General features: G+C 32.4%; 4 protein-coding genes across 15 annotated transcripts in view; 3 read left to right on the forward strand and 1 right to left on the reverse strand.

Moving 5' to 3' along the window:
* The first annotated feature begins 5,037 nt into the window (after positions 1-5,037).
* On the forward strand, positions 5,038-39,282 carry LOC143223771 (ADP-ribosylhydrolase ARH3-like). 2 transcript variants are annotated; one of them, XM_076452178.1, is made up of 7 exons: positions 5,038-5,424; positions 7,271-7,370; positions 12,081-12,294; positions 18,077-18,261; positions 22,557-22,654; positions 34,273-34,355; positions 38,944-39,282. In XM_076452178.1, exons 1-7 carry the CDS (start codon positions 5,262-5,264, stop codon positions 39,151-39,153), a joined length of 1,053 nt encoding a protein of 350 aa, XP_076308293.1. In that variant the 5' UTR covers positions 5,038-5,261; the 3' UTR covers positions 39,154-39,282. The 2 variants fall into 2 exon arrangements, with proteins under 2 accessions (XP_076308293.1, XP_076308294.1); XM_076452179.1 differs by having other exon boundaries at positions 5,046-5,424; positions 18,080-18,261.
* A 715-nt stretch (positions 39,283-39,997) lies between these two features.
* On the reverse strand, positions 39,998-91,313 carry LOC143223769 (uncharacterized). 6 transcript variants are annotated; one of them, XR_013013071.1, is made up of 14 exons: positions 91,127-91,313; positions 86,445-86,650; positions 85,235-85,304; positions 78,627-78,679; positions 75,925-76,037; positions 65,095-65,314; positions 64,384-64,514; positions 59,657-59,770; positions 57,322-57,441; positions 54,918-55,056; positions 49,696-49,846; positions 47,779-47,907; positions 44,774-44,822; positions 39,998-42,762 (listed from the first exon to the last, which is right to left on the reverse strand). XR_013013071.1 is itself a non-coding variant. In XM_076452177.1 (13 exons), the coding sequence occupies exons 1-12, from the start codon at positions 91,195-91,197 to the stop codon at positions 47,817-47,819; spliced, it is 1,479 nt and encodes a 492-aa protein (XP_076308292.1). In that variant the 5' UTR covers positions 91,198-91,313; the 3' UTR covers positions 39,998-42,399; positions 47,779-47,816. The 6 variants fall into 6 exon arrangements, 4 of the variants coding, with proteins under 4 accessions (XP_076308292.1, XP_076308291.1, XP_076308290.1 ...); XR_013013070.1 differs by having other exon boundaries at positions 44,774-44,888; XM_076452177.1 differs by lacking the exon at positions 44,774-44,822 and having other exon boundaries at positions 39,998-42,399.
* Positions 91,314-98,080: 6,767 nt separating this feature from the next.
* On the forward strand, positions 98,081-105,110 carry LOC143223772 (transcription factor IIIB 50 kDa subunit-like). The gene is made up of 2 exons (XM_076452180.1): positions 98,081-98,478; positions 101,831-105,110. Exons 1-2 carry the CDS (start codon positions 98,416-98,418, stop codon positions 102,962-102,964), a joined length of 1,197 nt encoding a protein of 398 aa, XP_076308295.1. The 5' UTR covers positions 98,081-98,415; the 3' UTR covers positions 102,965-105,110.
* Positions 105,111-118,258: 13,148 nt separating this feature from the next.
* The window catches only part of LOC143223773 (uncharacterized), a 100,544-nt gene continuing 74,623 nt past the window's right edge, over positions 118,259-144,179 (forward strand). The window contains exons 1-4 of one of the 6 annotated variants that reach the window (XM_076452181.1): positions 118,259-118,532; positions 126,096-126,230; positions 129,143-129,398; positions 141,584-141,781. In XM_076452181.1, the coding sequence (XP_076308296.1) occupies positions 129,157-129,398; positions 141,584-141,781 (440 nt within the window). In that variant the 5' untranslated portion in view covers positions 118,259-118,532; positions 126,096-126,230; positions 129,143-129,156. The other 5 variants (XM_076452187.1, XM_076452185.1, XM_076452186.1 and 2 more) reach the window with 5 other exon arrangements.

Raw genomic sequence — 144,179 nt, forward strand, 5'->3', positions numbered from 1 at the left:
GTGACCAAGAAAGGAATGTCATACCTACTTATTAATATTAATACTATAACAGCATTAACAACATTATAATTTATATTATACTGTCAGGACTGGGACTAGAATGCTAAGTAAAATAAAATTAAATACATGTTGAGTTTTTCTACAAATTTCCCTTTTCCCACGTGCCCAAGGTCACTGTTTCACTTATAAATTAATATTAAACTTTTTCTTTTTTTTAAATCGTGATTTCTGGCAAAAAACTTACAATTTACTCTTATACATACATATCGACTACAGAATGAAAATGTGCGATTTGCCCTTTCATAATGCCAACCAATAATGTGTGAAACGAAATGATATTGTCGTTTTTGACAAACTTATTAAAGTTGCAGGGTACTGTCTGGTGTAAAACTGCACAACTTGACAGTCGAATACTAAAAATGAATTTTTAAACAAATTAACGTTACTACTGAGCTCTTTCAGACAATAAAGATCAAGATAAACACGTTACAAGACCGTCAAATCGATATTTTGTAAAACCACGTTAAGAATTGCAAGACATGTTATGTTGTAGTCTTCTAGTCGGACAGAGGTAACTGTATATTCTTACGTAACTAATAGGCCCGGAATGGCCAGTGGGTTAGGGCATTCGACTAGTAATCTGAGGGTCACAGGTTCGAATCCCCGTCACACCAAACATGCTCGAACTTTCAGCCGTGGGAGCGTTATAATGTTATAGTCAATCCCACTATTCGTTGGTAAAAGAGTAGCCCAATAGTTGACGGTGGGTGGTGATGACTAGTTTCTTTCCCTCTGGTCTTACACTGCTAAATTAGATACGGCTAGCGCAGATAGCCCTCGAGTAGCTTTGCGCGAAATTAAAAAAAAATGAAATTATAAAATTAATAAAATAATATTGCATGTTTGTGATATTTATTCACGAAAATACTTCAAGCCATTGCATTATGGTATTCTTAAGTAGGCCGATAACCTTAGAAGTGAAAATAATAACTACATTAACAAGATGTTCGACACAAAATATTATGCTAAGTTGAAAACTAAGTTCGCTCTGGACAGGACAGAATGTAGATAGCCTACTGTATGACTTTGTGGTAAAACAAACAGAAACTGTATTTTGTAAATGAATTATTTGAAGGAAAAATACGAGTACTGGGTACAGTTTGACAAAAACAATTACCTATTGAAAGCAAAAAGACACAACACACAATTCGACTGGGTGGATAAAAAGAGCAAGAAACAGCGTTCATATTGAAAGTCTCTAAGCTTTCAAAGACATCTCCAAAGCTTTTACTTAAAAATTTGAAAATTTCTAACTTAATTTGTTAACTTGTCTTATTTGTAAATATTCTCTTGATTTATTCCAGGATAAGGCATTATATACAAGATTATATAATGCCATATATTTCAAAGTGTGCAGACATCACCCATGTAATTGTCAATCACCAAAAGGGGCGATTGTCCTTAAAACCAATACTTGATTGTTTAATAGCTATTCTGCAAATCAGAGAAACGTGTTTGGTACGTTGATTCCCAAACAAAACTGTTTAGTATTCTCTTTTTTTAATTTCGAATAGATATTTGAATTCCTTTTGGTATCTAGAATCTGAGCTGCCAAGTAGTGTGCCAGAATTTATTCTATTTTTCAAATTGTAAGGAAGTAAAACCTAAATGCTCGTCCAAAATGCGGTAGTAGGCATACATGTTGTAAGATAAAACTACTGTTTTTTCAGCTTCATAAAGTCATTTTATTTCTGAAGTTATCACTAGTTCTATCGACATAGATGGCCTAGAAAGAGTCAATGAAACTTAATTGTTGCTGTAGTTTGGCAAAGTGCAATAACTTTCTGAATACGAACACTTCCATTATCTTCTGCTGGAGGGTTGCCGACCCTTAAACTCTGAATATTTATAGTCAAACACTGTTTAAAGATGAGTTATTTTGGCAGTAGAGTGTGTTCTTTCTAGGTTAACAGATTGAGTCATTTATTGCAGTACATTTTTTTGGCTCTACCTTGAATACTATAAACCGTGACGCCTCTCTTTAGCTTACCTAATATCGTCTATCTAAATATGGTCTCATCGACTCATAAACTGAGTTATTACACAATATGCATAAAAAATATTTGTGAAAAATCTTGGGCGAGGTGAAAATGTTGACTCATATATACTAGAAAGTAAAATAAACACTGTTCTTGAATAATATATTTCTCTTTGCCTGCTTATTTTTATCTTCACTAACTTGACAGGCCCTTTAAAACTTTTTGAAAGCTTATTTGTTTATTAACCGACGGTAAGTCTTTCTTACACATCACAACTCTGACTTTCTACAATAAGTAATCACATTGTTTCCCTGTTTTATATTTGTGATGACAATACTGTTAGTGCTAAATCACTGGCATCTATTCTAAAATGAATGAATATTCAAGAATTGAGTATACTAATACAGAAGTAGGAAGTAATTGATTCTTTATTCAATTTATTGATTGTTGCTTATTCACAGTCGTTAGCCCATCTAAACTTATTTGGCTTTTTGAGTAATTTTGTAGAGGATGTGTTATGTTAAAGAACGATCTTACCAAATCATGATAGTAAGAGCACAATCTAAGTATTTTGGTGTTGGCTAATTCAAAATAGTAAATTGTACCATGATATACAGATACTCCCTTTCTTCTGACTTTGTTTTCAATGAAACCAGTATGATGATAAAACAATTCACACTTTCCTGTACTCAGTTTAAGGTTTTCTTTCTTAAGCTGATCCAAACTTTCTTTAGACCATTATAAGCATTATCAAGAGTCCTCCCATGGATAGTAGTGTCACACAAGAAGATGTAAACGACGTTTCAGGGTAGTAGGACGACAGGACACTAAATATTTCAATGAAATATAGCAGGCGTATTATGTAGCCCAAATAACAACAGTTTGTCACATTCCATTCTCTTCAGTACCTCGCTGGTAGAGCAGTAAGTCTTAGGATTTACAATGCTAAAACCAGGGCTCGATTTCCCTCGATGGGCAGAGCAAGTAGCCCTATGTGGCTTTGCTATAAGAAAATTACACAAAATACATATTCTCTGCAGTAAAGACCATTTTTCTCTGCTGCTTCACCGACATTCTTTTGTTAATATACACTTTTCAGATCCATTGTTTAAACACATTTTGATTTAGACATAGCATTGAAAGTAGAATCGATCTTCGGTAGTGGATAGGCATCCCTCTTTATGACTTCATTCACCTTCTCATAGCACATGATGAAGTTCTTTTTTGATGTCCGAGGACCAGTTCTACTCTTTGTTCCTTCATGGCTTTTATCTCTGTAAGAGTCTCTCCTTGTTTTGCAAATTAGAGTTATCTGACTAACTGATGTATTGGTGCTGCATCTCCAGTATCAATCTTGTGAGATATTTTACTTTAATAACCTTAACCATGAGCTCAGCTGGAGATTTACCAGGTATGAATCTATGAGGGCACACTGGAGTATTTGTTGTGTGACAGCACAGTCAATAGACGTAATTTTATTTTTAACAAATCCTGATATGAACTGTGAAGTTATTTGAATGTAGTTTCATCTCGAATCCATAACTCCACATGAAGTCAGTACCGAACATACCCTCTTCCTTGAAGTCAGTTACCCACTCGACTCGTAATCCGAGGGTCGTGGGTTCGAATATCGGTCACACCAAACATGCTCGCCCTTTCAGCCTTTTGGAGTTGGTGGTGGATGGTGATGACTAGCTACCTTTCCTCTAGTCGTACACTACTAGATTATGGACGGCTAGCTTAGATATCCCTCGTGTAGCTATGCGCGAAATTTAAAAATAAAGCAAACCAGTTACCCATATATCATGAGGTGAAGAGATATGTCTTTCAATAAAAGTAGTTATAATATTGTTGTTTATTATTCCAACCTTTCACTATGGAAATGATTTTATAAACTAAGTTTTCATTGTACCTTCCCACCGTAGTTCACTGGTTTGTTGGTTGGCAAATGTCGACTTGCTCAACTAAGCGCTGGGACTGAATTTGTTACTGTCATGAGTGGATTAGTCCAAGAGGGTCATCCAATAGGAGTTAGCACAGCAGTAGTGGTAGTAGATGTAGATCAAATTAGTTCTTTTATTACATATCTGGTAGTAAATGGTGTTTTTTTGTGGAACGTTTACGCCAATGCAGAAAGAGGTGTAACTGATTCAATCCTTGTATTTAATAATTTATTTTATAAATGCTTTATTCTGTCTCTTATATGAATAGTGCTCCAATCATACTGTGTTTGTTGTATTCCAGCTGGCTTGAAGAACTCTAGATTGAGCGAAACCCGTCGTCAGCAATGGACATGAAAAATACGATGTGATTACAATACTATTTTTATATTTTATTTTAATTATTGAAAATCCCTAAGAGTCCAGATAAAGAGTGTAGTGTTTAAAATGTAATAGGCCTGATACTAATGTCACATCACAAGCGTGATAACTGTCTGCTGTTAAGCACAAAACGACAAAAGGAACTATTTGTGCTGTGCTCACCACGAGCATTGAAACCAGATTTTTAGAGATTAGATCTCTAAGCTGTACTGCTAAGCATCTTTGGAGCGGTAAAAAATATATGATACAGGTCAACAACACTATATTTCCTACATACACTACTGATGAAGCCTTTCGCTCAATACCAAGGGTCAAAATTTTGACAGGAATAAATCAGTTATAGTAGTTGTTGAGATTATTTATATCACCAACTACTTAAATAACAACTCTCTGAGGTTCTTGAAGTGTAATTACTCATTATTATAAATTATATTTCACTTATAATTGATTAATGAATAAAAGTCCAGGCTTTTTGACAGCTGATTTCATGTAGGTATGATATTATATTTAGGAGGGTCGGGTAGGCGATGCATTTTACTTTTTAGTTTAGAATTCGTCCTCTCAAGCAGAGAGTTTGTTAATGTACAGTTACTTGTTAGTTATTTCTTTGAACTTTTTAACAAGTTATTTGGTAATATCCCCTTTCTTTTGGTAACTTATCAAAAGATATACGTGGTTTTAAAAAAGTGAAGTGACACTGTGCGATGTTCGCTAAGTTCAATATAAGATAAAACAGATGACATTGTTAGTTATATGAATGGCTTGTGTATGTAAGTGAAGAGCTGAAAATAGTTGCAGAAGAATTTTATTCCCATTTAATATCACTATTATTTTAGTGAAATTTATAATTTTCTCTCCCAACCATCAGATAAGTCATATAAAAACTGAAACGAAAGTCAAGATGTCTGCTGTTTCAACACTTATAACTGGAAAATTTCGAGGTTGTTTGGTGGGCTCACTTTTGGGAGATTGTCTTGGAGCACCCTTTGAGGGAGATTTTCCTGTGTCCAAAACTGTTCTCACAAAATATTTCACAAATGTACTGACAAACGAAAGTGATAAGGGTATGTTTTGATGTTCATATTACTATTAGTTATTACATGGGGTAACGATGTAACGTAGTTATATAAATACGTAAATGTGCTTTAGGGACATTATTGGTCAGTCTAGGCTGTTCCATTTGCTTAACTAACTAAATTAAAACAACAACAACACTCAAAACCAACCCTTGTAATTTAAGTACTTTTAAATTTTCAAACCTTTTCTCTAATTAACAGCATTTACCACATTTAAAGATAAGCTATTCCAAGGTAAAGGTCAACCACCCTGTTAGTGTTAATGTTAAAAGGATATTGCTGAATGAGCTGAAGATGATTCCTGCCCTTCCAGAATTTGTACTTGTGTCCATAATCGTTCCATTTTCACTAGTTAATAGTAATTTATCATGAAAAAAAGATACATCAACATTATCAATTCTCTTTACAGTATTAAACACTTCAATCAGATACTCTTTTTTTTTCCATTACAGGTATCATTCTAGCAACCATTTACAATAATTCAATGTCCTTCCTAAGGTAAGAAGTCCAAGAGTGAACACAGTATGCTTAATCAGTAAATATGCCCTAATCATTGACTTATATGATGGAAATTATAACCTCTTTAGTCCTCTGCTGGTACAGCTGTAAGTTTACTGGATTTACAACGCTAAAATAAGGGTTCGATTCCCCTCGGTGGGCTCAGCAGATAGCTCGATGTGGCCTTGCTGTAAGAAAACACATGCATAACCTCTTTAGAATTGCACTCGGTATCTCTTTAGATACAACATAAAAATTTCAAATAACTTAGTAGTTCAAATTCAAACCAAAACCAGTCAAATAGAGGCAGTAACAACACTTGTTTTAGTAGTAGCAGCACTAACCGAAGATCAGTAGATATTAACCTTTATTATAATCCTAATAATACAGTTAAGTTGTAGTAATATAATGTACTGATATAGTGAATTATTTTATTTACATTTTTTATATTATTACCGTTCCTACTGTTACTCACAAACTTTAGGTCCTAAGGAACCTCTGCTGTTTTGTAGTTATCCAATATGGGCAGTGTGTGATATATACAATTGTTTGATGAAATAGTAAATAACCTTGGCTACATTCTGCAACAGAAAGAAATAAGATGCTGGTTAGATTTACCATGTTCTGAATTAGAAGTGTAGAAAAATGTACAGATATTAGATGTGTACTATATAATAAATAATAACATCTGGTCAAAGTTATGTACTTAGAATTTGGCCATGAGTGTAGATAATTAAATATAGTTTTTTATGTTTCTACTTATAAAAATTAAAATACATTTTTTTTTCAGTTTGGTATCTTTGCTGTTAATGTTACTTCCAACCACAAACACAATAAAATATGAAATTTGCTAAGCTTAAGAAATTTAGATTAGTTCAAAATAGAAGTTATAAGTTAACAATGCAGTTAAATCTTTATAATACTGGCACATGTAAATGAAATAAGTGTAGTTATAACTTGTATAGTAAGGAACAACATGTAAAAGTAGCATATATTAAGGAGCACTAAAAACTAGTTCCTGTCTTAAATAACCTAGTAATACTTTAATAATATTAATAGTAATACATTTTGTTGGGTTGTTCATGTTTGGACTTGTCTTCTTACCTTTCAAAATTTGTATTAAATGGCAGAATGTAACAAAAAGTACTGTTTGTTGTAGGTTGTACACTTTTTTGTCTCAAGAAACATATAATTTCATTCAGATGTAGGATTTCACCACTTTGTGCATATTTTTTTTTATACAGAAATAAGCATTTATAGTTTTAAGTTTCATATTTATGATGTAATTTAACAAAAAAGTGTTTACACAAGCATATGTGGTTTTCCCACCCTCTAGGACCTCTAAAGCCATATACAGATGACACAGCAATGACCAGATCAGTTGCTCAATCTTTGATTGAAAGAAGAATGTTGGATTGTCAGGATATGGCTAAAAGGTATGTAGTTGATTTCTGAAAGAACGTTTCCTTGGTGAAAGACCAGTTCTTTGCATTTATATACAAGACAACATTGTAAATTTGTAATGTATGAATGCTAGGGCATGTTTTATTCTTGTGGTAGTTCATGGTTGTTTGAATGGACTATTGTTTGATTGTGTATTATGAATTTTTGTTCATTATACTATTAAAAAATTTGATAATAGGTTAAACATTGTTATTGTACTAGTTTTGTTTCTAAACTTTTGTATATTTGAGTAAATGTAAAACCTTCTAATAATGTATTCATTATACACCTCTATATAAAGCTGTGATTAATTCTTTGACTAAACAGTGAAGTGACTTATTAAGATACATTATTTTAGAACATTTTGTCAGTTTATTATTATCTAGATATGACTGTATTTTTAAAATTTACCTTACATGTGTATATAAACTTCTGTAACAACTGTAACAACCAGTTGTATATTCTCTCACAGAAATAAATATGGCTACATGTACAGCTATGTCATAGCATTAGTACGTAATATTAATAATCACGACAAGTTCGAGCTATGAAAGGCATTACGTTCACAAACACAAGGTTGATGTTTATCAGCCAGTTGTAGAAAGATGTTATGTTAATTAATGACAAATGTGTAGAAATCTTAAAACTTGTAATCGTAAATGATGTTAAATGAATATTCAGTAATTTGATAATGAGCTACCACTAATATAAGTAAGGCTGGTATACCAATTACCATTGTATCATAGCATTAAGTAAGGCTGGTATACCAATTACCATTGTATCATAGCATTAAGTAAGGCTGGTATACCAATTACCATTGTATCATAGCATTAAGTAAGGCTGGTATACCAATTACCATTGTATCATAGCATTAAGTAAGGCTGGTATACCAATTACCATTGTATCATAGCATTAAGTAAGGCTGGTATACCAATTACCATTGCATCATAGCATTAAGTAAGGCTGGTATACCAATTACCATTGTATCATAGCATTAAGTAAGGCTGGTATACCAATTACCATTGTATCATAGCATTAAGTTGTTTACAGTAATGAGAGATATGGCATCAGATTTTCATGTCATTATATTTATTACAGTTTAACATGTTCTATCACATAAAGTATAAATCTATGTGGTATAATTTTTATAGCAATATTTTAATAGTATGCAATTCCACACTAAAGTTATTCATTATGAACTGAACAAATGAGTTGAATCATGCTATTCAGTTTATAACAGATAATAAATAATTTATGAGAAAATTATTTTAAACAACTGAAAGAAAATTTACTATTTATCCTATTTTAAGTGTTTTTTTTACATTTAACTTAATAAAAACACTTAAAGCTGAATGTTTGGAAATTACCCTCATCTGTTTGACTTATTTATAAACAGCTGGTAGACAACTTTTAGAGAGGGTGATGAGAAATGTGAACTACTTTTGATCAGTTGTTTAGTTCTCATAATACCTGTTTTATTGTAATTCTAAGCCTAATCTCATACTTTCTCAAGCCATGCCAGTGTTAAATATGTGAAATTGAGGTATCCAGAAAAGTTTGAGTATTGAAGCCAACCATTATTGTTTTTAACAAATTTATATGGTTTTAATAGTAATTGTAAATTCAGGATGAATTTAGATGTTTTTTTTAGAATTTACATTACAAGTAATTTTCATGTAATTTAAAGGACAAATGATAATGAAAACTGGTTAAATTATCTGCATTACATACAATAGGTTTTTAAAGATGTATTATTTTTTCAGAAATGAAATGTATGTATTAAAGATACATTACACACTTAATCCTTTCATAATGGGTCACAGTTCAAAGGCTGTTTTCTTGTTTGTTGACCTGCTTTCAAAAATTTATTAAACTGCTATTTTTCTGAATTTATGTTTATGTTTGGAATCAAATTGTAGATTATAATTCAAACTTTAATATTATGTATGAGTTAAATATAAAAAACCACTCAAATGTAGATTTTAATGAGTGGTGGTATGTTAAATGTAGTGCTGTTTGAAATGTCAGAATACTAAGTCTTTAGTTTTGTACAAATCAGGAACTCAAATTACTGATATTATTATGCTAGAATGTGAAAGAAGAACATTGTATCTTTTTATTTTGCTGACTGGCCCTGTTCAATTCTTTCCATTTTTGGAAATGGTCCCTTATATACACTTATTTCAATATATGACATGTGAGTAACCAATCAACAGCTTAGAATGTCCACAGAATGGTTTTCCCCACCATTTTAATCTTTCAAAAAGGTATGCATTCTTTTGATCCAAGATTTCAGTGAGGTAGATTGTCTTTGGTCTGCTTGAATTTTCATATTCTTTAAAATCTAATATATCTTAGTTACTAAGCTTAATAAATTGTAGTGTAATTCTGTGATACGAGTGTACTTATTTATAATTTTTTATTATTCATCTGTGTGTGTTTCTATTGTTTGGTATCCTCCATGTGTGAAATTTCAAAAGGTGTAGCGACCTATGTTTAGTGGTAGCTGAGTGTACTTATTTATAATTTTTTATTATTCATCTGTGTGTGTTTCTATTGTTTGATATCCTCCATGTGTGAAATTTCAAAAGGCGTAGCGACCTATGTTTAGTGGTAGCTGAGTACAAAGGTCATAACAAGAAGAGATAATTGTTTGTTTTACTTCTTGACTTATTGTTCTGTATTTAAAAAAATATAAGTTTAATAATTTGTTACTAAACAATAATAACCTATACACATATATATGTGTGTAATAATTGAAATATCGCTCATTAATCATCTATTCTACTTTCATCTTAAGAATAAGAAAGGGGAGATGTTAGCCTCATGAATTATTCTAAAATGGTGCCTGTCTTCCTATTTTAAACCTTTGTCAATGCAACTTATATAATGTTAGCTAGGCATGACTGGAAAGTCAGTATAATAAAAAAAGTAATAAATATATGTGTAAATATGTAGTGTTATGAGACTTAAGATACTTAATCTAAATATTTGTATTTTTCTGTTATAATATGTAGTCATTCTAGCATGAGAAAAGCATAATTTATATTTCTAATTTTTTATGATGGTTATGAGTTTGGTCAAGTGACAGATCCCACGTAGCTAGAGTATAGAAAATTACAAAATATAAAGTCTTACTGAAAACATTTTAAATGTATTTAAGAGGTTTTATAGATTACACAAATAATATTTAAGATTTTTGAGATGAATAACAGTTTTTTTTAATCATAACATGAAATTGCTTTGCACTCAGTCTTGTAATGAAACAGACTTTATTTTAATGAACAAATCTTTAGTAGAAATATTTCAGTAAGAAATCTGATTCTTACATACAAAATACTTGAAGATGCACACGCTGTATCAAAAGTTGTTGTTCAAATACCTAACCTGTGGAAGTGTGTAGACAAACTTGTTTGTATTATACCAAGCCCATTCCCAAAGGGTTAAGAAGGTAATGTATCCTTGTTTTTAACAATTAAAGTCCATGCTAATTCTACTCTTCCATCACCACCAAGTATAAAAATAGCCACATAACTAAATTAGAAATAGAATGGCCCCTCTAAAAACCTGTTTGAAGACTTCAGTTTTCATGATTCTCAGTTTCAATTCTCATAAAATAATGTAATTTTATAGGAGTTATCATCATTAGTGCATCCAGTGCCTTGTAGTTTTAAGAATTATAGTGTTGCAGTTATGACAGTGCCTGAGAAGTCACTTAGCTTGGTCAGTAAACTTCTCACAAATTTGTATCTGTCTACTTACTGGTATAATGTAATGAATAATACTTTTTGTTCTTTAGTTTAAGAAAAGTTCGGATATCATATGCCAAGGTATAGCTAAACTAAATAAATATGGTAACAAGAGAAATGTAAAGGGACAGCTTTTAATGAATAATTATTAGATATATTTAGGTAGTGTATGATTAATGAATAATTATTAGATATATTTAGGTAGTGTATGACCTGACAATTGAAATTTTAGGTAGTGTATGATTAATGAATAATTAAAATACCATTTATTCTTATTTTATATTAGATATTTTTATAATAATGAAACTGATTCACTAGGGGGCTTAATTCAAACGGTCCTGTTGCAACTGCATGCCTTATGCTACTGTTCCATTTTCATTTTTCATTATGATTTTTCAACACATTATTTTAATTGAAATGTCAGGAATTGGGATTAATTTTATTTTTGGTAGAAGATCTTTATCAATATTGATTCTTCAAAAAATTGAAAGTATTGATGATTCTACAGGGTGTTCGGAAAGTCACTGTGCAGTTTTGTAATCATATTTTATTCAGTCTATTTCAAGCCAGCAACTGATAGCGGTGTTTAGAGACAAAATAAGAAGGATCCAAGCCTGTATTGATGCCAACGAGGGGTCACTTTCAACATTGTTTATAATTGTCATTCATATTTACCTCCTGTATTCTATATTGAAATTCTTTAATAAATATATAAGTGACTTTCCGAACACCCTGAAGTATTAGAATAATCTCATCTTCAGATCAAACTAATTCAAAACTCTGATTGATTTATTAACCTTTCCTTTACATTTTGAATATGTTATTGTTCAAGTTTTATTTCTAGTGTATTGTATGTTTAATAATTTAATGTGTAAGTGGGTTTAAAAGTAAAGGAGTCAGAGATTTATTTTTTGTTGTTATTGTATTTATTATTATTTCATTGGAATTTTATAGGTTTACAGAGGAATATTTCAAGCAGCCTAAACGAGGGTATGGATTTAATGTTGTTGATGTGTTTAAAGCATTAAAAGCAAGAAATTACGATAATGTATTTCAACCAGCAAAGGAGTTGTTTTCTGGGTGCGGTTCATATGGCAATGGAGCAGCCATGCGGGTGGCACCTGTAGCATTGTTTTGTTATAAGCAGGATAAAGAAACCCTTATAAAGGTAAGACTTGTTCATACATTGATGACTAGTCATGTAGTCACTTTATGATAACAACAACTGAATAATTGTAAGTATGTGCCAAGTTTCAAAAAGCTAGTTGTTTATTATAAAATTTACTTCTTTCAGATGTGTACATAAAATACAAGAAATTTTTATTCACATACTTTAGTTCTTAATATTAGCTAAAAGTATGTAATAGAAATTTTTATTCATCTTGGTTCTTTGAACTGAAAGAAAGGATATGAAGTTCATGCAGAGAAGTTTAAGTTAAACAACCATCTCATGAGAAAAGTATATTGTTTTACTTTGTAAGTCAGTAGCTTTCTGTGTAGAACAGTGGTGCCCATCCTTATTTTATAGAACACACCCTATCAATTATGTCTTGTTACCTCCTTCATCGTATATTAGAATGAAATAAGTCTTAAGATAGTACACAGTAGAAGCCAAACAGTTGCAGTTTACTCACTAGTTTAGTGTAAAACATGGACTTGAACGTGGGATAAGGTGAAGTCCATTTTTGGCTGAATTGTTAATGCAGCAACATAGAAATTACACTGTATTTAAAAGTGAGATTGCAGAAAATACAGACTCTCCACACCTGTCTCCATTCCTGATGTCACACATTTTTATGTCAACAAGGTTCTAAAATATTAAGGGATGTGGCCTTCTATATGAAATCACTTTTCCCTTTAGGTTTGGTTAAGATATCCCCTATATTGTTGGGTTTATCACTTCCTCCACTTCATCCAGATTTGTTTCTCTTCCCTGATGCTTTCCTTCAGTGTTGAGGTGTGTGGGTCATTCAGCAGGAGGCTTTAGGACAAACGTCTATGGACTAAGGGCTTAACCATCTTAATGTCTTGGTTTTTCTGGCAGTACAACATATTGGTTCACTTTCTTCCTCTAGTCTGGATTTGATTAAGCATGTTTCATTTCAAATATTTGATGATGGCGGCTTATTTCACTTGCCAAGGGGACATTCATTCTTGTTCCCTTTGTGGTAGACAGTGAATCTCTTTTTGTCCTTTTGCCATATATTTTTTAACCAGTGTTGAACCAGTCAACACAAATCTCCCACCTGTTTGATTAAGGTGTACCTGTTCCCTCACTCATTTCATTTTGGTTGCACTACGTCAGTGTTGTGGCTAAAAATGTGTGCCCTTGTTGGTTGTTCTGCTTCTTACTATTGCACTATCTCTCAATGTCTTTATGCCGAGGATATTATTGTGTTAAGGTTGTTCTGGTCTGTTTGATTTTAGTGGGACATATGTGTATTTCATTCTTCTCACATATGCTATGTTTACAGATTGGTGGTAGGATTTCTCTCTTCAATTGGCTGAACTTGTGGTAAAGACAGTATGATCCTCTTTCCTACCTCTGCATGGGTGTTGGTTTCTGGCAGTTGATTTACTAACAGTATGATCCACATTCTATCTCCATATGGATGTCAGTTCCCAATGGTCAACCTTTAGATGCAAATGACCAGATGTGTTGGGTCTGTTTTGCCTTAGCCACTTTACACCCTATTGCACATTGAAATTGTAGTATATCATGGTTAAGATTGTCTTTCATTTCAATGTGCTCCTCAGAATGTTTTGTCCCGATCTGTCACACATTTTCTACATCTGGGTGAAGAGTACTTGTTTCATCTCCTGTGTGTAATCTTCTTGTTTGACAATGTCCTTCAGATGCTTCTACTTTGTCCCTTACACAGGTTACACCACTATCTAATGTGGGATTGTCAACTAGTGCTTACATGTCTGCCTATGCTCAAAATAGTAGTTGGATATAATAGCATAAATGGAGTAATGTGAGTCACGTGTTTATGTGGGACTTCTATTGGTAGAGGTTTGTTACATGGTAATTTGCATGTGAGAATCAGTTAAACCATGTGAATTGAGGGTTGTGTGGCTTGCTGCATGCAAACAATTTTGCAAATAGAAGGCAGTACTGAACAAAAATAGTTATTTATGTGAGCAGAAGTAAATAGTTGTCAAAAATACATTTTCAGTGTAGGAAAATTATAACTATGGAATCTGTGCATGAGAATGATCATAGACTATATTGATAGAATGTTTTATTGATTGTAAGGGTTTTGAAGAATACAGTGATATTTATTATTTAAGAATTGTTGTATAAATAGTTGAACTTGTACCAATGAATAATTGAATATATTATGTCCACCTACAAGATAAATAAAAAAATTGGTAATTTAAAAACCTGCAAATAGGGATTGTAAAATAAGTAAGGAACAAATGCTGAAGGTACTGTAGACATTTTGGCTTCATGTTACCTGGAATTGTATTTAATGTAGTCAAGATAGGAGTTTGATTAACCTGAAGATGACCTAAGAAGGTAGAAACATTGTTTTGTATTTTATTCTAACTAATTTTAATATCCATACCAGCCATCTTGAGAATACAGGATAGAAGTTTGTAATTTGAGTAAATAAGGTTTACAGTATCTTGGGCTTTGTTTTCGAATTTTTCTTTATGACCACTAGTTGAAGGTTTTTAAATTACCAGTTTTATATGTCTTGTTTGCTGTGTTTTCTATGCTCAACAATGGGTAAAGGATTACTTGATATAGTACCTGACTTAATACATTGTAATGAATCAACATTACTAGGTTTCAAAGTGTTGTTTGAACGTTTACTGTTTAAGGTTGTTTTTGCTCAAACATACCACTAGGGTTTTGTGCAATTTCTTGTGATTTCTATTATGAACCAGTGTCGTGGTTCATAATATTATCAGTATTGAATGTCTGAGTAATATATTATAAAAAATTTACTGGGTGTTAGGCCCAAGAAATAAAAATTAAAGATACACATGACCATGCTGACAGAATTAGAATAATAGTTTTGATTTTAAACTATGGGCTTTCAGACCAAAATATGCTCTTGATTGAAATATTACTTATTATACAAGTTGTAGTGCTAGTATAGGCAGTATGTTTGTTGTCATGAAAAGATTATAATTCAACACTAAAGGCTATTCGTGTTTTATTTGAAGGCCTGATTCCACATATGTATGATTGGAGTTTACAAGTTATTTATTTGCAAATATAATCTGGTGATCCTGTGAATGAACAAAACTTGCATAGACCTGCATATATTTTTGTTAACGTGATGGATCAGTAAACATGTCGGGTTAATTCGAATATTTCAATGTTTCTCATGTAGATTAATTGTATATGGACAGTTTCAAAGCACATGTGAAAATAATACAATGTGCTCTGGATCGGTGGATAATTTCATTAATATGATCAGTCAGTTTATAGATAATAAGAAATGTGCAGTATATGGTTAGTTTTGTACATTTTTGTTATGACTGATATACTATTATATATTTGTTTTAATATTGATGGCTGTGTAAGTTAAGTTTATATTTAGAATGTCTTATTCTTTAACATTTCATATCTAGTAGAGATAAGTGATAACTTACCTTTTATCGTTCTTCACATTTTTTTGGTTTTTACCCAAAGCTGGTCCATTATTTTTGTGAGTGGGATGTTTTTACCTGTGACTTTAGTATCATTTGGGGTATCTCTGTTATTACATTCAGTTTGTTCCTTTTTGGTTGATCTTTAGTCCCTGTAGCTATTGTATTCTTTATTCAAATTTCTCACCTTTCCACCCCAGTGAGAACCAGTACTGCCAAAACTGGAATTGATCGTGTGATGGAATTGAATAGAGGGTGTCACGTGCGTCAGTGTTGTTTCTTGATGATTTTCATGCAAGATGCAAGTTGACTCGTGTTAATCATGAGGCACTTGGGAGCTCAAGGGTAGTGGCATGTGAAAAACTTTTACACATAGAGGGCAGCATCAGACAAGAGTAGATTTTTATGTGAGAGAAGGTAACTATCAGAAATATATTTTCAGTGTAGGAAAATTAAACCTTTTGCTGTATAAATTAAAACTGAAAAGTGATCAGTTTTGACTGTCATAAACAAATGTATAAACTACACTTGATTTGTATTTTCTGATAAAGTGCCAATAATTCTATCTTGGAACTTTATGCACATTTCAGACACAGTCAGTATATAACATGTTATCTATTTTTTACATTTCAAACTATGAGTGAAAATTAGACATAAAGCTTTCTTCAGTTCATTTGAAGTTACCTGGAAGTTGCAATACAGGTAAAAATGAGAATGAAGCCTGGGGAATTAAGAATGATATTTTTGCATACAAGATATCATAATTATGCATACAAGATGTCATAATTATGCTATTTTTTCTCATTTCACTGATGGACTGAACCTTCACAATTTTTTTTACTTACTGTTGTTATTTTCTAAAACCAATATTGAATGATCCTTTTCTTGATAGCCATAACCACATAAATTCTGATTACATTCGGAAACAAACAATTTAGACATTGTTGATGTCCTAAAGTCTTCTGCCTTTCGAAATCATCCTCTACACTTGTGTCTCCACAACAGGCAGTTGCCGTTCATTCTACATAGTTTCAACATTGTTGATGTCTTTCTCAGATTCCTTCAATAAAGTATTCCTTTTTTTATTTGTTTTTCAGTTAAATGGCTGAATACAGCCTGCTAGGATGACTAAATGATTATTAAAACATTTTGATTAGGAACTCTCTTTGGGGCCTTTAGAGATACTCTTACATTGAAGTACAGAACCTTAAAAAAAAACAGAAAAAAAAAGTCTTGTTCATTGCGTGTGTGTAGTTTTGATGTCTCTTGTTTAATATTTTCACATTCTCGAGTAAACTCAATAACACTATTTCATTTCATTGGTCCTTCCTTTGCTACTGATGGATGCAAGTTTACCGTCTGAATGCACTAGGGTTCTGTTATTACCATTAATGTGATCTGTCATGTTTCATAATACTACATCATTACATATGATTTATTTCACAAGTAAAGTAGAACTTAAGTATTTGTTAACTTCCAGAAACGCTGTTTCTGTGTGTGTATTTATTCCAAGTAAGGTTGTTAGGTATGTTGTTTGATGATTAAATACCTTGCTGTTAAATGTTTTCTGAGATGTCGCAAAAGAAGGTTTAATGAGATGAACAGTGATTTTAGTATAACTGTAGTTTAGTTGTGTTGAAGAGCTGGAAATAATATTTTGTGTCTAGTTAGGGAATTGGAAGTGGGTATTTAGTAGTTTGTGTATTTATAGTAAAGTATTTAAAATATAAATGATAATAACTTTTAATCAATTAATCCAAGACACTGTTAGATTGTCTGAAAAAATCAGGTTAATGTGTTTTGATTGGCATCACTGAAGAATTTTTGGTCTTGTCAGCACAACATTTATATTTAATATAAATTATTACACTTCTGGTTTGTCTCATGTAAAGGTTAGAATATTTTGATTTGTAATTAGTTAAGATGATATCAGTAAAAATTTCTGTCATAGAAGAAGTGAAATAGATTTGTAATTGTAAAAATATTGTGTTCTTAATTCTTTTGTTTTACTGAGAAATAACTATTGTTAAAGAACATGAAAATATTGTTTAATACTGAGATCTTTGTATAACTCAAAATAATTGTTCATTGTCTGTGTTAAAATTACTTTTGTATTTTTATAGAAAAGTATTACTTGAAAGATGTCCTCATGAATATAACTGTAAGATTAACAAAACAAAAACTTTAGAATGAGTCGCATCACAGAGGGCATATGTTTTTAGGCCTTGACAAAAGTGTTATCTTACAACTTACTATTTCAATACATAGTCTGACGGGCTATAAAATTTAAAAGTTAAGTTAACCTGCATCATTTTGTTCATTAATGAGCCTTCCTTGTTTAGCAGATGGCTCGCCAAAGTGCCCAGATTACACATGCACATCCGAATGGCTACAATGGGGCTATCCTTCAGGCTCTTGCAGTACATGAAGCTCTTAAAGCTGATCCTGGTAGTAATTTAGATCCTTTCAGTTTCATTGATAGCCTGTTGACTAATATGGAATCTGTAGAGGGAGCCACTGAAGGAGAGTGAGTATCTGTAAGTTTTGAACATGTGGGTGCACACCTGAACTTCTGAACTTCTCTATCATACATGAATACAGTGTAATATAATTGTAAAATATAGTTTATTATTAGTATAGGTAATGAAACCGTTCATATTAAAGTTATTTCTTGACCTTGCCTCTTTTAGTGATTAAAAGTTGGAAAGTTAATACTGTTTATAAAATGCTGTTTAATATTGTAAGGCCTGGTTAACTCTTTTGTGTGGTTCGATAACATTGCATAAAATACACGTCTGACATAGAACAGGAAACCATCTACAGAAAGGCCTGCTACTCATAGTGTGAAGAAGTTCCATGTGTCTTAAAGATATTGAAGGTTTTTATTTAAAATGAGAAATCAAACATTCCTTTGAAATAATCACATAGCTTTTAACACCAAGTTCGTGTTTCTAATTTGCATCCAAATTCTGTTTCAGTTAAAGTGGTAAGTTTCAGTTTTAAGTGATCAGAAATGAAGTTGGTGCTTATTTATTTTAAGTAATTATAAATAAAAAGTTTGATTATAATTCATGATGATTGATGCATTTTCAAATGGAAGTCAGCTAATTTTAGTAGACAGTATCAAACTTATAATTAACAAGTTTCTTCTGATCAGAAGTTAAGACAGTGAGAATGACATCCTAATATTGGATTATTAGCTGTTTGAAGGTTTTCTGATGTTGAGGTTACTTTAATGATAAATCATTGTTCTTTTCAGGATTTAAGCAAGTTTTACACAATTATTTTGTTGTTATTGTGAACTTCATGTAACTGGTCTCTGGTACCAGTAGACAAAACATTTACATAGCAAGTTTTATAACAGATGGAATTGTCAGGTTTGAGCTAGTTTTAATAGCCATATAATTAAAATAGGTTCAGTTGTTTAGTATTTTCAAAGTCCATATTTCAACTTTGGCAAGTGTTCAAGTTGGCTTTTCCAACATTTAAATAATATTTTGTATGTTGTGATATTGCAAAGATTAGATTAGGCTAGGACTTAAACCCTGTTAATTTCTGTAACATTATTATATGTGCAGGGCTATAAGGTAGAATAGGGATGTAAAATATTGTACTCTGACACATTCTTATAGGGTTGTCACAAAGTTCTTTCATCTGTTCTGGTGTTCTTACAATCAAAACTAAGACTAAACACCAGAAAGTTAAAATATTTGATAGATAAGTTGAAATTAGAAAGGTGATTATAATTCTCAAAATAAACATTGCTTCAAGATGCTGGTTATGAAACTTGCATAGTTAGGTTGTTATCATTGTATGATGTGACTACCATTCATGTCTTCCATAGCTCATATTGTGATAAAATATGATACATAGTTGAACTGTCTGGCTTTGGACAAATACACTTATATGCTAGCTTTAAGTTCTTTCAAGGAAGCAGGGACATAATAATACCCCAGTTTGAGTGGTCTATTTTTAAAGATCAGTAGAAGTGAGATTGGAATGCTTTGTGTGGTAGGTATTTGCTGATAGCTTAGTCCTTGTAAGTATATCCCAGCAGTGTGTTGGCAGCTCATGCAGTGGGAAGCAGAGCATTATTTCGCATGAAGACCTACACACTTCTCTTCCCTGAAGTATTGGAATAGCAGTTTGTTCCATTTGGGTTGGCAGCTTTCACCATTCAGTGAGTTATTTATGAGTTCTTAAAATAAGAGTTCCCATGAAATGTTAGGAATTAGAATGCATAATCTGTTTATGCATATTTCCTGGTAGCAGTTCGTAACTTCCCATGTTGCTAGAGGTGGTGGTGGTAGTTTAACATGAGTGATAATGAAGGTTTACATCTGAAGTAAAATTCATTGTTTACTTGACTTGTCTTATCTTAACTTCAGTGGATGTTGTGAAGCAACCATTGTTAGCTGCATGAATTAAAGATTTTGTTTGTTAAATATTTTTGTCAGTTTCTGATAAACCTCAGTGCTATATATGCTACTCTTTGCTGTTTTCATGTCAGAAGGATAGTAATCTACACCAGTGTTATTACTGTAGGGTTTATACTGATGAATGAGAGCAGTTGTAACATTTAGAGACAACCTGTTTATGAAAGCAATTCTTACATTAACTTTTAGACAGCAGGAATGTTGTAGGTAACAGTTAACAACAGATGTAAACACAGTCTTTAGCATTTTTATTTTGAAGTTTGAACAAAATATGAAAGAAACTGAAGAGAAAAGCATGATAAAGACTTATTTATTACAAGTTCACATGTTTTTTAGGGTATGAAAATCATGAAAATATTTTCCAATGCACACTGCTATCTTTCCAATAATTGGTAAATTACATTGTAACTAAACTGCCTTAACAATGGCTTCTTGCCAGTTTTTACTAGATACGTGTTATAAGAATTCAAAAATGAAGTATCAGTTAGGTGAAGAAAGAAAACTTCTTGTACCACTTCATACATTTATGAAGGTAATCAATTTCTCCAATCTACATGTGACTTTTCTCAACTAGCCTTATGTTGATAGTATAATATAAAACCATGTCAGGTTTGGTTATTGGTTGTTTAGTTTTGTAATCATCCTTCAAACTGTATTTCACCTTTATGTACTGTACTAAGTATCAGGATGTTTGTCTTTCCAGTGAAATGATAAAACATTCCCTTGTTTCTTGGTCTCAACATCTCTCGTCTTCAGAGGTATAAATGTAAGCACATTCTTCCAATTAGTTCTAACTGTTCAACAAAAACCAGTCTTACTTTCAAAGAGAAAGTTGAATAATTCTAGACTTGTATAATAATTATTAGTATAGAATATTTGACCTTTTCCAAGATAGTCTTTCATCAGTTGCTTGACAGCTAATCCTGAAAAGCCTAACTCAGGATCTTTGAGGACATCTACATCACTTGCAGAATAGATAATCATATCCATTACAATTTCTGTCTAACAGTCACATAATACAAAGATCTTTATTCCAAATCTCTGGTGCTTGCTTGGAATGTATTGCTTGAAAACAATGCAATCTTTGAAAAGAATCAAAGATTCATCAAGAACTACTTTTTGAAATGGAGGAAAAGGTTCCTTAGTTTTATTCTTCACCATTGCAATCATTTCTCGAACTTTCCATAATCAATTGTTTGCATTTAGTTCTTAATTATTTGCAAAGTGCAAATATGTAAGAACCTCACTGAATCAATCTAGGGTAACGTATGTTGGAAAACTTTAAGTTCCTGTAAGGGGATCATTTTTCCAATAATCAGCCAACACATGGTTTTTTTACATGTGGCATAAGCATCACCAGAGAAATAAAAAAAACCTGCACTTCAACAGCTGCATCTTCCCATTTCTTACTTCATGAAGTAGAGGGAGTGTTACTTTCTTTGGAATTCAAGGATTTACAAAACACAACATTTGTTTGTTTCTCACACAGTATGACTTATTGTACTTTGATCAAATATAGCAGTAAAAAGTTCATATTCTTTAGATACATCCATGAGATCAAATTTATCTGTGAGTCCAACATTTCTACTATTAAAAGAATGAATAAATAGATCAAAATGGTTACACCTTACCCATTGAGAACCAATGTATTCTAATTCACTATCTAAATCACATTCAGAGCTTGAAACAATTGAATTTGATGATGAAAAATCTGAAAAGTTTTCTTTTTCACTGGAGTAATTATTATGTGCTAATACTTCAGTTTTGTCTTTTGATGAAAAATGTTTTCACTTTGTTCCTTCAGCTGTTGTACCCTTCCTTTTCTGCTCCATGACTTAGTCTTACACTAAGAAAATGACTTGGGCGCAACAATTTGAGTGGATATGGTCATGACGGTGTGAGGGGTTTACCAACTAATGATTTCAGCCTGTATCATCACTTGATGTTATCTGTACTGAGTGCAAAGCACGAAATCATCAACTAATGATGGCTGCTGTTTAAAGGTTAAGAAACAACTTTTTAGGAGCCATTTCTAAATTTTGAAATGAATATTAACAAATTCCATGTCCAGTTTATACCGTATGAAAGTTTTCTTATCTGCATCTGATTTCTTTTGGACTTGCCTATACCAGTACCTCATCCATCAAACAACTCTCCTGTGAAAGGTTTATGAGTAATGACTAGTAGAATAGATGAGCTAAATTCATGATGACTTTGTAAATATATAGTTGAATTATTAAACAACAGATTTAGTATGAAAGCTGTTAATCCTTTATCATCTGTTTACAAAAAGTATGTTGTTGTTTTTTATATCTGAAAAGAATTTTTTAAATTAAAAGTTGATTTTCTGTGATTCAGTGTAAAATATAACTCATGTTTTTGACAGAGATGAAAAGCCATACTGCAAAAGTTTGAACGTCATTAAACACATCCTTCGTCCAGAAGACAAAGACATGACGCCAGAGGAGGTTGCGGTACTCCTAGGTAACATGTTCACAAATATGATTTCATTTAAAGTTTCACCATATTAAAGAAAAAGGTTGTACTTTAGATTTTTTCTTCATGTTTCTGATTTATTCCTAGCTTTTGTAATAAATGTTTTATAACAGAGGCCAATATTCAGAATTTATTTAAAAAGCTAAATTTTGATACAATATCTTACTTCCTCACACAGAATAGCTTTTTCTGACTTGTAATGCCCTCTGTATGTACATGTTTTTGCTCACCACTAGCTTTGATTTTCCAATTTACCCTCACATATTTTAATGTAAAGCAGCTGCATGGTAGCATGTAAATAAGCATATGGCAATCCTCCACCAATAGGAGTGAAACACAACTTCAAACATAGCTGACTCCTTCTTTGCATCTATCCCAATTTCACTTCTTGATTGGCACTTGTGGTATTAAAATGTATTTTTTTCGCACTTTATGTAAAGGAATTTGTAATTAGTTTCTTGTTTTTTAATGAAAATTTAGTTTTTCTTTATGTTTGCTACTCTTGTGTTCTTGACTTCAGTTAGTGCATTTTAGCATTCATGTCTTTTATTCTAGTACATGATTTGTTGGATCTTTCTGTTTGGACTTTTCTACTTTTATGTGAAACTTAGAATTCATTGCCACTATAACTATCACTGCTCCTGTTCTCACTACAGTCTATTACTTTGACTACAATGACTTTGGGTCCACAGTTGTTAGTGGATAATGTTATGGCCTTTGTACACTGGGAGCTAACTACCTTAATGTGGGCCAGTGAGTTATCTATCATTCCTTATTTGGGGGTTCTTGAACAAAAGGACAAATATTTCAACAGCCTAATTCCATTTCATACACAGTCATGTGAGCTTCAGTGAAGCTTTTCTGGAGTTGATAAACCAAGTCTGTTAGTCTTTATCTCCCACTTCCTTTGGCTCCCCTTTCTCTTTTAAGTGAGACATCTTCAGGCTAATATATTATTCCATCTCCTCTGTTAGATATTGAAGTTTATGCCACTAAGTTTGCAGATCAGATACTTTCAGGGGTAAGTATGGTTTGAACCCCTCTCAATGTGGAAGGCCATACTATGGCTTACTATGGGTCTGCATTTCCTTTTATGGACTTCCAGCAGTTTGATGCTGTTTTGCCTCTTTAGATCCCAATCCTTCTGTAATTTTTTCCAGTCTCAATTTTCCCATATCTACCTGCTGTTATCCTCCCACCTCATTTCACTTCCTGCCTGAGACTCTTCATTGTTCTACTTAAGGGTTTTCAGTGGAAAATTGTGCCCTGCTTTTTTCATGTTTGTATGTTTAATCTCTTTTACCATTTCTTTACAAATGTGGCTCCTCTGTTGTTGAAATCACTTGTGTTGTGATGATTATTTGTCCCACGTGCGTTTACTCCCATCTGTTTATGCATCTTGTACATTGCTTCATGACCCATTGAAGACTAGAGTACAGTCTGCACATTTGCATACCTTCCTTTCTCATTGGCTTCATATTTGTCTCAGTGCTCTCCTGAACCTGTTCCTGTGTTTTGTCCTATTTCTTCTTATACTTAACCAGTACCTGCTATGTGCATTTCCTGTGTAAACCATCATTTCTTTAATTGACAGCTTTGCATGCTACCTTTTTCCTTCATTCTCAATTTCTTTTCAAGAGGTTTTATGGATATGTTGGCTGGTCAAAGTGGTTAAGTCTTTTCTCTTCCCCACTTAATATGTTGTTTCAGCCAGGCCCACCCTTCACCTGAGATCTATGGAACTTCTGGTTTGGAGTGTTTCTTCCTCTCCTTTTCCAACTGTACAAGAAGTTCTATCTCTCTTGGGGACATGAGCTTCTTTGAAGGTCCTTGTTCCCCCTTGGTTAAGCCTACAATTGACATCTTCAGTGGGCTTTACAAGATCAGTGAGACATCATTAGTGATCCCTATCCATCTTCCTCCTTCTATTTATGCAGACTCTGTCTGGTGGTTGAGCAGAGACAAAAATCACAGTAGATATTCCTGTTTTTCCTCTTCATATCAGAGGTGCACTTCTTTATGATTACCTCTGTTTTGGGTTCGGATGCAAGAGACTTTGAGCCATTAGTCTATTAACAAATCATTTCTGTATATCAGTCTCTTGGAGCTGCTCATTATTGGTTCACTTTTTTCCTTTTGGAACAGGTAGGTTGTGATCCATTCTGACAGCAGTTCTCATACATCATTTGGTAAGAAGACAATTAGTCTATGTTTCTTTGTTTCCACATTTTGGACCTCCTATTATGGGCCAGTAGCCATTACACTTGTTTGTTGGTGTGTCATATACTGGATTTTCTGAATCTGGTTGTAGATTATTGATTTACCCCTTAAAAGATTTTCCCCACAGAGTGGTCCTTAAACCCATAGGTGTTTGTCTAGCTGTGTTCCCAAACTGGATACTATTTCCACACGCTTGAATTCCAAGCTTTGTGGGTTTTGATCTCCAATTACACAAGTTGATTTGTAGCTATTGATGCCTTTGGTCAGAATTGAAGATACTTATCTCTCGCATCTGTCTTCTTCCTTGTGTCCTCTTGATGACACCACTGTGTCCATTGCAGCCATAGTTTTAACTTTTCCACTTGCTTCTATTGACATCTTCTCTTCCCCTCTCACCCATCCTCATCAGACAACCTTAACCAAGTATGATACATCCTTTAATTCCAACACTCCATCTTCACACATGGCTTTTGTCTGGTTCCTTGCCAGATTGGCTGGACATTCCTTGCATGTTTCTTCAATTATTTCCTATTCTATTCACCCTTTCTCTATGTCAGTTTAGCAGTGCAAGTCTTTTCATCATGGTTTTTCTCCATCCTGTTCTTCTCTTTTGCACATGACATTCTTCCTTACTAGGCTTTTCGACAAGGGGCTTTTGGTAGCCACTTTGCTTGTTTTTTGCATGGCCTTATCAACCACTATCCATTTCACAAGATTTCACCATGTCTTCCTTTCTCCAGTTCTCATCCTGCTGTTACCATCCCCCACATCCTACTGTTTTCCCTGATGGTAACCTCAGTATTGTTCTCAATGCCCTAATTCTTCCTTCCTTTGAGCACATCATCCTGTTTCTTATAACATCTCTTTCTGGAGACCTTTTTCCTCCTCCTTTTGACAAATGAATGATGACGTTCAGATTTGTTTTCTCTTGGTACCTCTTGCACATTATATTATAGGACCTATATCATCATCAATCTGGGTATATCGTTTCTACCCCAAACATCAGCTGTACATAAGGACAATTTTGTTGTCACTCCCTTTGATTTTTCACCTTTGTCATCATTCTGGTGGATCATCTGTTATCTTCTGTTTGGGCTGTGTGATGTTATGTGGCTTGCACTTCTCCCTTTCATTTTTCTCATTTGTTTATTTATTTTAAACCATTCCTTTTCCATAATATTCCTCCTGTTTCCATTAAGGTTTGGATTCATCAGCTTATTTGTTTGGCTTACTCTTCCTTTTCTCCCAATAATTTTCATATATTTCAAGTCTATAACTTCACCATGTTCCTTGCTGCCTGATTCTATCATCTATTAGAGGATACAGTTCAAGTTGGCATGTGGATTACTCTCCATACACGTATTTCACATTATTTTCATCATCTGGCCATTTACTCTTTACCTTCTGTCACCAGGTTGAGTTCCACAGTTTCTCTGTGAGTGGATAGGAATTTTTTTCTACTTTTCTTCTTGACAGGGGCCTTACATATGTGGATATGCTTGGTGGCAAGCTTTTCCTGATTAGGCATACACCCACACTTAGACCCACACTGAGTACAACAAGTCAATAACACCCACCATTGAGATGGGGTGTTCCATAAGATCACTTGTAGGTTTCTCGTCATAGTGTTTTGCATCATAATTATGTTTGCCTAGGACCATACACTCATGGTCTTGCATGAGTAGAGCAGAAGGTGATTGCTGGCAATCTCTGCCACTCCTTTGACTGAATCAGAAATGGTCTGCTTTTCAAAATAGGGTTTTGCAATTTCCTGTTGCACTGTCTCTGGTGTTGCATTCCTCTGGACTCTCCAACTTACTGCTCTTCCCTTTCTTCTAGTGAATAGGAGTCCTTACCCCCTACCAGGTTCTAGTCACTGGGGTTGTGAGGCTTCCTCTTAAGTGTGCTCAATTTCACACAGTTTAGAGTAGGACAGTGCTGTTTTACCAGTGCAGATGGTGTATAGACACTCCTCCTATGATGGACCTGATGTATTGTTTTGGATGCCACCTGATTGTGCACTGGATGATTTCTACCAAAATGCAGTTCACCTGTCCTGCTATATACTCTCCTTTTTACTATTGCATGATTTTGGTACCCAGAGGAGCTACTCCTGTTGGTTGAAGCTGGATCAGCCACATAAGTCTTTGTATGAGAGTGGTCTAAGTGTACCCTCCTTCTATTGAGGTCTGGTTGATTCATTCTCATTGCCACTTTGTTCTGGACGAGAGTTGAACACCCACATTGCTGTTCACCTTGCTACTGTCATGTGGATGTTTGTTCCTACACAGAGACAATACTATTTTGTTAGAATTCATTACTGCTTAAAATATTTACACTTAGTGGATAAGGTTTCATCTTCATTCATTGATCCTTAACGTACCTCTATTGTCTATGGTGATTAGCTCTGGTTAATAACTACTTCATGTACATTTAGCAGATAGGGTTTAGACATATTGCTTTGCTTCATATAACTCAACCCTAATCAATGTTTACATGAGACTACTTAATCTTTAACAGATACTCTTTTGTAGCTAATGTTTAGTTTTCTTTTCTTACTTTATTTATGTCTTGATGATAATGTTCAACTTTGGTTCTGAGTCTATGCCCTTTCAAACGTGTTCATAACATGTTGTGTTATGAGCTGTCTTCTCTACAGGACTGTGTCCTGCCCATGGATTTGTTCCTCACTTACTCACCTTCCTTTATTCTGCTTACTTATAGTTCCTTGTTTTGTTGTCTTGCTACCCCTTCTTTACTAACTTCCAATTTTTTTCTATTTTGTTTCCAGTACTTCATCTACACTAATGACTGTCTTTGCCCCTAATGTGATCTGTCCTATTGTATTTACTGTTCATATCCTTCCTTTCATCTCCTCCTTCAGGTCACCCCTTAAGAGGTCCATTGGTAGCACCACAGTCTTCCCAAACGTTTTTTAATTACTTCAAATCCTCAAGTCTCAGCTCTGTCTTTCCTTTTTTGTATCTGATCCACCCTCACACACTGTTCTTTCCTTGACTATGACATTTTTTTATCATTGTGTGTGAGGTTGTCCAGCCCACCTCCATGATCATGTAGTTATTCCTTTGTACCACTCCTGTCATCCATTTTCTTCTTTGTATTATTGTGTTGGATGTACTTATCACCTTTGTCACCATTTCCCTCTAATTTCATTATATTGTCATTTATCCTTTCTATTTCACAGTATAATTCTGTGATTTTTTTGTCCTTTTTATCTTGAATTTTTGGCTAACATTTTTTTCCAACTTTCTTGCTGTAACAGTTTTTTTTCCTGTCCTCATTCCTTCCTTCCTTATCCTCTGCCCCTCCCTACTTCTTCCTGTTTGGATTATTATTGTGGTTCTCATTGTTCTTACCTGGATCCTTGTTGAATTACTAGCTAATGTTTCTACTCTACCTGGAAACATCAGCTCTATTCTTCTTTTCCATTGACAGCTGTTGTACATGTTTATGCTCCTGTTACTTCTTGTTCTCTGATCACTACTCTTACCTTCTCCTTTGTCCCTTCTGGGCCACTCAGTGTATTGTCAAACAATTCCTCCTTATGGTTCTTTTCATTATCCTTTCATAATTGAGACACCTCCTCTACCTGGGACCTCTTTCCTTACCCTATCTGCCAACTCATACATCTTGTATATGCCCTCTGATGGTGGATGTTTGTATGCTTTCTTGAATCTACATTCCACCTTTTCCCCTTTTCTCCAGGCTGGTATGTCTGACTACCACACTGTTATTTGTCTCACATTAAAATACCTCAACCATCTGGTTGTTTGTTTTCCAGTAATTTAAAGGTTTTCACCAATGGCCATTCTTCAATTCACACTGCACCTGTTATGGGCATGTGTTTTCATTTACTTCACCATCCTTCTATTTTTGGTTCCCACTGGATTGCAAGTGGTGCCTCACAGGGTATACTTACCATAAATTCTTCATATGGCTAGGATAATGGAAAATGCTCAGATCACGTGCCCTGGTGCAATCAGTGGCTAATGTAAGAGGGGATGTTCCCACAAACCACTGGAGTTCTGCTGGTGGTAATACTGTAATACCTTCACTTGTTCAGTATAGACCATATCTGTTACATGGACCATCCTGGAAAAAGCCAGAACTGGAGTTTTACATCTGCCCACTACTTGCTGGCTTTTAAAAATGGGGTTTTACAGTTGCCCATTGTACCCAGCAGGTACCTGATAATTATCTGGACACATTCTTTAGGTTTCCCCCATGCGAGTTCCCCCTCCCTCTTTGAGCGGAACACAGGAGACCCTTGTTACTTGGCTGCTTTCAATCACTGTAATGGTGGACTGTGGAAAATCCTCACCGATTGGGACGTAAATACTGGGGATGGAACAAGGGTCCCTCTGCAGTGAGTGGTGGGGCAGGGTTGTTTTCTGAATGTGGTGTGGGTTGCCTGATTTCATATAGGTACATCAGAATAGGGTTGTTTTCTGAGTGTGGTGTGGGTTGCCTGATTTCATATAGGTACATCAGAATAGGGTTGTTTTCTGAGTGTGGTGTGGGTTGCCTGATTTCATATAGGTACATCAGAATAGGGTTGTTTTCTGAGTGTAGTGTGGGTTGCCTGATTTCATGTAGGTACATCAGAATGTCTAAGTGTAATGTGGAGAGATCACTATATCACACTTACAAATCTCTCAGACTTCCTACTCCCATAGTGGCCTGAATCTACTGTATCTGATGGCAAAGTAGATGATGATATTTCATATTCAAGTGCAATGTATCACTTGCATCCCTACTCTTACAGCAGGCAAGGGGCCCATAGTATCTGATGGTTGAGTTGTGGTTATATAAGTATCCACAATAATTACATTAATAAAATAGTATGTCTACATGTGTTATTCCACAGCTTACAAAGAACCACAAGTTTCCAACAATAGAGGAGCTGTGCATGCATATGTATCACAAGTGCCATTCTCCCACAGCTAGTGTTGGTCTGTCGAGATTGATGGTTGAGGAGTTAAACATCCACAGTACAATCTGAATGACCCCAACTCTGCTACTCATATTGGCCTTCTGACACTTTATATGTGAGTATTTGGACAGTCACATACCTCTTCCACCCATCCTTGTTTACAACATGGAGGTGTTACACCTCTTTTAATCCTACTCATAGGCAGAGATTATGAGATGAGATTTTCCATTGGTTTCTTGATGACAAGAAACCCACTTGAAATAAAAATGTATCTCAGAACAGCTGGTATGGGTATTAACTTTTATTGATTAGCAGAGAACAACATTTTGACCTGCCAAGGTCATCTTCAGGTTAAAAAGGAGAGTATGCAATTTACCATTGCTGGACACGTCTTAGAGACGAGAGTATAAACAGGTACAGGATTGTAGAGGGTGTTGCAGTTGGATGTTAGGTTATTAATTAATATAGGTATAACGGTGTTCTTTTATATTGGTTTAATTTTGGCTTTAGTTGCTGTATAAGTAGGACTTCTTTGATTTTGCATTTGTTTATATTTGTTTCCTCACTTAGTATCTAGGTGTTTTCTATGATTATGTTGCGTATACTTGAGTTGCTGTGTTAAAAAGGTGTGAAGGTGTTTTTTGTGTTCTTTGAATCTGATTTCCATTTCTCTACTTGTTTCTCCAATATAGAAATTGTAGCAGTTGTTGCATTGTAATTTATGAATTATATTAGTGTTGAGTTTGTCAGTGTAGATTTTACATTGCATGGATTTTAGTTTTGTACCTTGTTTATGAATAAATTTGATGTTTATTGGAATGTTGTGTTTTGTTAAGTTTTTTTCCAAATGTTAGTTATTTTTCACTGATGTCGGGAATGTAAGGTATGCAGCGGTATAAGGTTTCACAGTTTGTTGTATCTTTGGATTTATTGTTCTTCGTTTGTTGTTGGTCTAGGTGTATGTGCATATAATTTTTTTCCAAGGCTTTTTAGAAAATTTGTTGATGAAGTATTGTTTTACCAGTCCTAGCCAACATTTTTATGACACAGATTGAATCTTAAGCGATTAATTCAGCCTTACACCCACCACTATACTGATACAGGTATGTTGACGATACAATTGCTGGATTCATATCTACAGAACACACACTTAGTTTTTTTTCAATTCCGTTAACTCGATACACCCCAACATTAAGTTCATCTGTGAACAGGTAAAAACTAACCAAATAGCATTTCTTAACCTCAAGATCACTAGAACTGATACACAATTCAAAACAGAAATCCACAGAAAAATCACCCATACTGAATTAAAAATTCCCTGGGATTTGGCATATAATTCAAAACAAAAACTAAACATATTAAGAAATCAAATAAACACACCCACAAAACTATGCTCATCCGATAAAATTAACAATGAATCAAACACTTCATCAACACCAACAGATTTCCTCAAAAAACCGTGGAAAAAATTATATGCACACAACTAGACCAACAACAATAAATACCAAGATACAACAATCTACAAAACCTTACACTGCTGCATACCATATGTTCTCACCATCAGCGAAAATATAACCAATATTTGGAAAAAACTTAAAACACAACCTTCCAGTAAACACCAAATTTATTCAAAAACCAGGTACAAAATTGAAGTCCATACTATGTAAAAACTACACTGACAAACACCAACATAATTCATAAAATACAATGTAACAACTGCTATGATTTCTATTTTGGAGAAACAAGTAGAAAAAAGGAAATGAGATTTAAAGAACACCTTCAGAACTTTTTAACACAGCAACTGAAATAAATGCAACATAACCATAGAAAATGCCTAGATACTAAGTGAGGAAACAAATATAAATAAATGCAAAATCAAAGAAGTCCTACTTATACAACAACTAAAAGCAAAATTAAACAAATATAAAGTAACAACTTTATACTTATATCAATTAATAACCTAACTTCTAACTGCAGTGCTCCCTACATTCCTGTACCCATTTATACTCTCTTCCCTAAGACGTGTCTGGCAGTGGTCAGTTGGAAACTCTCTTTGTTAACCTGAAGATGATCTAGGAAGGTTGAAATGTTGTTCTTTGCTTATCAATAAAAGTGTTAATACCAATACCAGCTATTCTGAGATACATTTCCCATTTGTTTGCTGCTATGGAGCATCTGCCATAAGATATCACACACCATGGGTTTCCTCTCTGAATGAGCTCATCTAGGTAGCATCTGCACCAGTCCCTCCATATTGAAATCATGGGGGTTAATGACTTTCTGCATATGGAGGTGAGTGATCTTATTGGAAGTTAATATTTTTTTTAATTCTAGTTGTATTTCCAACAGATAACACTGTGAAACAAAATTTTTTACTTTTTCTTGTTCCTGGACAGAAAGTGTTATTTTCCAATTGCTTATGCCTAAAGTAAATGGAAAAGACCTATTTTTCTCTTCAAACTTTGCTTTTGTGACCTGGGCAATGAAACTTACAAATTTACCCATTTTCTATAACATTCCAGGTAAATTCAGTGCTGAGTAGCTGATAGAGAAATTTCTCAAACTTGCAAGAATTTTCAAGAACTTTCTAGAATATTGTAGAAGCCTCAAAGCTGTGCTGCTCCATAACGGAAATAAGTATCCGTCTCTTCCCCTGGCTTATTCGGTGCACCTTAAAGAGGAATACAACAGCATCAAGACCTTGCTAGAAGCATTGAAGTATGATGAGTATGGTTGGGAGGTTATCAGACACTTCAAAATGGTGACATTCCTGATGGGTCTCCAAGGAGGCTTTACCAAGTTTTCTTGTTATCTTTGCCTTTGGGACAGCAGGGGCACTGCAGCACACTACAACAGGAAGCACTGGCCACAACGGACAGGGTTCTCTGTGGGGAGGCACAATGTCAAGTGTGAGCCACTAGTGGACCTCCAGAAGGTGTTGTTCCCACCATTGCACATAAAATTGGGTCTTATGAAACAATTTGTCACAGCTCTTGATAAGGAGTCTGCAGCCTTCAAATACATTCAAGACTTCTTCTCTAAGCTGTGTGAGGTAAAGGACAAAGCTGGTGTCTTTGTTGGACCACAAATAAAGAAGATCCTGGAGTGCACAGAATTCCCCAAGAAGTTCAGTAGGAAGGAAAAAAAGCTTGGAGCAGCTTTGTTACAGTGATTTGGGGTTTCTTGGGCAATCACAAGGCTGAAAATTATGTGGAACTGGTTAAGGCTCTGGTGAGGAACTACAGGAAAATGGGCTGCAGGATGTACTGAAAGTCCATATCCTTGACGATCATCTTTATCAATTCAAGGAGAACATGGGAGCATACACAGAGGAGCAAGGCGTACGCTTCGACCAAGATATACTGGACTTTGAATGCTGCTACCAAAGAGCGTATAATGAAAACATGATGGGAGACTATATTTGGGGGCTGTTACGTGAAAGTGATTTAAATTAGTTGCAAATCTCGAAAAACTACTCACTTCTTAACATTTTTGTTTATTTTAGTGAAACTTTAATATAAATACATGTAAATCTTGATTCATATGTTGTTTTATTCAGACCTTATGTAAATGAAAATGTGCAAATTTGCCTGTTTTTACAAAGAAAATAGGTTAATTTCTAAATTTCATTATCCAGGTCACAAAAACAAAGTTTGAAGGGAATAATGGCCATTTTCTGTATTTTTACAACATAACCAATTAAGAAATAACATACTGTCCAGAAACACAACTTTTGTTACATAGTGTTATCACTCTGTACATGTTAGCATGCATCCTTCCCATACTCTCATTGTATTTTGTCTTGTGACCTCATGAGTATTTTGTGTGAGAATACAGAGGGTGCACTTTCACAAGGAAGTGTGTTGCACTCTTATTGCTGGAGAATTTTGCTGCATAATGCATCATCATGCAACAAAGCAATTTTACATGACTTGCTTGATGTTAGGTGTGAGGTTTCATAAGGCTGGTAACATGCCAGTGTCTCAGGTTGGTTAGTGTGACTTCAAGTAGCTTTATGTGAATGGAGGTGAGTATCTTCTAATTAATGAAAACTTCTATCAAACATACTGTATACAAAGAGTAAATACATGGTTAATCTTGACAGATACTTGAGAATTATTTTGTAAATACTGTCAGAATTATCATACTTAAGTAGTTAATAGATGGTCAGTTTTAGTAGCTTCAGTGGAGTACTTGTTGGAGGTTATGTGCTTGTAGTACATTTGGAAATCATGGTCAACTGTTGTGAAAACTTTTTATATACTCCACCTACTTAAAAAATATATATGTTTATTTACTGATGATTTAACTGTACTGAAGAATAACCTAAAAAACTACCAGAAGTATACTAAATAACCTAGAATGCTTATCATACATTATAATTTCAACCTGAGTACTGTTGCAGATTAGTAATATATTATATTTTATATAGGAAATAACATATCAGCTTTAAAGTCTGTGCCAACAGCTGTGTATGTATTTCTAAAGAACTTAGAAACCTCAGAATCAAGTGAGGTAAGAGGCTTAGCTTTAAAATAGTTAGTGATCTGTGTCATTACTGTGTTAAAATTAATATACATTACAGTCATTCTAAGTATCCAGAAAAAAAATTGAGATCAAAATGAAGTTTCAAAGATGAATGGTTCTATAATTGGTTACTAAACTGTATATTATCCAAAATGTTCTATAATTGATTACTGGACTGTATATTATCCAAAATGTTCTATAATTGATTACTGGACTGTATATTATCCAAAATGTTCTATAATTGATTACTGGACTGTTTATTATCCAAAATGTTCCATAATTGATTACTGGACTGTATATTATCCAAAATGTTCCATAATTGATTACTGGACTGTATATTATCCAAAATGTTTCATAATTGATTACTGGACTGTATATTATCCAAAATGTTCCATAATTGATTACTGGACTGTATATTATCCAAAATGTTCCATAATTGATTACTGGACTGTATATTATCCAAAATGTTCCATAATTGATTACTGGACTGTATATTATCCAAAATGTTTCATAATTGATTACTGGACTGTATATTATCCAAAATGTTCCATAATTGATTACTGGACTGTATATTATCCAAAATGTTCCATAATTGATTACTGGACTGTATATTATCCAAAATGTTCCATAATTGATTACTGGACTGTATATTATCCAAAATGTTCCATAATTGATTACTGGACTGTATGTTATCCAAAATGTTCCATAATTGATTACCGGACTGTATATTATCCAAAATGTTCCATAATTGATTACTGGACTGTATATTATCCAAAATGTTCTATAATTGATTACTGGACTGTATGTTATCCAAAATGTTCTACTTCATTTTTCATTATGTTAAAAATAGTAACTGTGTATTAATCCATAATACACTTTGAACTTCAAAGTAGGATCATACATACTAATTACTGAACTGTTTTACTTGGTTACAAATAGTATATCAGGTGTAAACACAGTAGTACCTTGAATGAAATAAGAATGTTCTTCATCTCATTTTACTCTTGTGAATACAAAAAGTGGTACTAAAACCAAGAGAGGACCTTTCACATAAAGCCAAAACTGGACAATATTTTTGTTAATGTTATATATCTATTTAACTGTAACAAAACATGAAAAATGGTAATATTTGTTTGGTAGTCTTTATTAAGGTTTCAGAAGATTGATTGATATCATTCAACTGTTATTTTTTGTGCTTGTATCTAGATTATTTCAACATTTTTGTATCACAGAGGTGCAGAGATGTATTATTTTAGAACCTGGGTAACCATCTACAGTTGTGTCAATTAATCAAGTACTCCTGTCAGTGTAATACATAGGTTATTACAACTTCAATATCTGCCAGTTTTCTGTTACATGAAAGATTACAAGTTATACATACATTGTATTGTGATTATTGTCAGATACATTTGAAGGAAATATGAAATATTTTTTTACAATTTTATATAATATAAGCATTAAGAACTTTTTAACACAATCCATTGTTAATTCCAGTTGTCATCTTAAAGTAGTGTTTCTCAACCAGGGGTGTGAGATAGCGTTCCAGGAGGTGCAAGATAACGTTTGTTTTCGCCACCTTCATCTTTATTCTCAATTAAATGATTACTGCAAGGGGTGCAAGAACATATTAAAATTTTTTGGGGGTGCAGGGCATAAAAAAGGTTGGGAACCACTGCCTTGAAGTCATAATGAATAATGCATGTGGTAATAGCTCCCTAAAGAGTTGGAGATATTCTATCTGCCAGACACTGATGTTAAACTTGCTAGTAATTGTGAAATATTAATTAAAGATATGGAGTTGAGTTCTTATGCTCACGTCTCAACTCCCACTGCTTTCCATTGTCTGCAGCCAGTCATGAGGAGGTGGTTACCTTAAAAGAACTTGTAGCTTCTCAAGTAAAAAACTATGCTGACATGTCTTCTATATATAACTCCCAGCTTCCATGCTTTCAAAAGAAATAAAACAGTAAAATATCTTAAATAGAAGTACAAGCCCTACCTTAATATTTCTTACTCTCAATATGCCATTTCTTTTTAAACTTTATTCAAGTGCAACAAGGGAAAGCTGAGACATGTCCAGTTTCTTGAAGATAGTCCATCTGTTTTAGTATACTGAATAAAATTATAAATTTTAATTTTGGATATTTAAAAGTGACTAACAACTTCTAGTGATTAAAAAAAAAAAGTCATTTCTGTATCAAAAGTTTGTTTTTTAAGATATTGTCATATATGTCAGTGTAAAAGTTTTTCTTAATTACCAGTATTTATTTTATGTATGATTAATGTAACATTATCCATAAAAGCATTATAAAAAATTATTACAAGCCAGTAAAAATCTTTAGTTGAGACATATTGATGTATTTTAACACTATTAGGGTGGATAGACCAAGAATGGGAAAATTAAATTATCTTCTGTTATCAAAATAGTAAACTTTGGTTTTAACAGACTTAATCCAAGTACAAATAGTTCACATGAACACCAATGTTATTGTTTTCTGTTGCAAGTTCTTTTGGTTGTATTAAGTTTGGTGTAAAGTTATTTATGGCAATTGAACAATTAGTTTAACACAAATTACATACAAGTTAGTGTTTCAAACTTGTTTCAGAAATGACTTTTCATAAAAGGAATATAAATTGGCCATATTTGAGTTGAAGTTTACTCCCTTTGGAATACCCACTGTTTATTTATATATACGCTCATTGAAAGTAATATACCTGTTTTAAACACAGAAATGAAATATATTTTTACACTAACCTTTAGTAAATTTGAGGCTTGGAATGTTTATTTGTGTACTTACAAAATTATCAAAGAGGTCATTGAAGACTGATTAAATCTTTCAGATCTATTTTAGTACATAGTGCAGAAACAAGAGGTGGCTATACCTGAAGCACTTAAGTCATTTAAACATTCCAAAACTGGAATAATGTTTTCAATAATTCAAAAATAACTATCTGGCTTATTTAAAATAATATTTTAATTTTTTCAAAAACAACATCCAGAATATTGTTTTAGTTGTAAATATAAACTTAATGGAATTTATGCAATATTAGAAGAAAGTCTGTGTATTGTATTTTTTAATGGCTTTCTTCATATTATTAATTGTTAAAGTACTTTTGCTAAATTCACTTGTAATATTAATTTCTCTAATTAAAGTTTTTCATATAAACCCAATATTTTTTTTTTGAGATTTAAATTTTACCTGATTTTTATGCAATTGATGAAATGTAATTTTTGTTAAAAACACATGAAAATAGTAAAATGTTTTGCATATTTAGATAATATAGTTATTAATATTTTTGGATTTCATATTTAGTCTTTTTTTAATTCTGAATTTGGTGCCATACTCTAATATTAATTGTAATTCCTTGTCAACCTCAAAATTATCTGTAATTATGTGACTGTGAAAATCCCTCAAATTCATTATTTTTACAGTTACAAGGCAATTTATCAACTTCTGTTTGATTAAATTATTCAGTTTTCTTTAAAGTAAAAGTCATATAGGTTTATTATACTTACAATTAACTATAGGCTGAACTGATTTAATGGTAGGTTTATTATACTTACAATTAACTATAGGCTGAACTGATTTAATGGAGAAAATGTTTCCTTGAACACTTTTATGGATTAGGAAAAGTAGAACTAAATCATATATTATTTATGTCTAAGATTTTTCTTTATTAAAGACTATTTTTCACTACTACGGGCCCGGCCTGGCCAAGTATGTTAAGGCGTTCGACTCGTAATCCGAGGGTCACGGGTTTAAATCCCGGTCACACCAAACATGTTTGCCCTTTCAGCCGTGGGGGCGTTATGATGTGTCAATCCCACTATTTGTTGGTAAAAGAGTAGCCCAAGAGTTGTCAGTGGGTGGTGATGACTAGCTGCCTTCCATCTAGTCTTACACTGCTAAATTAGGGACGGCTAGCACAGATAGCCCTCGAGTAACTTTGTGCAAAAAAAAAAAAATCACTACTTGATTCTTACTTTAATTATCTGTTAATTCAAATAATTATTTCAAGTTTTTCTACTTTTACCTTTATCCTCAAATATTTATCTGAAACTGGTGTCTAATACAAGTATTTTTACTCAAACCTTTAGCATTTTAATTTTGAAAATGATTTAGTCTGTAAGAATAGAGATTTATCTGTCAAGTTAAAATATTATTCTTTTCTGTTAATAAATTGTATAATCTTACATTATCATATCAATGTTAAAATGGCTTATTTCAATTGAAAGAGAACACCCTTCTTAATATGTTGATGTACAGGATTAGTAGCTTGTCCTACATATTTGAGATCACATTTACCACAAGTCAATAAAGACATTGCATTACTCATTTTACATAGTGGTACATTGTGTCATCCATGTTGAAAGTCCATAGATGACAGACAAGCTAAACATCTAGAACTACTGCAGATAATCTTTTCCTGAACTAGCTTAGCTGTTAGTCAGTGTGTGTGGTAGAAAATTCACAAAATGAAAGTATTCTGTAGAATAACATATAAATGATTGTACATTCAGAAGACAAATACAATTTACGATGCCTTTTATTAATAAAATAATTTCCTCTTGCAGTATGAAAACCCATTTGTTAGAACTATGCATTTTTCCATCTCCTTGGGAGGTGATACAGATACAATAGCTTCAATGGCAGGCAGCATAGCTGGAGCCTTCTATGGAACAAATGGTATTCCAGAGTTAATGCAGAACAAATGTGAGGACCTACATGTTTCACTTCACTTGGCAGATCAACTTGTAGAAACTGTTTTTCCAGTGGCTTCATAGAAATGTACACTTAAGTGGATTTAAAAGTTTATTATAATAATGTGTATGTAAAAGTTGTATAACATGGATGTTGTAGCTTTGTTAGTAAAGTTTTCTGCATATTTTTAGTTCTGGCTAAATTCCTGAAAATGGAGTGGTTTCAATTTTTATTATAAATGATTTAAGGTTTATTGTAACCAAGTATAAATCAAACACCCTTATTGAAATCTGACATATTGTCAAAACATTGAACAACTGGGCTAGGGCATTGTGTCAGTGATACACTACTTACATGGACTTCTTTAAAAACAAAGGGGGGTATACTTACTCAACGTGCTAACAGTTTGAAATAAAGTTGATGGTACAAACAATTTGCCAACAGTAGCCTGACTCAGTTTCACTTCTAGACTTAATATATTAACCACTTTAATAGTGAAATGAAAATCTGACTATAATTCTGATTAATGCTTTATATATAATAGTTATGATTTCATTATTTACTGCAAGTACAAACTTTTAGCTTAGAGTTGTCATCTCTTGACTGATTTAATATATAATTACAAAGGTCACAACCTGTCAACTGAGGTATTTAAACATGCTTAAGGTTTTACAAATTAATTTATTCTAGTACTGTGTAAAATAATTTCAATATAAAGGTAGGGTTCTAGAAATCCTAAAGAGTAATAAAATAGAACTGGGTCTTGCCCCAAATTTGATGTTGTTGGTGCACAGAAATATAGCTGATAAAAAGGGAAACAAATTCTTTTAGGTGGGATTCTTTAAGTGTCATAGAATACCCACTTGTTTTTTATATATATCTGTGTGTCTGTGAGTGTAAACTCATACAATTCATAGACAACTAATCTACACATGATGGTATTTATATTTATTTCTTCCATTTGGGAAGTTTTACTGTGTACTATAATATAAACAGACAATATAACATTATATGCATTAAACAATAATGCTATTCTTTTTAGGGCATGTTTGCTACCAACTTAATTCCTGGTTGTTCTCTTTGAAAAAGACAGCAGGTTGTACTGGATCTACCAATGTAAAGTATTGCTGTCTGCTTCCAGAAAATATGTACAATTTCCAGAAATACGCGGACTGTTTGAATTGCGCGGCTCCAGTTGGTTCCAGGGGAATCCGCTTGGTGTCGCTAGGTTCGCACAGATCAGCTGATTATGACGCCATTTCCTGATTGCAGATATCTTCATTTGTGTATTAGCTACGCGGTTTTAAGTGAAGTGCGATTTTCTCGTTTGGCGGATTTCAGAATGAATGACCTGAAGGAGCAACGACTTGCTGTGACATTTTGTATTAAACTTGGAAAAGCTGCAACTGAAACTTTTGCTATGCTTAACATGGCTTATGGTGATGTTGCTATGATTCGTACGGCATGTTTCAAGTGGCATGAACGTTTTTAGGATGGTCGACAGTCCATTGAGGATGATGAGCGTCCTGGACGTCCTTCCACGTCAACTGACGATCCACACGTCGACAAAATCAACACCCTGGTGCGGGCAAATCGACGTCTGACTGTCAGGGAGCTTGCTGAAGAGTGTGGGATATCAGTTGGATCTTGTTACGATATTTTGACCGAAAAATTGAGGATGCACCGTGTTGCTGCGAAATTCAGCTCTCAGAACTCATGAGTTTTTGGCCAAACACTCAATCACTGTTCTTCCCCATCCCCCCTACTCACCTGACCTTGCTCCTTGCGATTTTTTCTTGTTTCCCAAACTCAAAAGACCCTTGAAAGGAAGAAGATTTGAGATGATTCCCAAGATTAAGGCAAATGCGACGAAGGAGCTGGAGGACATTACAAAAGAACCGTACCAGGACTGTTTCAACAAGTGAAAACACCATTGGGATAAGTGTGTGCGTCGGGGAGGAGAGTACTTTGAAGGGGTCCCAGACCTGTAACTTCTAAATAAAGTACATTTTGTTTTATGACGTCAGTCCACGTATTTTTTGAACAGCCCTCGTATCTACCATGTGAAAGATTAAGTGAATGACCCATAACAACAGATAACTAGGATAGAAGAAACTTGGGTAATAAGTAAATGATATAAACATGTAGAAATGAACATTTTGAAAACTTCTACATTTTAACGAGTAATAAGTATATGGTGTGCTTGTATACCACAGAATATATTATATTCCAGCAGTGTACCAAAGGTACAATTAATGTCAATCTGAAGTTTATAAATTTGGCAAGATTGGAAGTTAAAGAGGTAAGCCTCTATGGCTTGCTCATCTCTAGGTTTTGAGAATTTAGAATCTAAAATTGCTTTATGGAATTAAGTGTAGGTTATTAAATAATGAAATTTAAACCTAACAAGGAACAATCAATTTAGGACATGTATAAAGATGTTAGTCCTAACAATGGGACAAAACTAAGTCACATCTGGAGCAGCTTACCCCTAATCAAACCTGTCACCTTGTTTACTCACAGAAGTATTTTAAAGCTGCATGTAATTATATGTTTAGTCACACTGTGACTTATTAAATTCCAAATATCAAACAGTGCAATGTGTCCATTTCTGGCAAGGAAAATTTGTTTCAGATAAAGCTACACAGTACCAGCTGTGTTAACCATTGCAAACTTTGAAGTGACAAACTGAAGATAAGGCAGTTAGTCATTAACACCAATCACCATCTGTTGAGATATTTTAATCAAATAGAAATTTCGCCCTCACTTTTATAATGCAGACCACAATTGACTCAGGAACAACCTGACCAAAATATGATTTGAGTTTAAACAGTTCTGCCTTGAACATCATATACCATCTGAACAAGAAGCAGAAAGAGAACTGGTATACGTGTCCATCAAGTGCTCTGGCCAGTGAATACCAACTTCATTCTGGCAAATATCAACAGATAAGATGCAAATCTCCAATTCTGTCTGGGATTTACCAGTCATAAAACAGAGTCATTTCCAATCACAGATCTGGTATTGGCAACCTTCAGGTGAATGCACTGTGGAAGTTATCTATTGGTCACAAACATTCATTATTCCATGTATTATAGATCTAGTTGTAGGAAGTTTATAAATCTAATGCCATCATCATGTCAGCAGCTCCTCCTAGTGAAAAACTAAATTAAAATTTTGAACATATGATTACAAAATTAATGGTGGTGATAATAGTTCTTTTTCGACCATGCAATACTTGGTTTCAAAAGCCATGAGCATGTGACTAGTGGATCTGATTACATGTTGTTCTCCATCCTGATGATGTGGTGTTTTCAAATAAAACAAGCCTGCAAGTAACAACAGATTTGATCAAGAAAATAAGAAGTTTCCTATCCTAAATCACTCAACCAAGTTTCTTTAAATGTAAAATACTGAGCCTGGACAAAAATAAATTAATAGAAAACAATGTGCATACACATGTTAATGAAATAACAGCTTTCTCTCTCACAGTTTGTCTTTATGGAACTAAAGCATGATATTGTTGAAAAAGTTTTTACATCACAATTTTATTGAAAAAACTGCTTTAAGGAAGTGTTCCTGAATTTAAAAAGTGAACATGTTTTTCTTGTGCAATTTAGACAATGTCATAATGAATCAGCAAAGGACACTTGATGTATATTTCTGCAATATCCTATTGGCAGAAAAAATATCTGTTAAAGAAAAAAAAACAACACAATTAGAACAGGGTTGTCTGTTGCTGCCATTACAACATGGAAAGTACATAACCAAAACTATCAATATCACTAAAGCATGCCAAAAACCAAAACTATCAATATCCCTAAAGCATGCCAAAAACCAAAACTATCAATATCACTAAAGCATACCAAAAACATCAATATCACTAAAGCATGCCAAAAACCAAAACTATCAATATCACTAAAGCATACCAAAAACCAAAACTATCAATATCACTAAAGCATGCCAAAAACCACAACTATCAATATCACTAAAGCATGCCAAAAATCAAAACTATCAATATCACTAAAGCATGCTAAAAACCAAAACTATCAATATCACTAAAGCATGCTAAAAACCAAAACTATCAATATCACTAAAGCATACTAAAAACCACAACTATCAATATCACTAAAGCATACCAAAAACCACAACTATCAATATCACTAAAGCATATCAAAAAGTGTGTTATGTTTGCTATTTATCCTCTTTTTACCCAGCATTTAATTTTACCTTTAAAATTAAGCTGATATTCCAATTGTCTTTTAATTTGTGACTGAGGATGCTTTAAGGATTTCTCCAACCCTCACCAGGTTCCATTTGATGTCCCCTAGCTTGTTCTAAATACACTGAATCTCTTCCTTGTATTTTAATGGATTATCTTACTGCCACAGCCAATCTTACCAGTTTTAGAAATCCACAACCTCTATCTTCTTGGGAGCCATCTCTTGGTAATGGTGTTTGAACACTGGAATGTAATCTAACACAGGCCAATTTATAATCATCTCAAGTGATTTAATGGGTAATTTTATACTTTCTCATCTTGGAATGTGTTTTGTGGTCTCTTTGCCTATTGTGTTTTTGAAATTATGTTGGTGTATGTTCTTTGGTATCTTAACATGACTCCAGCCTTCAAAACAAAAGTTTTCTGTATTGAAGGCAAGAACTGCTGGTTGAGCAACTGATTTGTCTGTACTGTTGTTGCTCTAGTCTTTTTCATCGACAACACAGCCTTGCTGAAGCCCATGCCACTTCTAACTTTTGGGGACTTGGATGTTCCTTGAAATGCAGCTTGTGCCAGAAAGCTTTTGTTATACTTGGATCTACAGTGATCCTGAATTGAAGTATCAGCTATGAAACAAACTAGCCAGATGACAGTTATTACTAGGCTTCAGGGATTTACCGCAGCAATGCTCAGTTGCTGCAATAAAACATCTATTTTTTCATCAACCAGTCAAAACACCTGTTTGGTTGTTATACTTTCCCACATTGTTTTGGGCTGCATTGTAGGTCTTAACCAATACACTGAAGAACTTCTCTTGGTGGTGTATGATCATACATTCAGACCAACTTTGACAAACAGCCAATTGTTCTCTATTCCATTTCAGATGTTCATTTTAAGCCAGATTAACAAACTCTACAAGCACCTGCTTGGTAATCTGTATTATAACAATATTATATAATCAAACAATACCAATAACAATATTATGTTTTCTGTTTCTTCTAGTGAAGCATCACAGGGGGGTTTATCAAACATTACCAATAACAATATTATGTTGTTGTTTTATTAGTTAAATATATTTTTTTACCTTTATTCATCCATTTTAGTGGAAGGAAATGTTTGGAAAGTATTTTTCTACCTTTATGACTTCTTACTACTTTAATCTGCTAGTTTGTTTGCTCTAGAGCAAAGCCACATTGGGCTATCTACTGGGTTCTTTGCAGGGAATCAAACCCTGGATATTAGCATTTTTAGTCCATAAATTTACTGCTATTGCACTCATGCAACTTAACCTGCTGCAACTGTAATGTTGATTACTAAGTAGTTTTTCAAAGGTACAAATATTTTTACATCTAATGATGTTTTGAACTGAAGATAAATCACCAATTGTTTATGAGATTTTGTGCCATGTTAACAAGAGAAAAACAGATGTTATGTTTACATTTCTCTTATGATATAGAATTCAATGCAACAAATGCACTTACTTTAACTTTCTTCTGTCCACATCTACTTAAACATGCGACATTTGGAATTCTTGGGAAAGTAAGAAATAAACCAAAGTATCATTTAGCTTTCTTCTGTAACTGGTTTTGATTCTTACTGTAGAAGTAGCCAGAAAACAATTATATGTTGTCTTTTAAAAAACTGATTTCACTTTTAAACAATTTTATGTCATCTGTCACAGCAAACCATAATGAGAAATAATGTTAAACTCTTCAATATTTTGAAATGAGATCCAGGTCATTGAGTAAGAATAATCTAAATAACAGTTAATGAAGATAGTTAATCACCCTAAAAAAATAAACATTACTTCTCTGTAATGATTTACAGAAAAAAAGGAATACAGAAAAAGGAAAAGTGATTTGAAAATATTAGTTAACAAAGAAAATACTTAGAATTTAACTAGATCTCAATTTTTAATAATAACATTTGTAGATGAATTTGGTTTTAGTGTTACATATAACACTCATTTCTCAGTGTCTACTTATTTCATAAATAAGCATACTTCTAATATTTTAGGGAAACATTTGTCAAACACAACTTGAAGATTTAGTTAGAAGAAAGAAAGATAAATTTTAGACTTGTGTTCCTGCTACCATTGAAACATTTTTAAGGATTATGTACAAGTTAAATTGTTGTCCTTTAAAAGCAGTAGCATTCAACCTCACACAGAAGACTCATGTTTTAGGTGTCATATATTGACTGTTACGAAAATGTGTTTAGCAAAAAATATACATATAAATCTGTTGTCATTTTATAAGGGTCAGTTAAGAAAGAAAATAAGTTTTGATTATTCCAGGTATGTTATTCGTAACGATGTCAGTTCTTTCTTTCAATTTTATTGTGAACTTGTTCGTCCTTGTTAACAACGTTACATTATTGTATGTCCTTTGATATGAGCAACTACAGATAGTATTAGGTGCATTCAATTGTATGTAACTGTTTGATCTTTGTACTTTTTTGTATGTAATATATATGTTTATGAGGCCTCTTCAAGAGGTTTGTAAATAAATTAAAAAAAAAAAGTTTTAGGTGCCAACTGTTATGATAGAATTGCTTTGTCTAACACAAACCCCATGAGTCATATACATAGAACCAAAAATTTTGTTTTTAAAGATTACAATTAGATCATAGGTAGAACCTAGATCTAGTGAATTTACGTAGTCCACATTTTTTTATCTACCTAATATAGCCAAAGGCTGGTTGCATGGCATGTGTGCAGAAGCAATCATAAACTTGTATGTGATATGAGACCTGGGTGTTACTTAGTAAACTCACAGTGTGTGCTCATAATTATAGAATATGACTACTGGTGTATCTTTAGCTCATTAATGTTGAAAAATGGTTGTTATTTCTTGTTGTTACCAAGGTTATAAGTAAAACTAAGAAAAATACTTTTAACAAGGTAGGGTATTTTCAATCGTGTTCATTTAGATTTACATAAGATGAAGGTAAAAGAGAGCTATACCTTTCCACTAGCATTAGACAGATTGACAAATTTGTGATTTTTATATTTGTTTTTAGCCTGCCAACTTTCTCAAGTGCTTTGGTTGCTTGTTACTCTGCAGTTTGTTTATTCACACTCACCAGTGTACGTAAAATGCTTATAAAGTTTTGTTTACATGCTGTTTACAGTGTGTTAGATTTTAATTTGTATTACACATCTGGCCCACTTCTACCACACGTATTACCAAAACTTATGATATTGTTGCTGTGGTAACTTGTACTACAAGTAAAATTACCATACTAATATTATTATTTATTTATTTATTTATTTTCATAAAACCCTAAGAAAAAAATTTATAATTATTCCTTTATATTTTTGATATTTTAAACAATTTCATCTTCAATTATTATAACTTGTCTTTCCACCTTTTCTCAAAACCTGTATTCTAATATTTGTTGTATATGATCAAACTTCTAATTGATTATGGTTTTAAGGTCCTAATACTATTAAGAAAGGGCATTCTGCTAAATGTGCAATTAGTATATGAATGTGATTGTATTTCATTTAAACAAGTAATACAGTACTAATAGTATTATAACATCACTACACTGATGTCTACACTTTTGGAACTGAATGTGAAATTCATGTAAGAAAATTGGTTCTATTTTGTATTGGGTTAATATTAACTTCTGATTTATGAAGGTAGCCTTTTTTTAAACACAAGTTAATGATAATTAAGTTTTAAGAAATAACTTCCAGTATAACTCTATTGCTGTATCTGTTTCCTGATTGTTATAAAGCTGTATCTGTTTCCTGACTGTTATAAAGCTGTATCTGTTTCCTGACTGTTATAAAGCTGTATCTGTTTCCTGACTGTTATAAAGCTGTATCTGTTTCCTGATTGTTATAAAGCTGTATCTGTTTCTTGATTGTTATAAAGCTGTATCTGTTTCCTGATTGTTATAAAGCTGTATCTGTTTCCTGATTGTTATAAAGCTGTATCTGTTTCCTGATTGTCACAATCTTTTCATTAATAAGCAGATGTACTTAAAACTTAAGAAGCTAATATTTAGTCTATAATATTATATATATATATATATTTCTCAGCTAGTTATATTCCTGTTATTTACAAGCTACAATCCATGCTTATGTTACTGATGAAGATTGCAAAATAAGTAACCTATACAGAGAACTAGGAAGTTACAGAAATACCAGTTAAAAACATACCTGGAGTTAAAGGACTATAGCTAATGTTTCCTGAATCTTTTAATACAGTATTAATTTGTTTTTATTGCATTCCATTAAATATAACAGTATAATGGATATGCTGTCTTATCTTTAACAGATAAGCTGTCTTAAAGTTAAGATATATTTTCAATAGATAAGTTTTCTTAACATTAAAATGACATATCTTTTGTGCCAGCAGCAGGAGAGAGTACTCTAATTATTAGATTCAAGTTAATAAAATACAAGCTCTTAGTATCTGTCACTGCATTTGAACAAAAGAATGGTTTTTACTGAAATTATCAGGTTGGGACACACCTTTTTTTAGGCCAAAATGTAATAATTATAAAATAATGTCAGACTTCTCCCAGTTCTTGTATAGTCTGAATTTTCAGTGAACTCTCTCGTGTCACTAAACTGCTAAGCTGTGAGATAAGGTTGTTGTTCCTATAAAGACAAAAAATGTACATTTACCATAAAACAGGGTTATTAGTAGTGAGAACTGTCATATATAATCAACAACACACATTTCTGTTATCACAACAAGACTGGTTCTAGTAGAAGCCATAAACATTTACTGATTATACTTCAAATTATTTATGGTAGGAATGGCTTACTTATGACTACATAATTGAAACTTTGAATTTAAAATAAAGAGTTCAAAATGTTCAAGCATCAATTATAAAATGTTGCACAACTTTCAGAAGTTCCTAAGATGAGTAATATAGCCTGCTTTTTTATTATACAATTATAACTAACATAAGTATCTCACAAGTATAGATTTACATTAGATTTAAAGTTATATTGCATGACATGAAAAACAAAATAAAGTATTCTCTGTTTATATTTTCTTTAGTTACACAACTAACAGATGTGTAGAATTCACCTCCTTGTTTTTAGAATTTAAGTTTACACAAACATTGTATAATTTCTCCCAGTACTTATTACTTGTATATTTATTAAAATGTACTGAGCATTTTTGTAAGGAAACATTTAAAAGTAATTTCTCTATACTAATTTAATAAACACAATAAAAATGTATTCAAATGTTTTATTGAGCAATTCCTTTATAGATTTATAAGTATATATTTCCTCATCTCAAAACCAAAAATGTACACATCAAACAGCTTTCTAAACCTAAATGTTTAATAAATACTTCAAAACAATATTCCAAACAACTTTAGTTGGTTCTTGTATGTATTTAGATATCTTTTTAAGTAGTTATAGTATAGTATATAGTTGGCTCTTACATGTGTTCAGATAACTTTTTAAGTAGTTATAGTATAGTATATAGCTGGCTCTTACATGCGTTCAGATAACTTTTTAAGTAGTTATAGTATAGTATATAGTTGGCTCTTACATGTGTTCAGATAACTTTTTAAGTAGTTATAGTATAGTATATAGTTGGCTCTTACATGTGTTCAGATAACTTTTTAAATAGTTATAGTATAGTATGTAGTTGGCTCTTACATGTGTTCAGATTACTTTTTAAATAGTTATAGTATAGCAAAAAGTTGGCTCTTACATGTGTTCAGATAACTTTTTAAGTAGTTATAGTATAGTATATAGTTGGCTTTTACATGTGTTCAGATAACTTTTTAAGTAGTTATAGTATAGTATATAGTTGGCTTTTACATGTGTTCAGATAACTTTTTAAGTAGTTATAGTATAGTATATAGTTGGCTCTTACATGTGTTCAGATAACTTTTTAAATAGTTATAGCATAGTATATAGTTGGCTCTTATATGTGTTCAGATAACTTTTTAAATAGTTACTTGTATGGCTGATGTTCATAATTTTTAATCACAAAATTATAGATTCATCTGTTTTATGTAAACTGTTTTATATGATTAATAAATGTACATTAAGAACAAGGGAGAATGAGTTGCGGTGAAACAAAGGTTCATAACATCGTCTTTCACTTTAATACCATTTCTTTAGTCAAACTAATTCATCAACTAGTCATGTCCTCCACATAACTTCATTACAAAAGAATGATTTAAGTAAACCAATTCAACTATTAATGAGTCATACCTAAACAAGAATTAGTTAAAGTATGGTTTCTCTTCATAACCTTATTAAATTAAACATATTTTTAAATGAAACAATACAAATCTTACACAGCTTCTTTTAACTAAATGCTTCTGACAGTCTAGAAATTGGTACAGCTGAAAAAACAAAGAAACATTTCTGTGATTTGATTTAACAAAGAGAAATAACTATTTTAATGCTCACTTTTGTAAGTCATTAGTTTCTCCTTCCAAAATACTGTAAATATTTCTCAGTCCAGATGTTGTGGCATACAAGTCACCTCTGCTGGTCTCTAATTGGGCATTTATGGCTGCCAAGAGAGAACCTGTTTCTTCTAAGGCTTCCAAGACTCTTTCTGAAATATTTTATGTACATTTTCTACAATATATTCACAATATTTCTCATTCTGTAATTTCATAAAAATTACCAATTTTTACACACAATGCAGTATGAATTATTTACAATAATGATTGATGGGAAAACATCACTTAAGACTTCATTAACAAAATGATTAACTGAAAAGTTTATTTTGTACATAATTTTTGTTTATAATGAAGTAACAGATGGTGTGTGATTTGTTATGGCAAAGAAGCATTAGGCAGTCTGCTGTGTTCACAGAGTGGAATCAAATCCCTGATTTTAGCATTGTAAATCCAGACTTACTGCTGTCTTTCTGTGAAACATTCAAAATGGTACCGATTTCTAAGACTTAGCGTCACCTTATAGCTAAAAAAAAAGTATGTATTTTTACCGAGTACTGTAAAGTTCAAAACGCTGTTCAGTTTGTCTTGTATTACATGGTTAGTAATATATTCAAAATTAGACAATTTCTAGGATTTAATGATTAAATTTATCATGATGTGGCCTGCTACACTAATTTACTCAAATATTTCTGAATTATTGACTTAATGATAATGTCATCATTATCTTATATTAACTGAAGAAAGAATAATTCTGTTCACATGTTAAATGTCATCCCCTTATTATATTAACTAACAAAAGAATAACTTCACATATTTTAAATGTCATCCTATATTAACTGAAGAAAGAATAATTCTGTTTGCACATTTTAGATGTCATCATCCAAAATTAACTAACAAAAGAATAATACTGTTCACATTTTAAATGTCATAACATTATATTAACTAAAAAAGAATACTGTTCAGACATTTTAAATGTCATCCTATATTAACTGAAGAAAGAATAATTCTGTTCACATGTTAAATGTCATCCCCTTATTATATTAACTAACAAAAGAATAACTCACATATTTTAAATGTCATCCTATATTAACTGAAGAAAGAATAATTCTGTTCACATGTTAAATGTCATCCCCTTATTATATAAACTAACAAAAGAATAACTTCACATATTTTAAATGTCATCCTATATTAACTGAAGAAAGAATTCTGTTTGCACATTTTAGATGTCATCACCTTATATTAACTGACAAAAGAATAATACTGTTCACATTTTAAATGTCATCACCTTATATTAACTAACAAAAGAATAACTGTTTACATTTTAAATGTCATTACCTTATATTAACTGACAAAAGAATAATACTGTTCACATTTTAAATGTCATCACCTTATATTAACTGACAAAAGAATAATACTGTTCACATTTTAAATGTCATCCCCTTATTATATTAACTAACAAAAGAATAACTTCACATATTTTAAATGTCATCCTATATTAATTAACTACAGAAAATAATACTGTTCACACATTTTAAATGTCATAACCTTATATTAACTAAAAAAGAATACTGTTCAGACATTTTAAATGTCATCCTATATTAACTGAAGAAAGAATAATTCTGTTCACATGTTAAATGTCATCCCCTTATTATATTAACTAACAAAAGAATAACTTCACATATTTTAAATGTCATCCTATATTAACTGAAGAAAGAATAATTCTGTTCACATGTTAAATGTCATCCTATATTAACTGAAGAAAGAATTCTGTTTGCACATTTTAGATGTCATCACCTTATATTAACTGACAAAAGAATAATACTGTTCACATTTTAAATGTCATCATCCAAAATTAACTAACAAAAGAATAATATTGTTTACATTTTAAATGTCATCACCTTATATTAACTGACAAAAGAATAATACTGTTCACATTTTAAATGTCATTACCTTATATTAACTGACAAAAGAATAATACTGTTCACATTTTAAATGTCATCACCTTATATTAACTGACAAAAGAATAATACTGTTCACATTTTAAATGTCATTACCTTATATTAACTGACAAAAGAATAATACTGTTCACATTTTAAATGTCATTACCTTATATTAACTGACAAAAGAATAATACTGTTCACATTTTAAATGTCATCAACTTATATTAACTAACAAAAGAATAATACTATTCACATTTTAAATGTCGTCACCTTATATTAACTGACAAAAGAATAATACTGTTCACATTTTAAATGCCATCACCTTATATTAACTGACAAAAGAATAATTCTGTTCACACATTTTAAATGTTGTCACCTAATATTAACTAACAACAAAATACTGTTTACACATTTTAAATGTCATCATGCTATATTAACTAACAAAAGAATAATACTGTTCACATTTTAAATGCCATCATCTTATATTAGCTGATGAAAGAATAATTCTGTTCACATGTTAAATGTCTTCCCCTTATTACATTAACTAACAAAAGAATAACTTCACATATTTTAAATGTCATCCTATATTAATTAACTACAGAAAATAATACTGTTCACACATTTTAAATGTCATAACCTTATATTAACTAAAAAAGAATACTGTTCAGACATTTTAAATGGCATCACCTTATATTAACTGAAGAAAGAATAATTCTGTCACACATTTCAAATGTCATCACCTTATATTAACTGATGAAAGAATAGTTCTGTTCAGACATTTTAAATGTCGTCACCTTGTATTAACTAACAAAAGAATAATTCTGTTTACACATTTTAAATGTCATCATGTTATATTAACTAACAAAAGAATAATATTGTTCACAGATTTTAAATGTGATAACCTTATTTATATTAGCTGATGAAAGAATAATTCTGTTCACATGTTAAATGTCGTCACCTTATATTAACTAACAAAAGAATAACTTCACATATTTTAAATGTCATCCTATATTAACTAAAGAATAATTCTGTTCACAAATTTTAAATGTTATCATCCTATATTAACTGACATAAAAATAATAATGTTCAGACATTTTAAATGGCATCACCTTATATTAACTAACAAAAGAATAATACTTTTATACATTTTAAATGTCATCACCTGATATTAACTGACGAAAGAATAGTTCTGTTCAAACATTTTATATGTCGTCACCTTATATTAACTAACAAAAGAATAATACTGTTCAGACATTTTAAAAGTAAAATGATTCAAAGCTTGCTTTTTAATTGAAAAACACAATGACGTGCATGAGAAACAAACATTTTGCCCAACTAACTGAAGCCTTTGATAGACCTCCCACAATTTTTATTGGTAGAGGAGAAAAAGGCTCACAAGGATATAAAATGATACCATTCAAAAGTGCATGGAACACTTTAGAAAATATCTAAACATGTCATTCGTTAAAAGTGGAGTTTCAGAAACTTTTAAAAACTGTATTACTGTACTTCATAATGTAACATTATATGTAGCATGAACTAAAGAAAGTGTTTAAGATGTCATACCTTAAACCCTCAGTTGCAGAAATGTTACTAAAAGTTAACATTTGCTCAACTGAAAATATATTTCCAATAACACTTAACTCTGCAGGCAATGTTAAGCCATTACTGGACAGTCAAGGTTTCTTCTTTGCCCATGTAAGCATTAGTTTGATTTTTTTCTTGTTTGTTCTAGTATTTTATATTCCACTCAATTGCCCTTGGGGCTAGTGAGAAAAAAAATGAAGCTAATACTTTGATAGGCAAAGAAATCCTGGCATTTGTGTAATAGTTACAATTGGGAACAGAGGTATGTATTATGGGATCTTGTGTTATTGGGAACAGAGGTAAGTATTATGGGATCTTGTGTTATTGGGATCAGAGGTAAGTATTATGGGATCTTGTGTTATTGGGAACAGAGGTAAGTATTATGGGATCTTGTGTTATTGGGAACAGAGGTAAGTATTATGGGATCTTGTGTTATTGGGAACAGAGGTAAGTATTATGGGATCTTGTGTTATTGGGAACAGAGGTAAGTATTATGGGATCTTGTGTTGTTGGGAACAGAGGTAAGTATTATGGGATCTTGTGTTATTGGGAACAGAGGTAAGTATTATGGGATCTTGTGTTATTGGGATCAGAGGTAAGTATTATGGGATCTTGTGTTATTGGGATCAGAGGTAAGTATTATCAGGGATCTTGTGTTATTGGGAAGAGGTAAGTATATGGGATCAGAGGTAAGTATTATGGGATCTTGTGTTATTGGGATCAGAGGTAAGTATTATGGGATCTTGTGTTATTGGGAACAGAGGTAAGTATTATGGGATCTTGTGTTATTGGGATCAGAGGTAAGTATTATGGGATCTTGTGTTGTCAGAGGTAAGGGAACAGAGGTAAGTATTATGGGATCTTGTGTTATTGGGAACAGAGGTAAGTATTATGGGATCTTGTGTTATTGGGAACAGAGGTAAGTATTATGGGATCTTGTGTTATTGGGAACAGAGGTAAGTATTATGGGATCTTGTGTTATTGGGAACAGAGGTAAGTATTATGGGATCTTGTGTTATTGTATTTCATGATGTACACATATTATATTGAATTAGTAGTAACTTTGGTTTTTCATTTAGCAGCAAAAGTACCCATCCCCAGTGATAGATAAAAATGTTTAAGTTAATCTATAAACTTAAATTATTTCATGGGTTTTAAAAAAAGTTACGTATTGCACTCTTGGTTAGATTCACACCCAAAGCTCTGAACTACTTACAACACCTACCATAAAAAGCAATTGTTGAACATTTCAGTCATGCTAAGGGCCATTCAACAGTAACATATGGTGAATCTATATTTTTATTATTTAAGTTACATCAAATTTTGTAATATAAATGATATTGTGATAAATTCTTAACAATTTAATGTAGAATATCTTGCTTGCAAAATAAAATTTGGCATCAACATTCTTGAAGTTTGATGTCACATTATTTCAAACACGAATATTGAGATTTTTATATGTGCACAGCTTTTCAAATGGGACACAGACAAATGTACAGACAGACACCATGGTTTGAAAAAAAGATTATAATGTTTTTAAACATTAAAGTATTTTAGAATCTTTCACAGTTAACTGTATTAGTATTGTCAAGCTTTTTGTCGTCTTTATTTCTAAGTAATTTCGTCTTTGTATTATTTTTTATATTATCAACTCTTCATCATTTTTAATACTGTTTATGAACCACGAGTTCCTCACCTTCTTCTTCACCATTCTTTGGAAAAATTACATTTGATGTTGGAAGACCATGTCTAGTTGTGTCTACAGTATCAGCAATACGACAATACTGTGTATCTAAAGTTGGCAAAGCATACACTACTGGAGACAGGGATTCTTCCTGTAAAGATATCAAACTTTATACATAAAATATTAAATATGAAGTTAATTTATTATCTTGTCAAGATTACTATTCATTGACAACTTTATCGATTCTAGTACTATGTAAACAATTCAAGTGTTTCTGGACGAAAGAATGGAATGACGACCATAGTTGTGCTTCCAATGCTGAGATAAGAATTGTACACTGTAATTATATCTTAATATTACAACACTGGCATGAGTACAACCAGAATTAGGAAAAGACTTGTATAACTCGAATAGTTGAAATAATAAATTTTAACACTTTCCTAAACTGAAAATGTATTTCCAAAAATACTTACATCCACTGACACTATAGCTATTCAATGACCTCCTGGGTTTAAATCTGTCCATCTAAGCATTGACTCTTTCTTGTTTGTTCCAGTTTTTATATCCCATTCAAATGCCATTGACAATATCTTATTCAGCTACATCAATGCACTATCTATCCTTGGTGCTATGTATAAGCATTTCATTCAGATATAGTTATCACTTTTTCGAGACTAACACCAGCTTTTAGTGGAAAGGAAGGGTGAGTGAGAGTCAGTGGAGGTATTATTGAAAATACATTTTCAGTTTAGAAAAGTGTTAACTTCCAAAATATATTTACCATCCACTGACACCCAAGTGAAAAACTACAATGAGATGTGGAGGAGTCAGTGAGGGAATTATCCAAACAGAAAGCATCTGCATAGAACAGGATTGTACTAAGATATGAGTGGGGGAAACCACACAACATCCAGAACAGATTTATTTTTTACCTTTAACCTAGTTTCTGTATCACGGGTGGAAATATATACAAGTGGTCATTACTGTAGGTCAGCCCCAACCAGACAGCTGAGGTTCATCTAACTGGAGTTCAAATTAATGAATCTTGGTCCCAATATCCCATGTTGGTGGCTAGAGCAGTTAGACCACAGTGTTAGGTATAAATATCTGTGTGATTGGATCCCAACCTGTAACCACAGGCTTGTGTGTTCTGAACCACTAGAATCATGATGAGAAGGTACGCAAAACCCGAGTGGTTAAACCTTGTCTTTCACCTAAAGAAGTCTGAAAGGCAACATCCCAGGCATGGAATGTCAGGATTATATACTAAACTAAACAAACAGAACTCATTTGGTCTGCAATTATGAACATTTATCTTCCTAGTTAATTTGGCTACTAGTAAAAAACTATGTTGATAAAAGCACAAAGGGAAAAGAAAGACACAAGAAAAGAAGATGTGCTCACGCTTCTTATGGTCATATATAATCAAAAGAGCTTCAATGAGTAGTTGAAAATTATCAGAATAAGAAAGTGCTAGAAATGTATTGAATTTGATGAGATGTGATCCGATGAAGTTTCCTCACCAGTCAAGAAAACCTGGAATAGGCAATATAGATAAATTTGTGAATGCCATTGGACAGCAAGAAATTATAAAATATTGATGTGGAAAGAAGATCTTTCTTCTGTTCATAGATGCTGTGATTCCTGACTGTCAATGCATGCACCCTATAACTGAAGTGAAGCACTTGTGAAGAGATGAATCTTGGGTGCAGGGGTGGTTTTGGCACACCAATGGCAGCATTGTTCTCATCCAATCATCACTCAAGATCTAAGATGCTGTTTCTGATTAGGAAGATTGGACGATCCAATGGATCACAGTTCATAATTTATCAGTTGCACAGTGACTTGAGATAGATCAATGACTGGTCACTAGTTTCCAATCTGTTTATAAATTAGCATTTCATCACACTGACAATATTCCTGCTTTATATTCAACACACACAAGCATACTTAACTGCTGTTAAGATAGCTCTATGTTTTTAGACACAGTACTGCATAATGTGCTGTGTAATACTGTTATTTTTCCCTTTTGAACAGAAGGATCAAATTAAAGCATAAACTATATGACTGGTGTGCAACATCAAGAAACACAAATGATGTAGTTATGAAGTATATGACTGGTGTGCAACATCAAGAAACACAAATGATGTAGTTATATCACCTCTGAAACATCAGAAATTAGTGTACATTTGAAAAAGCCTCTGTTAATAAAGCTATACGTAGAACAAAACACAATATTTTAGGATTTGTTATTCCATTATGTGTGACTGCAGTAATGATTTTGGATTAACTTCTTCAAAATCTAAAGACCATGAACAAATCTTATTTCAAATATTAATTTTTTATGCTGAATAATTTTGTTGAAGAATGTAAATTACCCACAGAATAAGAAATGCTTCCTAGGCTCCAGTCTTACCTGAACGTCCAAACAGTGTTTCAAGGACTTGAGATACTTGAATGTTTCCAGTTGAGTCTCCAACTGAACTGCTCGTTCAGCAAGTTCTCTGTTCATTTGAGACAACATGCAAATCTGTCTCTAGATTGAAGATAAAAACACCATTCATAGAACTATATAAGTGTCAACAAATGACATTAGTCAATTTATGTACTTTGTAAACATTTACCAGTAACAGTAGTGTATTTACATACCTTTTAAGTACTTACTGATATCAGTAATAGGTTTATATACTTTGTAAACATTCACAAATAGCAGAAGTGTATTTACATACCTTTTAAATACTTACTAATATCAGTAATGGGTTTATATACTTTGTAAACATTCACCAATAGCAGAAGTGTATTTACATACCATTTAAATACGTACTAATAGTAGTAGTAGGTTTATATACTTTGTAAACATTCACCAATAGCAGAAGTGTATTTACATACCTTTTAAATACTCACTAATAGTAGTAGTAGGTTTATATACTTTGTAAACATTCACCAATAGCAGAAGTGTATTTACATACCATTTAAATACTTACTTATAGTAGTAGTAGGTTTATATACTTTGTAAACATTTACCAGTAGCAGCAGTGTATTTAAATACCTTTTTAGTACTTAGTAATATCAGTAGTAGGTTTATATACTTTGTAAACATTCACCAATAGCAGAAGTGTATTTCCATACCTTTTAAATACTTAATTATAGTAGTAGTAGGTTTATATACTTTGTAGACATTGACCAGTAGCAGCAGTGTATTTACATACCTTTTAAATACTTACTAATAGTAGTGGGTTAATATACTTTGTGAACATTCACCAGTAGCAGAAGTGTATTTGTATACCATTTAAGTACTTACTAATATCAGTAGTAGGTTTATATACTTTGCAAACTTTCACCAAGAGCAGAAGTGTATTTATATACCTTTTAAATACTTACTAATATCAGTAGTAGGTTTATATACTTTGTAAACATTCACCAATAGCAGAAGTGTATTTGTATACCATTTAAGTACTTAGTAATATCAGTAGTAGGTTTATATACTTTGTGAACATTCACCAGTAGCAGAAGTGTATTTATATACCTTTTAAATACTCACTAATAGTAGTAGTGGGTTTATATACTTTGTGAACATTCACCAGTAGCAGAAGTGTATTTAAATACCTTTTAAGTACTTAGTAATATCAGTAGTAGGTTTATATACTTTGTGAACATTCACCAGTAGCAGAAGTGTATTTAAATACCTTTTAAGTACTTAGTAATATCAGTAGTAGGTTTATATACTTTGTAAACATTCACCAGTAGCAGAAGTGTATTTATATACCTTTTAAGTACTTACTAATTACAGTAGTGGGTTTATATTCTTTGTAAACCACAACTGCTACTTGTACTTAGTAGGAAAAGAGGTTTATGTACATTGTAAGGACTGATAAGTGGTACTGGTGGGTTTGTGTACCCTGTACCCTGCACAGACTGACAAGTAGTAATGGTGGGTTTGTGTACCCTGTACAGACTGAGTAGCAGTACTGGTGGGTTTGTGTACTATGTACACACTGACAAGTAGTACTGGTGGGTTTGTGTACCCTGTACAGACCGGCAAGTAGTGCTGGTGGGTTTGTGTACCCTGTACAGACTGACAAGTAGTACTGGTTGGTTTGTGTACCCTGTACAAACTGTCAAGTAGTACTGGTTGGCTTATATACCCTGTCAGTACAGACTAGAAGTAATAGTGGTTGTGCATCCTGTAGTGTTTACATAACCGTTATGAGTGATGATTTGTAGAACTATCTGTAACCTGTACAATTAAAGATCTACTTAATTATGTTTCTGATTCAGATGCTTTCATCATAGCCTAAATACGAAAATGGAAAACTTTGTGCTAATTTTAAGATTTCTGAAATTATATAAACCATAAACCACTTAAAGTCAACTTTTTACCAATTTCAAACTTTTAAATATATGCATATTGTTTTTGAATTTCGTATAGAAAAGAAATCTATTCTGCAAAATAACTATTTTAACTAGAAGCACACAGACTGTTAGTTATAAAAATTTTTATTTCATTTTATAAAAATTACTCAGCACTGTTTTAAAAAAATTAAAATCTTGTAGTTCTACCCAAAGTTTCTGTTTAGCTTAGTTTCATAACCTGGTTTCAATTTGACACCTATTATTTTCATGTTTTTCCAGTCACTTTATTTTACATTATTAAAACTAAATAAAGATATCACTTTCTAATTGTATTTGGAAATATAAAATGTTAATGTCATTCTTTCTGTATTGTAGTTTGTTTTTCTGACTTCACTTACCATAGCTTTTTCTGAACGCTCATTAAAGGCCTTTTCTGCCATCATTTCCAAGTGCTTAGCTTGTAAATAGCGACAATAAACAATTTTCAAGTCTTTTCTTGTTATGTTGTCATCCTACATGAGCAAATAAAATAAAACATGTCCAGATTTTAGGTGAATCATAAAACTTGTTTCAAAGTAAAGAACCATCTTAAGGACTATAAAATCACAAAATATATATATTAACCACATAAGTATGTACATATCAAGTTGATAACAAAGCTTTGGAAATAAAGGAAGAAATCAAAGTTATTAGTAAAGTTATAATTTTCCTATATTGATAATGTATTTCCTTCAGGTATTTACTTCACCAACTCTCACACGATTAGCTATCCTTTTTCTTTATGTATGGCACAAGCCTTCTGTTCTCCCCTACTGTAATTACAAGATTTCAGAATCATGAGTTAAATCCTCACCAACAGGAACATGACATGATACATGTGATTCTCTTAATACTCCTCTACTGAATTATTACTTCAAAGTTTGGCAGAAGATGTCAGCATTAGAAAAGGAAAGTACCTATCAGAAATAATTTCTCAGTGTAGGAAAATTATAACTTTCAATACAGTACTTAACTCCTACTCCCACAAAAATAGCTAGAAACCCATGCTGAGTACGAGGAAAGACTATTGCAAGGGAACAATAGAAGTACCTCCCGAAAACATCCAAGAGATACCCCTGGAAATGAGAGATTCAGATCCGAAGATGAGAAGACGGAACCACACCACTTCTGACCAGGTAAACCTGTCCATTTATGTAATGTGTACAATTATTATAAGGGCAGAAAATGAAAGGAGCACATCCGAATAAAAAAAAATGGAGCAGAAAAATGATCCTAACCAGAGAATAACATTGTAACTGAATCCCGTAATGAGAAAGTTGGGTAGATTATGATGAAATTCTAAGTTAAGAGTAGCTATAGAGCAGCAAACCATACTGATTAAGTCAACTACATCCAAAATCTCCTTGCAGGGTATTCACATCTGCATAAAAGCAGGATAATCACACTGTCTTCATCTCAAACCCACGAAATATGGATTAATAACCACTATGATGCCTGCAAGAGAAGTTTCAATTTTATCTTTATTCAGGTACATTTATATATTTCTGCTTTTATAGGGAAAAATTACAGTAACTTAGGAATTTTTAAGACAAATTACATGACTGAAATTCAAAATACATTATTATGAACAACATTCCAAATAACATATAAAGTATAATGTTATTACACAAGTCTGTAAGATGATTATATACAAAATGAGCAACAATATCTCAAAAAGTAAACACCAAATTTTAATAAGAATGATTTGTTAACCTTTGTTAATGTGAATAACACTATTCAACAAAATGCATATCTTATGCTTCCAATTATATTACAGTAGATTCTATCTATTAAAATCACCTTTAGGTCTGAATAAGTGGTCTTACTAGGGACTGACCAGTTCATCAACTAAGTGTAACAAATTTCAATACTGAATTGTAATATTATATGTGATATTTTACTTTGAATATTGTACATCCAAACTGATAATAATTATTCACTTCTTGAAAATAAAGACAATAAAACAGAAAATATGTATACACACGTTTTGTGACAAATTTAATTAGACAAGAAAGTTGGTGATTTTGGATTGTTGTTTTTTGACATAGTATTAATGACTTCAGTTTAAACAATATTTTTTACATTATTTAAACTGTCCATTGTTTTCATGAGTGCTGGCTTTCAGTTCCAACTTCTTCAAGTCAACAATGCACTTTGTCATATGCAGCACTGATTGGAATGTGGACTCTTCTGCACCTGCAGATTGGTAGCTGTTGTCATCGATGTCGCTGTTTTCGGTTGGGACGGTCACCATTCAGGTTGTAGACAAGTTCTTTTCAGTTGTCACAGAACTCTTCAGTAGTGAGAAAGGTGTTGTTCTGGTTGACATGTTTGTTTGGTTTAGTGTTGACAGTGGGAAGATGGTCTTTAGTGAGCTCTAGTGGTTGAGGGAAACTGATGAATAATCTTGAGAAACACTTTGAAACTGTGCTTGTCTTGATTTCACGCATGGTGGAACTGATCCAAACAAACACCTTGCATACTGACAGACACCAAGTTTGTATATGATATGCTTTTATCCATCTTGATAACAAAGATAGAACTAGAAATTTTTGTAGTAGGATTTAAATGCACAAATGATACCCTGGTTGAGAGGTTGTAGCACTGAATTTGTACTGGGTGGTAAGAACACATTGCTAAGATTCACTTGATTCTGTGATGTGGTACTGTCAAACAGCAAGATAATGTTACAATATGTGCTTTTTGAAACCTGTAACCCAGTCTGAAAGATGGTGTTTATCATGTGTCTTCTTATTAGCTGTGGTAAGTCATTCTTTATGTTCAAGTTTTTGAAGCACCCAAGTTTTGTGTTCTCCCACTGATCCCAAGTGTGTTCAAATTCACCAACACTACTGCAACATAACATTTAGTCTATCTTTTGACTACTTCTTCTCAGCTTGCTATTTTAAGTATAATTCATAATTGCTTTCATTATGTAACAAGTTTGTTGAAGATAATTATAGTATAGTTTCTATACCATAATTTATAACATGTTTTGTGTATCTACAAAGTTCCACATGCTTTCAGTATTCATCAACAGTCATTGATAGATAAAAAATGGAATTTTTAATGAATTATTTTAACAAAAAAATTTTGTCCAGAAGTATATGCAGTCAAAATGTTGACTACTCCAAATGGAAAATGAAATTTGAAGGTAAGATTACAAAATCTTTTCTTTATCTGAAAAATAGCAAATTTCATTTGCATAATTCCAAACACCTTCTAAATAAATTTGAATCATTTTTTTTCAATAAAACTTCATACACTATCCACCCTAACTTTATCTCAAGTCAGTTAAATTGACCAACCTCACAATCACCAAAACAAAATACAAATATTTATGAGCCTTCATCTTTCTACAACAACTTCAAATTGTAACATCTAACTGCATTTGTTTATCCTACATAGTTTTAAATGTGTACCAGTATACATTAGCATACATAAATTATTTTGATTTATTACCCTTTGAGTCATGTCTAACCAATATTCCCACCATAAAATATGTAAACCGCTTGGTAAAAATGTAGCTCAGTCATGTCTAACCAATATTCCCACCATAAAACATGTAAACCATTTGGTAAAAATGTAGCTCAAAGTCATGTCTAACCAACATTCCCACCATAAAATATGTAACTCACTTGGTAAAATTGTAGCTCACATTATCCTATCATACTATATTGGATGGGTTACTTGCAAACATACCTTGTGGAGAACTAATTTTATTGTTATTCTTTATTGTATATACTGTAACTTAAAAAGTTTATTTTAAATTTATTTTTATGACAATAAATAAATAATATATATGAAAAATAAAGTACTTATCTCAGTGTTTTCTTTTTTTGCTGTCAACTGTCGATTACACTGAACCCAACTTTTTAATACTAATGTTACAACTGCATTAAATATTTTTTTATTTAATTAAATAATGCACGAAAGAACACAGAATAACAACATACAAAATGGAGACAATGTCTCAAAACTATCACAATCAATTCTTCTGTCTTTCTAACAATGTGACAAGAAGAATTAAAAACACAGCTAAGCTTGCTGATGTGTTTCCTGTGGGAGTAAAGACTGAACTGAAAGTGAAATAGACAATTTTCTGTATGGAAAATAACAATGTAATATGTCATTTGATATTCTATATCCTCAGCTTTCTATTGGTTATAAGTAATATGGTATTAAACATCAGAGAAAACTAACTGATAAAACTATTTGTGAAAGAGGGTTGCGATAGGTGGGTGTGGTGAGAGGGGTCTGATTTTCTGGTTTGTGGCTTTGTAACCAAGTGAGATTGAGGGCTGTAAAAATTATGTGGTATTAAACATCAGAGAAAACTAACTGATAAAACTATTTGTGAAAGAGGGTTGCGATAGGTGGGTGTGGTGAGAGGGGTCTGATTTTCTGTTTGTGAAAGAGGGTTGCGATAGGTGGGTGTGGTGAGAGGGGTCTGATTTTCTGGTTTGTGGCTTTGTAACCAAGTGAGATTGAGGGCTGTAAAAATTATGCTTTGCCTGAGTGATACCAATATTATAATGAGTAATTTACATTAAATTTTATATTTCTTGGAATGTGGTAAATAAATTAGAGAAGAGGGGATACCTAGAGAGGAAATGTTACATTTCACATCCTAGGGTAGATCAAGGATTTGAAAACATATTTCCTTATATAATTAAAATTTGGATTATTAGCTTCACTGTTATGACAGTTTTATTCATACACCTTGGTAAGAAAGTAGTTTAATCAAATTTTGAAAGTAACTCATTAAAATATTGTGGCATGCACTAAGAAAGATTGTTATAGTGAAAGTATGGAAGGTTCTTGATCACATTGTTTTGTTATCAAACTCATCTCAGACTTTAAAGATTACAATATAAACAGATTTACATCTTAAATAAAAACTGAAGTACTGATCTTTGATACTCAAAAATTACATTTTCACATAACTAGTAAATAACATAAATATTAATAATAAATAAAATTATCAACAACTTATTTTAATAAATATAAACACCTGGAGTTCAACTTTCTAAGCATGTCATCAGGATGTTCCAGTCTCAGATGTAGTAATAACAAAACAACTTACATTTGTTCCCGATGCTCTACTTCCACCAGGTGAATCCAATAAAACAGCAACAGGACCTTGGGTTGATTGCATACTATTTACACTTTTTGCATGCCCCTTGAGTTTGGGTCGTACACTAGGTGGTGGTGGAGCTAACAAGAATCAGTAATTACTTGGTTTTCATGTCTGATTTTATACCAAAAACAATTAAGTAAAACATATATACTGTTCATACTGAAGTTATACTCAAGTTCTAAAGCTGAAATATGTCAAGTCTTGAATAAAAATACCCTCTACATTTTAGAAACAAAGACAGTTAAATGTGCCATTTAACATTAGCAAATTTTATGCACACAAGACACCACATGAACACAAAATAACATTAGCAACTCTTATTTACATGTGAATATACCATGTGAACACATGGACTTCTTGGGAGTAGAAAAAAAAAGCACAAGTTTATTTCTATTTTCACAGATTTATATCTAACTTAACTTCATTTTGCTTAAGTCAGTTTCTTTATATTTTTAATGACTCTTTTCATAATAAATTATAATATTTCTATTCATTGTTTGCTTCTTTTATTCCCATCAAACAATGCAAGTAAACACTAAGTCTTATACCTGTGGTACCACAGGCAATGAAATTCAATATTAAAAAAAACACTACAAGTTACATAAACTTAAGTTTGAGTTTTGTCAATCATTAACAGCTGAAGTGTGATGAACAAACCTAATGAGCTTTTCAAAAGAGGGGGATTGTGGGATTGTTCTGCTACAATAGATGATTCATCATGCACAAAACCAGGAGCAGTAACAAGATTAATAGCTGGAGTTGAGGTAGCAGTCCCGGTGCTCACAGAATCTGTCCATGGGAAGGGTGTTGTATTCAAAGCAGTATCTGAACCACTGACAGGTGTGGAAGGTCTCTTGATCGTGTCTGACAAAGAGGCCTAGTTGAATAAATAAAAAAACTGCCTGTTAACTCGACGTGCACAGGCAGGGAAAAAGAGTCATAATTTTTACCATTACATTCAAACTTTAATTTATAATCTTTATTATTAATGTATGTTAATAAACTTTGTATCACGATGTGATTTATAACACATTTTTATATCACAAGGTTTGATTTCATAACTTTCAAAGGAAACAAACTCAGTTTTCACTTTCCTGTGTCAGGTGTTGCCCGTCTCCACTGAATTCCTCATTTCAAATTTTTTTCCCTTTATATAATAGGTTTCAAAATGTCCACCAACTATAGATACAAGCAGAATTTAAAGTAATAAACTCCCACCTTTTCTATTTTGTGAATAAATTTCTTACACCCAACACTGAGGTTTCTTGCAACCTTTCATGCTTTTGAAATCACTTATTTTTCTAGAATTTTACCAATGTTTTGTTTGGCAATTGAAATCAGGCCAATTAGTGCATAACTGGGTGTCAATGAATCTGTAAACTTTGTTGAATTTCCCAATAATGGAAAACCAACTGCCAAGAATTAAAAAAAACAGAAAAAACTCCACCAAGACCACTTTATCCACAACAACAATCACCTGGTTTGGCTTGTAAGTATAGTTACAATCACAACTCTCTACTTTCAACATGAAACATTACTTATTGTAAAATAAAACAATCTTCTGTCTTTTTCTAATTTATTTACCTTGGTCAATACATTGAATGCAACAAAAACAATGCTCCTCACATTGCAAAGCACACCCATTTCTTTACGTACCATGCATTAGAAAAAGGTTCATAACATCACCATATGCACTGAGCTACTACACACTGTGTGCTTGGCAAAGTTCTGGAGGGTATATTTCATGTGGCTCCTTGTTAGTCCATCTCATGGTTTCTGTGTGATTGGCAGAGATCTGGAGGGTATATTTCATGCGGCTCCTTGTTAGTCCATCTCATGGTTTCCGTGTGATTGGCAGAGATCTGGAGGGTATATTTCATGCGGCTCCTTGTTAGTCCATCTCATGGTTTCCGTGTGATTGATAGTAAAGGTATTCAAAATTAAGACTTAAGTGAATGATGAGTTTAGGTTATGAACCTCAACAGTTTGTTTGTCTCTCAAACAATCATGTACTAACCACAAGGCCAGTCCATGTTTTAATTTTTTACTCACTCAAACAAAAACTAGAAAATAAATCAATTCTTAAATCAATAACTACAACTGCTTTAAGTTTAATGGAGCTTCAAAATACATTCTCTGTGGCTGTTACAATTTTGAAGATTAAACTGACAACAATACTACACATCACCATTATCAGAATCAGGCAGATTGTGAGCTACAATAATCAATGATCAGGGATTTCTGATTGTCACATGACTGATAAAAGGGTAATTTCTCATGCTTAATAGTCAGTGATACATATTTATAACCAACATAAAAGCCATTTTATGGACTGCATGATTACATTGATTTATTCAAATAAAAAGTGCTACTTCCCAAGCAGATTTTACTAAGCACAGATTGAAGTCATTGCTCCAATAAGTAACAAATATTTTTAAACCTTTTTTTTTGGTCAGCAAGAAAGCCAAACAGATTATGGTAATTTGGAAGCATTCTCTTTCATCATTTGAACAACCATCTTAATAAGAAAATTTAGGGTTAATGAAGCCCAGCTTTCAAGAATAGGAGCTCAATCATGGAGTAAATTTCTTAATTTTTAAGTGTATCTTTTATCTATTGATATATCTTACTTAACATAAACAACTAAGACATAAATGTTAAAAAATTATGTTAGTTAAGAAAGTGAATAAAAAATAGCTTCAGTCCAACAAATACATATATAGTTAGACATTGCATGATATAACTTGAATTGTTTTCTCTAAAGTCTCCAAATTCCTACTATTCAAAGTAGTTAGACATTGTTCAAAGATCATATGACATTAAAATCATATAAATACAGATGTAAATTTTTTGTCTGAGATTGTACAAGATATATAATTGTAAATTTCTCTTTTACAATCTGCAGCTATTCTAGAAAAAACAAGGATAATTTATATTGGTGGTTACAAAATCAGTCAAATAGACCTAGACCATATAGTGTATTAGGGAAGAGATACAAAAACTGTGAAAACTTTTGATATTTATTTTAGAGGTTATAGACGTTACATAAAAGAAAAATGAAAACTGTAACATGATCAAGTAATGTTGTTTTTAACATAAAAATCACCTTGCACTTAAGACTAGTTTAGAGTCTGAGAAAAACTGATTAAAATAAATTCAGAAGTGAATCCTGAAAAAGAAATATTTTTATTAAACATTCTGTTTCTTGTATATTACATACTTGTAATGTACACTAAAAACTTGTGAAATTTTGTTTATTATTAAACATTCTATTTCTTGTATATTACATACTTGTAATGTATACTAAAAACTTGTGAAGTTTTGTTTATTATTAAACACTCTGTTTCTTGTATATTACATACTTGTAATGTATACTAAAAACTTGTGAAGTTTTGTTTATTATTAAACATTCTGTTTCTTGTATATTACATACTTGTAATGTACACTAAAAACTTGTGAAGTTTTGTTTATTATTAAACATTCTATTTCTCGTATATTACATACTTGTAATGTACACTAAAAACTTGTGAAGTTTTGTTTATTATTAAACATTCTGTTTCTTGTATATTACATACTTGTAATGTACACTAAAAACTTGTGAAGTTTTGTTTATTATTAAACATTCTATTTCTTGTATATTACATACTTGTAATGTACACTAAAAACTTGTGAAGTTTTGTTTATTATTAAACATTCTGTTTCTTGTATATTACATACTTGTAATGTACACTAAAAAACTTGTGAAGTTTTGTTTATTATTAAACATTCTGTTTCTTGTATATTACATACTTGTAATGTATATGAAAAACTTGTGAAGTTTTGTTTATTATTAAACATTCTGTTTCTTGTATATTACATACTTGTAATGGACACTAAAAACTTGTGAAGTTTTGTTTATTATTAAACATTCTATTTCTTGTATATTACATACTTGTAATGTATACTAAAACTTGTGAAGTTTTGTTTATTATTAAACATTCTATTTCTCGTATATTACATACTTGTAATGTACACTAAAACTTGTGAAGTTTTGTTTATTATTAAACATTCTGTTTCTTGTATATTACATACTTGTAATGTACACTAAAACTTGTGAAGTTTTGTTTATTATTAAACATTCTGTTTCTTGTATATTACATACTTGTAATGTATACTAAAAACTTGTGAAGTTTTGTTTATTATTAAACATTCTGTTTCTTGTATATTACATACTTGTAATGTACACTAAAAACTTGTGAAGTTTTGTTTATTATTAAACATTCTGTTTCTTGTATATTACATACTTGTAATGTATACTAAAAACTTGTGAAGTTTTGTTTATTATTAAACATTCTGTTTCTTGTATATTACATACTTGTAATGTACACTAAAAAACTTGTGAAGTTTTGTTTATTATTAAACATTCTGTTTCTTGTATATTACATACTTGTAATGTACACTAAAACTTGTGAAGTTTTGTTTATTATTAAACATTCTGTTTCTTCTATATTACATACTTGTAATGTACACTAAAAACTTGTGAAGTTTTGTTTATTATTAAACATTCTGTTTCTTGTATATTACATACTTGTAATGTACACTAAAAACTTGTGAAGTTTTGTTTATTATTAAACATTCTGTTTCTTGTATATTACATACTTGTAATGTATATGAAAAACTTGTGAAGTTTTGTTTATTATTAAACATTCTGTTTCTTGTATATTACATACTTGTAATGTACACTAAAAACTTGTGAAGTTTTGTTTATTATTAAACATTCTATTTCTTGTATATTACATACTTGTAATGTATACTAAAAACTTGTGAAGTTTTGTTTATTATTAAACATTCTATTTCTTGTATATTACATACTTGTAATGTACACTAAAAACTTGTGAAGTTTTGTTTATTATTAAACATTCTGTTTCTTGTATATTACATACTTGTAATGTACACTAAAAACTTGTGAAGTTTTGTTTATTATTAAACATTCTGTTTCTTGTATATTACATACTTGTAATGTATATGAAAAACTTGTGAAGTTTTGTTTATTATTAAACATTCTGTTTCTTGTATATTACATACTTGTAATGTACACTAAAAACTTGTGAAGTTTTGTTTATTATTAAACATTCTGTTTCTTGTATATTACATACTTGTAATGTACACTAAAAACTTGTGAAGTTTTGTTTATTATTAAACATTCTATTTCTTGTATATTACATACTTGCAATGTACACTAAAAACTTCTGAAGGTTTGTTTATTATTAAACATTCTGTTTCTTGTATATTACATACTTGTAATGTATACTAAAACTTGTGAAGGTGTGTTTATTATTAAACATTCTGTTTCTTGTATATTACATACTTGTAATGTATACTAAAACTTGTGAAGTTTTGTTTATTATTAAACATTCTGTTTCTTGTATATTACATACTTGTAATGTATACTAAAAACTTCTGAAGGTTTGTTTATTATTAAACATTCTGTTTCTTGTATATTACATACTTGTAATGTATACTAAAAACTTCTGAAGTTTTGTTTATTATTAAACATTCTGTTTCTTGTATATTACATACTTGTAATGTATACTAAAAACTTCTGAAGGTTTGTTTATTATTAAACATTCTGTTTCTTGTATATTACATACTTGTAATGTATACTAAAACTTGTGAAGGTGTGTTTATTATTAAACATTCTGTTTCTTGTATATTACATACTTGTAATGTATACTAAAAACTTGTGAAGGTGTGTTTATTATTAAACATTCTGTTTCTTGTATATTACATACTTGTAATGTATACTAAAAACTTCTGAAGGTTTGTTTATTATTAAACATTCTGTTTCTTGTATATTACATACTTGTAATGTATACTAAAACGTCTGAAGTTTTGTTTATTATTAAACATTCTGTTTCTTGTATATTACATACTTGTAATGTATACTAAAAACTTGTGAAGTTTTGTTTATTATTAAACATTCTGTTTCTTGTATATTACACACTTGTAATGTATACTAAAAACTTCTGAAGGTTTGTTTATTATTAAACATTCTCTTTCTTGTATATTACATGCTTGTAATGTATACTAAAAACGTCTGAAGGTGTGTTTATTATTAAACATTCTGTTTCTTGTATATTACATGCTTGTAATGTATACTAAAAACTTCTGAAGGTTTGTTTATTATTAAACATTCTGTTTCTTGTATATTACATACTTGTAATGTATACTAAAAACTTGTGAAGTTTTGTTTATTATTAAACATTCTGTTTCTTGTATATTACATACTTGTAATGTATACTAAAAAGTTGTGAAGTTTTGTTTATTATTAAACATTCTGTTTCTTGTATATTACATACTTGTAATGTATACTAAAAACTTGTGAAGGTTTGTTTATTATTAAACATTCTGTTTCTTGTATATTACATACTTGTAATGTATACTAAAAACGTCTGAAAGTTTGTTTATTATTAAACATTCTGTTTCTTGTATATTACATACTTGTAATGTATACTAAAAACTTCTGAAGGTTTGTTTATTATTAAACATTCTGTTTCTTGTATATTACATACTTGTAATGTATACTAAAAACTTGTGAAGGTGTGTTTATTATTAAACATTCTGTTTCTTGTATATTACATACTTGTAATGTATACTAAAAACTTCTGAAGGTGTGTTTATTATTAAACATTCTGTTTCTTGTATATTACATACTTGTAATGTATACTAAAAACTTCTGAAGGTTTGTTTATTATTAAACATTCTGTTTCTTGTATATTACATACTTGTAATGTATACTAAAAACGTCTGAAAGTTTGTTTATTATTAAACATTCTGTTTCTTGTATATTACATACTTGTAATGTATACTAAAAACTTGTGAAGTTTTGTTTATTATTAAACATTCTGTTTCTTGTATATTACACACTTGTAATGTACACTAAAAACTTGTGAAGTTTTGTTTATTATTAAACATTCTATTTCTTGTATATTACATACTTGTAATGTATACTAAAAACTTCTGAAGGTGTGTTTATTATTAAACATTCTGTTTCTTGTATATTACATACTTGTAATGTATACTAAAAACTTCTGAAGGTTTGTTTATTATTAAACATTCTCTTTCTTGTATATTACATGCTTGTAATGTATACTAAAAACGTCTGAAGGTGTGTTTATTATTAAACATTCTGTTTCTTGTATATTACATGCTTGTAATGTATACTAAAACGTCTGATACTAAAAACTTGTAATGTGAAGGTTTGTTTATTATTAAACATTCTGTTTCTTGTATATTACATACTTGTAATGTATACTAAAATTATTAAACTTGTGAAGTTTTGTTTATTATTAAACATTCTGTTTCTTGTATATTACATACTTGTAATGTATACTAAAACTTGTGAAGGTTTGTTTATTATTAAACATTCTGTTTCTTGTATATTACATACTTGTAATGTATACTAAAACTTGTGAAGGTTTGTTTATTATTAAACATTCTGTTTCTTGTATATTACATACTTGTAATGTATACTAAAAAACTTGTGAAGTTTTGTTTATTATTAAACATTCTGTTTCTTGTATATTACATACTTGTAATGTATACTAAAAACTTGTGAAGTTTTGTTTATTATTAAACATTCTGTTTCTTGTATATTACATACTTGTAATGTATACTAAAAACTTGTGAAGGTTTGTTTATTATTAAACATTCTGTTTCTTGTATATTACATACTTGTAATGTATACTAAAACTTGTGAAGGTTTGTTTATTATTAAACATTCTGTTTCTTGTATATTACATACTTGTAATGTATACTAAAAACTTGTGAAGGTTTGTTTATTATTAAACATTCTGTTTCTTGTATATTACATACTTGTAATGTATACTAAAAACTTGTGAAGTTTTGTTTATTATTAAACATTCTGTTTCTTGTATATTACATACTTGTAATGTATACTAAAAACTTGTGAAGGTTTGTTTATTATTAAACATTCTGTTTCTTGTATATTACATACTTGTAATGTATACTAAAAACTTGTGAAGTTTTGTTTATTATTAAACATTCTGTTTCTTGTATATTACATACTTGTAATGTATACTAAAAACTTGTGAAGGTTTGTTTATTATTAAACATTCTGTTTCTTGTATATTACATACTTGTAATGTATACTAAAAACTTGTGAAGTTTTGTTTATTATTAAACATTCTGTTTCTTGTATATTACATACTTGTAATGTATACTAAAAAAGTTGTGAAGTTTTGTTTATTATTAAACATTCTGTTTCTTGTATATTACATACTTGTAATGTATACTAAAAACTTGTGAAGGTTTGTTTATTATTAAACATTCTGTTTCTTGTATATTACATACTTGTAATGTATACTAAAAACTTCTGAAGGTTTGTTTATTATTAAACATTGTTTCTTATATATTACATACTTGTAATGTATACTAAAAACTTGTGAAGTTTTGTTTATTATTAAACATTCTGTTTCTTGTATATTACATACTTGTAATGTATACTAAAAACTTGTGAAGGTTTGTTTATTATTAAACATTCTGTTTCTTGTATATTACATACTTGTATACTAAAAACTTGTGAAGTTTTGTTTATTATTAAACATTCTGTTTCTTGTATATTACATACTTGTAATGTATACTAAAAACTTGTGAAGGTTTGTTTATTATTAAACATTCTGTTTCTTGTATATTACATACTTGTAATGTATACTAAAAACTTGTGAAGGTTTGTTTATTATTAAACATTCTGTTTCTTGTATATTACATACTTGTAATGTATACTAAAAACTTGTGAAGGTTTGTTTATTATTAAACATTCTGTTTCTTGTATATTACATACTTGTAATGTATACTAAAAACTTGTGAAGGTTTGTTTATTATTAAACATTCTGTTTCTTGTATATTACATACTTGTAATGTATACTAAAAACTTGTGAAGTTTTGTTTATTATTAAACATTCTGTTTCTTGTATATTACATACTTGTAATGTATACTAAAAACTTGTGAAGGTTTGTTTATTATTAAACATTCTGTTTCTTGTATATTACATACTTGTATACTAAAAACTTGTGAAGTTTTGTTTATTATTAAACATTCTGTTTCTTGTATATTACATACTTGTAATGTATACTAAAAACTTGTGAAGTTTTGTTTATTATTAAACATTCTGTTTCTTGTATATTACATACTTGTAATGTATACTAAAAACTTGTGAAGTTTTGTTTATTATTAAACATTCTGTTTCTTGTATATTACATACTTGTAATGTATACTAAAAACTTCTGAAGGTTTGTTTATTATTAAACATTCTGTTTCTTGTATATTACATACTTGTAATTTATACTATAAACTTGTGAAGTTTAGTGAAATAAATTCAGAATTAAATAATTTATTGTAAACATTCATTCTTCCATATGGGCTTTGTCAAACAAAACTCTGTAGAGTTAATGAACAACCACTTGTTCATTATAAGCTACATGTAATAATTTGAAATATAAACTAAAAAGAAACAGTAACATAATAATAATAATAATAATAATAATAATAAATAAGGTATCTGTTCAGTGAAAGAACAAGTTTCATTACTTAAACTTGAACATGACAAAATTCTATTAGCTTTATACAAAATACTTCAGGGATGAAAAACATTACATTCCCAAGAAATTTAACTTTGCTTGAGGAATTTCTTCTATTTAGTTGGCTTCCCCAATTGGAAATGCATGGTCTATTCATATTCCTTCAGTTATTACCAATGAAAGTGAAAATGTTGCATGGATTAAAAAAAATAAAACAATTAAAGAGGAAATACAACTTGTCACGAGTGAATGTAATCTTCCCGATAGCTTTCACTGAGGTGAATGTAATTTTGTTTCATTATTTCTGAACATGTACTTCCTATATAAAGAAAACACATATACAAACACAATTTCATAATAACAAAGGTATGATGTTTCATTAGAAATATACATAATAATTGATCAACTTTAATCTACAATTGACCTAAGTTGATCCCACAAATTGTCAGAACATTTGGAAACTGCTTGAGAAACTTAAATTTTAGTTTAATTATGGATTATCTAAAAATGCACTGACACAAATCAAATAAATATACCTTAACACAAAATTGTTACAAGTTTGTCTTACATGTTATTTAAAATTTTTGTTTACCACATAATGCTTATGGGTAAAACTTTGAATGTGGCACAACACAAGTGTGTTAAGGTTGATACACTGACATTATGAAAACAAAGATGTGAAAGACAAGTAAACACATAGCTAGATAATTCAAATCTTGACAAATTATTTGGTCATAAAAAGTTTGAAAATGTCATGTACATATTTTTCTGCTGTCCTGAAATTAACACCTGTTGGTGTTATTAAAAGCAGTGCCTTATGATACTTGCTGGGATCCTTATTAAAACATTGGAGGCAAGGGTTGGAAAATCATTGACTGAAATGTTGTGTTTTTATAGAAAGGAGAAAAAAAAGTGATAAATCTATAATGACAAATATTCTACATCTTCAGCTCCATGAAAACCATGAACTAATTACTGAATTTTTTCTAGTGAATGCAAAAATCTTTGAAAACTGTAAGTTGAAAAAAATTTATCAGGTCATACAGAAAGTTAAAAAAAATTGCACATCTACTGCACCAAACTTTTCTTATTAGCAGACATGAGAAACTACAAAAAAAAACCTCAAATATTAATTTTAGAATTGAGGTCTAAATATAAGCCAAAGGTCTGTGGAATATTTCTTCTGATAATTACTAGTTCCTGTTTACATGGTAAAAAATTTTTGTAACTGGATTTGTTTTGACACTTAAATACACATACATTAAATATTATGGAAATCTGCAATTAAAAACTATGGCACATTTTGTAATATTAAAGCTTTGACAGCACCACCATCTGTAAGAATCTCAGAAACATATGAAGTTCTATTTTTATTGTAGATAACACAGAGAATAGTAGCATAAGTCTGCCACAAACTGAAATGTTTAAAATAAAACAAAATCAGACATTTAATTAGTTTAGAAAAATAGAGAAATGATTATTATTAATACCTCAGTTGCAAATAAAACAGCTTATATTTTACCTAAAACAAGTATATTACTTGAATCTGAAGAAGGGTGTGTCAATGTCTTATTGCATCACGTTTGTTTGTCTGCAAACAGCATGGTGGCACAACTCACTTCTTTAATGGTGAGATGAATCACGGACATTGATTCACGAAACATAAAAACACTAAGTATTTTTATCTAAACTGTGAAGAAATAAAACATTTCTCTACCTTAAAATTATCTTAAAGGTTAATCAGTGTTCATGTAATAATTTTGTAACCACTTTTCCTGTTGCAAATACATCTCACATCAGCAAATTAGAAGTCTTTTAACAAGACAAAATATGTTCAATCTCCCACTGACAAGAACATGAAGTAACACAAAGTTGTCTTTATAAGTGACACAAATAGTTCCAACTTGCCTCCTTTCTTCCAGACTGTGAAACTGGGATTCTCTCTAAGGAAATACTTCTTGGTATAGAGGGTTTCGCTGCACGAGATGCTGCATCTTTGTAGCGAGACTGTACAATGCGACCTGATATAAAATGACTGTATCAACATTTTATTTATAATGAAAATTTAGATCTTAAAAAATCCTAGACATTATGAATGCTACAGAATATTAATATACAAATATTTCTCTGTGTGTGTGAACTCTAAAACCAGTAAATGGAAAGAATAAAAAACAAAATGTACAAAAAAAAAGTTACAGAAACCATTTATAAAGAAATTCAATTGATTAATTTTAATAAAAAAAAATAAAAACACCAACAGCAAGTAAAACACCAGAAGAGTTAAATTATTATAAGAATATGGGTAAAATAAAACCATGTATCCTAACTTAGTTGTAAAATGTTATTAACCACAGTTGACTATTACCAAATGCAGCATTTGAAGAAAGGGAATCTAACCAGTTATTATGAAAAGCAGTAGTTATATAAAGGGAATATAATCTGCTTTTAATAATGATAGCAGATTACATTCCCTTTATATAACTACCAGTATTTACCAGTTATTATTACCAAAAGAACAACTTGAAGAAAGGGAATCTAACCAGTTATTATTACCAAAAGAACTTGAAGAAAGGGAATCTAACCAGCTATTATTACCAAAAGAACTTGAAGAAAGGGAATCTAACCAGTTATTATTACCAAAAGAACAACTTGATGAAAGGGAATCTAATCAGTTATTATTACCAAAAGAACAACTTAAAGAAAGGAAATCTAACCAGTTATTATTACCAAAAGAACTTGAAGAAAGGGAATCTAACCAGTTATTATTACCAAAAGAACAACTTGACGAAAGAGAATCTAACCAGTTATTATTACCAAAAGAACAACTTGAAGAAAGGGAATCTAACCAGTTATTATTACCAAAAGAACTTGAAGAAAGGGAATCTAACCAGCTATTATTACCAAAAGAACTTGAAGAAAGGGAATCTAACCAGTTATTATTACCAAAAGAACAACTTGAAGAAAGGGAATCTAATCAGTTATTATTACCAAAAGAACAACTTAAAGAAAGGAAATCTAACCAGTTATTATTACCAAAAGAACTTGAAGAAAGGGAATCTAACCAGTTATTATTACCAAAAGAACAACTTGACGAAAGAGAATCTAACCAGTTATTATTACCAAAAGAACAACTTAAAGAAAGGAAATCTAACCAGTTATTATTACCAAAAGAACTTGAAGAAAGGGAATCTAACCAGTTATTATTACCAAAAGAACAACTTGAAGAAAGGGAATCTAATCAGTTATTATTACCAAAAGAACAACTTAAAGAAAGGAAATCTAACCAGTTATTATTACCAAAAGAACTTGAAGAAAGGGAATCTAACCAGTTATTATTACCAAAAGAACAACTTGAAGAAAGGGAATCTAATCAGTTATTATTACCAAAAGAACAACTTAAAGAAAGGAAATCTAACCAGTTATTATTACCAAAAGAACTTGAAGAAAGGGAATCTAACCAGTTATTATTACCAAAAGAACAACTTGAAGAAAGGGAATCTAATCAGTTATTATTACCAAAAGAACTTGAAGAAAGGGAATCTAACCAGTTATTATTACCAAAAGAACAACTTGAAGAAAGGGAATCTAATCAGTTATTATTACCAAAAGAACAACTTAAAGAAAGGAAATCTAACCAGTTATTATTACCAAAAGAACTTGAAGAAAGGGAATCTAATCAGTTATTATTACCTAAAGAACAACTTGAAGAAAGGGAATCTAACCAGTTATTATTACCAAAAGAACTTGAAGAAAGGGAATCTAATCAGTTATTATTACCAAAAGAACAACTTGAAGAAAGGGAATCTAACCAGTTATTATTACCAAAAGAACTTGAAGAAAGGGAATCTAACCAGCTATTATTACCAAAAGAACAACTTGAACTAACCAGTTATTATTACCAAAAGAACAACTTAAAGAAAGGAAATCTAATCAGTTATTATTACCAAAAGAACAACTTGAAGAAAGGGAATCTAACCAGTTATTATTACCAAAAGAACTTGAAGAAAGGGAATCTAACCAGCTATTATTACCAAAAGAACAACTTGACGAAAGAGAATCTAACCAGTTATTATTACCAAAAGAACAACTTGAAGAAAGGGAATCTAACCAGTTATTATTACCAAAAGAACAACTTGAAGAAAGGGAATATAACCAGTTATTATTACCAAAAGAACAACTTGAAGAAAGGGAATCTAACCAGTTATTATTACCAAAAGAACAACTTGAAGAAAAGGAATATAACCAGTTGTTATTACCAAAAGAACAACCTAAAAAAAGAGCTATCTATCTTTCAAGTGAACTAATATAGAAGAAAAACAATATTGTTGACAAACCATCAGAAAGTCAACTCTAATAAAATAGGTGTTTCAAACTGTTAGTTATACAAATCTAAATTCTATTATTTCTACAGTTAGGCATATTTACAACAGATTCAGAATTAGAGAAAAAAGTAGAAAGAAAAGAATAGTACTGAAAAACAAATATTCACCATGTTTAATGCAACTGTCAACTAAAGTTATGATCTACATTTGAAACCTATTAACTAATGCTACACAGTAAAGTAAAATAAAATATAAACCCCACATTGATAGAACTGTTAAATTACATACCAGCTTTTTTCTTTACTGTTTTGGAGGCTGAATCACTATTCTGTGAGTTAATGCTATAAAACAAATGCATAATTGCCATTCAAACAGTTTACTAAATTGAACATGAAGCAAATACAATAAATTTTCTTACAGCATCTCAGTTATAGTTTCACAAGATTTTTACACATTAAATGTGAACAGAAGTATTTACCATTTATAAGAATGTAAACTACATAACTTGTACCCTAAAGTATGTTATTCAAACTGAGATTACTGATTAATTTGTTGTTCATATATTTTTCTAGATTGTGTGTAATGTGTTTTTAATGAACAAAGTAAAATTGTCAACAAATGATACAAGTTCTGTAAGACAGACATGTACACAAATACAAAAATTCTAGAATGAAAGATATTTACTGTTGATTGTGAAAAAATTGTGCTAACCTGTTCAAATGTTTTTAATGGTTGTGATAAAAATACTGATAGGCTACAAATTTCTTTTCACATTCTTATTAACCTCTGAATATAGGAAGGTCAAAGTGCATGTCATGATTTTTTTTAGTTACATTAAAATTTAATATTACTATATTACCAGTGTGTGTATATGTATATATGAATTTGAAATCATAACTAATAAATAAATATTTAATATAAATTTTAATTAATTAATTCCAAAAAAGAAATATATTGTCAGTCTTCACTTGTCTGTATCATGAAACTTGTTCACTTCTAGTTGCCAATTTCTGATTTCTTCATTACGCCTGTATATTTCCCAGAGTTTAACAAAAATTAAATATTTATAGCATTAATACTGTTAAGGCATAATCTAATTTTACAGCCTCCAATCCTTTTAATTTGTGGATATATAAACCACAAAGTCAAAGCCATTTGTCCCTATCTTCTAACACATCTTCTGTTCAACAAAATTCTCTCTAATGTTTGATCTTATTTATAAGCAATACAAAAAGATTTTGATTTACTAATTTCTGTTTAAGGCTAAGTGGTTTTGATGACACTGATTAATAACCGAGCCTGCAGAAAACTTCCTGAGTTCACTTCAACCACGTAAGTGAACCATTTTAAGACATTTGTCTATCAGTTAGAAAGCCTTTCAAATGATAATAGTTATAGGACTTTGTATGTTATTATTTTATTAATTGCACAGCTGAAGTAAATAAAAATTATCTTTTGAATTACTACTGTTGTTACAAAAAGGTAAGGTTAAATTCTGTAAAGGACTAAGAAAAAATACAATCAAGAAAACACTAAACTTAATTCTTTTATTGGGTTAAATAAAACAAAAATAATAAATCAATTGCTTTGTGAGGTCTCCACATGCATTACATAATTAAGCACAATAACTTGAGCTGTATCTTCGAGTTTTATAGCTTATAACAGCATTTTGGGACAACGAGATCTGTTCACCTCTCTCTGCAGTTCCACACACAATTAACTTAAACAACAGAAAACTTAATAATCAAGCTTTTTATTAAACTCATTTAATTTTACTGTCCCTACTACAACATCTGAAACCAACTCCTACACTACCAAGTTTTACACTTGTGCCCCCAAGCTATTCACTTAAACACCTCAATCAGACCCACCTCCCAACTTGTCTATTTTCAAGGTAAAACAATTTTAGAGATTTCATCCTATTTTCATATGACAATCCCTCCATTCCAGGCACCATTCACTTGAACACCTCAATCAGACCCACCTCCCAACTTTTCTATTTTCAAGGGAAAACAATTTTAGAGATTTCATCCTATTTTCATATGACAATCCCTCCATTCCAGGCACCATTCACTTGAACACCTCAATCAGACCCACCTCCCAACTTTTCTATTTTCAAGGGAAAACAATTTTAGAGATTTCATCCTATTTTCATATGACAATCCCTCCATTCCAGGCACCATTCACTTGAACACCTCAATCAGACCCACCTCCCAACTTTTCTATTTTCAAGGGAAAAGAATTTTAGAGATTTCATCCTATTTTCATATGACAATCCCTCCATTCCAGGCACCATTCACTTAAACACCTCAATCAGACCCACCTCCCAACTTTTCTATTTTCAAGGGAAAAGAATTTTAGAGATTTCATCCTATTTTCATATGACAATCCCTCCATTCCAGGCTTTGAACCTCTTTTAACAATTTCTTCTTTCCTAAGGTAAGGAACTCAAAACTGAACAGAATACTTCTTATGTGTCCTATCCAGTGACCTGAACAATAAAAGTATAACTTCCTTACACTTATATTCAGTATTTCTGTAGATACAACCTAAAATCTCATTTGTCCAACCACTAACAACAGCACTTGAGCATTCAGCAGTTAAATCTGGCTCTAAGATCGGTAAAAACAGAGGTAAACTGTTATGTGTCATGTGTGTTATGTGTCTGAGAATAAATATTTATAACTTTATCTGCAATGTTATTTTAGAAAGGAAAGATGGTAATTCAGATTTTTTTATATGGTGTTTACAGGCTTGGTCCATTTGATATTCATTTAGGACGTTCTAGAAGTTCTGAAAATGAAATTTTAAAACCAATGAAATAAAAGTATCTCTTATCTTAATATGAAAACCACTCTGAACTTAGACTAGTCAGAGTCTGAATTACTCTGAATCCATAATTCACAGACAAACAGTCAGTAAAAATACACAATTTAAAATAATCAAACTTTTTGTGTACAAAAGACTTGTATTGTTTACTACATTAAAGTATGTATGGTTTCAAGACTATCTGCAACTGAAAGACCGGGGAATTAATTAGTATATTACAGATTTCAAAATTTGTACTCACCTCTGAATTAATATTGTAATGACTAGTTAAGACAGATATTAAGAAAAAATGTGTAGGATAGTGTGATGTTTGTTTAAAGTCATACAGTTCTGTAAACTCTTGGGATTTAACAGTGTTACACTATACACACTGCAATAGGCTTATGTATTTTACACAACCTTGTAACTATAATGGTATATATTACAATGAATAAACTTAGTATTCCAAATCTTGTTTAATCTCAAAATCTAAGTTCTAGGGAGATCCAAATCAACATGTGTTATTGGATTGTACTAGTTTTGGAGAATTCCATTCACCATCATGAAGAGCTGAATAATAACAAATGACATTTCTTCTTCCCTTCATCTATCCAGTGTATAAATAAAAAGTCTATAGTTTTATAAAAATTAGGAACTCAAATTACTGACTTTGACAAGGTAGAATATAAAAATCTCCCATCTTTTCTATTCGCTGAAATATCACTCATGTTCTGAACCAAGTACAGTGACCCCACTCATTTCTCTCTATTACAGAAAATGGTCCCATACATACTTACTTTTGTATGTGATTTATAACCAACTGAAAGCTCATAATGTCCCCTTAGTGACTTTCTAAGTCATTTTAAAATATATTATGGCATCCTCTTTCTCTTTTGAGAAAAAGATTCTTGCTAGTAAGTTAAATTTTAGCCTGTTTGAAATTTAATATAATTTTAGACGTAAACATAGTTTAGCTAACAAACTTAATATATTACAACAAAACTGTTTGATACAAATATAGTAATTTATGGTTTCTTGCTTATTTCAAATGTATATATAAAACATAGCCTTACATCCTCCATATACAAATTTTTAAGGCTTAGCAATCTATGACAAGCAGCAACCAATTGCAAATGTCGTAACTAGAATAGATAATTGTGTGCTTTATCTTCTGTTCTAAGAAAAATAAGTTTATGAACTTATTTGTAAATAGTAATAACCTATACACATGTATATATGTATAATAATTGAAATGTGACTGTTACAAAATACTATTCCACTAAACACAGCTACGACAGGTCAGTTTTATTATTGTACATGGTATACATAAGTGCATGTGCACCTCATCATTGTAACTTCTGTAATGTAAGTCAAACACTGCTGAAAGGTCAATATAATAAAAATAATAAATCTACATACATGTGTAATGCAATGAGAATTTTGTATTTCAGTATTATAACCTGTAGCCACTCCAGAATGAAAAATGCACATTTATATTTATTTCTAAGTTTTTATGTTGGTTAGGAGTGTGGTCAAATCAACCAAATTAGTACAGAGATTTCTTAGTGAAAATAAGAGATAAAATACAAAGTTTTTTTCTTAAGAAATGTTTAATGACTATTTGGACACAATAAGGATTTGGCATACAAAGTTTGAGAACCTTTAGATACATAAAAGGTTTTTTAACTTTAAAATGACAATTTGTTAACACTCTGGATAGGCAACATGTACAGAGAAAAAAGACATGAAACATAATTTTAAAATATCTTAACATTTGATAATTTAATATAATAAACCTGTAATGTTTACAGGCTATATTTTGTGAACAAAGGCTTATTAATTTAAAAGTTACAGTATGAAAACTATAGTAAGCACATAATGGTAAAGAGGTGGGTCCCAGGGACACACCCATGATGAAAAGGTTAAATTATATTCACGTATAACAATAACCTGTTTACAACTGGTAACCATTAGGTTAAATTATATTCACGGTTTTGTATAACAACAACCTGTTTACAACTGTAAACCATTAGGTTAAATTATATTCACTGTTTTGTATAATGATAACCTGTTTACAACTAGTAACCATTAGGTTAAATTATATTCACTGTTTTGTATAATGATAACCTGTTTAAATTTATGAATTTAACCATTAGGTTAAATTATATTCACTGTTTTGTATAATGATAACCTGTTTACAACTAGTAACCATTAGGTTAAATTATATTCACTGTTTTGTATAATGATAACCTGTTTACAACTAGTAACCATTAGGTTAAATTATATTCACGGTTTTGTATAATGATAACCTGTTTAAATTTATGAATTTAACCATTAGGTTAAATTATATTCACTGTTTTGTATAATGATAACCTGTTTACAACTAGTAACCATTAGGTTAAATTATATTCACGGTTTTGTATAATGATAACCTGTTTAAATTTATGAATTTAACCATTAGGTTAAATTATATTCACTGTTTTGTATAATGATAACCTGTTTACAACTGTAAACCATAAAGTTAAATTACATTCACTGTTTTGTACAACAATAACCTGTTTACCACTAGAAACCATTAAGTTAAATTATATTCAGTCTTGGAATATCCTTATTTATTTGATTAGATTTTCTTAAATAAACCACTAAATTTTGTTTCTTTATAAAAACAATGAATATCCAGTTTTTATATCAGCTTCACACAACTTTCTCCCTAATACAAGTTTATTTATTCAGTTTTTTTTTTCAACAGTAGTCTAGTTTTCTAAGGTATGCCAGCCAATTTCATAATTAACCTAGTTTTAGTTTATTGATTCAGTTCTTATTTTTTCATAAGATCTGTTACACTTATTACACCATTCAAGCTAGACATAGCTGTTAGAGCAGTTCCACTTCATCTAGTTCAAGATATCCAGCTCTAATAATATTTCATTTCTTGATATAGCCATGCTTGATAACAGCAGTAAACATATGCTTGTTTGTTCTGATGTTGGTTGTAAAGCTACACTAAAGTTATTTGTTCAAGTTGTTTTTAATTTTGAAGTAATGGAAGAAGACCAGTTAACAATACCCATAGCTAAATCTTTGTTTTGTCTTAAGTAGATGGGTTTGACTGTCACTCTCATGAAGAATCCACAGCTGCAGTGTGAAGTTTTATTTTGCAGCTAAGAGACATGAACCATAAATCTCCAAATTAACAGCATATGATAACTAGTCATTAGAATAAAAATGTTGAGAAAAAAATTAAGACAATATACTGTAATACACCTAAAATGTTTTACAAATCACGTATTTTAAATGTTTAGTTTTTATAACCATTCATACTTCACATTTTGATACAGTAAACTCACTAATATGTTTAATATATTCTGATTTATAATTAGTATTATGAATTAAGGTTTAATTTTATGCAAACAAAATTACAGTTTCAGTATACACTTCTGAAAATGTGTGAAAAACACCTACAAAACAATATTAGTTCTATTTCACACCCGACCAAACAATGTTAGTTGTATTTTAAAACCTACAAAACAATGTTACTTGTATTTTTGGATTTATTTATAGTTTGTGTTCTGTGATGTTTATATTGTTATGTACAAGAGTTTACAATGACAGTTACTTAATCTTAAGCAGTTTTATCTGAAGCTTTTTAAAAATAAAATGTATTACAGTCCACAAATGTATTTATACAATCTCCTAACAAGCTAAAAAAGGCAAGTACATTTATTTGTTACAACAAAGTCACATCTGGCTGTACAATATGTTCACCGAATCAGATCTTTTCAGACTTACAGCTGTCCCACCAAGTGACAAAGAGAGTAAGATTAGTCTTGCGTGAAAACAATCAGTTTGTCTAACATTACTGATTAACGAATATAATTAATTAATTAGTGAATTCCACTAATGAGTCACCTATAATGAGTAACATAAATGGATTTGATAATGCAGCAGTCTTGTTGTAATCCATGTTTTTATTAACTCTACAGAATAAGGTTATGAGATTTTTTACAAAAAGATAAATCAGCTCCATTACAAAATTATTTACTCCAAGTAATTATGTTAGACTATACATTCAACTAATAATCCTGTACCTGTGGGATGAAGTTTGGCTTGTTTCAGAGTTTGAGTTCTGGTCCCCATGTTCACTGTTCTTCAACACATCTGTAAATTAAAAGAAATAATTGACAGAATCTTGTGATCTTTTATTTTTGGTAGAGAACTTGAAGAGATGAACTTGATTTGTTTTCAACAAAATCAGATGTCTTTAACCACCTACAGCTTGGCAAGCCAAATAAATCTCAGTAGTTCTGGGACATTTCATTCTAGTGATTAATATATTTGTGTATCCTAAGATGCATATCTGTAAGACAGATCTTTTATAACTTACTCAAAAGAAGAAAAAAAAAAAAGACTAGAGAATTACGCATGTAAGTTCAAAGATTTCACAGTTTACGGTAAAGAACATGCAGTGACTGATAAACTGTTAATATGTTTCCACCATGATTCAATGTTTTTCACAGAAGGGTAAACTGCTTCTGTGGTACAAGCCAGACAATAAAATCATATAATATAAAGAAAATAAAAATTAACAGTTTAACTTATAAAAGTATTTTAAAGAGTCAGGAGTCCATTCAAAGAAGAAGAGAAAAAGGTATTGTTAATATTATTTTAACTTTTAACTTCATTACAGATAATGTTAGAGAAGAATTTTAGTTAGTTTGACTGAATATTTTGTTTTACCAATCATCAAGCTCCAATATGAACAAAATGTGCAGCCTGGTTAACTACTGAATGAATATTTTTGTAACCTTCTTACCAATGTTCTGAGTACAGCTACCAGTTTGGCTGTCAATTTATATTATATTCCTGCAAGTTGTACACTGAAGTCTTCTTTGGCCCACCTTTGTTTTCCACACCCGAGGTGTTTTTGGTTAGATTGTATATGCAATGAATATACTACTCAGACCTTTTCATGTATGATTTGGATTTTTTAAAACAATCACTGGTGAATGGGAAAACAATTTAAAACAAAACACCAATTATCCAAAACAGAATTCAAATCTAGGATAAATTCTTTTTTTAAGATGAAAACTTTCACACTCAGGATATTTGACTTCATTTTGTTTCTCACAGAAAAGAAAAAAAGTTATTTGAAACATCCAGCTCTTGGTAAATTACTGTGACTACATTATGTCCTGTAATCTGGTATTAGGTGAATATTTCCTATCAAATCCAACCAGTCTTTTTTTTTCTAATAATGCAATATGCTATGGCCTGTGTAACATTATTATTATATTTTACCTGAATCAGAAGCAGTTCTTTTGGGATTTTCCTCGTTACATGTGTTCTGCTGTTCTTGCTGAGAACCCACTACTCTTCTACAAACACTTGCTGAACCATTTTTGTGGCTCGATGTTGCCTTTCTACAATTTTCATCTTTACGGGAAGAATGAGTAGCTTTCCGTTCCGTTTCATTTCTTTGAGGAGTGTTTCTCTTGCTTGATGTTCTACATCATTAATCCAATGATATATACAAATAATATATTTGTACAGTAATCTATATGTTTGAGCAAAAATTATTAAAAACTAGTTCAATATTTTTATGACACTTATGGTATAAAATTTACTGGTAAAAACTTAAATTTCAATAATTTGATAAAAAAGTTGTTTGTTTTAAGTTAGAAGTTCAAAAATCGCATGTTCACGAGATTCTACCATTAGTCCTTCATTTTACATGATTCTTTATCTATATTTACAAATTTATTACTGATTAATTTATATTAAACTTTATTTACATACATGTAAAGGAAGAAACATGATTTTTTTCCAAATATTCAAAAACTTTTTTTTTGTGAGAACACACTTCTTGTTTAGCCTGTTTTTGAGACCTAAATTCTGAATGTTTGATCCAAACTTTATATTTCTCTTATTTAATTTTTGAAATTCAGCCTTACTAAAGTCCAAAAATGCACTATAATTAATTTTAGTATCCACAATGGTGTCTCATTGTATCAGAATACATCTTGCCTAAAATGAAGTGCAAGTAACATTATGTTTGTTGTTAATGTTAGCTAATACCATATTTCACTTTGGTTTTTCTTTAGAAAAATTAGAAACTTATGAAGACACACTTTTATTTATAAGTACAGATAAGGGTCATTATATGTTAAATCTTCCAGATTTTGGAAAATTTTTCAGGTGGCCCCCTCAGAATGCCTTGAAAAAATTCACATGTGCTCATCTACCCATATAATGAAAAATCACCAAAGATTAGATCAATATCTCTAATAGTTTCTGATTTACAGCCCTGTAAAATGTAGTTAATTTTTTGTTATTTATGGCAAATTCATTTTTGGGCATCTTTGACTGCTTAAAGCTGCAAGAGTAATGGCGGTAGAAAGCTGAAATTTGCTACACTGACCGAATTAATCTCACAGAATTCAAAAATGGTCTCAAATCAAGTTTATCTCTCTCAGGATTTTCATAGTGAGGCTGTAAAATCACCTGAAAATCCAAATCGTAAAAAACATTGGCTTATGTAATAAGCCATAGCTCTAAGACGTAATATGATACAAAGCTGAATTTTGTTTTCAACTTTCCTATAACATATCAGTTGATAAACCAACAATTGTTGTAATTAAAAGTATATTAGATCTCCTGTAAAAAAATGTACTTGCATGATACTTTTTATGATTTATCTAAAAATAGCCCTAATTCAGGCCACAGTTTGACCATGTCACCAGTTATTCAGCCTTTTCAGATTTTTTCCATATATTCTTACATTTCTGAATATGATCCACAAAATAAATCAGGATGGTGTTCAACCTACTTTTTGAGTTATAATTTTTTAAAATATCCTCTGACCATACATTGTTTATTTTAAAAAAATTCAGTTCAGGTGCTTTCTACCACCATTAGTCTTGCAGCTTTAAGCAGCCAAAGTTACCCGAAAATGAATTTGCCAAAAAAAATAAAAATTAACTACATTTTACAGGGCTGTAAATCAGAAACTATTAGAGATGTTGATCTAATATTTGATGATTTTTCATTATATGGATAGATGAGCACATGTGAATTTTTTCAAGGCATTCTGTGGGGGTCACCTGCAGCCCCCTGGATGATTTGACATGGAATGACCTATAAATGAAAGCAATTATTAAAGATTAATTGACGGGTGAACATCGAGCAAGGACCGATATATTTAATAATTAAACCAATTATTAAAGATTAATTGAAGGGTCAATATCTAACAAGGACTGATATGCTTTTAATGACCAAATTTTAGTTGTTTATGTACATGAACACCTTTCATGAAGTCAAAGTTACCTGATAACTTGCAGAACACCTTATTAATTGTTTTACCTAAAACATTACCACTTTAACTGTCAGAGTACTTCTCACAATACTGATGATGTTGAAGTACTGCTGAATGAGTCTGAATCAATGGTCAGTTGAGCAAATATTTGGCAATTTATATTCACAGTAAGTGCAAAGTAAAGTACTTTGGATATAATATTTTGTATCTTACTTTTAACACAGATGAAAACATAATAGCTCACTGAAGAAGAATGATAAGTCACTTAAAGTAGTAAAATATAGAGAAGCCAGCATAAGAATCTTTAAAGAAAATTAATGATAAACTGAAAACTAAAGGGTGGGTCAGTGGTAAGTCTACAGTTTACAATTCACATGTCCAGAGTTAGATTCCCTGCAGAGAATAGAGTACAGATTACTCACCATCTAGCTTTATAATAATAAACAAATTCTGTTTCAAGCTATTGGAATTTCAATTTAAAAGAGAGTTAATAACAATTTATCTGAATGTTTTTTTAAGCTAACACAGACTCAAACCATGCAACAGGTGACATGTTTAGTGTCTATATAAGTGGTGTGCACTGCCATTTGACAGTGTAATGATACCACTGTTCAAAAGATCAAATGGATCCTTTCTGGCTTTGCATCTTATTTTAATCCATTCATTTTCATCATTTACCAGTGAATTAATATCAACATGAATCAGATAAACTTCAGTATTTCTCATAAAATGCTTATGGATTAGAATATCTATTACTGAATAAAATAGAGTAAAATATTTAAAATCTTGGCCATCTCATAGTTTCAACAAAAAAAACATTTGTCACCAGCACCTTCAGAAGACCCAATCATCATTACACTCTGGAATGTTTTGAAACCAATTAAAACACTACTCTCAGGTTTATAATACCACAGTTTCATGGTCCTGAAACACTGTTGTGGGTTAGAATACTCCGCATTTATGTAAACATAATGAACTAATACTAATTAGGCCCAGGTGGCAACAAATTACACTAATATGTCGGCAAATGAATAAACTTCATTCTACTTGGGGAAATAACTGATAAAACCTATTACCTTCTTAATATCAGTTAATTATCAGTTATATCTACTGAACTTCTCTTCAGACAAGAAGCTGTAACTTTCTGATACAGTGTTTGTAGACAGCTTTTCCTCTGGACAGTTTACATGGTTCACACCAACACACAATATCTTAAGATGAATGAAATAACTTCTTTTACACTTCAGCAGTTAATACATGAAACTCCTTGTATTCTATGGTCCTTGAATTGCACAAAAGTACTTCCAGCCTCAGATCTAAGAGGACCTCTAGCTGTATCACACCCTACAATTATGACTAGATATTGTGCTATATTTATTAACTTGTGATGGATACCATGAAGAGCTGCAAGTGACATCCAAGCTACACCTTAAGCTGCTCATCATAATGGTCATCCAAATCCAGAAGCACCACTGTTTGTGTGGTTTGTCATCACTTTGCTGTAAGGCTTTAGCTACTATATGGTGTCCATAATCTGAGTATAAAACAAGTGGAATACTATCATAGGTTGACAATATAATCTGCTGCCATTTTCAGTGGGTAGTATGGTACAAGAAAGTTGAACTCTTTCACTATTGTTATCCAATATCTAATCATATCTTCAGGGTTTTTGAAGATCATTAGCAATTTCAGGGATGCATGGTCCCCTCCAATGGTGAACTCCCTACCATGCAGTTATTGCCAATACTAAGTCAAAAGTATTACAACTATAAAAAAATATTTGTTGTACAATGTAACAATAAGTGTATGACTCATGTACTCTATTACATTTTCCACACTATTCTGAAACTAATAAAACAAAGTAACTGGAAAATAAATTTATTTCATGCAAAACCTTACTGACACTTAAAGCACGGGAAAAACTTAGACACATGAAATGCATAAATTGGCAAGTTATCAACTTCCTGCTGAAAACTAAATAGAAATTTTCTCTACTTATTCAATTTTTGCTGGTTTTTATAACAGCATATAGTAGTCATTGCAGGTTTGAAACAGAAAAATAAACTGGCACTACAGGATTTCTATAATCATGTCTAAAAAGATAGAGGGTGTAATTTCAATTAATAGCATAAGTCACTTACTGTTTCTTACATTAAAGTCAACATTAAGATTGAAACTAGACCATAATAAAGCATTGTAGCTTCTACCACATCTGAGGTTGAGGCCAAACTATTCCATAAATCAACCATCCTGGACTTTATTTGCCGTTACCAAAATTGTAACAATGCCTTCAGTGCAGCACTATTTTGAACTATATTAAATTGTAGAAAAAAATCATCCTCCATTAAAAGAACAATAAAGAAACTCAATTTTAAATAATTTTTTTTTCAATATAATTTCAAGCCAAGAGTCTTAGATTTCCTTGTTTCGCTCTTCACGTTCACTGACAATAACATTAACAGTCTATCAACAACCCAATGAAAACGTAGGTGATCCGAGTAAATTTACAATATCCACTGTATATACAGTGATGAACGATGATCATTTAGTTACTGTCGTTTACTTTTTAGGTTAATTGCAACATTTTTAACTTTTAATTCTGAGGCTTAAATTTAAAAAGAAGTTAATCTGTTAAAACAGTAAATACTGTTCATGAAAAAACTCTCACCTAGGCCTGTTACTCGTTTCTTTTCCCATATTAGTTCTTCTTGGAGCTGGGGAAATTTTTGAAGACTTCATATTACAAACTTAATTTGAAAACTAAAACTTACTTTTCAATGATCAAAACTTTAACTTACAAGTTAAAAATACGCACCTAAACTCATTTTCAACTCGCGCTTTTTGATATAGCGCCCTCTTTAAATAAAATATAGTACACATAAGTAAAATAAATGCTGTATGCATTTTCCTTCACTTTAATTACAAAGCTTCACACTGGGCTACATGTGCTTTACCCACCACCGGTATCGAAACCAGGTTTTAAGCGTTATAAGTCCGCAAACATACCACTGTATCAGTTAGGAGCAAAAAATTTCTTTCCTATGTGTGTTTCTTATAGCAAAGTCACATTGGTCTATTTGCTGTGTCCACAGAGAGAATTTGAACCCCTGATTCTAGCATTGCAAATATGAAAACTTAAAATTAAAGCGTAAGAACGAACAAATATGGTGCTATTGTTGGTTTTCATTACACATTTCTACTGAAGTAAAAGTTGCTTCAAATAGCAAATTAAAAAAATTAGAAAAAAAGATCGCATTTCAAGATTGCTTTATTTGTATTTAATTTTATATCATATTTTTTTAAGAAATATAATATAAAATTTACACAGAAATTTACAATGATTCTTTTATATAAGTTGTGTATATTACCTATACAGTAACAATATTTTCCTTGTTCGTCTAGAAAGTTAACTGCAGAGTTGGATTATTATTTTTCCTTCGTACGTGGTTTAAAAGTATTAGCTTATTATCATAAACAATGAATAATCTACTCCAGTACTGATATTATTTCACGTGCAAGTTACACACGGTCAAGCCACTTGCTTTAATTGGTTTATTTGTTTGTTTTTGAATTTCGCGCAAAGCTACTCGAGGGCTATCTGCGCTAGCCTTCCCTAATTTAGCAGTGTAAGACTTGAGGGAAGGCAGCTAGTCGTCACCACCCACCGCCAACTAATAGTGGGATTGACCGCACATTTTAACGCCCCCACGGCTGAAAAGACGAACATGTTTGGTGCGACAGGGATGCGAACCCGCGACCCTCAGATTACGAGTTGCACGTCTTAACCCACCTAACTCTTTAATTGGTAATGCTTACAGAAAAGTTGTGTTTATCGATTTATAAATGACAGCATAAGTTGGACTGGTTTGATTTGTTTGTTTGTTTTTGAATTTCGCGCAAAGAGGCACGAAGACTATCTGCACTAGCCATCCCTAATTTAGCAGTGTAAGACTAGAGGGAAGGCAGCTATTCATCACCACCTCCCGCCAACTCTTGGGCTACTTTTTTACCAACGAATAGTGGGATTAACTGAATATTATAACGTCCCCACGGCTGAAAGAGCGAGCATGTTTGGTTACAAATCAAGTGCCTTTACCACCTGTCCAGGTTAAAGAGTATGTTCACGTTTGAAGTGATACTTCTGTTTGATTTGTAGTGATTTTTCAGTTTATTTTAGTTCATCTTATTATTAATGTATGTTAGTAATAATTTTATTTTATTGTTTTGTTACTTCTAAGTTTCTTTGTATGTATCTCAAGTAATTACCTTTAATCAATGTTTCTTTATTATGAAAATAAATACAGTAATTTTCATGAGAAGTCTTGAATCATTGATGTATTTTGTTTATATCCCCTCTATTATGGTGAATTAATAAAGAAAAATAAATATTTTTTATCACAAAATACCCTTTAACACAAAACAAAATTAAACAACATCTTAAAAAAATTAATTTTTGAGAGATCAATCATTACACAATGGAACAAAAACTGCTAAATGAAGGATGGCTAGCGCAGATAGCCCTCGAGTAGCTTTGCGCGAAATTCAAAAACAAACAGAACAAAAACAAAAAACATAATGAACCCTCCAACAATAAAATAATAAACGAAAGATTTTTATATAAATAAAAAATCTAACAATGATATCAAAATATACCTGTAACAATGCATTCACTAGTCATGATTAGAATCATTTGCCCCCCAATGGCTCAGCTTTATGTCTGTGGACTTATAACGCTAAAAAAAGGGTTTTGATACCCGTGGTGGGCAGAGCACAGATAACCCATTGTGCAGCTTTGTGCTTAATTCAAAACAACAATAGAATAATTTACAGTGAAAAACAATTATATTCATAGAATAGAGAAAAAACAACTTGAACTTATGTTATACTACATCTATAATAATAGGTTTGAATTTTACAAGAAGATACGCAAGATTAATTTGTCCCAGTCGTCCATAATTTAGCAGTAAAAAACTGGCGGGAAGACCGCTAGTTATCACTCTTTGGTTAATCTTTTAATAATGACAATTGGGATTCACTGAATCATTGTGACGGCGCACAGGAAAGTATGTTTAGTGGAACAGAGATTCGAACCTGCGACCTACAGATTGCAGATATAGCGTCATAACTACTGGTCATGGCAGGCCTGTTTGTTGGGGACCACGAAGACGTGTTAAAATATAAAATCAAACCATTTAACACTTTAAAACGATATCCATAAACGTAATATTTTAATAAAATCAAAATCATAACATAAATATTTAACTGCAAAATAAAACAAACTTTTTTAAATGTTAAAAATAATAATAACAAAAATATAATACACAAAATAATAAAATTAAATATTTCAAGCACAAAACTCTCACATATATTTAGGAATATGCATTTACAGGTAAATGAAAGTAACTCCTTTATACACAGATAGTAACTAAAACCAAACACAAGTGAAAAAAGACAATGTATGAACGAACATAAAATAAAACTGCAGAGATACACATATGAAAGCCTTTAAAGTAATACATGTGTGTGTGTGTGTGTTTATGTACCAAATATATTCACCAACCTCAACAGCAACGACGAGGTCCTTAATTTATCACTTAACTGCAACAGCAAATCCTCTGAAACAGTAAGGGCTAACTCCGTGTTTAAGGTAACTTGTGTATCCTGAGTCGAAGGTTGCTTTGTCGAGACCAGCTCTGTCTGTAATAAGTGTTTAAGGTAATTTGTAGGTCCTGAGCCGAAGCTTGTTTGGTCTAGACCAGCTCTGTTTGTAATCAGTACACACTCCTTCTTCGACACAGGTGAAGAGCATTAATGCACTCGACATTATTCTATTATTGTACATGATCCTGACCATGATCCATCTAATGGTCATCTCTTGACAATGTTGCCTTTAGTATCTAAATCTGTTGCACACCTAGGAGAGGTGATTGATAGGGTCTTCGACTGATAGAATCTTGGTTGTTGTTGAGATAGCTTGAGAGACCTCTTGATTAGCAGTTGCTCAACTAATGTTGACGCTGAAATATCACGCTTTTTCTTGATGGAGGTCTTCCTACTAGTAGTGTTGGGGCCATCACAAACATCTTTAAACAGAGGTTTTGGACTCCTATTTACAATCTTCAGTTTTGCAAATTGTTGATGTACTAGACTTTATATCTACTAGCACCTGGTATCCTTAAATGTGTCAATTGAGCAGCTTTCATCAGATAGTTTGAAAAGTAAGGGTTACAAAATTCTTTAAGTTCAGATTACTTTATAATCAAGAAACAGTTCTAATATTGGATAATCAAGTGATAATCACGCAATTTAATACATGTATACATCGTACTTTAAAGTTACACTTTACATCTAGGAATGCAACTTTTCTCCAGTCTGTAGTTTGATGACAAAATGACTGTTCTAGCTGTATGATGTTTAGGTTTAATCACAACGTAGAGATTGGGAAGTCATTGTTAGTAGTTTGACTAACTGTTGACACTGACTGTTTCCTCTGTATCACATCGACCAGATTATTATTCTATTCTCTTTCGTCCTCATCTTCTTGGCTATCGTACTGATTCCAGCTCATACCAGTTCGCTAAAGGCTCGTTGGTAACATTTGCTGTAGTTCCTCTTTTAATGGACTAGCTTATAAAAGCCCAAGATAAGATATTGTATAGCTGGATCCAACTGGCATCAGAGCTGCTGCCATGTATGAAAACCAGGCTGAGTCTTCACTCTAGTACAGTCATTTTTTCACTGTCTTAATATAGTACCCCTTCTGTTATATGCTAGCATTTGTTGTTATTATCATGGAAACTCATGCATATCATTTAATGCAGACCCTAATACATTTACGCATTTTTGTGGACATTTGTGTTCCCTCTAGAAGAGCTCGTAACTCATATATACCAGCTTGAATATGTGTATGTTCAGTGAACAACCACTTAATCTCTACTCTGTTGTGCGATACACTATCATAACATATCATAAGTGCTCATCAGAGCCAGTTTAGTCAAAAGTATCAAAATTACAAAGTATATATTTATAGTGTGTATTATTTATTCTACTAAACCATTAAACTGAAGGTGATAAGATGAAGTGTATTTTTTTTACTACAGCCAGTACTTTGCATCATTTAAAGAAAACTTGGCTGTTAAAGTTAGTTCTCTGATCCATGTGGAACTTTTCAGGTGCTCTTATCTAGTCTTTTAAGTGGCTCACCAATACTTTACTTTTATGCTTGGAAAGTAGTGCTCATGCTATATCTAGGTTTTTTAAATTATTTTTTCTGGAACTTATCAAGTGTTTGTTTTGTATTTCTCACAAAGCGACACGATGACTATATTGGCTAACCATCCCTAATTTAGCAGTTAAGACAAAAGGGAAAGGAACTAGTCATCACCACTTTCCGTCAACTCTTGGAATACTCTTTTTTCAACGAATAGTGGAATTGACTGCCACTTTTTAACATCCACACGAATGAAAGGGCGAGCATGTTTTGATGGGACTGGGATTGGAGCCTGTCAATCTCGGTTTGCGAATCGAGTGCTCTAAACACCAAAGTAATGAACGTGGCATCAATCTACATGAAATCTCCTAATGTTTTACTTGTCATCATTATGTTTCCAGTTCTCACTATTCATCCAGGGGCTGAATATTCAATGAATGGACAGAGTATCATAATACATTTTCATGTTGTGAGTTCAGGCAATTATGTATGACTAAATCATACTCCTCCAATGCTATTGTCCATTGTACTATCACCCTTTCTACATTTCTATAGGTCATCAGCCAGTTCAGCAACGTACGGCCCACCTAAATAGTGTAATTTCTCTTACAGCTATTTTTGATGGTGTTTTATATAAGTTGCAACTCCAAGCAGTTTCTTTTTTTAATAAGTTCAATATGGCCAGATAGTTAGGGACACTTGACTCGCAATCTGTAGGTGGCGACTTTGAATCCTCTTCACGTCAAACATGTTGGCCTTTTTAACTGTAGGTGCATTATAATGTAACGGTCAATCACAATATTCGTTAGTAAGAAAGTAACCCAAGAGTTGACGGTGGATGATGATGATTAGTTGCTTTCCCTCTAGTCTTACATTGTTAAATTAGGGATGGCTAACTCAGATAGCCAACACGTAGCTTTCACGAAACCCCAAATCAACCTAACAAAATTCAGTTTGCTCATTATAACACTGATCATTCTAACGTGAAGCTAGATAACTAATTACCTATAATTGCAGAACAACACAAACTACATTTCTTCCTCGACGAGATAGTGCTACTTGCATTTTAAACAGAAAACAGCTTATTTCACGACTTAGCTCTTTATCCATGCTGCATGATACCAATGCGCTAGTCTTCGTCCATAGCAAATAATGGAATAACACTTGTGTACTTGGAATGCTATAATTTTCTCTCCCAAATACACCTCTACAGTCCACGCCCTTGGGCCCAGTCTGATAAGCATTGGACGACTTCCACATGCAACATCAATTCACTGGTACACAGGTGGAATTTAAAGTTATGTTATACAAATACACTTTTTCCATGCAAGTGTCAAAACTAAGGCCAGCGATAATTTCTTTTGTTGTGTGAGTGCATCTTTTTAAATGCAATTAGAGAGTCAGCTCTCTGTTTATAACTGGTTTATCTACAATTGTCAGAATGGAGTTTTTATTGGTTCAAGTAGTGGTTTTGGCCACAATACTTACCAATTTTTGATCATTCAGTTCACAGCCAGAAACTGTATATTTCAATCTCATATTCTGACATGCATATACGAAGACTCATCCAAGGTCACCCTCACTGTCAAGCAAAGAATGTTGTATTCATGGGGTGTCACCAGAGTTGTCAGTGAAAAAAAGATCATGGTAGATTTGATATAGTCTGTTCAATGTTACAGCAATCTTTCCCAGAAGAAAGTATATACGACATGCTATTTGACTGGCTCGGTTCTTTGAGCAACTAACGTAAGAGAGACATAGTGATTCCCTTCATTGATATTTCACATTAAAAATACTGCTTACTGCATACTAAGAACTTGAAAGCTATATACAATAAATAAGGAGATAGGAAACACAGAACATGTTTACTTACCACAGTGTTAGATTAGAGAAAAGGCAGCTAGTCATCACCACCCGCCGCCAATTCTTGGGCTACTGTTTTACCAATGAATAGTGGAATTGATCGTAACATTATAACACCCATATGGCTGAAAGGGCGAACATGTTTGGTCTGACTGGAATTCGAACCCAAGACATTTAACTTATGAATGAGCGCTCTAACCATCTCACAAATTTTGAAACTACCAATCTAGTTATAATTCGTCGAAGATATAAAATGAAACTTTGTGATCAACTACTTTTATTTGCTTGTTGTTAAGTACAATGCTACAAAATAAACTACAGTTGAATTTGCTCATTACAGGTATTGAAATCCAATTTTTGTGATTATGGAAAAAAACAATAAATATTAAGATAAGGAAAAAGTACTTAAAGGTTTTTATTTTCCAAAACAATGCCTTACACAAAATATAGAAATTTCACAATCTAAAAAAAAGTATAGGAATATTAAATTATACAATTTTAAAAGGCAAAACTAAATATTAATTATCAAATCTTACAGATTTTTCGAACAGGAAAAGATACGTTATACCCTAACGAGGGTAGACCAAATAATATATTAAAATACTTGGGATTTTAAAAATTTTTTGCGACTAATATTATTGTAGCCATTTTACTGATATTTTATATTTTGTAGATTAATTTTTGCACAAATATATTTGCAGTGATCTAAATTTGGAAAATTTAAATATACATTTAGATACTGTATGTTTAAACCTTTTTAAGTGTTATATGAATTCCTTACGTTCATTTTGCTTTAAAAGTGTATGGGTTGTTATCGTTAGGTTTAGCATAACCTTATCTTGAGCAAGTATACTTGAACTGTTGAAATATACGATAAAATTAATATGTCGCCGAACTGCCCGAGTTGTGGAAATGATACCGTAGAGAGGAGCGCATATTACGCTCAGGTAAACTGAATTATATTTCTTAGCTTAGAAATGGTGTGAAATATTTCTTTGTCTACAAATTTAAGTTTTGAAGTTGAGCAAGAAGTGTTGGAGTTAAACTTTATCCTCTAGCTAAAAGTCAGTACGACAAAAGCACAACACCAAATAGTCTACAGTACTAGTACTACTCAACTACTATTATATATATATATATATATATATATTACACATGACCTCTTACTTTCCTTTGCATTCCAGTCTATTCATATTTTTGTAGTTGAAGAGTGGGAGCATAAACTGAGAAAGTTTCATCAAAATTAACTTCTACAGTAGTGTATTTATTGACAAGTGTAAAGCCAATAATACCAGTACAAACAACATAAAGTGAAGAAGTGTACCTAGTTATAAAATGGTGAAAGAGAGAGTTAAGGTTTTTGGTATATACTAATGCCAGTGGAAATCACAAGCTGCATCTGCTACTGATTGGGAAATGAAGCTTCAGTCATTCATGAATGTGAAGAGTTGTTGTTTGTAATGTTTAGAGTAGAGTGTTGTTTGAAAGATCAAGTGTTTCTGAAAGGGTACGACAAAAACCTTCATTCCTGAGATTAAAAAAGGGTGAAAAGTTGAAATGTATTTCTTTTTTTAGACAGTGTACTGTCTCATATCTCAGCTGAACATTTATATGGGATAATGTATTGTCATGTATCTACCACTAAATGTAATAGAGCCAACAGGCCAGGAAGTGATTTAAACATTTTATCATCTGTATAGGAAACTTCTTCAGACACTCTTATTGGCTGATATTAAAAAAGTGTGCTTTTTCAGGTTTCTAAAATCTCTTAATATTTTTACATTGTGATCAATTTTTGGAGTTCTTTTAAAAATATGATCCAGAAGGTATTAAATAAAATTTTTAAATTTCATCTGAAGAAGAAACAAGAGATGAAGAAATCCTTAGATTGTGATTTAAATATCAGAGAGTAAATGAACTTTGTCACTAGACTATTTTCTGTTACCAGAAGAGTAGATTGTAGAATTGTTTAACAATAAGAGAACGAAAATTATTGTTTTAAGGAACCATCACATGATCAGGTTTGAAACATCTGTATGTAAGGCTGATTTGGTTTAAAAACCAGAAACATAAAATAACTGTCAATCAGTCATTCCTTGTGGAAATAAGTTTTATGGTTGTGTACATGTGTACGTAGTAGTGGTATGTACTCAGTTGTTTAGTGTGTATTATACAGGCTCAGTTGTTTAGTGTGTATTATACAGGTAAATTGAATCATTTCTTACTTGTCCTCCACTGGTACAGCAGTTAAATCTAAGGATTTACAACACTAAAATCAGGGTTTGATTCCCCTTGGTGGACTCGGCAGATAGCATGATGTGGTCCTGCTGTCAGAAAAACGCATGCAAACGCATATTTCTTACTTATGCCTTAAATAACTTTTATTGGCATTAACTGTATGTATTAATGGTACTGTAATATATATATATATATTCATTTAAGATATAACATTTTAATAATGTCCAGTTAGCTGGTTTTTGTTTATCTGGATCATTCTTGGTCCCATTTAGTCCAAGTAATTGGTGTTGTACTGTATATGTTCATAAATGGCTACATCTTTAAGGGCTACTTTTTCTTCTGTCACATAGATATTGCGTGTTCCTGTGTTAACCCTCTTTTGACTGTTCCTGTATTAAAACCTTGCATCTTCTATTGAGCTTAGATTTAACAAACCTTTCTTTACCTCTTTGTATATTTTCATTATTAACATTAACTTGGAATATTTAGATTTGTAGTTCTTTTATTTATTGACTTATATTTAAAAACAAGTTGGGCCTAAAGTACCAGTTTTGATGCTTGAAGTGTAAAACTATTTTATTAGGTATGTGTCTCATGCTGATCCTCTCTGTCTCTAGAAGTTACCATGTTGTTTATGGATTGTTACAGCAATATTTTGATTTGTTATGCGAACTTTAATTTTTTTTGAGAGACTTTATTTTTGTGGCTGTTTTTTATATTATGTTTTTTTCATTCGTATTTTAAGATTTAAATGTTGTATTTACTTATAACTGTAACAAATAAAATATAAGTAAGATTTAAACTACATATGTGTTTATATACTGGTCAGCAGTTGTAACTGTTTTAGTGTAAGCACCTGAGGAAAGCTGGAGATTAAAATTTTGTGCTACTTGTAAATCATGGTTGTTAATTTATTGAGTGTTATTTACTGAATCTGTTTTGAAATTATATGTTAACTTGATCCCTATTTCATTGAAGTTTCTTTAAATATACATTTATTCTGATTTAATTGACTAATTTATGTTTTGTTCTTATATCGCTTTGATAACACACCATTAAATAAAATGACATGCAGATGTTCAATGGACCAAAATTTACCTAACATTATTCTACACTACATGAGTTTGAATAATCTTTAAGAATTCTATTTTGATTTACTGCTTAGAAAGTGTTAATTAATTGAACTTGTGTTATTATTCTTTGTAACTACTAGTTTGCTGGAAAAACAGTAATTATTGTACATGAAGTCAACAGTAATTTTTTTGATGCAAGATTATATTTTAGCCTCCTAGTGTTGATTCTGACTTAAGTCACACTGCACTTTCTATTTCTTCATATTTAATGATTTAGTGTATCCTTGTCTTATTATGATTTCTCTTTTAATTAAAATGGTAATCTAACTTGTGTATGTTTTTGTTCTAGAAGTTAATATTTTGAATTTTGTATTCATATATACTGTAGTCACTTAGTTGGTATTTTGTTGTTTCTAATTAGATAACATTTTGTGATACTGTACTAATATCATTAAGAAACAATCATGTGTCATTTTATGTTAATTAGGTAGAAGTTTAGCCCTAATATTTTTCTTGATAGAGAACATACCACTGTAATATATTCTGCCTCCCTGTTTTTTCCTGTTATAATTTTATAATATCAGGTAGGTGCATCACAGCTCTGTCTTTCTGCTAAAATCCTGTTACAATTGAGGCTGTATGTTTAGAAGCTATACATGAAGTTAAATGTTTGATACTAAACACTTGTAGTAAGGATATTTGTGTTTACAATTTTCAGATGTTTGTTTTCAGAAGTTTATTTGTTTTTGTCTTTCTACAATATTAAAGGTTTTTGTATATGTACAAAACCTTTTGCAGAAACATGCTTTAAAAGCTTGGTGAATATATTACATGTGGATATTATTCTGTATGACTTAATAAGTACTGAGATTCAGTATCAAGTTACATAAAGGTATGGAAGAGATTTAATAAATGGTATACACATTTTATAAAGACATAAAATTGACAACAGTTTTGAGAAACAAGATAAACTGAATCCTTTTTACAGGATCACCTTGTGTGTACATCATGTGGAACTGTTGTTGAAGAAGGGAGCTTTGAGAATTCGTCATTACTGGATGGGACAACGCTTGTACCCACAAGCAGAAACAAACATGCTTCATCTGTACAGCTGAGTATTAAAAATGTACCAAAATCATTCTTCCAGATAGCTTATTACAATAGAACAGGAAAGAAAGTACAGGCTGGTTTAAAGAAATCAAAAGACTTGGCTTCTGCTTTTAAATTTAATCAAGATATGACAAATGAACTTACAGATTTATATTCTGAACTTGTAAAGACTGAAGTGTTTTTTTTTCGTAAACAGAAGGTAAAGGAAATCTTAGCAGGCTGCTGCGCTTATAAAGTTATGAGAGAAAGAGACATAGCCATATCTCTATCAAGCATTTGTAACTTTTTAGGCTGCACTGCCAGTGAATTCAGTTTCATATATAAGCAGTTTTTGAACATTTCTTCATTTAAAATTATAAGTACCAGTGCCCAACAACTAGTTCCAGCTGTTGTAAGTGACCTGAAACTACAGGAAGAAGCTGAAGATGTCACGAAGAAAACGTTGGAGATTATTAACTTAGCCGAAAAGTTGGGGTTCACCAGTGGTCGAACAGCAACTCCCGTCGTTATTGGTGCTGCATTTTTGGCTTGGCAGTCTATGAATATTCAAAGAATGAAAACAAGTTTCCAGAGGTTTTGTTCTATTGTGGGGCTTTCTAAGTTGGTGACAGCTAATCGTAGAGCCTCAGAATTAAAGCATTTACTGGTGGATTTGGGTAAACAAATTCCTTGGTTAACTGCAGATAGAGTAACAGTTGCAAATGTTATATTGCACATAGACTCAATCATTAAATATTCACATGCCTTCATAAAAGATAAGTCCAAATTGACAGATAAAGAGAAGAAAGGTAAAAACGAAAATCCTGATGCTGCTGTTAGCTCTAAACGTGGACTCGTACAAGGAGGACCTTCAGATGACTCTTGTAAGAAACAAAAGAAAGGACAACTTAGTTATGAAGCAGGTTATGTCAGTGATGATATATCTGATAGTGAGATTGAAAGTTATATCAAATCAGACACAGAAATTAAAGAATATGAAAAATTACTTAGTAAATTTGAACAGAAATCATAAAGAAGGAAATACATTTTCTTCAATTTTTGTGATTTTTGTTTATTTTCAATGGATAAGTTGTAATAAGTATTTTAACAACAATGAATAACTTAAAAGGAAACAGCGTCATTTATGAAAGTTTATGGTCGTATAGGAAATCGTGGTAAGTGCATGTATGTTTATGCTATGCATTTTACTTTTTAAACGTTGCATTAGATGGAAGTATTAGCACTGATTAATCATAGAGCTTTGATGTACTTTTTCATTTCTATGCTATATTGTTTTTAAATTATGAACCAGTTACTGTTTCAACTGATATCACATGACATGATTCAGGACTAGTTTTATTTCTTCCATATTTTCCTGATATATTGGTGGTTTATGATGCCTTTGAAAACTATCAACATATTAATTCTGTTTATCAGTAACAGTTTCTGTGACCACATGGTTGTTATTTCCTTTTGACAGTTTATCCAGTTGTATTACTTCAGAAGGAATTTACCCCACTATTTCATAATGGTTTCCATTCAGTGAGAAATATCTCGATAGGAGACAAACAGAGTTTTACGTTCTTGCATTTCCCTGGTTGTTTTTCATCCACATTCTATTGGTATATTAATTGTAACTACAAAAAATGCTGTCTTCTTGGACAGTAATAACTAAAAGTACTTAAGGTGACTTACAGCCAGTTAGTTTTGGTAAACATATTATGATCTTTAGGGTATAATTTGAAAATATTATTTTCTGTTTTTGACATTGGGTGGACTGTTTTGTGATGTTCATGTTCTCAATGTTTTAATACTTTATTTTTTTCACTAAAATTTTGATTGCAAGAGAAGATGTGTTACTACCTTGACTGCTTCTCATTCTGAACTTCTGTCAGGGTTCATTGTTATTTTAGAAGTGCTGAAAGTTTCAGATAAGAGCCTTTATACCATAGAATAAATCATACACATTGAATTTTACTCTGGCTATGTTAAGAAATTGACTTGTGCAGTTGATACATTTTGTTTACTGAGAGGTTCCAGTATATCTTAAAAGTGAATTTGGATAACATAAAATAAAAATTTGCCATTTTGTGATGTCTTTGGCATCCAGGTTGCATCTGGTTGCAATTTTTTAAAATGAGAATCTCTTACTGTTGACATCTTTGTTCACATCATTGTTAATACTTGGACCCACATTTCTGTTGTCCATGGTAGTCCTAATTATTACGGTATTGCTGCAGTGGTCAACACACCATATAAATTACAGGGATGTTTGGGGTTGTGGAAAGTTTATTCAGAAAATTACAAAACAAAAAGACTTTCTTTTAAGAGACTCCATATTTGAATGGATTTGTTCAGTTGTGACTTGCACTACATACACCTCTACAGTTGTAAAAATTCTAGTACTTATGCTGGTTCTTCATTAGAATCAATCTTCTGGAAGTGTTCTTGTGTTGGTTCTCCATGAGAGTCGATCTTCTGGAAGTGTTCTTGTGTTGGTTCTCTGTGAGAGTCGATCTTCTGGAAGTGTTCTTGTGCTGGTTCTCTGTGAGAGTCAATCCTCTGAATGTGGACTGTAGAATGCCTTTTCATAATTAATGATGTGGTGAATTCTTAGCCTTGCATAGTGTTGAGGTATTTTATGCAAATGTTAGTAGTCCATGCTGTTACAAAATTACCTCACAAAATAAACTTAAATTCTTAATATGTAAAACTAATTGAAGGATTTGTCTGGTATTACTGCTAATTACTTAAAAAAAAAAAAAGGATGTAAGAAAAACTAAAGATACATGAAACCATAAACATGGATTTTGTAAAATCAGCTCTTCATTCTAAGTTATAAGAAATAAACCCAGTTGTGGATATGTTAAGAAAACAGATTAACACTGAAAATAATTACTGGTACTTAAAACAATGCGAGGATCTGAGGGTTAAGTGTGGACTTTAGTTAGCTCTAAGTTTAAACTTCACCTACAAGTAATTTAACTCTTTAGTAAGCTTATTTATAAACATAAGTAGTTTTGGGCATATAGTGAGACAGTTTACTTAGTATTTATGATTTGCATTATTATTATTAAATTGCACATGTAAAAATTTGTATTTATGTATTTTTTGATGCTGAAAATTATAAACAAAAATTCAGCAGACATCTACAGAAGCACAATAAAGTCTTTGTTACTTAGATATTTGAACTGAAACCTTGATCTGCACGTAATACATTTATGTACCAGTTACAACTATTACCAGGCTTTAGCTAAATGTAATGGCTACTACCTAATGTAAATAAGTTTTTGATCTGAAGATATCTTAAGGAAACACTTTACTGCTGCACCATCAAGATTTATTGTGGAGTTCCTGAAAGGGTTGTGTGTGTAGTAACCCTTCGATGACACTTGAATGAAAATAGTGGCGTTTTCTGGACAGAGACACTTAAGACCAAGAGGGAGAGTTTACTAGCAAAGAGAGGTGTCAAGTTTTAAAAGAGTTCCTGCTTTAACCTGGTGCCTCAGGCCACTTGAATAGATAGTACTCCTGATGAATCAGTCTTGGTGAAAGGGAAAATGACTGAGTTTCTACTAAACTCAAAGAATTTCATCATTCAGAGCACAGCAACACCAGCTGTAGTCAAGATCACTGGAGTGGATGGACAGATGTTGGACATGTCACTAGTAGACTTCTATTCAGCATTTGTCTTCATGCATCTATGATGACTACTGTAATCCATGGGATGATGTAAAGGTTTTCCATGACATCACTGGTAGCTCATGATAGCGAGATCATGTGTGGTTGTACAATGAACAACCTTGAGTATTTTATCATCATAGACCAAAACCTGACTACCCATTGGGGTATTGGAGTTCCTGTGATTGGATATCTCATACAGAACTGAGGACTTTGGTAGCTTTCTTTCCTGACATCCATCAATATTATACAAGAAAGGACCTGTGATCAAGGCTAAGCATATCATACCTATAATGTTCAAGAGGATATCAAGATAAGACCTAGAGACTAGTTCCAAAAATGTATTAAGTAAGTTACTTGTTACTTCCTGGAATGAAAGGACTCGGGATCTGGCATAGCATAGATGGACACTTGAATAAGGAGTAGCAAAACAAATGGGAAACCATTCTTCATGACAAGAAACCCACTTTGAATAAAAATGCATCTCAGAACAGCTGATATGGGTTTTAACACTTATTGATAAGCAGATAACAATGTTTTGACCTTTCTAGGTCATCTTTGTTAATCTGAAGATGACCTATGAAGGTCAAAACAGTGTTCTCTGCTTATCATTAAAAGTGTTAATACCAGTACCAGCCATTCTGAGATACAGATGGGAAACCAGCTGTATCCTGTTTCAATCCAATAGAGAATTGGATGATTCATTATGATGAGATTGAGGATCAGGACTGAGAAACTGGCTACATGTGCAGATTATCTGTATCAATAGGATGAGAAGATACCCAGCAATGATGTGCAGATTGGGAAGACATTCTGATTAATATGTTCATTGAAGATCTTCCCAATAAGCTAATGACAGAACTGGGGAGTAAAGGACATCACCACTTTCACAGAAACTGTCTGTTATGTCATACTTTTAAGTGATCACTTCAAACCAGTCATAAGAGACAAGTGTAATGGCAACTCCATTGGTGGATGGTGTGACTGGGTACCTTTACTACAATAAACTAAATCCATTGGAGGGTTAACAACCACCCACCTCAAGATGGCAATGTGAGTTGAACACACTGTTCTCCAGTGAGTGGGCAGGTGTGTGAAAATCCTCCCATGGGGTATTTGCTGCATCAGGATCTGTTCACCAGATATACATACCACAGAAAGATGCACCAATGAAGTATGTGCCATCTCGAGGGTACATGTAAATTAAAGGTCCACCCATGGAATACATATTGCAGCCAATGTCCCTGCCTGGAAATCATCTTTGTGAACAATGAGGCATCTGATGAGCTTGTAGACTTTCTGCAATAGTGAAGAAACTGCCCATACTTTATGGCAAAGCTATTGGCTCCATCTGACGGTTTAGCAGATGCTCACAAACACTCAATGTCAGCACTTTATCAAGGAATAAATTTGTCAGTGGTATTAATACTGACCACTAAATAGGCAGGTCTTGGTAGATGCTCTGACAAATGCTTCAGAACATTCAGAACAAATGATGGAGTTGATGTTGGGATTGTCTACTGGCTCGAGGAACAGCAGCTTACAGCTTCCATCCAAGAGTTTAGTGGCCAGCCCAGCTCTTTCAAAGTTGGGTTTGGCTTGGCATATGTTAACAAAGGCACAAGGGTGCAAAATTGAAATCCTGGTAAATTGGCAAGAACCCTAGTGAACTGCTATGAGTTGGGTAGAATAGTAAATTTGAAAGATGAAATATTTGTGTTAGATCATATGAGTAATAATAAATAAAATTATGCATGATCTATAGTTATTATATTAATTTATAGAATTATATTTATAAATATTATTGTGTGAAAAATAGTAAAATTGTCAACCTTATAATTTTAGTTAAAAATACTGCTTCTCACAAAATTTATAAAATGCCATGTGTAATTTTTGAAGAGTACTACTGAAACAATTGTTATGGCTTGTTATAAAATATTCTGAATTATGACAAATTCTAATAAATATGATGAGTTGTGATAGCTGATGTTATACTATATTTTCCTTGAAATGTTTGTGTCAGAAAATTTATAATTTTAAAATAAAATTGGTTTATTGTGAACCTTGGTGGAAAATACTTTTATGAAAACAATGTTTAAAACGGATACTGTTATATTTGTTGAATTTATTTGACACCTGGATCTGTCATATAGATATGCTTAGCTGTGTAAACAAATTTGATATGTCTAGCACTACCATGTCGTCAATATACTCACATGATCTGTGGATTTATAAAGCCTTACAGTGGTCTTTCTTTGAAGAGTTGTGTGGTGTAGTAATATTCAAGTTCAAAAATAAATAAATAATCTGCTTGTGAACTGAAATTGTAATTCATCATTGTGCTAAGTGTCTGTTCAAGAACGTGTGTGGTAATCCATAATTGTGCTGAGTTTCTGCTTAATGACATGTATGCTGAAGGACGTGTGTAATAGTCCGTCATTGTGTTAACTGTCTGTTTAAGGGTGTTTGTTGCCAAGCAAATAACATTATTGCTTGTATGATTTCTTTCAGTGTAAAGGACCAATAATTATTTATTAGTATTACCAAAAGTGTATTTACTATAAATTAGCAATTCAATAATTTACCATTGTTGTGAAAATATCTATTATTATTTGCAGACGTAAATTCTTCAACGACTCTGTATAAGAAACTAAATGTTTCAGCAGATTTAGCTTTGAAATGTTATAACTTTTGTTTACCTTACAGAAAATTATCAATAACTGTGTAGATTAGTACCTGTTCTTTCTCTTAGTTACAATATACCTATATTAATGTGATATTTATATATCAAATTTCTTGCGAATTGATGGTGGTGGTCATGTAGTATTTACATATCAAACGTGTTATGAACTTATGGTCATATTAATATAGTGTTTTTTTATACCAAACATCTTGTGACGTGATAGTCATATTAAAATGGTATTTTCATACCAAACGTCTTATGAACTGAAGGTCGCTACAGCAACTGACGTTTATTTCTCAACTTAAAACGTTCTGTTCAGCTCTAGATGAAAACATTGGTAATTCTGACATATTATAATCGTCTGAACGTTTATTTGGGTTAAACCCTGTTTGTACCTTTCAAAATACCATTGATCTGCACAAGATGTCTAGCTTTGTTCTTACAGACAAGGAATCTTTCCCGTGTGTTGATTTCTGAACGTGCTCGATAGTGCCAATCACAGCTGGATATAATATACTCTTCAAAAAAAGAAACGCAAAAGGCAGAATATGAGACAACTTGTTAACAAGTTTATTCCGGGTAGTTCTGTATGATGTGTAAAACTTTGCACATTCACTGCTGAATATCTAAAGTCTGCAAAGGCGAAGTTCACGCTCACTAGGTGAAGTTTAACGTCAATAACGAGTATGCCCCCCCGTGAGCATCAATAACTGCTTGGCATCTTGGTCCATGAAAGCGATGAGATGACGAATTACATCCTGTGGAATGGATGTCCACTCAGCCTGCAAAGCTGCTGCAAGCTGAGGTAGAGTGTGCGGTTGAGGTTGTCGCCGTCGCAGACATCGGTCCAACTCGTCCCAAAGATGTTCGATGGGGTTTAAATCTGGCCAGGGAAGAACGTTGATGTTGTGGTGTCTCAAGAAGACAGTGGTGAGTCGGGCTGTGTGAGGACGGGCGTTGTTATGTTGAAAAACGTCGTTGACGTTCACCATGATGGGTTGCACATGGGGCCTGAGAATCTCGTCGACGTATCATTGAGCCGTAAGATTCCATCCAATGTGCAAAAGGTCTGTTCTGGCATTGTAGACGATGGCAGCCCACATCATGACGCTGCCACCTCCAAATCTGTCAACATCCTGCACACAGTTTGCTGCAAAACGTTCACCTCAGCGACGGTAAACACGGGTTCTTCCATCCTGCCTACGAAGCATAAAACGTGATTCATTGCTGAAACAAACATGCCTTTATCGTCGATTAGGCCATACCCGATGTGCCCGAGTCGACTGCAGCCGTACTTGACGATGTTGTTGGGTGAGGATGACGTTTCTGACTGGATGTCGAGGTCGGATTCCTGCATCTCGTAGACGGTTGCGTACGGTCTGAACGGAAATCCTACGCAGCCCTGGTATGGTTGAGGCAGTAGACGTTGCAGTGGTGGTCCAATCCCGAAGGTGACCTAACCGGATGTAGCGATCTTGTGCGGGCGTGGTCACACGTTGTCTGCCAGATCGTCGACGGTCACGAGTTGATCCATGTTGTTGGTGACGATTCCGCAGCCTTGTGATGGCGCTTGGGTGGACATTCACAGCTCTGGCAACATCTGATCGAGATTCGCCTGCTTCCAAGCGACCAATGGCGTTGTTGCGTTGTGCTTCTGTCAGTCTTGGCGTAACTGTATTGCGTGTCGGTGGCTTAACACTGAGCTATGGAAACCGAGAACCCGTCACTTTTATAGGGAGTTTGCATATGTTGCACTTGCAGAACATGCAGATCTCTCAAACAAATTTATTGGAAACGCATGCGTTTTGGCGAAAAATCCGATGTTTTCCTCCGTTTTCAAAGTGCACAACTTTTATTGTCATTTTGGTCTGACAATCAGTGCCTTAACACGTGTAACATCACATACTCTGAGCTTGTAACGTTATTACTTATATTTCTCTTTAAAATAACAAAAATATCCCTTTTGCGTTTCTTGTTTTGAAGAGTATTTTTTACATCCAGCTTTACTGAAACTTACAGTAATAAAAATATTGGTTTTCTATGCCATAATACATGTATATCTCATTCCTCTGTATACTTATCTAAGGATTTTAACGACTTTATAATAATAAAACACAGACATCCTCGTGTCTTAAAGGAAACCATTTCCTTGTAAAATTAATATTCTTATAGAGAAGCGATCCTTTTGAGAAAAGTAAAAATCAGTTTTAACTTCACATTTTAGCATTGACAAATAAAATACTGTAAATATTGAGTAAAAGTACTGTTACTTTAAAAAATATTCACTCAAGTAAAAATTATTAGTATTGTCATTGATGGCTACGTAAGTAAAAGTTAAAACTCGAGTTTGTGGAGTACTTGCAGCGACAATACAGTGAAAAGTATCAACAAAAATAACAGAATTGTTTAAAAAGCCTCCATCCAAACAAAATTGACATGTAAAAGGTACTAACAAATACATACTCAACAAACTTTATTTTTATTAAAACAATCATTAATACAGTCTGTGGTACAGCTCTTCACACGCTGTAATTATCGATTACCTTGAGCAACAGCTGATGTTCATACTTTCTACTGTACGAATTAATTCGTTGTTAACAATAGTCCAGAAGAACTAATGCTCGCATGCTCAACTTCACCGGATTTCCCACTGTTGTTTTCAGTGAAAATAAGTCTTTCAAATAAGAATATGGGCGATTATTTCTGTCGCACGTGATAGTCACAGTGGAACGAAGTTATCTCAGTGAACATAAGATATAAAAGTGGACGCGTTTTGTTCCTGCTCAGCAAAACGCGAAATACAGTGGCTTGTGATTGTCTTCGGACTTGCAGTGCTAGAAACCGGATTTCGAAACCCGTCCTGGGTAGAACACAAATAGCTCATTGTGTAGCTTTTTGCTTGTGTTAAAAAACAAACAATCCACCTTTATTTTTTTTATTCTGAATAGGAGAAAATCGTTTTTTAATCTTTCAAAGCGATATGATATTTTTCATTAAAGTTTTAATGTCTCAGCCTTCCTGTTTTTCTAAGGAATAAACAAAATCCAATGTTTCACTTTTAATTTTGCTTTAAAATACGCACATTTTGTGAACTTCGGAAAGTTATTTAACCAATTTCCAAAATGGGAACAATTATTTTTTATGGTACAGGCCCAGAAAGATGTCCATGATATTTGCTTTTAAAAATTGAGCTATATTCATCAAAATTTCTGAGATCTGAACTATGATTTTTTATAAATAATTCGACTACTCTTGATTTGTTTTGATTACTGAGGATAAATAATAGAAGAGTCACGAGTAAGAAGGAATTTTCAATTAAAATTCTCAATTATAGATGGCCTTCACGGATTGTTTTTAAATTTAGTTCTTTGATTTTATTGAAATCTTACTATTTCAGTATTGTCGTAAACAAAACACTGTTGGAAACTTTACTTCCAATACTATTTTAAAAAATGCATTTTTACGCCATATTTCTCTTTTAACATTCCAAGACTACAAACTTAGTATTTTTCACAAGTTTTGCGAGAAATTCTTTTCAATGTTATACAACTAGAAAGATACACCTGATGCTCCCTTTTCAAAATGCAACCCTTTTTGTTAAACTCTCAATTTTAAACTTCAAATTCTCAGGAATAAGAGTAATTCCTTATTTAAGTTTTGGAAGCAATGTAATATATTTTTTAAAGTAGTAAATTTTTTGAGTTTCACTTGTTATAACAACTAAAATTGCAATCGCAAATTTCACTTTTAATGTTGTATTAAAATACGCACTTTTTTGCGGTAGCCTGTTAGTACAGCGGTAAGTCTACGAATTTACAACGCTAAAAACATGGGATCGATTCGCCTTGGTGGATTCAGCAGAGAGCTATATTTGATTTATTTGCTATATAAAACACACACATACGTAGACGTTTTTGCGTATTTGCAAAAAAAATAAAAATACCAAGGCTACGCTTGGGGTTTTTCAAACATTACGTAAAATTTTGTTTTTCAAGTTATTCAATTAGAAAAATGCATGCGATGTATGCTTTCGAAACTGAAACCCTTTCCGTCAAAATCCCAAGATTTAAGCCTGTATTTGTTAAGAATATTTCTATTAACTTCGATTTTATTTTAAAGACGAAGAAGAGCAAGCAGTTGTAATTTTCAAAGAAATTCATTTCAACATCTAGAGGGCTACTACGGTTTCTTTCCAAATTTAATCCAACGTAATTTTTTTAGCCATATAAAATAAAACTGTTTTAAGATTTAGAAGCTATATAATATTTTTCATTAAAGGGCTATTGTTTAATCTTGCTCTGTATCTCAGGAAAAGGTACAACGAAAATTTTGATTCTAATTTTTTGTTAAAATATGCCCTTTTTGCGTGTTTGAAAAAAAGATATTTTGATATAAAAATGACAATTTCTATATTGCATGTATTAGATTGCCCAGAAATAAATGTCATTTTTGAACTGTGAAGTTTAGAAAAGTATAAACCAGTGTTGTAAAGCATGCTTTAATCAAAATAAGCACCATTTGCTTCAACACACTTTTGCCACCGTGTAACAATGCTGTTCATGCCCCTACTGTAGAAATCAAAGTTTCTGTAGTCAGTGAACTGCCTGAAAGCTTCTTCTGCAGCTACCTGGTTTTGACAGCGTTTATTTTTCAAAAAGTGCTTAAAGTGCTTGAAAAAATGAGATATCTAGGGAAAAGGGGGAATACGAGGGCTGTTCAAAAAATACGCGGACTGACGTCATAAAACAAAATGTACTTTATTTAGAAGTTACAGGTCTGGGACTCCTTCAAAGTACTCTCCTCCCCAACGCACACACTTATCCCAACGGTGTTTCCACTTGTTGAAACAGTCCTGGTACGCTTCTTTTGTAATGTCCTCCAGCTCCTTCGTCACATTTGACTTAATCTCGGGAATCGTCTCAAATCTTCTTCCTTTCAAGGGTCTTTTGAGTTTGGGGAACAAGAAAAAATCACAAGGAGCAAGGTCAAGTGAGTAGGGGGGGTGGGGAAGAACAGTGATTGAGTGTTTGGCCAAAAACTCACGAGTTCTGAGGGCTGAATTTCGCAGCAACGCGGTGCATCTTCAATTTTTCGGTCAAAATCTCGTAACAAGATCCAACTGATATCCCACACTCTTCAGCAAGCTCCCTGACAGTCAGACGTCGATTTGCCCGCACCAGGGTGTTGATTTTGTCGACGTGTGGGTCGTCAGTTGACGTGGAAGGACGTCCAGGACGCTCATTATCTTCAATGGACTGTCGACCATCCTTAAAACGTTCATGTTACTTGAAACATGCCTACGTTTCATAGCAACATCACCGTAAGTCGTGTTAAGCATAGCAAAAGTTTTAGTCGCAGATTTTCCAAGTTTAACACAAACTTTCACAGCAAGTCGTTGCTCCTTCAGGTCATTCATTCTGAAATCCGCCAAACGAAAAAATCGCACTTCACTTAAAACCGCGTAGCTAATACACAAATGAAGATATCTGCAATCAGGAAATGGCGTCGTAATCAGCTGATCTGTACGAACCTAGCGACACCAAGCGGATTCCCCTGGAACCAACTGGAGCCGCGCAATTCAAACAGTCCGCGTATTTTTTTGAACAGCCCTCGTATGGTGTATGAGGCATAACGTCGATTCCCATTTCGTTCATTTTTTGGAGCATCATCCATGATAGGTGTCACAACGCCGATTTTGTTGATCTTCAGGCAGGTCATGCGGAACCCACTTATCCAACGTTTTCGTCTTTCTAATCACAATCAGGTGGTTGACAATGCTTAATTTACTTGTGCCTAGCTTTTCTGCAAGCTCGTGTACTGTTGTGCGAGGGTTCGTCTCAACTGCTTCCCTTAATGTGTTTTTATCTAAGGATGGCTTCCTTCCACGATTTTCGTGGATTTCTAGACTTTTATTTCATGCTGAAACCTTTGTAATCAACGCTTAACTGCACGTTCAGTAACAGATCCATGACCGAATGCTTGTTTGATGTTCCTTGTAGTTTTGGTAGTTTTTCATCCAAGTTTGAAGTCGTAGAGGAAAATCAGACGAAAGTCCTTTTTCTCCATACTGACTTGGGGTTGCAAAACTTACTCTGAATAGAGTTGAAACAGCAGACAATTAAGACACCAACTTGAGAATTTGTAAGCGACAAACGTTGAATTAAACCAATCAACCAACGATAAGTTACTCAATATTCAGCTTTTAAATGTCATCATGAGAATTCCGACATTTATTTCTGGACAACCTAATAATTTAAAAAAAGCTATATTGTAACATGGTCATGGGTTGACTTGCAGGCAGATCGAGTAGACTTAGCTGTTGGAGGTTCGAATAATATTACCTGCTGTTACATGAAATATTTATTTTAAGTGAAGTGCGCGAATAGAGCACGCAGGTACTAACTCGAGGGTTTACAGTTAAAATAAAGCGAAGAGACATGAGACTAGGACTTCCAATAACACTCTTTATTTAAGTAATCAAACACTTAATATTTACACAAACATAAATATATTCAGTTTATCTTTATTCATGTTTATCGCAGGGAATCATTTAAACTCTATTAACATGATGACTGATGTTTAAGAAAGAATGTCATTAAAAATACTTACAAAGAGCTTGGGCGAGAAATAGCGTTTCTAATAACGGTAAGAGACATTTTCTCTCTTTCTTCTTCTATGAGATGAGCTGAGATGTAAATGATCAGATCAGTTCGGATTGCTTGCTAGATTTTGAATATTTTGGCATCTGTTCTAGGACCTTTTATACTAGATGAGGGGGGAATTGTCGGCCTATTCATAGTACCATGGTGCCAGCTCGCTTCCTGTTTATGATTTCGTAAGCTTGTTAGTTACTAATAGTTCATACTGACGCTTCATCAAATGGTCAAGGTTTCTTTCTTGTTTACGAACTTCTAAGTTTGTTTATTAACCATTCTTTAAAAAATAATAGTCTACACTGCAACGTCTGTCCACTGTCCAAAGTTCTTGGTTTAAACGTCCAAGTTTGCATTATCCCTTTTAACTTCGACAGTGTCAATTCACTTCAACTCAAACATACAACGGACAGTTTCTCATCTTGATAGTGCCTGTCTGTTCCAATCTGAAATGCAATGGCCAGGTGAATTAAGGCGTTCGATTTGTAGTCGAAGGGTTGTGGATTTAAATCACCGTCGCACCAAACATGCTCCCTCTTTCAGCGAGATTGGCTTGTTTGTTTTCAATTTTGCACAAAGATACACGATGACTATCTGCGCTAGCCGTCCCTAATTTAGCAATGTAAGACTAGAATGAAGGCAGCTAGTTATCACCACCCACTGCCAGCTCTTGGGCTACTCTTTTACTAATGAATACTGGGACGGGCCGATATTTTATAACGCCCGCACGACTGAAAGAGCAAGCATGTTTGGTGTGACGGGGATTCGAATCCGCGGGTTACGAGTCAAGTGCCTTCACCACCTGGTCATACCGGGCCGACCAATCTAAACAAATAGTGGATATTTTTCAGCGACTTTTTATGAATTTCTGTTTTAAATAATTCCTCTGTTGTCCTTGATACCGCCAGTTCTTCATAAACTAGCTATAAATTATTCACATGGCAACAAGTTTCACAGGCATGTCTCCTTTTGCTGTTGTTATTATATAAACGTCATTGCCTTGAACATGTTTTCTTGTACTTTACTATTTTCTGTTTATCATAACAACTACTTATACGAGGCATCCAAATATCTAGCGACGCCTCAACATAAATTATTTCATATTAGTTGACGACAAAGATGGAATTAATGAATTTTTGTTAAAATATAACCCTTTACTGGAATATTTTTAATTTTATGTATCATTTATTTCTAGGCCTGCATATACGAGGTGCATTAAAGCGTCACATATTATGATAAAGTTAAAATATAAATATGCAGTTGAAAAATCCTTAGAAAATGCTGTGCATATTGCTTTGGTACTTTTCAAATGCCCCCAGTGGCTCAGCGGTATGTCTGCGGACTTACAACGCTAAAAACCGGGTTTCGATACCTGTGGTGGGCAGAGCACAGATAGCCCATTGAGTAGCTTTGTGCTTAATTCAAAAACAACAAAAAACATCAACTTTTCAAATATTTCGTGAAAAAGTTATTTCTTGTTACTTAGAGAGAAAGATGCACTTCATATATGTATTTCAAAATGGAACTCTTTTCATCGAAGCTTACAACATTACAGCATTGACATCTCATGAATATTATAGCTAACTGCGATTTTACTTTACGTATGAAAAAGGATAAACAATAGGAAGGTTAAAAAATCATGCTATTAATGAAGAAACATTCACTCGATGTACACTTTTCAAAATAGAACTGTTTTGTAAAACAATTCTAGGATTTAAGCCTTGATTTGCCACAAGTATTCCGACTAATTTACTTTTACTTTAATTCTCAAGAAAAGACAAACAATGGAATGGTTTGTAAAAATAGGAATTTTGGATTAAAGTTTACAAATTTAGAAGGCCATTACTGTTTGTTTCCAAATTCATTTCACCTTTAAATTTATTTTTATTCTGGTTGAGAATAAATTCATTGAAGTCATAAAATGTTTTAAAATTTAGTATTTTCTTAGAAATACAAACACAACTGAAGATTTCACTTTCAACTTTGCATAAAAATAAGTAGTTTGCGTGATTGAAGAAAAAGTTATTTCTTTCTCAAAATTACTAAGGCTATGCGTACGGCATTTTACAAAAATTGATGTACTTGATGTACGTTTTTCAAAATATAACCCTTTTGATTTAAATTTCCAATATTTATTACAAAATTTGATGTGCCGAATCATGGAGTTTAGTCAAATTAAAAGTAGGCAATTTTTCTGGCAAAAGATGAAAGTTGAAAAACATATTGGGAAAGGTCCGGCATGACCAGGTAGTTATGGTGTTCGACTCGCACCAATTCTTCAACGACTGTCTGTCACCGTCTCTAATTTTGAAAGTTTGACTTGAGGGAGGGCAGACAGTCAGTTAATTTCACCCCGTGACCCTTTATTCATGCATGTAAAGTGCGAGGGATGTTTGTGGTATCTCACGAATTTTAATACAGCTCGACAAATTGAAAATCAAGAGATCGAAAACAGGGCCAACCAACTCTCCTTGGGAAAATAAAGTGCAGTTTTCTAAATTAATATTAGGATTCTTTAGGATGTAACATACAGGCGGAGTATGACTTGCTGATTAGCATTCTTAAAATGTGAATCCAAAGGTTTACAGTTCACAGAATATCGCCGAAAAAATGCGCTCTGCACTTTGTAGCCCTGAATGAGAGAAAGTCAAATAACTCTTGATAATCAGGCAAACGTAGCCCATGACTTGGTAGTGGGTTTCATTTGCTATCTGCTTTCTCTTTTATTTACCATTTCAATATTAGAACGACTAGGCACACGCACTATCTGCGTATTTCACGCAAAAAACAAACATACCGGCTCCCAATGGATGAGGCTCAGTGCTTGGGGCAGTGCTTTGATTTGTCTCTTTCAGTAGGCAATTTGTCCATGCCATCGGAAATTTGTATCTGAAACAAATTGTAACTATTATTTTTGGCCTCCAGATACAACAATAACATATTATTGAAACTCATCATCTTAAATTGTCCGTTTCTTTGATATCCAAACAAGTCTATATCCTCCTAGTGATAATTTGATGCAAAACTGTAGATATTGTTCTTATGAGCCATCACAACTTCACAACAGAATACGAGATTTTATTAATCTCAGGCCCCCCGCTAGTACAGCGGTATGTCTCCGGATTTACAACGCTAAAATCAGGGGTTCGATTCCCCTCGGTGGGCTGAGCAGATATCCCTTTGTGGCTTTGCTATAAGACAAACACAAACACATTAATCTCAGTTTTTTTTTTTTTTTTTGAATTTCGCACAAAGCTACTCGAGGGCTATCTGTGCTAGCCGTCCCTAATTTAGCAGTGTAAGACTAAAGGGAAGGCAGCTAGTCATCACCACTCACCGCCAACTCTTGGGCCACTCTTTTACCAACGAAAGGTGGGATTGACCGTCACATTATAACGCCCCCACGGCTGGGAGGGCGAGCATGTTTAGCGCGACGCGGGCGCGAACCCGCGACCCTCGGATTACGAGTCGCGCGCCTTATGAGTATTTATTATGAAAAAGGCGTATAAAATTTGATCGAGTTTCATTTATTTAATACGTATGTGTAGGGGGCTGAAGCATCGTTAAGCAATTGAGATAGTAAGGTAAGAGGTAAAATGAACGTATAATTTATTTGTGTTTTAAAAACATCACCTTTAAATTCAAAATGTATGAAATGCTGTTGTTACCTTATAATTTATAATGCTGTTTTCGGAAGCAGCTAAGTTAATGCCCATTTTAAAAGTTGTACAAGTAGTAAAAGTTTCGCATATTTTTGTTAGTGTTTATTCGTACTTATTATTAGCTTAAAATTAAGGATGGCTAGTGCAGATAGCCTTGATGGTTAGGTAGTTTTGCGCATTTATCTGAAAACGAACCAATTTCAATACAGAATTGAGCCTTCTCTACTTTATTTTACTTTTCATGGCTCAACGTTAGTACTGGCCTGATATTACACTTTATTGTTAGTTTACACTTTTAGTCTGCAGTGATGTCACCCACTAATGTATAACTATAATATTAATAGTAATATGAATAAGGTGCAACAATAGTGCATTTTTGTACAAAATTCAAGTATTTTAGAAATATTGAAGAAATTTGTTTTTGCAATGAGTTATCACAGAAATCTGAGAGAGCTAATGTAACACATTAGTGTAATGGATGGCTGAATATTGAGTGTTTGCTTTAATATTTTGATTAATTCATACATTTGATTTATTGTTTTTTGTTGTTTTTTTCAAAATAGAAAGTGGTAATATTTATTTCCCAACCTCAGGTTGCTTATATATTTTGTATTTCCAAAAACAGAAAAAGGAAGTAACTGAACCACCAGTCAGAATGCATTTTTCTTTGTTTATGATTTGAGATGTATTTTCTGCTTGGTTTTCTTCTTTTGGAGAATACAGTTGCAACACAGTCCTGGTTCGAAGCATTTTTGAATATAACATAAGTATATTATACTTACAATATGTAGTCTGTTTAAGTATTAAGTAGATTATTTTCTGTTTTGTAATTATTTACAGTGATTTGTTTTGAACATATTAATGGCTTGAAAGGTATCTTTGCAGTTGACAGTTTTTGAAAAAGGTGGTTTATTTTGTTTACCTACTGTTCTATCAGCAATATTTTTTTTTCACAAACTCATAATTGGAAAACCTAGTATAGTTTAAGATCTACCTTGGTATGTGTTGTTACATCCTGTGAAAACCAGTGTGTTTTTTCTAAGACTAAAATTGTATAGACTTTCTTTGCAAGAAGATAACTGTGCACTTTTGTACTTGTTTGAAAGTTTAGTGTTTGTTTATACAAATTGTCATTAAACACTTTTAGTAGTTACTTGTGCATCAAAGGTTGATTTTGAATTTGTGGTATTTCTGTATTAAAACACCTTTATTTTATAAGTGAAGATGTAGGGTTAAGCTAGAGCTGCTAAGGTTGAAAAATTAGAAGAAGAAAAACATTTTTCTAGATATATATTCTAATCTAGGATAGTGAAAGGAAAGGTATTTATAACATTAACTTTATTTTAATAAGATGCTAGAAGATTTTAAATTAACAAATGTCACACTGATTTTTAAAAAGGGAAGTAGTGTTTAAGAAATTAAAAGATGGACAACAAGGTAACATTTGGTCCTTCAAGGTTGTCTCTGCATACTCCCCATTGTGGAAAAAGTGAAGCAAATACATCTTTTATCTTTCAGGAAATTAACAATTTTCATGCACTGGGATTGATGTGAAACATGTAGATACTAATCTTTTAGCAATAAGTATTGAGAGGTTAAAATACAGAAACCCAATAATGTTGGTCAGTAGACAGTGGACAAGTGCCCAAAGATAGGAGAATTTTAGTAATGCTACTCCTGTTTTTAAACAGGGTGATAAAAGTTGCCACAGAAGTTATAGAGCAATTAGTATATTTGTGGTGAGAAAAATCCTAACTATACCGAGACTAATCTTCCTATGGTGTCAAGCCAAAGACTATGTCATTGGATTTGTAGATGCACATTATAAATTTTATTGAACTATGATTTTATGAATTTATGTCAATAAGTTTTCTATCAAATTGTAGATTATAATTAAAATTTTAACATCATACGACAATTTCTTAATTTTAAAGTAAATGTTAAAAAAACCAACAAAATATCAATGTTTGTGATGCCCACATACAAAATCTGAAGTTTCTAAAAGCCCAAATTACCAATGTTAGAAAGCTAGAATATAAGGTAAGAAATTCATATCTTTTCTATTTTGTGAAATAATATAGTTATTGAGTCAACCAAAGTGGTCCTGCCCACCTCTTACATTTTTGAAAATGCTTACTTATGTCTACTTTGCCCAGTGAAGTTTATATAACCAATTGAAAGATCAGAATGACCCATAGTGGTTTTATCAGCCTCTACGAAGTATTTATGTGGGAAACCCATTCTTTTAATGGTAGATTTCAAGTGAGACACTCGTGAGATCAAAAATTCTTTTAGACCTAAGTATAACTTAGTTACTAAGCTTTATAAATTATAGTGGAGTGCTATGGTATTGATATGTAATTTATGATTTTTTTTGGTAATTTAAAAATTTGTATGTAAAACATAAAATATTTTGTTTCACATTCTCTATGTGTGAAATTTGAAAGGCTTAGCAATTAATGGCAAGTAGCAAATGAATACAAAGTTCATAACTAGAAGAGATAGTTGTTTGCTGTACTTTATTTATTGATTTGCATTTTAAGAGAAATAAATGAAATTTAATAACTTGTTTATAAATAGTAGTAATATATATATATATACATGAATAACATAACCAAAATGTGATTGTATTTTATAAAATACTGGTGCACTAGAACACAGCTAAGACAAGTCACATGCATCACATCATTCAATTTCTGTAACGTTAGACACTGTTAAAAGATCAATGAAATAAAAATATTTTTAGGTATAATGTTACAAAATTTAAGTTATTTAGGCTAAACATTTGTGGTTTCTTATTCATTATAATTTGTAGTCATTCTAGAATGAAAAAAGCATAATTTTTATTTCTTTCCTGATTTGTCATGGTGGTTGTGAGGTTGATTAAATTTATGAAACCCATATAGAGATACAGTAGTGAAAATAACAGATAAAATGTAAGTTTTTATTTTAAGAAATGCTCGATAATTATCTGGAGGTTATCAAAAAGTTATACATGTTTCATATGTGAAATTTGACAATTTTCTGAAATATAAAAGTACTTTTAAAATCAAAATTATTTTGCCTGTCAGATAGTCAACATTCAAATATAAAAAATTCACAACAATTTATTACAAAATGTTAAAATTAAAAATCCAATACTCTGTGTATAAATGTCTTGTAATGTTGTGGAGGTATGTGTACATTTTAGTTATAGAAGATTACTTTGGAGAATATAGGGTGGGTGGAATCCACCCACCCATAGCAAAAGGGTTATTATGTATAAAATGCATTTAAATACCACAAACCCATCCTGTTTCATAGTCACTCTGTGGGGCCTGAAAAACACCTAAACTTCACATCAAAAAAAGTAATTTACATTATGCAAATCACTAATTAAGCCTAACTTGAAATACCAGTTTTGATCTTACCTAAGATATGATAGTAGCAAGGGTTTAAAAGTCTGTTTACAATAATATGTTTTCTGATAGTAGGCTTTAGAGGTGAATTTTCTGTAGTTTACAAGACCATCCAGGGAACTGATAGGGTAAAGACTACTCCTTTCTTGATGCTGCTCACTAGGAATAAAGATTTGGAAAAGACAGGCTTAGCTCCATTTAACAGTTTTAATTTTTTATAGTATGAGTGGCTAATGGAATGAGTTCTGTCAGCAGTAATGGTGGTGGTTAATACCTTCCAAGAGTTTAAACTGAGAAATTAATAGTTTCCTAAAGAGTAATTAGTGGATGTAAGTTATGAGTGAATGAAGATAGCCTTTATGGACTAAGTGGTCTCTTATTGTCTATGTATGTTGTGTTCAAGTCATGTGTAGGGTTGTTAATGTTGTACTCATTATTGTTGTCTATGTATGTTGTGTTCAAGTCATGTGTAGGGTTGTTAATGTTGTACTAATTCTTCTTGTTGTCTATGTATGTTGTGTTCAAGTCATGTGTAGGGTTGTTAATGTTGTACTCATTCTTCTTGTTGTCTATGTATGTTGTGTTCAAGTCATGTAGGGTTGTTAATGTTGTACTCATTCTTCTTGTTGTCTATGTATGTTGTGTTCAAGTCGTGTAGGGTTGTTAATGTTGTACTCATTCTTCTTGTTGTCTATGTATGTTGTGTTCAAGTCGTGTATGGTTGTTATTGTTGTACTCATTCTTCTTGTTGTCACGTATGTTGTGTTCAAGTCGTAGGGTTGTTAATGTTGTACTCATTCTTCTTGTTGTCTCATGTATGTTGTGTTCAAGTCGTGTAGGGTTGTTAATGTTGTACTCATTCTTCTTGTTGTCTCATGTGATGTTGTGTTCAAGTCGTGTAGGGTTGTTAATGTTGTACTCATTCTTCTTGTTGTCTCGATGTTGTGTTCAAGTCGTGTAGGGTTGTTAATGTTGTACTCATTCTTCTTGTTGTCTACGTATGTTGTGTTCAAGTCGTGTAGGGTTGTTAATGTTGTACTCATTCTTCTTGTTGTCTACGTATGTTGTGTTCAAGTCGTGTAGGGTTGTTAATGTTGTACTCATTCTTCTTGTTGTTCACGATGTTGTGTTCAAGTCGTGTAGGGTTGTTAATGTTGTACTCATTCTTCTTCTTGTCTATGTATGTTGTGTTCAAATCATGTAGGGTTGTTAATGTACTCATTCTTCTTGTTGTCTACGTATGTTGTGTTCAAGTCGTGTAGGGTTGTTAATGTACTCATTCTTCTTGTTGTCTATGTATGTTGTGTTCAAGTCGTGTATGGTTGTTATTGTTGTACTCATTCTTCTTGTTGTCTACGTATGTTGTGTTCAAGTCGTGTAGGGTTGTTAATGTTGTACTCATTCTTCTTGTTGTCTATGTATGTTGTGTTCAAGTCGTGTAGGGTTGTTAATGTTGTACTCATTCTTGTTGTCTACGTATGTTGTGTTCAAGTCGTGTAGGGTTGTTAATGTTGTACTCATTCTTCTTGTTGTCTATGTATGTATGTATGTTGTGTTCAAGTCGTGTATGGTTGTTATTGTTGTACTCATTCTTCTTGTTGTCTACGTATGTTGTGTTCAAGTCGTGTAGGGTTGTTAATGTTGTACTCATTCTTCTTGTTGTCTACGTATGTTGTGTTCAAGTCGTGTAGGGTTGTTAATGTTGTACTCATTCTTCTTGTTGTCTCATGATGTTGTGTTCAAGTCGTGTAGGGTTGTTAATGTTGTACTCATTCTTCTTGTTGTCTACGTATGTTGTGTTCAAGTCGTGTAGGGTTGTTAATGTTGTACTCATTCTTCTTGTTGTCTATGTATGTTGTGTTCAAGTCATGTAGGGTTGTTAATGTTGTACTCATTCTTCTTGTTGTCTATGTATGTTGTGTTCAAATCATGTAGGGTTGTTAATGTACTCATTCTTCTTGTTGTCTATGTATGTTGTGTTCAAATCATGTAGGGTTGTTAATGTTGTACTCATTCTTGTTGTTGTCTATGTATGTTGTGTTCAAGTCATGTGTAGGGTTGTTAATGTTGTACTCATTCTTCTGAACAAAAACCTACAGAGCATAAGTTATTAGAAATAAAGATTTTATTCATTTGGATATTTTGTTTGGGTGTTAATTTTATGGTTAATTTCCCAGAACCTGAAAGGGATATTGTGTTTGTAAGAACTCCATTACTTCCTTGTTTCTGTGGTCAGATTGGGGATATTAATCATAGTCTGATATTTTTGAAACTCTTGGAGCCCAGAAATTCTACCTTGCTTTTTCTTACATTTGGTGATTAACAGAACTATTTGGATATTTTTTGCACTCATATTTTTAGTTATATCTTTGTTACCTTTTGACTTAAACGTTTTCAGATAGTTTCTCATTTGCACAATATTACAGAGTCTTGAGATAGATATTTTGAAAATCTTAATTATCTTTCAGAAAGTTTTGATGGTCTTGATATGAACTAAGTTGGTTCATCGGGCAGTGTTTCCAATAACTATTTCAAAAGGTAGTTGACTGGTAGATACGGATGCTGTCAATCACTGACTGGCTGTAAAGTCTATGTGATGAGCAGCTGTCTTCATACATATTTGTAGTCTCAGTTTGAATAGAAAAGTTCACCATAATATTACATCTCAGCTCTGAATTCTCCACATCTGACTTTTCTAACATCACAGAATGCTAGAGTATCAACCACATCAAAACACACACTGTGCTTAATTACAAGGAAGAACCTAATATTTGAACCTCCTTCATCCTTGATATACTGAAAAAATCAATAAATTTGTAAACCTATCAGAGAAACTTACCTATATCTGAGAATTCTTAGATTCTATACTAAAACCCTTTAAATGATTTTTTATAACCAACAGAAAAAGCAATTTTTATCTCTGTTTAATTGTTAAAGTCATTGTTTAGTCTTTGTGCTGTTATTTCTTTGTTAGCACAATTGTTTGGCATGTGATGAATATATTTTGGTGCTCTGCATGCTAAAAGAACATTTCAAACATATTTTTAAATTGTCATGAATTCCAAATAAATCATATAAGTTTCAGAACATACTATTTTGATGATGTATGTTTTGTATTATAAAATGTTTGAAAATAACATGAATTCTTTTTCTTGAACATTAAAATTTGTACTAGAATGCAAAATAACTCAAATATTCATTGACTGCTACAGATCTTTGTATTTAAGAGTATATTATGGGTGTATTAAGAGTGGACAGGTTTCAAGCAATGAACATTTCATTTTGAGTTCTGACCAGTAAGATAGTTGGTAGTTTGCCATTGTGACCATCATTAACTTAGCAGAAAGCTGATTTATGGACTTTGTTGATCTATTAATCAGTTACGTTCAACCAATCTTTCTATTTTTATATGTTTTTTGTAGATATTTTCACAGTATTATTCCTTTAATATGATAGACATCTTGAGGTACAAAACGTTTTATTTACTTTTTTAATCCTGAACTGTTCTACATGAAAATTCATCGAATGTGCAAAATAGTGTAAAACATGTAACAAGCTGAATACTGTTTGGTAAGTATTTTTGTAGACAATTAAAACTAAATAATTTATTGACCATTCTTTCACGTATGTCATTGGTGTAAATCGGAAAAAGTAAAGGTCCAAGACTGAGCCATGAGATACCAAACTTGTGACGTTAATCCAGTTTGACTGAACTCCATTTGTAAAAATACTCTGCTTTCTTCCACCTAGCCACTCTTATATCCAATTAGCTAACCTATACTCCACACCTAAAGAAGGAATTTTTCAAGACTTTTATGTAGCACCTTCCCAGATGCTTTCTGCAAATCCAGATACACCAAATCTACACCTTTGCCCTCATCTACATAAGCAACCTTTCCAGAGATTGTCAAAAGATTTGTAAGGCAAGATTTTTCCATGGTGAAATCATGTTGACCATTCAGTAAAGTTATAAACTTTGTTAAATGATTTTACAAAGTATCTTTTATTACTCTCCAAATCTTTTCCCACAACTGATGTAAGGCTACTATAGAGTTCCTAATAACCATACATGTTTGATTATTTCCAGGCACTCTTCCACCCTGGACGATACTTATTTGGAGCTGTATAATTGTTAAGTTTTGTCTGACAAGCCAGGAAGATCTGCTGCTGTAGGTTACTTGAGAGATAAATTGGCCACCTTACTATTCCAGGGAATCCATAAGTGAGTATCAATTACAGTAGTCATTGTAAGTCAAGAAAACATGGGCTAGGCTGTCTGGTTATAGCACTCTGTGACCTGTTGAAAGCCTTGTTGTAAATGAGTATATAGGTTTTGGCCTATTCGAAACTCAAAGTAGAAGCACTTCCATCAAAATTAAGGGATATTTGTGGGTTATCAGTCTGTAACTAGCTAGGCTGCTCAGGTGATTGTTACTTGCATTCATCATTTTCATGCTCTAAATTTGTTTATCTTGAACATTTAAAAATTTATCTTTAAACATTTTCCACATTAGCTCTCCTAAACACACAACAGATGATTCTTGTTGCATTCTTTATTTAAACTTGTAACTGAAGTATGTTTATTCTTTACCTCCATATGTAGCTCCTCGAACCTACCTTTCTCTATATCATTAGCCCCTATATGCACATCTGCTAGACCCATTTATTATATTTCTTACTGTCAGTTATATTCTATACCTGTGCCCCTGGGTAACATAATCTTATTCTTTTTTAATACTATTTGTATTTTTCAGTATTTGTAAAGCTAGTTATTCTTTTATTATTTAACCTAAATTACCATACATTACAACATTAATAATGTTAACAAATATCAAATTGTTCAACTTTCTAACATCTTTTCTCTTCTGTAGTTCCCTCTTAAAGCTTATAACAGTTTACATCTGTTTATACTGTTACTTCTCTGAAAAAATGTCTTACTAAAAATCCAACTACACAAGTTGGAAATCATTAAGCAAAAGGTAACTTGCCTAAGTGTATTGAATGATGTAACATCCTACCTGCTGGCGAGCATATTCCATGAAAAGTTTTTACTCATTATGTGCTTTTCCTTATGTTACCTAATATAACCTTGCAGGTTTCTAATTTTTACGTTTTTAGTTCCTTTTGTAACAATAGATAAAGAAGATACATGAAAAACAAAAAGTATAGTTTTTCTGTGGACCTCTTATTTTTATGCTTTTGGTTTCTGATAAAATTTAAGCTTCTTTCTTTTCTTCCTAATTATAGTATTAGTATACAAAATATTTTTATTTACTTAAATAATGCATCTAAGAACACAATAACACATACAAAGCAGACAATGTCCCATAACTTATAATTTAATTGGCTTTCTTGCTAAGACAAAAATGACTTCAATTTTTTCTGCTGGTCAATCTAAACACTATGAGATAAACTTCCTAAAGTAAGATGAAATTTACATGTACAGTGCTATCTTGTTTTCAATATATTGAAAATATGGTAACACTGTATGTCATTCACATTTTGCTTTCTGATTTGTTATAAATGATGTTGAATGAATGCCGAAGAGAATTATTGGTCATTAGTGAAAAGATGATGCAACAGGTGGGTGGAACCAGTGGGTCTAATTTTGTAGTTTTTGACCTTGTAAACAAATAAGATTGAAGGCAGTAAAAATTAGACTTTGCCTTAGTAATACCTGTATTCTAATGAGCAAGTTACTTCTAAGGTCTGTACTTCAGAGACATGTAATAAAAAAAATCATATAAGGGAAAAGACCAAGAGAACTCTCATGTCAGGAATATTAAGTATTTTTTAAATATTTAGTTTTAAAACTAAGAACATAAACCTTGTGTAATAAAATTTGTTTTATTAACTGTGTTTTTATGCCAAGTTGATTTTTATACATTGATAATAAAGTAATTTAATTAAATTTGAAATATATCTGTGTAAAACTGGCCAAAGTTAAACAAAGGAAGTAATAAAGAGAAATAATGGCAGATTACTTAAAAACACTAATTTTGATAATTTGGTTATTTTTGTGTTTTGTGATTCTAAACTATTAAGTTGGTTAAAATTTGAAATAACCTAAAATAATTTTGAGAAATCATAATAGCAATATTTCTATTACTTAGATAGGTGGAATAATTGAAAACCCAGTAATCTGAAACATGAACTTCACTTTTTTTGTGACACTAATTGCTGATAGTAGATAATTTATAATATTAATCAATTCCCTAGCTATGGGTATAAATTAGAATTTTGTTGAAGATATTTTAGGTGATGTTTTCAGTCATGTCACAAATAGAATGTGAAGCAGAGAGCTCCTTACAATACTACAACTAATATTTTAAATGGTGTAGATAGGTTAATATCATACTTATTGTAATTCTGTTGGTTTTGAGGAGGTAGGTCATCAGGATGATTGTTAAAAATATTGACCTATTCTAGATGGTCAGTCTTGTGCTTTGTATCATTCATGATGTCTAAGAAAAACTCAACTACATGTACCTGTTCTACTATTATTGAGATGCTGCACAAATCAATTAATGGATAACTAATTTGTAGTATTTTAGTTGTGACAAGGCAAAACCATTGTTATATAGAATAATGTCATCAATCCTTCTCCAATTTAATTTTTGTGCTTTCAAGGAAGTGCTCATTATTTCTTTTCAATACCTAGATATAATTTCGAAAGGTCTAGTGTTCAGTGGGAACCTCTAGTGTATTTATAATACAACCTAAATGCATTAGCTAGTATATGAAACATAAGTGTTGTTGAGACCAGGTGGGCAAAACCAATATCAAAATTTATGTAACCAAAAATTCAAAAACAAAATTATTATTATTGTTGTATGTTTTTCTCTTTTTAATTTTTAAATTTAGAAATGGTAATCAGATCAAAAGGTTTGTTATATAAAAAATATGTTGATCTCAATTGTGGTCTTGGCCTGGACAATGTATCTGGTATGAAATATTATTTATTTCTCAGTTGCTAAACATAAAATTTGTTCATATGCAATGTAGAAGTATGTAGACTTTTCACACGGGCTTAAAATATAATTTTGAAACTTAGAAAATATACAGTAAATATTTACTTGTGTATTGCTTCTTTATGTTGCTATAAATTCAATTTATAACTGTTTTTCTTTGCAGATTTATTTTCAATCATGCCTACTGATTCCCCAGTAACTTCGGAGTCAGACGATATTCCTGCTGAACCTACAAAATTAAATCCAATAGAATCATTTCTACATCTGCTTTCTGGGCAAGAAAAGGAACCCAATGTGATTACAATGGACCATTGTTATGCTAAGTCATGGAATGCATACCCAGGTGCTGGACATGCAAGACCTGCCAAACTGCTCTTCATGAAAGATGTGCCTCGCCTTCCATTAGTAGATCACACAAGGTAAGGTAACTAGCACTATACACAATATATTGTTCTTCCATTAGTAGATCACACAAGGTAAGGTAACTAGCACTATACACAATATATTGTTCTTCCATTAGTAGATCACACAAGGTAAGGTAACTAGCACTATACACAATATATTGTTCTTCCATTAGTAGATCACACAAGGTAAGGTAACTAGCACTATACACAATATATTGTTCTTCCATTAGTAGATCACACAAGGTAAGGTAACTAGCACTATACACAATATATTGTTCTTCCATTAGTAGATCACACAAGGTAAGGTAACTAGCACTATACACAATATATTGTTCTTCCATTAGTAGATCACACAAGGTAAGGTAACTAGCACTATACACAATATATTGTTCTTCCATTAGTAGATCACACAAGGTAAGGTAACTAGCACTATACACAATATATTGTTCTTCCATTAGTAGATCACACAAGGTAAGGTAACTAGCACTATACACAATATATTGTTCTTCCATTAGTAGATCACACAAGGTAAGGTAACTAGCACTATACACAATATATTGTTCTTCCATTAGTAGATCACACAAGGTAAGGTAACTAGCACTATACACAATATATTGTTCTTCCATTAGTAGATCACACAAGGTAAGGTAACTAGCACTATACACAATATATTGTTCTTCCATTAGTAGATCACACAAGGGTAGGTAACTAGCACTATACACAATATATTGTTCTTCCATTAGTAGATCACACAAGGTAAGGTAACTAGCACTATACACAATATATTGTTCTTCCATTAGTAGATCACACAAGGTAAGGTAACTAGCACTATACACAATATATTGTTCTTCCATTAGTAGATCACACAAGGTAAGGTAACTAGCACTATACACAATATATTGTTCTTCCATTAGTAGATCACACAAGGTAAGGTAACTAGCACTATACACAATATATTGTTCTTCTATTAGTAGATCACACAAGGTAAGGTAACTAGTATAATACACAATATATTGTTCTTCCTTTAGTAGATCACACAAGGTAAGGTAATTAGTATAATACACAATATATTGTTCTTCCTTTAGTAGATCACACAAGGTAAGGTAACTAGTATAATACACAATATATTGTTCTTCATTTAGTAGATCACACAAGGTAAGGTAACTAGTATAATACAAAATATATTGTTCTTCCTTTAGTAGATCACACAAGGTAAGGTAATTAGTATAATACACAATATATTGTTCTTCCTTTAGTAGATCACACAAGGCAAGGTAACTAGTATAATACACAATATATTGTTCTTCCTCTAGTAGATCACACAAGGTAAGGTAACTAGTATAATACACAATATATTGTTCTTCCTCTAGTAGATCACACAAGGTAAGGTAACTAGCACTATACACAATATATTGTTCTTCCTTTAGTAGATCACACAAGGTAAGGTAACTAGTATAATACACAATATATTGTTCTTCCTTTAGTAGATCACACAAGGTAAGGTAACTAGTATAATACACAATATATTGGTCTTTCTCTAGTAGATCACACAAGGTAAGGTAACTAGCACTATACACAATATGTTGTTCATCCTTTAGTAGATCACACAAGGTAAGGTAACTAGCACTATACACAATATATTGTTCTTCCATTAGTAGATCACACAAGGTAAGGTAACTAGCACTATACACAATATATTGTTCTTCCATTAGTAGATCACACAAGGTAAGGTAACTAGTATAATACACAATATATTGTTCTTCCTTTAGTAGATCACACAAGGTAAGGTAACTAGTATAATACACAATATATTGTTCTTCCTTTAGTAGATCACACAAGGTAAGGTAACTAGCACTATACACAATATATTGTTCTTCCTTTAGTAGATCGCACAAGGTAAGGTAACTAGCACTATACACAATATATTGTTCTTCCTTTAGTAGATCACACAAGGTAAGGTAACTAGCACTATACACAATATATTGTTCTTCCTTCAGTAGATCACACAAGGTAAGGTAACTAGTATAATACACAATATATTGTTCTTCCTTTAGTAGATCACACAAGGTAAGGTAACTAGTATAATACACAATATATTGTTCTTCCTTTAGTAGATCACACAAGGTAAGGTAACTAGCACTATACACAATATATTGTTCTTCCTTTAGTAGATCACACAAGGTAAGGTAACTAGCACTATACACAATATATTGTTCTTCCTTTAGTAGATCACACAAGGTAAGGTAACTAGTATAATACACAATATATTGTTCTTCCTTTAGTAGATCACACAAGGTAAGGTAACTAGTATAATACACAATATATTGTTCTTCCTTTAGTAGATCACACAAGGTAAGATAACTAGTATAATACACAGTAGAGTGTTTTTTATTTACTAGATCCCACAAGTTAAGGTATCTAGTACTTGCACAATATATTGTTTTTTCTTTCTTTAGTAGATTGCACAAGGTAAGGTAACTAGTGTAATATACAACAGATTGTGTATTATACAATCTCAACGGGTGTTGTGAACATTGTATCTGATACTGGTGTTTGGGTATAGTGCTCACGAAACCCTGGCATTACTGCTGCAGTATCCTTATTTGGCATTGTAGTTCATCTCCTCACAGGGCTCCATGGTGGATGGGCACCTTAATATTCATTTTTTATTATGGATCCTCCAATTACAAATCTTAATAGAAGAGTGAAAAACCAGTCTGTAAGTAAACGATCACTTATTGAAAATTCTGAGCAGCAATCCTCACCATCTTTACCACCTGTTGTACATCATTTTTTTATACTACATTTTCTTTCAGACAAACCTTTATGGCAAATGTCTCCCTTTTTCATTCAGAAGGGACTAGAAGGACTTGCTGGTTTTCCAAAGTCACTAAAGAAGCTTCGATCTGGTGACATATTGGTGGAAACATTCACACCTGAACACAGTGAACTCCTCTTGCATTCAAAGAAAATTGGGGATATACCTATTGAGGTTACACCTCCTGCTACTTTGAATTCATCATGAGGAGTTATTGTTGAGAGGGATTTGAAGAACATCCCAGAGTCGGAGATTCTCACTGGTTTCTTCACCCAAGTAGTTTCTGCAGTGAGGCGTGTATCCACTGCCAAAGATGGAATTATGGTGCCAACCAGTGTCCTCATTCTCACATTTACGTCACCACATCAGCCTTTCTCCATCAAGGCAGGTTATCTGAATTACAGAGTGCAGCCATACATTCCAAACCCCCTCATATGTTTCCAGTGTCAGTGGTTTGGTCACTCGAAGACGTCATGTCGAGGTTCTTTGCCGTGTGCTTGTTGCAGTGGCAAAGACCATGATGCCTACGAGTGTAAATCAGACCCTCATTGCATCAATTGCAATGGCTCTCATCTGTCCTACTTTCGTTCTTGCCCTTGATGGTTGGAAGAGAAAGAGATGTAGCGTTTGAAAAGATTGAAAATATTACTTACCCTGAGGCTCGAAAATTGCTGTCCACCACCTTATCTCAGAACGTATGCTGCTACACTTCATTCCAGAACTGTAGTGGGAGTGTAGACAGATCTCCCTGTACCTCCAAAGGAATTGTTCTCCAAACAGATGAAAAGTCTCTTAACCTCAGTGGTTAAAAAAGTTGATGAATCAACTTCAACACCTATTTCTGTCCTTTACATACATTTCCCAGATTCGTATCCTGTGGTTCCAGGTACAGACAATTCCTTGGATAATTTTTTTCTCCCACCCCAAGATGCAAAACAATCATTCTTTTATGTCTTCAGTCACTGGACTCCCAACAGCAAAGACCTGCTCAATCGATCCAGGGCAATATCCATGGAGGTCTACAGACGTCCCTCAAATAAGGACAGTTAGGAAAAAAAGACGTGGTTGTAAACAGAAGGGTTCTCTAATCAATATGCCTGCACGTAAATAAAAGTGGCCACTCTGATACAATGGAACTGTCGAGGTTTATGTTCTAATCTGCATGACATCAAAGCACTGATTGCTTACTACCATCCTGTATGTCTTTCTTTACAGGAAACATTTCTGTAATCTGCCAATACAGTCACCTTTAGACAGTTTTCTTTGTACAGAAATGACAGGCTGTGTGATGGATGAGTGTCACTGTTGGCTGTTTAATATGTGCCCATCCTGTCTTTGCTACTTGTCACACCCTTGGAGCCTGAAGCCATTCGTGTCTCCTTGGGTCATGTCATCACTGTTTGTTTTCTTTACCTGTCCCCTGGAAAGACATGATGAATCAGGCCTTGATGCTCTCATTGAACAATTGGCATCTCTCTTTTTCATCCTAGGGTACTTTAATGGACATCATCTCTCTGGTGAAGTGCTGATATTGATAGAAGGGATTGCTCTGTAGAGCGTAAGCTCTCTGATCACAACCTTTCTCTTTTCAATACTGGTTCTTCTACTTATTTTCATGCACCTAGTCAGTCCTTCACTGCTATTGATCTCTCAGTTTGCTACTCTTCATTATTCTCCCATTTTTCATGGAGGGTTGACAATAATCCACGAGGCAGTGATAATTTTCCTATAATTTTGAGAGAGACTGGCTGTGGTCCATGCCACCCGACCCACGTGCCCTGGTGGAAGCTGGATAAGTCAAACTGGCCCTCTTTCGCTGCTCTCACAGAACTTGATCCTGCTATCGTGTGCAAGCCATCAAAAGATGACTGTGTGACAGCAGCAACTGACTGTATTATACAAGCAGCTGCTCAATGTGTTACTAAAACCTCAACATGTTTTCCACTATATCCTTGTCCATGGTGGAATCCTGCCTGCCACATGGTATGGAAGCCTCAAAAGCTGGCCTGAGATACTTTCCTAGGTATCCCACACTCTCGAACTGCATCTCTTTCCAGTGGGCCTGTGCACGTGCTCGGTGGGTAAGACGTCAAAGCCAGAATGAATCTTGGATTAATTTCAGAACTGGCATATTTTCTAATCAGTGATGTCGAGAAAACCCACTTGTAGAGAAATATATATGTAAAAATGGCTTGTTTGGGTTGAGAAATTTTGTTACGTAGAGGAGTGAACAACGTTTAGACCTTCTTTGGTCATCGTCAGGTTCACAAAGAAAGAGAGAGGTAACTGACCTGTAGCTGACCACATGTTTGAAAGGGGTTGTGTAACTGAGTGTTGGAATGTAGAGGGTGGGCTTAGATATTTGAATATATAATTTTATATTATTATTTATTATATTATTTTGTAATATAGATTTTAAGGTGTTCCTTTGTATTGGTTTATTTCAAATGTTTTTATTTCTAAGGTTGGAATGTACCTATTGCGAAGTTAAGTAAATGTATCTCGTCTGTGTTTAATTTTCGGTCAGATCTGTTAATTATGAGGTAAGTCAACTGTTTTTCTTGGTGTCTTTTCTGTTGTTTGCATCTTAGTTTTTCTAGTATACGGCATCCCCAAACCTCATAAACCAGATTGTCCATTACGACCAATAATGTCCACATATGAATCATTTAATTACAATCTTGGTAAATACATAGCATGGGCATTCTCCAGATATGTAACATCAGCCAGCTCATTCATCAAAGACTCTTTTAATTTCAAGTATAATCTAAATCATCTTAATCATAAAGCCGTAATGGCCAGTTTTGATGTTATATCCCTCTTTACAGAAGTTCCAACCACTGAAGCCTGCAAGATAGCCTTAGAACTCTATATCCGAGACCCTAACCCAATTATAGACATTCCCAGCAACCAATTAGCAACCCTCATAGAATTCACCACGATAAAGACAAACTTCATGTTCAACAACCACAACTATATACAAACAAATGGCCAAAGCATGGGCAACCCAGTATCACCAGTTTTAGCCAATATTTTTATGACACAAGTTGAAACGCAAGCAATTAACACAGCATTACATCCACCATTACACTGGTACAGATATGTAGACGACATGATTGCGGGATTCAGATCTACAGAACACACACTTAATTTTCTCAATCACGTTAACATCCCAACATCAACTTCACAGGTGAACAAGAAGGAAGCAATCAAATATCATTTCTTAACCTCAAAATTACAAGAACCGATACACAATTTAAAACAGAAATCCACAGAAAAATCACCCATACTGGACTATACATTCCTTGGGACTCAGCACATGAAACAAAACAAAAACTCAACGTACTAAGAAACCAAATAAATACACCCATAAAACTATGCTCACTAGATAAAATTAACAATGAATTAGACAAAATAAAACAATACTTCATTAACATCAATAAGTTTCCTCCACAAACTGTAGAAAACATTATACACACACACCTAGACATTGAGCAAAATCAACCAACAAAAGTAAATATATCTCACGAATCAAAAAATCACGAAACCACATACTGCTGCATACCATATATTCCTGACATCAGCAGACAAATAACCAAAAGTTGGCAAAAACTAGTAACAAAATATGACATTCCAGTTAATACCAAATTTATTCAAAAACCAGGCACAAAACTGAGGTCTATACTATGTAAAAACTACACTGACAAACATCACACCAACATTATTTATGAAATACAATGTGTTTCCTGCCATGATTTCTATGTTGGAGAAACAAGTAGAAAAATGGAAACCAGATTTAAAGAACATAAAAAGCCACCTTCACACGTTTTCGAACACTGCAAGTCAAATAAACACAACATAACCGTAGAAAACACTCAAATACTAAATAAAGAAACAAACAAACAAACGCAATATTAAAGAAGCCTTACTTATACAACAACTTAAGCCCAGAATAAATCAGTACAAAGGAACACCTTTGTAACTATATAAAAAAATATAATAAAATAATAACATAAAATTATATATTCAAACATCTAAGCCCATCCATATAAATAGGAATGGAAGAATAGTTCAAAATATGTTCAGCAAATAATACAGTATTTCCAATCAGGAGTGTCTGCTTTTCTCAGTTGACTTAAAGATAGGCCACATGTGGGGACTGTAAGAAGCCATGGTGGGATGGGCTGACCAGTGGATACAGTAATATTATCCAAGGACAGACTAAATTCATCGAACTGCACCTGAATACAAAGGCCAAAAGGAGGTGACTGTGTGGGCTCTGCCATGGTTTGTTGTGCTTTGGTTGTTGCATGCAGAATCCCCTCTACAGTTTGTGTTCACTGCTGAACTGTATGTTATTTCTCTTGTCCTGGATCACATAGAAGCTAAGCAGTATTCAAACTGCACTACTTATACTGATTTGCTTAGTTCTTTACTGGCCCTGGAATTGTTTCACGTTAGTTCTCATCCTGTTTTTGCCAATATTCAAAACTGACTGGCCCATTTCTCTTTCACATGTACTTCTATCCAGTTTTTTTGGATGCCTGGCCATGTTGGTATTCATGGGAACGAGCTTGCCAATACTGCAGCTAAGTCTATCTCTTCTGGCACTATCACCACTATGCCTTTCCCATACATGGATTATGATTGTATATTCAAGGTGCGGCTCCATGCCAATTGGCAGTCAACTTGGAGGGAGCAATGTGAAAACAAGCTTTTCCAAATAAAACCCTCTATTGGACTTTGGCTGTCTTGCTTTTGGAAAGAGAAAGTTGTTCTAACTAGGCTACGCATGGGTCACAGTTGTTTAACTCATTTTTATGTTTTATCTGGGACTGATGCCCCAATGTGTTGTTTATGTAAAACTTGGGTCACAATAAGCCACATTTTAATGTCTTACTGTCATTACAATTCTCAACGACGGCACCATTTTAAACATGTTTTGTCCCAAGGTTTATCCATAATGTTAGACAGTGTTTTTGGCAGTGGGGGCACTGTACACCTAAAAAATGTTTTTAGTTTTTTAAAGGCCATTAATTCTTTTAATGCTATTTAAGGTTTTTAAGTTATGAGTTGACCTGTTTTTAATGTGATTCCCTTTTAAGAATTAAAGAACATCTAGTTCAATTTGAAATTAAAAAATGGCTTTAGTGTTAAATAACTTGAAACCAGGACTTGAAAGGCCAACTTCAGGTGTCTAATGCTCATGTTTGAACTACCCGTTAGTCATCCTGGAGAGTTATAATAATTCAAACGTTGCTACAAGTCTTTTAAAACTTGTATTACTTTACTTTCTGAAAATGGCCATATGGTCAAATGACTTGAAACCAGGACTGGAATGGTCAACTTCAGGTAACTAATGCTGATTTTTGAACTTACCCATTAGTCATCCTGGCGAATTATGAAAATTACAATTATGCCACAGAAAGTTCTTTACAACTTGTATTACTGTAGTTTTTCTCTTACTGCTGTAGATATAAAAATTGGATTTAATGCTATTTATGTTTTTAATTTAAAATTTAAACTTTGTTTTGTATTACCTTAATATCCTTTTATAAATTTTAATAATTTTACTTTAATTTTAACTTTTTACCAGATGTTTGGCACAGATAGCCTAGCTGCTTTGTGCCAACCAATCAATCACACAAGATAAGGTGACTAGTATAATACACAATAGATTGTTCTTCCTTTAGTAAATCACTCAAGGTAAGATAAATAGTAATACACAATATATTGTTCATCCTTTAGTCGATCACACAAGGTAAGGTAACTAGTACAACACACGATAGATTGTTCTTCCTTTAATAGATTGCTCAAGGTAAGATAACTAGTATAATACACAATATATTGTTTATCCTTTAGTAGGTCACAGAAGGTGAGGTAACTAGTACAACACAGGATAGATTGTTCTTCCTTTAATAGATTACTCAAGGTAAGGTAACTAGTATAATATGATAGATTGTTCACCCATTAGTGGATCACACATGGTAAGGTGACTAGTATAGTACACAATAGATTGTTCTTCCTTTAGTAGATTGTAGAAGGGAATGTAACTAGTATAATAGATGTAACCCTGTAATTTCAATAGTGACATATGGAACTTTGTTTTTGGGGCCTGGATGAATCTCATGATAATGAACAATGTTGTTCTCTACTGCCCATGATTAGATTTCACATTATCTGGTTGAAGAGCATACCTGTTCCAGATCCGCATTTGGGTTTATTATTGTATACCAGTATTGTCTGCTTGTTTTTCTACTCGGACACTTTCTGTACAAATCTTACTCTTACCAGCTACTCCAAGTGCTGAATGTAGGATTTAAACCAAAATGTGGGTAGTGCTGTGTTTAAGAACTTTACATTTTTCTGTGCTGAAAATCTGAAATTCTATTTTTGACAACTTACCTCCTGTGCTATACCACCCTTTTTCCCCACAATAATCAGTGTTTGGCCTTGATAATATTGCTTGTTTGAAAAATGTGAATAAGAAAAAATAATGGACTTTAATTATGGACTGTGTATAAAGGGTGCATTGATGCAGGTGAAGAGGGTCACAAGATTTAAAATCAGTAAGGGAAATATAGTGAGGTATAAAAACTCGATCAAGTGAGGCAGAATTCATACTACTGATTAGTTGGGCAAAGAAGAGAAAATTTCCTAAGGTTAAATCTAAAGTGTGAGGGGAGGTTAGTTTTATTAGGAATACACGATCAGTTTAGGAAAATGTAAACATGTATATTATGTTTTATTTTGTTATTTTAAATTTGTAACTTTTCTCTTTAATGACTTCCATGGAAACAATAACTGTTTTGAGTTTCATAATATTTGTTAGTTAATTTTTGAAAGAAAGCATGCCAAGAACAAATTTTCTTGTTTTTGATGATAAAACAATGTCTACACAAAACATTTCTGTATGACTAACTCTCAAATTATTTATTATAGTATGAGTTGAAAGGTCAAGTAGAATCTTGTCAGTGTATTCTTTACAATTTCTAAGTTATAACATTGAAAAGTGATCAATGGATTTAATGGTTACTTTGTATAAATGAATATATATAGATGTTTTATGTATGTACAGTTATGTGAAAAAGTTAGGACACCCTATGAAAGCCTGTGTATTTTTTGTAACATTTTTGGATATATAGATATTTAATCTCAATTTTAACAACACTGAGATATTATAGGAATATAACTAAACAATTAAAACTGAAGAAAAGACTTTTCAAGATCTTCTGTAAATGTCATGCTACATAAAGCATATTCTGAGGAAAAAGTTAGGACACCCCCACATTTATTCCCACTTAAAATGGCTCAATTCACACACAGGTTTATCACACCAGGTGCACATGATTAGAAGATCGTTACTCAGCATTTTAAATGAGGCTTGCCCTATTTAATTTGGTGTGCTCCTGACTGTTGAAGTGAGAGTGAGCACCATGATGAGAGCCAAAGATCTGTCTGAGGCCTTCAGAAAGAAAACTGTAGCAGCTTATGAGTCTGGTGAGGGATTTAAAAAGATCCCAAAGGATTTTGAAATCAGCCATTCCATTGTCTGGAAAATAGTCAACAAGTGGAGGGCTTTTAAAACAACTGCTAACATACCCAGGTCTGGTCATCCAAGCAAGTTCACCACAAGAGCAGACTGCAAGATGCTAAAAGAGGTCTCCAAACACCCTAACATGTCATCATGGGACCCAAAGCGGGCTCTGGCAACTGTTGATGTGAAAGTGCATGCCTCTACAATCAGAAAGAGACTGCACAAGTTTAACTTGCATGGGAGGTGTGCAAGGAGGAAACCTTTGCTCTCTAAGAGAAACATCAAGGCCAGACTGAAGTTTGCCAGAGAGAACATAGACAAAGACCAGGACTTCTGGAATAATGTTCTTTGGGACATATGATTCCAAAATTGAATTATTTGGACATCAGAACAGAGGACATGTTTGGCATAAATCAAATACAGCATTCCAGGAAAAGAACCTCATACCAACTGTGAAGCATGGAGGTGGAAGTGTCATGGTTTGGGGCTGCTTTGCTGCAGTAGGACCTGGACAGCTCACAATCATAGAATCCACCATGAATTCTACTGTGTATCAGAGGGTGCTTGAGGAACATGTGAGACCATCTGTAAGAAAATTAAAGCTGAAGCGGAACTGGACCCTGCAACACGACAATGACCCAAAACATACCAGTAAATACACCAAGGACTGGCTGAAAACTAAGAAATGGAGAGTCCTGGAATGGCCGAGTCAAAGCCCAGATCTTAATCCCATTGAGATGCTGTGGGGTGACTTGAAATGGGCTGTACATGCAAGAAACCCCTCAAACATCTTACAGCTGACAGAATTCTGTATTGAGGAGTGGGGCAAACTTTCTTCAGATTGATGTCAGAGACTGGAAGATGGCTACAAGAAGTGTCTCACTGCAGTTATTTCAGACAAAGGGGGTAACACTAGCTATTAGGGGGTAGGGTGTCCTAACTTTTTCCTCAGTTAGAATATGCATTTTTGTAGCATGACATTTACAGAAGATCTTGAAAAGTCTTTTCTCCAGTTTTAATTGTTTAGTTATATTCCTATAATCTCTCAGTATTGTTGAAATTGAGATCAAATATCTATACATCCAAAAATGTTTAAAAAATACACAGGCTTTTCTAGGGTGTCCTAACTTTTTCACATGACTGTATGTATGGATGGGTGAACTTGGTTCCAGTAAGGTTGTGGTGATTAGATATTAATTGTCATCATGTCCAGTAGCCTGTACAGTCACTTAAGTCTAACTATTAATTAGTTTTTACATAATAAAATATCTCTCCCATATTTTGTCTGCTAAACTGCTGCTACCTGCAGGGAACTCCTTAGAAGGATGTTTTTCATATTTTGGTAGTGGCTTTTTTTTATGTAAATCTGGTGCACTGTTCACATGATTGACGTCTTTCCCATTGGTACTGGAACCAAATGGCTATTTATTTATAAAGGGGGAATGTTAAAAGGTACCATTTTTTAAATGAGTATGTATGTGAACTTTTTAATTCGAGTACTTGACCAGCCCCCCAGTATATCAGCAGTGAGTGGGGCTTAACCCTAAACTTTTGGGTTAATTTCCATTGTAAACATGGTTAAAAATAAATGAGTAAATACTTGGCTATCATGTAAAAGACATGTGGTTAAAATGTAAGCAGTTGTGTTTTGTTATACACTGTTTTTGTTTTCTGATGGAGTTTATTTGACCTGTTGGTGTTTTGTGTTAGTTAAATTTGTTTATTTTAAGTTTGATAAACACCTTTTTAATGCTGTTTCTTTTAGTTTTTCTAATTACTATTTTTTAGAATTATCAAAGAAAATATATTAGATTTTTAATTGTACTTTCTTTTTACTTTTGTTAGTGAGAAAAATGGCAAAGTTGATATTGAAACAGTACCATCAAAACTTGTCATGCCCATCGACAGTAATAAAGTTCGAGGGCTAATGACGGAGTGTGAACGCCATGTTCGTTTGATGCGGAAGCAAGATGTGCCAGATGACTGGGAAGATCACATAAACAAGTTAGTTCTGATAATTGTATGGGAAGATCACATAAACAAGTTAGTTAGTTTGTGTGGGAAAGTCACACAAACAAGTTAGTTTTGATAATTGTGTGGGAAGATCACACAAACAAGTTAGTTTTGATAATTGTGTGGGAAGATCACACAAACAAGTTAGTTTTGATAATTGTGTGGGAAGATCACACAAACAAGTTAGTTTTGATAATTGTATGGCAAAATCACATAAACAAGTTAGTTTTGATAATTGTGTGGGAAAGTGACACAAACAAGTTGGTTTTGATAATTGTGTGGGAAAGTGACACAAACAAGTTGGTTTTGATAATTGTGTGGGAAAGTGACACAAACAAGTTGGTTTTGATAATTGTGTGGGAAAGTGACACAAACAAGTTGGTTTTGATAATTGTGTGGGAAAGTGACACAAACAAGTTGGTTTTGATAATTGTGTAGGAAAGTGACACAAACAAGTTGGTTTTGATAATTGTGTAGGAAAGTGACACAAACAAGTTGGTTTTGATAATTGTGTGGGAAAGTGACACAAACAAGTTGGTTTTGATAATTGTGTGGGAAAGTGACACAAACAAGTTGGTTTTGATAATTGTGTGGGAAAGTGACACAAACAAGTTGGTTTTGATAATTGTGTGGGAAAGTGACACAAACAAGTTGGTTTTGATAATTGTGTGGGAAAGTGACACAAACAAGTTGGTTTTGATAATTGTGTGGGAAAGTGACACAAACAAGTTGGTTTTGATTATTGTGTGGGAAGATCACACAAACAAGTTGGTTTTGATAATTGTGTGGGAAAGTGACACAAACAAGTTGGTTTTGATAATTGTGTAGGAAAGTGACACAAACAAGTTGGTTTTGATAATTGTGTGGGAAAGTGACACAAACAAGTTGGTTTTGATAATTGTGTGGGAAAGTGACACAAACAAGTTGGTTTTGATAATTGTGTGGGAAAGTGACACAAACAAGTTGGTTTTGATAATTGTGTGGGAAAGTGACACAAACAAGTTGGTTTTGATAATTGTGTGGGAAAGTGACACAAACAAGTTGGTTTTGATAATTGTGTGGGAAAGTGACACAAACAAGTTGGTTTTGATAATTGTGTGGGAAGATCAAAGTGACACAAACAAGTTGGTTTTGATTATTGTGTGGGAAAGTGACACAAACAAGTTGGTTTTGATAATTGTGTAGGAAAGTGACACAAACAAGTTGGTTTTGATAATTGTGTGGGAAAGTGACACAAACAAGTTGGTTTTGATAATTGTGTGGGGGAAAGTGACACAAACAAGTTGGTTTTGATAATTGTGTAGGAAAGTGACACAAACAAGTTGGTTTTGATAATTGTGTAGGAAAGTGACACAAACAAGTTGGTTTTGATAATTGTGTGGGAAAGTGACACAAACAAGTTGATTTTGATAATTGTGTGGGAAAGTGACACAAACAAGTTGGTTTTGATACTTGTGTGGGAAAGTGACACAAACAAGTTGGTTTTGATACTTGTGTGGGAAAGTGACACAAACAACTTGGTTTTGATAATTGTGTGGGAAAGTGACACAAACAAGTTGGTTTTGATAATTGTGTGGGAAAGTGACACAAACAAGTTGGTTTTGATAATTGTGTGGGAAAGTGACACAAACAAGTTGGTTTTGATAATTGTGTGGGAAAGTGGCACAAACAAGTTGGTTTTGATACTTGTGTGGGAAAGTGACACAAACAAGTTGGTTTTGATAATTGTGTGGGAAAGTGACACAAACAAGTTGGTTTTGATACTTGTGTGGGAAAGTGACACAAACAAGTTGGTTTTGATAATTGTGTGGGAAAGTGACACAAACAAGTTGGTTTTGATAATTGTGTGGGAAAGTGACACAAACAAGTTGGTTTTGATAATTGTGTGGGAAAGTGGCACAAACAAGTTGGTTTTGATAATTGTGTGGGAAAGTGACTCAAACAAGTTGGTTTTGATTATTGTGTGGGAAGATCACACAAACAAGTTGGTTTTGATTATTGTGTGGGAAAGTGACACAAACAATTTGGTTTTGATAATTGTGTGGGAAAGTGACACAAACAAGTTGGTTTTGATAATTGTGTGGGAAAGTGACACAAACAAGTTGGTTTTGATAATTGTGTGGGAAAGTGACACAAACAAGTTGGTTTTGATAATTGTGTGGGAAAGTGACACAAACAAGTTGGTTTTGATAATTGTGTGGGAAAGTGACACAAACAAGTTGGTTTTGATAATTGTGTGGGAAAGTGACACAAACAAGTTGGTTTTGATAATTGTGTGGGAAAGTGACACAAACAAGTTGGTTTTGATAATTGTGTGGGAAAGTGACACAAACAAGTTGGTTTTGATAATTGTGTGGGAAAGTGACACAAACAAGTTGGTTTTGATAATTGTGTGGGAAAGTGACACAAACAAGCTGGTTTTGATAAT

The sequence above is a fragment of the Tachypleus tridentatus genome, chromosome 8 (genome assembly GCF_004210375.1).
Source record: "Tachypleus tridentatus isolate NWPU-2018 chromosome 8, ASM421037v1, whole genome shotgun sequence".
Lineage (NCBI taxonomy): Eukaryota > Metazoa > Arthropoda > Merostomata > Xiphosura > Limulidae > Tachypleus > Tachypleus tridentatus.

Coding starts and splice junctions, on each gene's coding strand:
- LOC143223771 (XM_076452178.1), top strand. CDS start 5,262: ATGTCTGCTGTTTCAACACTTATAACTGGAAAATTTCGAGGTTGTTTG. Junction 12,295..18,076: donor ATAAAGAAACCCTTATAAAG/GTAAGACTTGTT, acceptor TTCCTTGTTTAG/CAGATGGCTCGCCAAAGTGC. Junction 18,262..22,556: donor GAGGGAGCCACTGAAGGAGA/GTGAGTATCTGT, acceptor TGTTTTTGACAG/AGATGAAAAGCCATACTGCA.
- LOC143223769 (XM_076452177.1), bottom strand. CDS start 91,197: ATGAAGTCTTCAAAAATTTCCCCAGCTCCAAGAAGAACTAATATGGGA. Junction 85,305..86,444: donor AAGAACTGCTTCTGATTCAG/GTAAAATATAAT, acceptor TTTAATTTACAG/ATGTGTTGAAGAACAGTGAA. Junction 64,515..65,094: donor TCTTTTGAAAAGCTCATTAG/GTTTGTTCATCA, acceptor GATTCTTGTTAG/CTCCACCACCACCTAGTGTA.
- LOC143223772 (XM_076452180.1), top strand. CDS start 98,416: ATGTCGCCGAACTGCCCGAGTTGTGGAAATGATACCGTAGAGAGGAGC. Junction 98,479..101,830: donor GGAGCGCATATTACGCTCAG/GTAAACTGAATT, acceptor TCCTTTTTACAG/GATCACCTTGTGTGTACATC.